Genomic DNA, 144,179 nt, shown 5'->3' with positions numbered 1-144,179 from the left:
ATGTTGCTTGATATGCTTATCTACTTGCTACATTATTGTGGATTTTTTTTTCAACCATCTTAGTGAAGTTTTTATTTTTTGTATGTATTGTATACTTGTATCGTGTTATCTTTAGTGTACTGTTTTGTTCACCGTTTATGTTATTTGTAAGTTTTACACATCGACTTAAATAAAACGTTTGACTTTTGACTTAGAAAAAAGACGTATAAAACACTGATCCACCTAACTATTATGCGTCGTTCACACGTACATTTAATTCGAATTCAATTCGAAGCGAATGCAAATCGAATTCGCTAATTGCGTTCACACAGTCTTCTTTTTTTAATTCGAATCGAATTGGAATAACTAATTTGCATTATCCGATTCGCATTGATAATGCGTTTTCGTTAATTCGAATAAGTTAATTCGCTTGTAATTCGAATTAAATTATAATTAATTAATTGATAATGCGAATTAAAAGTTAACGTCGATCGGACAGTAAAGCGAATTTGACGCGCATTGCCATTCGTATTAAAATTTACGTTCGGACGTAAAACTTTTCGAATGCGAATTAAGGCGAAGTATACGTAATTGCACGCCTCTAGCGGAATTCGGGATACAAAACGTGCGTCGTTAGTTACGCAAGTTATCTCCCCTACTCCAAGAACGGGAAATGGGCACATGAAAGAGAAATCATCATTTTAATGACTTTGTGCGGTCTATCATGAACCCAAACAAGTATTCCTGTGCTATGTCAAAATTTCAAAGAAACTAGCTGACTCCAATCAGAAATCTTAGTATCCTATTAATTGGTGTTAGTCTGCAACTGTTTTTGTTTTAGCCTCACGCAGGAGCGGGTACATAATACCGCTCGTATTAATTTCAACAGAAATTAAAAATAAACAAATAAACAAGTGACAATTCTGTTTCGAGTCGTATCATACTCGTTAAAATCAATCAAGAAAGGACCCCACAATATTATTTGAATGAAATTCACAGTGTCAGTGTAGCGTAATCTTGAAGGTAACGAATAATTGCCGGTAAATTGCATGTAAATATGTATGTTGAACTAGAAAGGCGTTGGCATGTCCCGTTTTTTAAGCAATTGCAAATTTTAGGATAATTTTTATTTGTGTGAAAAGTATAAACGACACTAAAGGGTAATCGACCACAATTGAAACATTTTTAACATGTATACATAAGTGGAAGGACAAAGCTTACAGAAAAAAAACGAACCAAAAAATCAGATTCCGTCTACAAAACATTACACAGAAACTAAGAATTTAGCACTGTGACATTTATCTCAGAATAAGTAAATCATCTATCTCATCCAAACATCAGTTCTCTTGAAAGGAGCAGAAAACAAACAGGTGTCTTCTATTCCGTCCGCAATTTTTTGGGAAAGTAAAATCTAAATTTAGAACCAAGGTTGAAACTGAAACTACACATGTATGATAAAAATAGAACATGCAGTTTTTTTCTTGATCAAATTCCAATTTCGAAAGGATAGCGAAATTTGCATTCTAGTGTTGTTCTTTTGTGTATCATTCAGAAGTAGAGAATACAATTTTGAAGTAATTTTTTCTTCTCGAGTCTCAATATTGAAGATTACTAGTATTATAGAATTATAGAGTATAAGGTATAGGGAAGAAGGGAGAGGGTGAAGAAAATAATGTTACTATGTCGAGGCCTTTTATAACCGACTAAACGTTAGGGATTTTTCTCATGGTTGATGGCCTTATGGTTGCCTATAATAATTGCTTATATATATATCCACTTCATTCAATAAGGCAGCTGGGGTGTCAAAATTTTCGGCCATAAATGTTTCGTAAGCTTCTGTAAAAGACTTTTCGGTCAAAGTAATTTCAAATTTCAATATAAAAACTGGGGATCGCGGACCTTGTTATTTCGTAACAATACATTGAAATTAACCACATTTAGGGTATTTTATTTTGTTTATATAGGGGAAACTTAAGTTTTCCTTATTGAAGAAACATTAAACGAAAGAATTGTCTAAAATTCCAAGAGATAAATTCGTTAATTAATACTTCTGAAATATATTTATATATATATATAAAAAAAAAAAAAAATGGGGTCACGGGCCTAATTTTCTTGAAAAAAAAATATTGATAGTTCAATCTTTAAATTTCAAGTTGTAGGTATTTTGTCGTATATTGAATGATACTTGGTAAACTATTTGTAAAACAAATAAGTAATTTTGCAACATCACCAGAAAGGACGCTCAGAAAAAATACACCCGATAGATCTACCTTAAACTGTGGCAAAAAGTTGTCCAATTTGCAATGATACCACATCTCCTTATTTTTATATCACATTAAAAAACCCAATTTATTTGCATTAGATACAGGCACAATATGCAAGGTAAACTCGTATAGCATTACATTATGAACAGTCTCCTTGCCAACTTCCGAAGCAAGGTTGTCGGCTCTCCGAACTTTCTAGAGGTCCTGATTTTATTGCCGAGTTTATGAGATTTGATCCTTGCTTAGAAGTGGTCCCCTTACATTATACTGGATACAATCTAATGAATTTACACTAGAAACATTTTTTAGCATCATACTGGATGATTACATTCTCATAACATCGCCCTTGGTACATTCGTATAGCATTACATACGTACATTCGTATAGCATTACATACGTACATTCGTATATAATTACATAGGTACATACGTATAGCATTACATACGTACATTCGTATAGCATTACATACGTACATTTTTTTCATGACACCAGTCAATTTATATCATGACACCAGTACATTTATATCATGACACCAGCACATTTACAGCATATAACTATAATACACAAAGCGTTAGACTTAGACTTAACAATACGGCTTTAACATTACAATATACACAATGCTAAGGCATAACACAGGCAGCGATCTATGCAACGGGAAGTTTTATGAAAAACTCCGATCTGTTTTATTTTGCTGAAATTCATATACGGGTCCTTCTTTTGACCTTATTACAGCCATTCTCAAGATAATATGTATTTGCAGATTTCTTATTTTTTATGAGTCGTACATGTGGAAATTTAAGAAATAATGGTACAAGAAATTATTTCCTCTGTTAATGAATCTCCAGCAAACATTATACCATGTATAATGCCTTGTCGTGTAGTTAAAGAAAAGGGAAAGCTATCGAGACAGGAAATTTTCAAGTAAAATTGTAGAATCACGTGCACGTGTGCATGTGAACTTGACAAATAGAATGGGTTGTGTACGCAATACCTCGCATAGTGCCGGAATTGTGAGGATGAAAAGAAGCGATCCAAATATTATAACCGAATTTTTCAAATATGTATAGATCATTCTGTACTAATCTGGATAACTCGATATTTTATTTAAAATTATTAGAACAATACAAATATTTCAAAAAAAAAGATGTGGAACCCTGTCTAATCAAGAAAAGAACAGTAACTTTCTTTCACTTGCAGTATATTTATTTGCCAATTTGCATTATTTTGGCAGCAGAAATATCCTTAAACATTTTTCAGTTTGTATCATTATCAACCATGTCCACCGATTACGCTTTTACTTTTTTTAGCATTTCCAATACTTAGGGAAATGTGTTACACACACTCACGATTTGTATGACGATACTGTACAGTACAATGGGTATAATAGTGTTATAGAGTAGAATTTGTGGTGACGTTACAGCAGACATCAATAACGTCGCCGAATATTTTATAATTTTCCGCTAAAAATCAAACTTCAAGAGAATATAGCTTGAAAACTAGCACGGTTACTAAGGACTTTCTTTGCACCGATGGATTCGTCGTTTATTTTTGAATCGCATTTCGAATTTAAAAAAAATTCTGTTGACCAACGAATTAGAAAATCATAATAAAGTAAAAATATCTGCCGTTTTTTTATGATTTTCCCTATATATCCTTTGTATTTCTGGCGAATCATGCTGTTAGTTTTAACAGCTTGTATCTGAAAAACGAAAACGGTTACCCCTTTTTTTTATTTTATATTCTGATGTAATTTCACAAGCAGAATCCACATGTAAAATATAAAAAAAATCTGTGGAGTAGTTATATTACGTACACTTCGCCTTAAACTAATTCGAATTAGTTAATGCGAATCGAATTCGAATTACGTGTGCACGTAGCATTAATAACAGTAATGAAACCGTTATTCCTATAGCTAGTGTTTGATTAATAAGTTGACTTTCCGTGTGTACCAGAAGAAAAGAACGTCTTAATTATAGTGCGCAAAAGATAGATATATCGGACTAACCTTTAATAATACCTACCAAATTAATATCAACTGGATCGTATGTTTTCCCGTTTATAAAGATGGACGTTTATAAAGATGGACTATTAAATGTCGGTCTAAAAGGAGATTAGCTATCTAGTATTCTTTAAACAATTAATCATATCGCAATCGGTTTGAACCAACCTGTTTCTTTAGTAACCAAACCGATCACAATCGATTGTAATTATTCTAAATGGGTACGGCAAAAATCGAAAAGTAAAATAATAGAGATCAGAAAACGGATGAAACAAAACAAAAACAACGAGACAAGTTTACGAACGTGTAGTCACAGAGATATAGAAACATCGAAAGCAACCAAGGTTTTGCATAGTCAGTACAAACTGCCATAAAAATAAATAGTTATATCAGTTGCTCAGAAGAGCTTATCTTGTTTCGCAAGCACCGTTGTTGTATAGGACATTATATCATGCATGAGCTGGACAGAAAGGAGCACTGTCATATTGTAAAATCATTATATTATTGCCATTCAATGAAAATATAATCTATCTGCCTATCGATCCCAGGAAAAAATGACGAAATATAAACAATGTTCTGTCTTTTTCTATTTTCAAATTACATCAGTGTTTGTAAAACCTCTATTTTCAGTTGGTGAACGTACAGAGCTTGTGTGTACGACATGTGATTCCTGGAATAAAGTCCGTCAGGTAGGCTTGAGACCAAAAGTTTGGTAGGCAACAAAGGTAAAATGTTAAAAAAAAAATCAATTGAACAAGGAGTCTAAAAATAAACGCTCAAGATAGCAAAACAGTCATATCTAGGCACTGTCGACTGTTTGTATATAAAAAGCAACGACTTTACCAGTTTAGAAGATATTAAGACAAATGAAATACCTTATCAAAGAATAGATAGTTAAGAAGCTTTTACAGAGTTGGTAGAACCATTCATGCTTTCCGTAATAAGACATATTAGCAATCTGATACACGGCTTAGGAGCTCGTATCCTGTGCTACTTGTGTAAAGTAAAACTACTGTGTTGCTACAAACTAAATGTTCTATTTACGAATTTGCGAAATTAGGAAACTGCAAAACATATTCAAAGTTTCTCCAAAATTAGGCGTCTTTTAATATTTCCTCATTTGTAATATGATTACCGATATTTTTATGCAGTAGCTCGTTGATTCTTACTTCTTTTTGTACCTCATGTCTTTATTACTTAGCAGATTACAAAGATACAGCATTTCAAACACAAACTGTTTACATTTTTGAAAACATTAGACTGTTGTGCCACCTTAATATAAAATAAAGAGATGTGGTATGATTGCAAATCAGAAAACTTGTACCAGTCCAAATGTCGAAATGATGTTGATTATAGAAACTATAGTTCACCGCATGGCCTTCAACAACGATGAAAACCCATACATATAGTCAGCACCAACATGAAAAAATGTGAAAAAGTTCATACGAAAGAATTATGACAACACAATAAACGAAAAACAAATTTAACAGACAACAACAACACGATAGGTAAGTTGCAAACGTTTTGATTAAATGACCAAAGCTAATCGAACAATGTGAAGATTTTCAGCGAAGTTGCAGTACTTCTTGCATATATTTTTAGATTTCAGGAGGCATATGTTTAATTTAACTTATACGATTACACTGCAATGTACAGACAGTTCGATAAAATGACTAAAGTTTTGACAATTCTGATCTTTTTTTGTTTTGATACTCTTTAACATTTTATGTATTTCGCTTATTTAACCTTCTGGAGCAATTAAGGTTATTACAGACACACTTATATTATGCCATGATATTGGTATCAAAGGGTTATTTTACTTTCCATGGTCTGATATTGCTGCTGGTTGACTGACAGTCCACAAGGTGCTTTTTGCCCCTTTGCTTGTTCTGTTAAGATCGTTTTTTATGTGCTTTCAACGTTTCATGTATTTTATTTCTTTAAAATATGGCCTCCAACATATTCCAGAAAGACGCATCGTGCACAAAGAAATTGGTATCATATATACATTTTTTATGGAACACTTCGAAACAATTGAATTGAAAAAAATAACAAGATGTTAGAGAGAGAAAAAACAAAGAAAAGGAAGATTTGATAACAACGTAAAGATTGCATTCCTCTTAAAAATCTAATTTTTTTGATGTGTGCGAGACCGGGTTTAATATGAAGGCAGTATTTCGACGTCCATTCAGGCACATACAGAAAAAAATCAATCATAGTTTTTGAAGTTGGGTGAAATGAGAATTGTAGGCCTTGCTATGCATGAATTGCTTTTTATACAATTCCTATAAGTCATATCACAGTAGGATGTATTGAACAGCGCGTTCAAGAACATTAAGAAAGAGCCATCAATGTCAGAAATGTAGATCTTTTTCATTCTTTAATCCTCATAATATTGCTGAAAAAGTCTCTGAATTTAGAGTAAACATTTATTAGAATGATCTCCATTATGCGAATTAGGTTCAATCAACGGAAAAACTTACTACTAGAGAAGCGGAGACAAATGGTATGTTACTTTTCATAAGCAGGAAGTAAATACAATTGGCCTCCCTTGGCAATCATACCACTTTATTGTCATTACAATGGAATTACAGTCATGAATTTTCTTACTGGTTTGCCATTTACGATGTCTCTATGACGTCACATACATGTTGCAATCCTTCATAAACACCAGATATAGTTGACGCCATGAACTGATTTATAGTGATGGAATTTCTTTTTTGTATGAATGACAAAATATGTTAAAATTTTCTTCTTCTTGTTAATACAGCGAACAGGATAAGATTCAAGTTATTGTTCAGAAAAAAGAGACAGAAGATATCAAATGGACAACAAAAAATCATTAGTCGAAGAGAAATCGACACAAAACTAATCATGAAAAAAAGACAACTTATCAAAAGTTTCTGTGTCAGTCGTAGAAGAACGAAAAATGTCAGATAGACAAACAACAGTCTACAAAACACTACATAGACAACTAAAGATTAAGAAACATGAACCTCATAAAAAACCGGGGATGATCGCAGGTGCCATTAAGGGGTTTCAAATCCTGCGCTACATGTGGCACCTGTCGCGTTGCTCATAGCAATTACAAATTCGTTGATAAATTTCATTCGGTGATGTCATTTATTTTAGATGTTTTGTTCCGGTCATTTTAGATCTACATTTCAATCAATCAAATTATTGGTACTGTTTATATGTGCTGTGGTGCCTGATGCACGTTTTGCCCTTGTATTTTAGATTGGTATAAAAAGTATGCATTGTGAAAAATGGAAGATTGTTCGGTAAATAAGTAAAACGCAAATTTGCCGAGATACTACTAAAAATAAATACAGTTTTTACGTTGCGAGTATATTTTGAAAACATAGTTTTGTCTGTCCAAATTGATAGGTATATCGATTAAGATTTTGAAAAGTGATTGAAATTAGTTTGCATTGTTTTTAAAAACATAACGAACACTGTATCCTATAATAACCATAGTTTTATCTAATCACTACTTCACAAACGATCAGTATGAAAATAATAAGGATATGCAAAAAATTATACTCTAATCGCGATTTGTTGATCTGAAAAAATATTATTTGTATCACTTTTCAGCAAAGTATACCAAACCTGGCTATTGAACAGAAATTTTCTTATCGTTTCGTGTACTTTATATTTGATGATTCCTTATACTGTTAAACAAAATTCCATCTTTTCCTGTACGGAATGAGTATTATTTATATTAAGAATAAGCGTTCCAAATAAGGTCTTCGAGTAACTACTCAAGTTTTGACAGAATGCACCGTTTCCATTTGTTTTTGCAAAACGTACGAAACTCTAACATGAATAACTTTTAGAATGGAATTCGCAATTCAAATGCATTTAACACAAATCTTTCTTTCACAAACTTTGTATAATTGAAAATTATATGCTGTATCTAAAACTTGTCCTTCTTTGTCCTTCTAGAACGCGATACCTTTACGCATTATTAGACTGATCTCTCATTTTTCTGTAATTTTAAATCATATCTACAGACCAATAAAATTCGTCAACTTATTCTACTAGAATTTAATTTCGTGAATAGCAACAAATATAATCTTTATTGACACCTTTACCATATTTCATTTTACAAGATTTTGTAAGAAATATGAATTTCTTGGCATTTAAGAAAATCATAAAAATAATACTTATGACCTATTTGCAATTCACTAGTTTATATTTCATACGAAACATTTTATCGCATTTTACTTAATAAGGTACTTGAACTATTCATTGTTCAACAAAGTCATGTAACATTCGTTGGACATTTCTGTTCTTTGGACGATACATAATATCTCGTTAAAGGAATCGTTAACATGGATTAATGTCCGGTTTACTATTAGTTATAACTAGTGTCTTTAATTCCCTTTAATTATCCATATATTAAACACGAATTCCATTCATTTTGACAGATCGAGCATTTAACTGAAATAATATTATCATCTTCGTTTTCTTTAACAAAACATCGAAGACAGATATTTAAATCTTCAGTGCAGAATAACACACGTCGTATTACAATCATATACGGGTCCCGCAGAATCTACTAGTAAACATTGAATAACCCACGACTGCGAGTTCCAATCACGATCGCCGCTCAAATTCATCAATTTCCCTAATTTAGACCCCTACTCGTGACAGGGCTACGGAAAATTGATCCGAGTTCATTTGATAATAGATTTTATAGATGGAGTCGACCTTTTTAATATGGTTACACAACACTGTGGCAATTACAGACGTATGCCCCGAGAATTGATAAGAATTGATAGGATGGCAGGTAGTCTTTGTTGATTAGTGGCTAACACGTGGAAATCGCCGGAAAATCGCTAAATCCATAAACAGTAAACTTAAAATCTGAACATCTTCATTATTTGGAATTGAAGACTATTATCTATTGTATAATGTTCAGTAATGCGTTAAATATTCAAAATAAAAACAGCAATAAAACACAGGTAGCCATTGATTGAACAGTAGAATTCATGCTGAATAAATCACACGTAGTTGAATAAATGGACGAATTATTTAAATTATTCATATTTTCTCAAAATTGAATAGAATGATGGATAAGGATTTATCTTTTAAGACTAACGACGTTGGTCAGTGTTTAATAGGTTGTCTAATAAATGATGATATTAACGATTATACAAACGGAACTATATTACTTCAACTATCAATAGCATGAAACATAGAAATCTTTGTACAGATGTTTTGCTAAACAATCGAGTAACCACCTAAAAAATCATTCAGTACGTTTTTTGTTTCACCAATCTTTCTCGCTTTAATATATAAAATATGCGTACAATTTGGAGTTTAGTATGGCGTTCATTATCACTGAACTAGTATATATATTTGTTTAGTGGCCAGCTGAAGGACGCCTCCGGGTGCGGGAATTTCTCGCTGCATTGAAGACCTGTTGGTGACCTTCTGCTGTTGTCTGTTCTATGGTCGGGTTGTTGTCTCTTTGACACATTCCCCATTTCCATTCTCAATTTTATGTTTTACATTAAAAGCGCAATTGTGTACAAATTTTAAAATGTACATGAAAACTGGACATATAAAATCAAACAAACAAATCGTTACTATTCAACAAACAATGTCATTACATTAGTATTCATCCATTCCATCTATATATATAAACGCTCAAACCGAGTTGAAAATAGGCGTATTTGGCACAACGCTCTTCCTACACTATAGTTAATGGAACTGATATCATAAGCCCAATTATTCGCAGAGACCAAAGGACGCCGTTAAAGAACAAGAACAGTTTTAGGACAGAAAGGTTCCAGTTTAAATATTTCAATGTCAGTCGTTTTGATTCAATTGACAATTGACTTGAATTTCAATATTGTTGACACTTTAACAATAAACAATAAAAAGGTATATCAAAAATATCGAACTCCAAAGTAAATTAAAAAATGGGAAGCCTATTAAAACTGACAATATTATACGTTATCAATCAACTGAACGAATGAAAATATGTGTTAATTGGAAATAGAAGAAAAATTAGGATGTTGCCACTTTGTCATCGAATAATTTAATTTATAAGAATGTATGAAATACGTATGAGCAATTTGATTTGGCTTAAGTTATTCCGTTCAAATACAAATTAGCATGACCCACAAAAAATATAATGATGGAAAAAATTATAGAAATATGGAGCTTTTGCAAAAATGGTTTTTTTTACACAAATGACAAGAAAAATTACTTGGAGCACAATGCAGACTTTGCATACATTTTTTTCATAGAAAACGATATGTAACATACTGACAGTCTATCGATTAATAATTGAACAAAAAACACATAACTTTTTAACAGGAACATTGAAGGTGCAAGGTATCCTTTTCCGCACATACGTTGATCTACCGGTAGTCAAAGCAGATAATATTTAAAATCTGTTTATTAGAATAAGAGGAACGATTGAAATAGTAATAGTTAAAAAATATTCAGTTAACTTTGACATACGTATTATCTGTTTTACATAAATGAACCACTGATTCTATGGTTATTTATTTAAAAAGTCTGAAGTTTTTATTTCTAATGTTGTACAACTGCCACTTTGCCTAAGTTCAGGCCTTCTAATTGTTTTGATTTGAGCGTTCCAAATGGGGACGGAACAATCAAATAATAAGTTTGGTATCTTTGATGAGTTTTTTTATCTTCTGGAGGAGCAAAAACAACTTTCCTTCCAATGCACCTGAATTCTGTATTTTTGTCAGGATGGGTAGGATGATTCGCGTAGCTCAATCTTCAACTTTCAATAATCAATTGTTTGTTCTATCTTTTTTTTTCTTTCGGCAAAGGTTTTGTCAGTACTTAGTCAACTTTAGTAAGATCCCTCTGACACATGGAAATCTCGAAACTAATACTTTCAAAGTCTGTAATTTATATTTAACATTTTACTGATAAAACAAACTGCATAGCCGAGTATTCGAAAAATGAATGATTTTGCCTAAAATGAATATAGATATAAACTTAGGGGTATGAACACTTTATTTAAGCAGGTTGATATTTTATTAGAATCAAACATATTAAATCTGTACACAGTTACTGGTGTGAAGATACACCGAAAACAACAAAAAAAATCAGTTTGCTTTAAAATATTGACTTAAATTTTATTTGGATCATTTAAGAAAGCCCAATTAAAAAAAAAATCAACATACTGCAAATGAACTCCATTGGCAGTCTATACATGACATGATTTATACCGAATCAAGACTCAATAGATTTGAACATTCCTTATTGAGTTAACTGCCATTTGTGAACACAAATTTCTACATATTAATATCAGAAATAAACAGTTTTCACAAAAGCACAAATGACGCATTGATTAATTCTAGAAGAGAGAAATGTCTACCACAGGATTTTAAAAGAAACTTTATTTTGCAATATCATAACTATCGCCAAATGGAAATGTGGAAACTTAGAAATTTAATAAAATTAAAAACAAAAACAAAAATCTTACAGGATATAAGATTTACAATTCCAGATATTTTGGCCTCGAGCATCACTGACAAGAGATTTATTGTCAAAATGCGCTTCTGGTGCAGAAAAATTGGTAGTGTTAATTTTACTACTTCAATAACAATAGAATTATTAGACAATTTTATTTTGAGCTTAAAGTGAATATCCAATTACGTTTTAACGGTATACAAATGAAAGAACAGATATCAATAATGATCTTAAACACTTATTAGACCAAATAAGTAATAACTAGATAACGTGTGTACATTTTGATCAGTTATCCAGCGGGAAATGTAGTGACAAAATATTACCTCCCCTGTAAACACTGAAAACTAGATCGTCTCAATGTTTGTCCCATTTTAGCAAGGACGCTATCAATTATGGTTAAAATTAAGTAATTATTTACATAGGCGACAATGGTAGGCTTTTTGGGTCCTGCGTTTTTACTATAAAAGATCTGTTGATAAAACTGTAAAATTCTGTATTATCAACAGCTTTGGGTGTGAATAAAACTGCAAAACACATATGGTGCCGCAGCTTTTTTGATAGAAAAATGGCATTGTTTAAAGGGGCATTAGCTGTCAAATTCATGTTCACCGATTTGATTCAAATTCTCATATTTGATTTATAACCTCCTAAAAAGTATATCCAACTTACAAAAAGTCTAATATGAACAATTAACAATGCATGGACTCGATAATGTGTATCCGTATTTCGTGTGTAGACGCCATCTAATTAACCATCGAGGTGACCTCCGAAGACTGCCGACGGTCATATAACCCGATATAAAGATAAATATAGATAGAAATAAATAGAGAACACGTGCAATTGGATTTTTATAGGTCTGTTTGATTTCATATTACAGATTAAACAAATATGTTAATCGTTTTTACCTGTATAAGAATGATTTTTTGTGAATCGAATTAGTCAATTAAATGATTTATCCTTGTTTCACTTTCAATGTTGACATTCTTTTACTTTTAATAGCTGAACACGCCTAGTGCATGCATAACCCATCTGTAGCTAAAGAGTTAAATAAAAGGTCACATGAATACGGATTCAATGAGGTCGAATTATGCACTTGCAAGTGAATAATTCATCAACGATATTTCTTAGCTTATTTTGACAAAATTTAACCAAACTGTCTGCTAAAAGCGAATTATTATTTTACTATTTCACTTTCATTAATGATTGAACAAAATAATTGTATAAAAAGTAGTAGAAAGATACATACTTTATAAGAATAGTTATCTTAAATTTCGTAACCTGCACAGACAGAATTTTAAATTTTCATCTTCACGAACAGACAATATTTCTCTATTGAATGTACATGTGACAAGAGCCGACCGGTGTGCTCGATAACGTAGGTGTGAAAAATTAAGTATACTTTGTGAAATTGTAACATGCTAAGGACTTTGTGTAACACTCCGAAAATTGGTGACCCGAAAGATATTTAGATTTCGTATGTACATGATTTTTTACAATTTTTTTTATATCAATATGCAGCAAAGATTGGCATTTTTAAATTTCAGTTTCACAAGCTTCTAATGCAATTATCTCGATAAATACTGAACATAAAACATCGTGTATTTGCATGTATATTTCTAATAACACAGTTTAACAAATAATTTCTTTAAAATGTACAATTTTCATTTAGAAATTACTTTTGATCAGTATCGTAACCGGCATTGTTTTATTATTGACTTTCTCGACTCTATCATAACTTTCTTTTGTTTTCGTTCACTAGATTTCCCACTGTAACATATTGATATATCCAATTAAGTATTTGGTGATTATGTCTACCAACTGATCTTCATAGTTTATCAAATATAAAAGAATGTATACTGATTAATAACTTACCTTGTTGCAGACATGTGTTTGATCTTAATTTGAAATTATATAGTTTTAACGTATAAGGAAGGAGAGTGGACATTTTTTCTCACTTGTTTTCACTGGACAGGAGTGAGAATGTAGCAAAGAGACTCGTAGTATGCTCTCCCGGGCTACTAAGGTAATTGTAGCAGGACATTGGAAATGAATTATATTAATGAACAAAAAATGGATCGTCTATATTTTCACCATTAGAATCTTAACTAAACTGTATCGAATCTGAAACTACAAAGCATCCCAAAACTCTATAGAATGATTTGACAAATTCTGAAAAAATACTATTTACTTTACAACCAATGTCTTTAGGAACATAGAAGATAGTTCTGTGATCTACAATAATAAAACCAATGGATCTGCACCATATATATGGACCAATCTCTGATGTGGGAATCAAATAAATACACATTTTTTTCTCAATCAAATAAAACTAAATACTATATAATATACATTTATACATTGAAATAATAGACAAGGATATATATATCATTGAACCATGCAATATATTAATATCTTATCAGATGGATCTGATGCGGATGAAATAATGCAGTTAAACATTCATTATGATTTTCCATTTATTATGATTTTCCAATTCGTGTATCGCAGTGTGCACATGACTGAACTGGAGTGGACCTGGTTTAAGATATGGGTTTTCAAAGTTAACATTACATCAACTGTAAGAAGTATAAGTTTTACATGCAGCATGTGTCAATTTGAGATCAGTTTTAATGTTATGTGACTAATTTAACACACCACAAAATACTTTTACAGTACCTATACGAATAACATAATAATTACAGCCGATTTTGCTGCAAATAATGCAGTTAAACATTCAAACTTTTGAAACCGGAAATATAGAATATATCATTTCTTCAAATGTAAGGACTTCCTCATTAGGAAGAGATATGGCGTCCAACTTTTCATTACAACCGAATTTGAAAAATGTATATCAATAGATTTGATATAGCGACAACAGCTAAGTTTTGTCTTTTTTCACTATCTTTTCCGTTTGCGGCTCGCATGTCCCCAATTTGCCATCTTAATTTTTTTTTAATTTTTCTATTTAGTTAACGATGAATAATTTATCCATGTAGCAAAGGAATTTCCATGATTTGCTTCATCTTGACTGACTTTTATTTTATCTTTATAACTTAGTGGATAAGAACCCCTTACATTGAAGAAAATTACAATTAATTACATAATCTTTTTAAAATGTTTCAATTTTTATTATTTTGATTATCTGATCTACACCGACGAACGAACTGAAAGTCTTTTTTGTCTGACCCCAATTGTCGGTTACAGATAATAAGTTGCTGTCGTACAGTGCAAAAGCTTCAAATGTCTGGTATGTTATTTAGAAAACGCCACTCCACAGCAATGAAAAGCTACAACTTGCCTGTTGTGTAATATAGAAAACGCAACTGCGGCAATGCAAAAGGTTACAACCTAGAATAGAGTACCACAGGAAAATCCCAAGCTAGGATGTTTGTTTGCTTATTTCGAATCCTTGTCCGAAATCAAACCTATTGTCGTCAAATTACATTATGCCCTCAAAGAAAAGTGGGTAACAAGAGTTTCTAATTCAAATCAAAACACCATTTTTCTTTTTGTAAACGGAATTCTATGTATTTAGCAGGAAAAATAAACCGAACAAGAACGATCCTGGGTTCAATTTTGGTCGGAAGTTGCACCAGAGTCAGATAAAACATAGGTAACCTCTGTAACTTCAAACTTCACAGAATTCTATAAGGATCCGAATACTTGGAAATTTTGTGCTACAATTCAACCAGTGAATTTGTTTCACAAGGTCAAACGGGACAAAACTATCCGAATGTATGCTAACATTGACGACTACAGCAACCGGTGTTTTTCTCTCCTGAATTCTTCAGTCTATTTGACGCACAGGAAAAACCGGATGAGTACACTCTATCAAAATGCTCCGATAGAGTAGTCACTTTCGAAAAAGAGGGTATAGAAGAGGTTTCGTCATTGAATCAATACACGGTGACGTAAGATCTGATTTTATTATTAAAATGTGATCACAATAATCGGGACAAAATGCCTACGCCTGAAGTCACATTGTATTATCCTCACTTGAAAGAACCCAGAAGAAGCATTCCAACGATTAAAGAACAATGCCAAATTCTACTCTTATTGGAAGAGGCATACCACATCTTTGACCAACGCCTAGTACCATCCATAGCTCCATATGCAATTCAAACTGGGTTGGGTAGCATTATTATGAAAACTGTTCCTCTCCAAGTGAACGTAAAGATAACAAATATTTCACCTATCGGACTAAAACCACTTATGGCCTCAAAACTGGTAGAAGCTTATACGGACGCCATCAAGAGATAGTTGACCGTTATGGAATATCTGTTTCACAGATGATGACGGATATGTTCCAATCGTCGTAAATAGTAAAATAACCAAATGACCGAACTCCAAGAAAAATTCAAAAGGAAAGTTCCTTATCTAATGGCAAAATCAAAAGCTAAAACACACCAAAAGAATGGAAAACAACTGTCATATTCCTGACTTGTAACCACCATCCCGTCCTCCTTTACCCCGACTGTGACCGACCGAATTAGACTTATCACTGGATTTGTCCTTTCATGAGCAACGCTTACCCTACCGGAGTTTCTGAGATCACCCCGGGTTTTGGTGGGGTTCGTGTTGCTCAATCTTTATTATTCTATGTTGTGTTTTGTATACTGTTGTTTTTCTATTGGTCTTTTTTTTTGCCATGGCGTTGTCAGTTTATTTTCGACTTATGAGTTTGAATGTCCCTTTGGTATCTTTCGCCTCTCTTTTTATAAAAACGAATAATAAGATGACGATCGAGAAAACCAATAAAGTTTTAATTTTGCAAAGACGTATGTCATACCTAAGTGTAGTGGTATCGTTATTGATAGAATCCTTGACAGCACTTGTGTGAGTGATTGCCTCTCTGCAACGGTTCACACGTGTCAAGAAAGACAGAATCAGTGACTTCTGTAGATAGTTTTTCGAATTCCAAAAGCTTCCTTCTAGAGTCCACACAATCCAAAGTTTACGAAGTGTTACGTATGACCCCGAATATGTTCTTCTTGTCGTAACCACAATCCCGTTCTCTGTTCCTCTATTGTGACATCACCGAATGCAACTTATCGATAATTTGTTTTTCTTTCAATGAGTTGCGTCTCATGTGGCACTGGTGGAGCAGGAACTGTATCCCCTTCATCAGACGTGCAAGAGATCTCCCCAGTTATTAAGGGGTCTCTAAATCGTTAGTTTTCTGTGAAATTTTTTGTGGTCTGTTGGTTTATTTATCGTCGTTTTTCTTTCTTTGTGGCCATGTTGTTGTCTGATTTTATTCGATTTGTTTTAATTGTTCCATGGCGTCTTATTTTCTCTTGTTTGTTCGTCTAGATATATTTCTTTATTTGAATTCTTGAATCTCAATATCAGAATTAAAAAAAAAACAAGATGTGGTATGATTGCTTATGAGAGAAATTTCCACCAGACACTAAATGATGCAGAAGTAAGCAACTACAGTTCCTCGTACAACCTTCACCAATGAGCAAAACCCATTTCGATTTATTCTTGAAATTGTATTCGCACGGATTAATGACGTATTTCTTAAAAAATGTATATTCCATTTAACAACTTAACAATTGATAAGATAAGTTGCAATCAATTAATATGGTTATAAATTAAAAAAAAAATATCGAAATTGATGAAGATGACGTTAACGGGTGGCAGTCAGACATTTATAAATCTTCAGTGATCCTTCAATATGACACTAATCATCAAATTAAATATTGTCGATAAAGAGGATGATATTAATTTTATTTTTATCCGGAAATAAAAGTTTTATCTTGTTCCTTCGTTGATAAAATACATTTTCGCACTTTAACTTTTGTCGGTTCTATTCGATTATTTCTTTCCTCTTTATTATTATTTTTTTTTAATAAATGACTTTTTAAAGATTTCTGCATTTGACCAATATGCCGATAGGGTATTCTAACATTTTTGGTATATGTGTGTGGGTTTTTTCGTGTATGTATATCATTGTTGACGCATTCTTATTACGGGACTATCCCTCAATTTTATTGTTAAATTTCTTATTGATTGTGACCAATTTAAACAAAACTCAAATCAAATAAAGAACTTGACTCATCACTGGTTCAGCATCTGCTGCTCTTAATCTTATATATTTATAATCATATAATTATATTCCATATTCTTGTAATTTTTTAATGAACACAATTGTTTAATTACTTGAATTTCCACAATATATATATATTCCCCTTTTTGTTTGTTAAATAAAAAATTCCAAAAGCGAGATCAAGCTCGTTAAACATAAAAGAAATTCCGAAAGAAGTATTAATTGTACTATAAAGTTACAATAATTATTCTGTGCATTGTTAAAAAAATCAAATGTTTTTGAAAGATGACTTGAGGCAAATCTACAAGAAAGCAATCAAAACTACATCAGTAATTTTGACAATACAATTGTTCTGATAAAACTACTTGAAAACGGAGACACCGTTACAATACACCAGGGTATCAGAACATTAAGAATTGGAAGAAGACATCGGTTCTTATAAAACGATTTTCATTTTTAAAATGTCAGTTTTGCAACTGTAAAATGTCAACAACAACAACAAATAAACGGATAAAATATCCAAAGATAGCGTTAGCTTTGTGATTTGAATTTTCTTGGTGGCGTATAAACTTCTAGACTAGTACAGAATAACCTTAAATTTGAATTTAGATATGATCAGCAATGAAAAAAAATCCATAACAAGATTATCAGCATTAATTCGATTGACATCATGAAATCTAAGCTTCAGTCACAGTCGCCACAGTATTTATGGCCATCCTTCAAACATACTGCCGTTGATAAGACATGGAAATTGACCGGTAATGTTGCGTCAAAAGATATGAAAATACAGCCGTGCTCATTTAATTCATTAGACATTAAGATCAATGAACCCAGGAGTCGAAGATTCCTTTAGCTAAAAATTTAGCTAAATTTTTTTTTTACACAAATCGGCTGTTGTTTGAATGCTACAACACTGACAAAAAACATCTGCTTGATTGATAAGTTACATCGATACTATTATTTTTGATTGGCTTCCGGATATTCAATTCATAAAATGAACATGTAACCATGCTATTCAAAAATAAAATCTGAGAGGTCTTCATTAAAGTTTGCATATATATGGTTTGAAAACCAAGGTTGTATCTCCCTCAAGCAAAGATTACCTTAAATGGTTATTTTATTCAAGCTCATATTGCTTTTATACCTCAGCATGAAGTAATCCAAAACTTTTGAGTACCATGTTTTGTCTCTGACAGCATTTTATTCATAAATTCTATCTCTTTTTCCATTTAAATATAAATGGTATCTATAAAAATGTTATTTCATATTCATCTATATCATGTCCGTACTATCGTTAAACCTGTTAACATATTCAGTGTAATCACTGGACATATTGCCACTTTTATCCGTAAAATTAATATTTGTAATCTTTTTAGCATTATTAACATATAAATTCTTAAATTTGCATTAATTTACTTAAGACACTACTGAAAACAAATAAAGCACATGAAGTATAGATCGACATGACCTCAAATTACAAAAAATAAATGCCATATCAAAGAAGGCTAACACATGTTGATAAAAGATACAATTATAGAGTTATGGACCTCTGGTGATGTGAAATGACACGGCTTTATACTTCACCATTGTTACTGTAATAACCTTTACGCCACTTATTGTTATTCTAAACACTATCCGATACTTCAAGTATCTAACGGCCACAAATTAAATCACATGGAATCAAAATTGGAAATATCTCAAGTAGTTTTCATTATTGCACAGGATGACCACTGGTCATTGGTGTTTCTCGAGTAGTTTTGGTCAATGGTCAGTTCCATACATACATGCCATTCTGTGATTATTATAGAATTTCCATTAATTTTGACAGCTGATTGACACAACTTCCATAAATAACATTTACATCTATAATATTAACATATAAACATTCATATTTGTGGGTTTTAAATTACTGTAGTCTTCTTTCTGTTTGTTTTGAAATTGACATTGAAGCCACGTTAATCCCTATCACTTGCTTGATGCCCTGAAATCTTGCATTACTGTTTTCAATTAATTTCAATATTTTATTTAAGTACGATCTCTCAATTATATATAAAACAACATTAATTAAGTGTACAATATAGATATAAAATAAGGAGCCAATCTTTACAGAATAAATATATAACCATAAACCATTACAGCAAATTCATCTATTGTAAAACATTTTTATATTTCCAATTGAGTTTATTAATTAATTTAAATAGTAACTTAAGAATATATTGCAGTGCAGCTAAACATCATCTTTTTATTCTACTGCTGACGGTTAAATAATTTAGAGAGATGATTAAAAGTTATGTTAGGATGTGTTGTTCTGGTTATTTCAAACTATTCCGCTCTTTTTTATAGACTAGGTTGAATCAATGTAGAAAATGTACTTTTAAAAATAAAACTGTTATCATATGTTTCCTTAAAACGAAGCACTTCTTATCATCACTCATCTTGAAACGTCCATCAATAACGTAATTATTTGAACGATGTGCATGAAACGTTCCATATTTATTTGATTTTAAAAATTCAAATATGAACACGATTTCGATTTTAAAAATTCATTAGGTAAGGTCACCTCAAACGTTTTCATATCAATTCACATAAATGCAAAATAAATTAAATTGTCAAATGTATTTTACATTGTCTTTTAGTTTTTATTACTAATGAAAACTGCACGTGAGCAACCATAAAAACAATCAAGAATTACATAATTTGAAATTTATATCTGAATCATTTGTTGTAAACTGACAAAATTTGTAAAGTGCTTAAAATGTTATAATAATAATAATGTTTCATACCAGGTGAGATGACCAAGCTGTCTTACTTTCGGAGTGTGGCAGGTTGTCATCAGTCTCTCTACGTTAATGATAACTGGCACGTGGCAATGTTTAGAAAAATAACAATAGTATAAACTATTTGTGCTACCAGTCGAATTTTAAGTACAGAACATAAAATGGAATAATGATGTGCATTACTACAATAGCAAATAACTTTTTATATTTAAGTATCAATTTACTGAAAGCGAGGAAAACGGTAGTTTCTATCAACTTCTGTCAAGCATGAAGTGAAGACAGTGTAATTTGAATAAAATAAATTTGTCAAGATCGCCTTTGCCGTTGGTCAATTTCAGAACTCTTTGAAACTGCTAAGAAATGGAACATTTTAATTGCACCTTGCAGATAATAGACAAATATAATTAATTATAGACCTTGGATGGGTAGTATTTACACAACCCTGGTCATTCGGGTAAGAGGTCATCGATGGAAACAGAAATCATATTTTTTGTTCTTCTCACGAAAATCAACCATTTATTTAAAAAACAGATTGATTTAATTGTCATTGGCTGTCAAGTGATTAAGACCCATTCTTGATAGCCCGACGTTTAGTATTTTGACATAAATCATAATTTATAGGGTACCAGAAGTTTCCAATTTTTGTTCATCTAATCAACTACCAGAAAAAGACAAAATATTTCATCTGACATAAAGTTGCGGGTATGTGTAAAACAAAATGTTAAGCTGTGTTATCAATCTGTATCTCAGCATGCGGGCATTAAAGTTAAACGATTAAAGTTGGATCAATTACAAAATAATATGTTTGATTTGCACTTTCTGTTCCGTTATATAAAATGACAGAAGGTCAGGAAGATTGTTCCTTTCTTAACAGTCTTTTCTCGTCTTTCTAATTCTTCTGTATTTGAATATCATGAGTTTATATCTTTAAACTTTATCGGAAAATCTAGTTTTGTCCAAAACAATATTTTAGTCTGTTTTTTCTATCAGTTTATTGACTTTTTATCTGAAGATTTATTCTAATCTCCATATAACTGTGAATATATTACAGATCTATTTGAACATTCTTTCGGCATTTATGACATAATAGTTTTTTTTTCGAAACTAGGCTTTTATCTTTTTGTTTTCCCTTTGATTCCCTACTTGTATACAGTATATATGTTTTGAAGGATCCGCATATTAAAACTCTTTTATATGCATATTCAGTGATAAAACTTATTTCTTCTACCCTTTATCTTGTTTTAGCTTAAATATTAAAGGATTGGATACATTTATTTGAACAGTTGCAAGAAGGAAGAATTTTATGTACACAAACTCAAAAAGATTGTTCCGTAAGTGTTTAAAAAAGGGACAGAGATACCAAGGTGACCGTATCGTTTCCACTTGGAGATTTATACTCCATATAAAGGAGATCTGGAATGTTGCTTCATAGAAATGGGAAGTTCATAATACTATTGGAAGGCTGAAATCACTTATTTTGATTTAAATGTTAATTCTCAACCGATCGTCATTAGAAATTTCTCTCGATAATCTCTAGATGCAAGTAAAGATATGTGTTTAACATAGTCACCAAACTTATTATAAAGTGGAAAGACATAATCTACATAACGGAACGTTAAAGGATGATGCTAGCTTTTTTTCATTCATCTTGAGAATCTCCTATATATAAAGTCATCCTGGTATGAATAAATGAATAAGTTAGCACGAAGAATCTTTTTGTTTGAATCAAAGTGGTGTTGTACAAAGAATGATTTGATCCTTCTTTAAAACATTTTATCTGTTTCTTCGTTGGTCATTTTTTTATGAAACAAAAATGGACTAAATTTTTCAATCTTTACTTGAAATTAGAATGTGGACTACAAGTGTAAAGGGTACAGAGAGATAAACTAATATCTACTACTGCACAAGGAACGAGTTTGTATGCACTCCAACAGATCTATGGAACTTTTTAGTATCCACATCTACTTTCTAACACCGTATTAATGTTAATTGTGTCATATTTATCTAAATGTTTACTTCGTCGAAGAGTGCTCATTGTTTTTTTATCAATGTATTTTACTGAACAAAAACAATTACCCTGAAAATAAATTATATATATTTAGCTAACGTATACGAATAATAACACCTCAATGAATGAGGAAACTGAATATTTATTAAGTTTGGTACGTTAAGTCAAATCTAATTGAAATAAAGTACCTTTGATTTTTTTTTCAACTAACATGTCACTCCTTTCCCTCATAAAAACTTTATTTAAGATAATGAACTATTGCAGTGTTCCTGCTATTTTACAACCATATTGGACAAAGGAAGACACAATACCGCTGCACAATCGTGATAAAATTCTCTATCAAAAATCTGTAGAAATTCGATGTTAACATGTTTAATATGCACAAGGTTATATAGCTTTGTTTAAAAAAGACAAATTCAGTATCCATTTTAACTTAATAAAAGGAAGAACAGAACGTAAACAAACAAGAAAATACACAAATTTTATATTTTGTTTTCATTTTTGAAAAGAAACTTTTACAGTGATACCAAGTCCTTAAGCTTCTATTTCAAACCAAAAATACCATAATATTTTACTTATTGACTTTTTGATTAATTGACAAAGCTACAGCTATGCGTAGGAACTATTTTGTTATAAAATGTACTACTTTCTTGTATATTCTCTCTGACCGGGTTTTCGATGATACACGCTTTTTTCTTACAGATATTTGTGTAAACTTTTTTTGAATTATTGATAAATGATTTATTGAGCTATTACGTATGCCACATTTCATCTTTTTATATTTTACAGGAAATTTTTAAAGACCATAAATAGATCCTCTCATGTTTGTAAATGAAATAAAAATGAATGTACATATATATTCTTTGTTGATTAACAATAATTAAACTATACATATTAATAAGGTACCCCTTCAGCAGTCTTTTAGAAAGAGTAAAACCAATTAAAACATTATAATCTTCATGTTACATTCTAAGATTGACCTTAAATGAACTAGCACGAAGAAAGTGTGCTCACCAACATGTTGTCCACTGTCATATTAATCATTAGAAAATCAAGATACCTTCTAAGATATGATTCTGACTAAGTTTCATCTGCATCGTTCTCGTGTTGAATTATTAAATACTTATTAAAAATTAAATGAACACTCTGTTTGAATACATTGATGACACCATGCTGGTATGATTAATATGATAAACGTAAGCCATTATATTTTCATAAATAATTTACAAGATTTTTTTGTAAAAAAAAACAACATAGGACGTAAAAGATAACACATTTTATTTAACTATTAGTTTATGGAAAATTTTAATATTAAACAAACTGAAATATGCTTACTAAAATACAAATAATGATGAAAGCAGAAAGTTTTGACTTGAAAGCTCAATTAAACATAGTACATATACTTTCCAAAAAACACAAGCACAAAATCGGTCACAATGGATCGTCAATAGTTTTTTAAAGAAAATTCACTTCTTTTTCCCAGTACAAATATATAAAAAGTTTTTTTTTCCACCTCAGCAAATTGACAAATAGCGATTAAAAAGAAATATTTAACATTACAATATTTTACCAATGGGCTTACACCAAATGTTTTACTGTCAAGTATTGAGACATAACTAAATGTCTGACTGTCCTTCATGTTATTTATATTAGTTAATATATCATAATGAAGAAAGAAAACACAAAAAAACAAACTTTGGTTAGTGAGGGTATATATGATCATATATATCATATCAAAATAAGTTTACTTTGTCTACAACTTGGAATATCATTTGAAACATTGGGAGGAAAAATAAAAAGAACACTCCGCGACAAAGATGTCTTAATTACCTGAAAAGAATTGAAAATAAACTATAAGCTATGATTACCTGCATGTATCTTTTAATTTCAAATTTATAAGGTTACCGAGATAGTTTTGTTATTGTCTCGTTGCATACTCTACATTTTTTCTTCTTAATCTGTAGTTTTAAAATGCATAAACACCCGGGATCACTTATTCAAAATTTCAAAACAAAAGACGTCATAGACATGTTCATTTTTGCCTCCGACGACTAGTCTTGTAATCTTAAAAAAATAAAAAAAAACAAGCAAACAAAAAACAGAAAAAAATACTTTCTTGCAATCTTTTTACTTATCATGTATAAATAGTATCTCGGATGGGCAAGAAGTTTTAATTCAAGGCACTATTTAATGAATTATATAGCATATATACAATTATTTCTTCAAATGAAATGTAAAACCCAAAAAAGCTATAGAAATGGAAGATTATATTAAAACATATTTTAGTTATATTAATGTTATCATTTTATTAGATATGAGAAAATAGACCTAAATAAAAACCTTCTACAGTAAGATGATAGTAAACATAAACAGATTTTGAATAAAAATCATATTCCAGTAACAACTGCACAAAAGTTTTGCTTTGTTCTAATTTGAAATATTTTATATCATTTTTTACAACTCGCAGTGTCTTATACCTTACAAATCATATTTTTGTCGGACTAATTTTCCTAATTTTGTCGGATTTAAGATACCTCTGAGCTTTGATTTCTTAATATTCAACACATTTTCTTGAAAATTAATGATCCAAATTGAATTTAATCCTCTTCTGATTGGCTAAATTTATGACATTAAAATGACTTTATGAAATAATTTTAAGTTTATTGACAGACGACAAAACAGGTGGGATTTCTGCTGCAACAGAAAGATCTGATTGGCTAATTTATTCTTGGGTGTTTTATAAGATTTTGAGATTGTCACCAGCATCACTTTATTTTATCGAATATTTGTTCAATGACTGGAAAATTGCTATAATTCTCCAAGGGTAAGTGATCATTTTAAAATGAGTTAGCTAATTGTCTGTTCGTTGGTTTACTTTCCAGTAAGGTTAGTATGCAAACTTTGAATTTGATTGCATTATATATAATATATGAAAATAAGATGGCGTGATATGATTTCCAATAAGACAACTAGAAAATTAATTAATTTTACTTATGCATGAAATAATATAGATATATTTTTTCCCGGCAAATACGCTAATGTATAAATCATTATAACACTTTTAAGGCTTGGTGTATGTGAAATTTATATTTTATAAAATTCTTGCGTTCTAATTAATGATCCATTCATTTGAATGAGTAAATATACAGTAAAATTGATACAAAATTCGAATTATATTACTGCTTACAGATATAAACCACACGAGGTTATATGATAGCTATAAATATCAGTACATTTTAAATTTAATGCCAAACTGAGTGTGTAAAATAGAATATATGAAAATGATGCTCAAACGTTTTATCCAACAACCTAAAATTAGAAATGCATTGATAATAAGTTTGGATTTAATAGGAGACTGAGTTTTATTTTAGTTTATAAAGCCTAATACCGTAAAAATTACCAACATTTAGTAATACGGTCCCAGTAATCCACGTTGCATATGCTAATCTTTATTCTTAACAGCTGTTTTGTAGAAGGAAATGAAATACCGAAAATTTACCGAAGTCACGAATAAGAAACGCGCAAAGCATATCAATTTTTGTTTATTAAATGAAATAAAAAAGAAGTAATTAGAAGGTACAAAATATGAGATCAGTAATTTTCGGGTAATAAGCAAATTGCTTATGGTTTTGATTAAGTTATTGTAGAATCGAAAATTTTACTGTAGTGATTCATATGTTTACATTTTTTATTTACGAATATAAAAAAGCTTTAAATTCGAATACTTAAAATAGAAATCCCTTCCCTTCCCTTCCCTTTTCAAACACTTTCCAGGAAATAAACTTCTAAGAAACGCTCATAGCCTTACTGTGGATAATCTAAGATGCAGAATTGAAATAAAGATATAAGATCTAATTAGAATGGCCAAAAGAATTCCTAATCTACCTTGCCACAAAGAAGTTGGCACATTAGTTTATTTAAGTAAAAAAATATTAACCTAAGAAACTGGGGAAAAAAATAAAAGCAGTATCCACGGAGTAGTCACAATAATAGTTACGTGCAGTCAGTGAAGAGTTCATAGATTGTTATTTGATAAAATATGGTTCATGCTAAAACGAATGACGCAACTCTCTCGGGTAATGTTGACATAAGACGATTTTGACTATTGCAATGTTGACATACGACGAGTTTGACTGTTCTTTTGCTTTATTATTCTCTTATTCGTTTTTTTATTTTATGTTTGGTTATCCAAACTTCTAGTCACAAGCTTATCAGATAAAGATGATTCTAGAAAGACGTGTTGTATGCAAAGGAATCAAATCAATATTTTTTGGCATGGTGGAGCAAAACGGCGTATTGGCAGTCATGTTGAGATTTACATGTCTTTCCATTTTTCATCTAATATCTTAAAAGTAAAACACATTGATATTCAGAGGAAAAGTCTAATTATATTAGATGTCTTTTACCAATGTTTGCCAATGTGTGCTAAAACTAAGGTAATAGTTAAATACTAGTAGGTAAATTCCTCGGAATAATTTGACCTTGGTCTGTTTTAGTTGTTCTTTTTATGTACTTTTGATGTATATGCTCACAATAGTTTTTTTTTGTGTTTGGCTATTCGAACTTTTATTCTGGAGCTGGAGTATACCGGATGAAGATCATTTCAGAAATATGTTCATACAAATATAACACATTATTGTCTATCAGGTATTACAAATGTTCTAGCGCACAAGGTACCATCAAATGTATAATAATTGTTTTTTAACATAACACATATGGTTGCTTATGTTCTTCTTCCTAACACGAATGATATGATATATATTTGTTAACTCATTGTTCACTGTTCCTACAATCGTATGTTTGATATTCCAAGCTGTATCGATATGTCGTTTATAAATTATCATATTCTAACTTACAGTGTACACATCCCCTCGTGTCAGGGGGCTTGTTGATCGAATTACTTTATTTATTATTACTCACTCACGTAGGTAAAAACTATGTTATATAAAATTCAAAGAAAAATGTCATTTATGAGATGAACATATGGACACACATTGCTATCATATCAAATGTGAAAATAATTTGTTGAAAATGATGTCTGATGATGATATCACCCTTATAATAATCATTGGTAATTAAATTGGTAGGACACACGACAGGTAATTCTGCTACCGAACTAGGCGTTCGTCGATAAACGTCCCCTAACACATATTGTTGATATGAATAGTCATTTGTATTTGAATACGTAAAACGACATAACTACACCATCGGTTTATATGGAGACTGTGTTTAATACAGTCAAAGACCAAACTGATTGTTAACTTGGACATCATAAATATCCCAAACACGTGTTATTTTTTTGATTTATTCAATTCGTTAATTCAAGTGACAATACCTATTCTAATGACTGCTAGGAAAGTTAATATACATTGTGATATATTCATTAGAAAAAACGTCAAATGAAATTAACAATGGCCGCATGTAGTGTGGTCATCCATCCTTTGCTCTAAATTCTAAATACTATGAAATTTGTTAGGGTCATTTGAAACAGGTTGCACGTCCATAACATAGCGTCTTGTTCCTAAAAAATAAAAATGATCTTAACAACTTTGAATTATTGATGCAGAAACAATATGAAATGTGCAAATATGTGAATTTATTTTATAGCAATTAGAAGACAAGTGACAATTCTAAGACAATTTCCTGTTTTTCAGGTTGAAATGACATTAACAGAAGAGCCAACTTTCCTACCTTCAATCAAATCTCGCGAGGAACAAAAACATAAATGGGACATCAATGATAATGCCTTACCACTTGTAAGTTTATTTTATTACCTTCAGGGAATAGGTCATTATAAATATTTTTTATATACTTCATGACACTATCAAATTTGAATATATCCATATTCAATTGAGGATGTTTGATTACTAAGGAGATGTCCTAGTGAGACATAAGAATAAAGTTAACCGCGTCTGTGGTATTAAAACACAGTGCATTTTCTTTAGAATTCAATTATGAGCATATGAGAAAAACAAATACATTGTAAGATAAGAAGTTTCTTATCCAAAACGAATAAAAAGAGATGTGAGGTTTATGTTAACCAGAAAGCACTCCAACGACCCAAGTAATCAAAAGACATCTAGAAACATTATTCGATATATCCAATTCAGGCATGACTGGAGGGGTTAGTGGTATAATTATACATCATATAACTAAATATATTAGAATGCGTACTATATGTTTAATTTTCTTTGTTTTAAAAGGTTGAAACTTTTGATATGTTTACTGAATGGCCAGCAGAAAACTGTCGCTACGTCTACAATGTCGAAGTGGAAGATGCAAGACGTCACGTTAGTGGTTGGGCCATGCGCAATACCAACAATCATAATGCGCATATCCTAAAGAAATCATGTCTTGGAGTTTACGTCTGTAGTCATGATTGTACATTGGAAAATGGAGCCAAAATAAATCTACGTCCCGCTATATGTGATAAAGCAAGAAGAAAACAAATAGGTATATTAAATTGTCGAATATCCCAGTATTAAAAGTTTGAATTATATATGCTTTATTATCTAATGAAAACACGGCAAAAGACATTACCACGTGTTTTAAACACATAGACAACACTGAAAACAAAAGTTTTGTCACGATCTTAGACTGTACACTATAGCTAAAAGGTGCGCTATTTTATGTATTTAAAGGTGAATGTGACACATTTGGATGGTTATCGTTATTAATGTCACTGGGAATGGATAATGCACCAACTATACAAGTTTTGTAAATCATCTATATACAACAATATTAATTTTTGAGGTCACAACTTCACAAACTACAACTATTAGTCATACCACATTGAAAACATCATGATATATGTGTTATTGTTCTTTTAGGGAAACCGTGTCCAAATGTAAACTGTAAAGGTCGTTTAGAGTTACTGTCATGCAAAGGTCACTGTGGATACCCAGTCACACACTTTTGGAGACACGTCCATGGGGCAATATACTTCCAAGCAAAAGGTGTCCATGATCACCCTCAACCGGAAGTCAAAGCTTCATCTCTTTCGAGACGACACCAAAAAATGACAAGACAGCAACACAAAGTTATGATTGTAAGTAACCTTCGAATTTGATTTTTCATTTTTCTTTCGTTATCTTTGAATATAGATAATTGAGATTTATCTAAACTAATACCTAATTGCACAAGATTTTAGCGTTGTTGTCAAAGATCAACTATTTGTAAATAAAGTTTGTTGATAATAGTCTTGCACATGCAAATCTTTAAGAAAAATGTAAATAGCCACTACAAAGAAAATGTGGTTTAATAAATTGCCAAGATTAAACCTGGATTTTTATTTTTCAGACAAATCTTTTGAATGAGAGAAGAAATAGAAAATTACCATCAGAAAGACATAAGAAAACAGTACCATGTAAGTATGTTTATAATTACTGAATAGAATCAAATGACATTTTCAGGTATGATATTGTTTTTGAAATAAATTCTTTAGATTTGTCTCGGTACCAAAAGATTTAAACACCTAATAACACCAAACAGCTTGAAAAAAAGACTTTAAGACAAGGCTATGATATTTTATGTAATAGAATATTCTGAAATAAATTGTATAGACACCTGTATTTTGTTGAAGACTGTATGTTGCCCTCTATATGTCGATGGGTTGCTGTCCTTTTATTTATTCTTAGCAGTAATAGATGCAAAGCCAATTAAGTAGTCAGAGGCGCCCTTTTCTTTACATTTTGTCATTCAATTGATGTAGATACAAATGTAAGTCTTCTGTACCATTCAAAACTAATAAATTCACCACATCTGTTGATATCATTTTCTTTTTTATGATATGAACTACTATTTGAAACTCAACACCATTGATAATATACAGTGTTATTCTTCTGTTTTAGACTCCGAATGTGTTTGTTCTTGTCCTCCATTTGAATGTACATGCAAGTCTGTTGGATATACCTATAATCCTGCTACAGTCCCCAGACGACCGAATCCATGGACACCACAAATATATGAGGCAACACCATCGCCTTGGCAACGATCATCATCTGTTGGTTCTGCAGAAGGTCAAACCGCCTTTTTTAACGACAGCTTTAGTAATGTGGATCATTTAACATGTTCAGACCAGATTCACAACGTTGGCATTCATCCTCAGTTTAACAACCAAAAGTATCCTTGTGATAGTGTTTCAAACATGTTTCCAAAAATGAACATCATTTTCCAACAAAACAATTTTGGAAATTCTGTCTCAACTGACGACTCTTATAGAAACTCATCTGCAAATTTACGAGTTTTCAAAGTTCATGACTGTGTCCCAGATGAAAGATCAGTTTATCCTAATTATTTTGGGGATGAGCAGCAAAAAATAGAAAATTCAATGAAAATTAAATCCGAATTGCGTGATAGTTGCGTAGACATGGACACAAAAGATAATTTTTCAAGTATTTTGAGTTCGTCGACAGACGATTTTTGTGGTGACGACATTTTAAATGGGCTTGACTACAGTGGTAGCTATGGCGACATACTAGACCCTGATTTATTCCAGTCTTTAATTCCCCGATGTATTTCAGATTCAGCTACATATCCCATGAACACTTCTCCACAAATAACAACACCACAGTATGCAGAGTTAAAGCCAATTAGGTCACGACAGAGACAAGGATCCTTCACAAATATCAACCAATCTCAATTTAAGTCATCAGATATCGGTTGTAAAAGGAGAAACGAAGATCCGTCTCCCATTACACTAGATGGTATACAGATGCCAACTAGTTTTTATAGATCTATAGATCCTCCAAAACAATGTGAAGGCTCACAAATGCGACATCACGGCGAAGTGTGTTCCTGTAACTGTGCTCTAAAACAGTACTGTAACTGTAACCATAGTATTAACATTACATTTACTTATAAATAATTATTTGTTTTATTGTTTTATCCTAATTACAGTGCCTTATATTCAAGAAATAAATTCTTTAAATATTTTTAATGGTTTTCCTCAACTTTATTTTTGTTTATCTTACAGGTAATATTCCCATGAATAGGATATTATAGTATGCTATCCAAACTAAGATATAAATTCAATGCAAAGAACCAAGTGCCAAAGGAACTATATTTATAAGTCATGTTTCGATAAAAAAAAACCGAAATGTTTGGTCAGTATTTTTCAAGAAACGAAATCATTTCCGAGGTTTTATCTCTCTGGAAAATTTTAGCTTTTTTGATGGATTAACGTGGTATATGTTTTGAGCGTATACGATTTTACAAACCAAAAGTTATTGCCTTTTCCAATAAATAATGACTATGTCATGGATTATCTCAAAGAACATATTTCTTCGTTTGTTTTTTTGCAGTTTCAGTACTTCTGTTGACAATTCAGTTACTGTACCTATAATTGTTACAGCTTGGTTGAAGTTGCGCACTTGCATTTTTTATGTAATTTAGATATGCTTAGTTATCAAATAATTTATTGTTTTTTTTTTCATTTTCTGTATTGATCTTTTGTGGTTATTTCTAAGCTTTAAATAATAGTTTTCATTATGTAAACATTTTTCGGTAATATTCAGATAGCATAGGGCACATTTATATATGGTCTTATCTTTTTCTTTCCTTTAGGAAAAATGGTGGTCAGGGCATTACCAATATTCTTTACAACAGGGGAAAGAATACAACCCTGAAAATGCATATATATCAGATCCCCAAATGTTATCTTTCCGTTGCACGATAACAAAATCCTTTTTATTTATCCTTTAGTGTTCTTCAGTTTGGCTATGAACGTTCATAAAGAAGGAAAAAAAAACAAGTATATATGTAATCTTAAATACTAACACTGGGTCTAATATCAACTCTTGTAGATTGATAGTCTGTGAAGATAACATCCATGGCACCAAAGAAATAATGATTTAAAATAATTTTACAGAAATAACTTTTTTCAAGAGATCTTGAAACTTTGGAACTTTATTGTATTCAAAGCACGCCAGCCAGGACTATTTTACAGACATGACATTATTTTGATGTTGATACTTGATATATTTTAATAGTTAATAAAATGTGTTAAGTTCTAAGGGTATTGGGTATTTTCCTTATGTACAGATGCTCCTTAGCTGGTCTAGAAAGGCATCCTCTTATGTGCTATCTTTGCAATTTGTGCGATTTGAACGTAAAATATTCTAGTATTATTTTTGAAGCACCACGGAGGAAAACCCAATTTTGATATTCTTATCTGGAGTATGAAATGAGCTTTGGTACCATGAGGTTTTCAGTTATGACTTTTGTTATAACTTCATTAACTAAGTGCATGCCCTCAATTCAGGGCTGCACCATTTTTGTGTCAGCTGCTGTTTTGGGCTATATTATTTGCGCCAAATTTTATTTAAAATCATCAATTGCGCTAGAGTATAGAATTCATTGCGACAAATTACTTGTATGCTTATCTATCAAGTTACAGATGAACAGTGCATTGATGTTTTAATTGAATCTTCGTCATATCTACAAGAGACTTACCCATGGAATTAACATTGTATGTAAAAGAATGGCGGCATAAATGATATGAGAGAACACCAAATTCTTGAATTGTGAAAGGAAAACTAAGCCTGTATGTTAAGCTACATATTTGTTTTACTTTAAACAGTTTTATGTTTTGTCTTCTTACTTTTAAAATATATTATTAAACGATTTTAAATTAATTTAACCTCGCCGTTGTAAGCCTTTGGTGCTAAGCAATGATAAAAGAAGGTTATAGATTTTATCTCAAAGTTAAATACAACTAGAAACTAATGGCGCTTTGTTTACTTTTGGCGCAAAAAAAGTTGTAATGCAAAAGGACGCATTTTTGGTGCTAACGAATATCTTCTCAATTTAGACCTTTATTATCGCTAGAAATTTTTTCATATCGTTTGGCATTAACTATGAACTCTTTCGGTCAAGGTTGAAAAAAATCACAGTCGAATGCAATGGTGCTGCATATGTTTCCGTCTAATTAGTTTTCTAGTTATAAGGTTTCCACGATTCATAAATTATACTTTAGTTGTGAATGATAAAAAAAACTCATGGAATCGTAAGGAACAGATTTTTATGGTGAACATAAACTATTTGTGAGCATAATAAAAGATAACAGTCGAAATTATCCAAGGTCAACTTCGATGATAGAGTTGCAACCTTATAGTTTGAGTACAATTCCACAGTTCAGATAAACTGTATTGTTTAAGTCGTTTCAGTACCAAAGCAATTGCTCTCGGGGGGTAAGGAGGAGGGTACATCATAAATTAGCCATATTATTTAGAATATAGAATCTCAAATGTTCGAGAAAAAAAAATCTGAAACGCATCATTAGAACAATAAGGACCTTGGAAATGCATAGAATTCAGAAAATCTGACCCTGTTCGAAGGTGAAAAAAAACGTGTTATTGAACATAGGGTTCGAAATTATTTTGCGGAGAATGATGACACAATCGGTCAATTTCAAATATCGGGCAAGGCACACATAATTTAAATCAGACCATGTTCAAGTTCAACTCACAAACAACGATCAAATATTAATTATTACAATCAATTATATGTACATAAAATGGTAGTATATATGCTTAATATATGGAAAATACATTGTCTTGTATCATTATTTTTTGTTGACTAGTATATATGGTGATGATCAAAATATTCAATTGGAACATGTAAACGTCTAATAGTTTTTCCCCACAGTGGTACATCATCATGTATAGATTATATTTATTTAATGTATAGAGCAAAAACGTATAGGATTACCCATAAGTAAGAATTGCGACAAAGATTAAAGTTATCAGACTTAAGTGAGGACTCAGTGGTAACGGAGTAACGGGGACTTGAAGAAAACATATCTGAAAGTAAGAATAAAAGACTTTAATTTCACACCGCGCCAAGGAAAATATTATTTATTAAAATCAAATACTATGCAATTTAATTTTTGAAAAAGTCAAACGAAAGACGTTATTTGTCTTGTATTTGATCAATATTACTAATTTAATATTCATAGCTACTTAGTGGATCCCCGATTCGTTTACATCCTGTATGTATTCTCGGATGAATAATGGACACGTGATACATTCTTCATTTTTCTGATAGAATACCATAAATAAACAAATAATAGTTTGATCTGGTTCATGAGATGATTAAAATTTTAATTAGGCGGGAAGAAACAGCTATGGCCACGTGTTGCAGATTGTGACAATGTTTCAATTTCAGACCACATTGTTGTTTAAAGGTTGGGGACATTTACCGCATGAATGGTCCATGATGCACTGAGCTCTCCATTATCTCTGTAGTGCAGTTGTGATACGGACATGGTCTATTAAAAACAAGGAATCAAAGGATTTCTTTAGTGCGGTTTGTTTGTTCTTCTATAGAAATGTTTAAAGAATCTATTTGTAAGGATATAGACAAAGCTTCAAATAAAGCTTTTATTCTCTCTCTGTTGTGAAAAATATTAAGTTTATTTGTAAGTGTTGGTTCATATAAAGACGTTTTATTATGAAGAAAGACGATATTTTATGCATTCTTTTCAAAGAGTATCGCATCAGCTTTATGAAAAATCGAAAAAAATGCTTACATCCACTTCATTTGAACTTTAGCAATCATACCATATCTTATTTTTATATTTTTATATTAACCACCTAAATGTATATTGGTGATAACAAAATCAATCCATGTAAACAAAGCAACCATTATACAACACCAAAAAGGAATATACGAGAGAGAGAGAGAGAGAGAGAGAGAGCAATATTTTCCCTGTACACGTACTGAGTTCGCCATGAATTTATTACATGCATTGTCGGTAGATGTGTATTTAGGCTTTAGATTTGGGAACTAAAAGGCCGACTTTTGTATCTTGTATTTATTTATTTGTATTATAGTTGTATATCATCTTGAGATTGAAAATATCATTTTATCAAATAGTCATGTTGAAGAAAGTTCCTGCATTTCAGACCTAAAGTAACAACTTTGTTGAAATGGCTTTTGGCGTTACTCTATTATTCATCCCGGCTTGTTTTCCCCCGTCCGTACCTCATCCTTCTTGTGACATGTTAAAACTCTTTTTTTTTATTTTACAAGTTAAATGATCTGATATTAGCATAGAGTACTAGTACCTTCAATCCACCAGGAAATTATTCGTCCTGTTTGTTCATCTACAGATGCTGCAAAATAATATTATCTTAATATCAGATATATATGTTCAGTCTTTCATACAGAAAGGAATAAACACAATTTGAAAATAGGATTTTTAAAATCCTACATTACTTCAAGATTATTAATCCTATCACCCATCTGCAAATAATATATACACAATCCTTCAACAAAAGGATGAAAAGCCCATAAAAAAATGAAATAGAAATCTATTTCATTATCCTGATTTTGAAAGTAAAAAATGAAAAAAAACAACAACAAAAAAAACTAAAACAAAAACAAAGACAAAGACAAAAACAAAAACAGAAAAAACGAAAAACAAAAGAAATGAAAGAGTATATATCAATCCTTTTTTTGGTAAACACGTAATGCAGAAAAAAAACTAATTAAAAAAACGCGTTTTATAAACTTTTTTTGTTATGAACCATGCAAATACTACAACTACATTTTATTCAGATTTAAATTACAAAAATTAAGTTGTCAGATGTCTTATCCATGTTATCAAGGATATTTAATGTAATCAAATGATCATAAATGCAGATATAGTCAATTTTTTGGTCAATTATCTGCTCACATGCTTCATGGAATCACAATGACCTGAACCAAGGACTGCACCATTTAAGTCATATTTTTTTATTATGAAGGAAGGCATTAGCTAACAAAATTTGTGTACAGATGTAACATGATCGGTTAAGTCCGGCCAGACACACTCCCTCGTGTTAGACTGAATAAATGCTATTGTTGCTACAATTGTATAGTTTATGTTTCTTTTTATTCGCCATCATACACCACCCGCATAAAACATATATTTCTAAAACCCGTATTGGTTATTGATGTTGAATATTATCCTTCAAAGGTCACGTGTTTATGTTTTTAGAAAAATAAATCTTAATTATTTGAACATTTAATTACCAACTGAAACACCACTTCGCTATATCATATGCGTTTTTGTGGGGAAAGGCAAAATGGCATTGAAGACTTATGACAGTATCTGCAAAATCATGTTTAAAATTAAGAAAATTTGTATATATTAGTTTTGAACGTGTGTAACAAAACCTTTTAGCGTATTCTGTAAAATAATGTAAAATACACAAACAATATATCAAATCTTTAGTATAGAATTATGTCGTTTGTATTGATTTCATTATTAATATTTTGCTTATAACTGAGTAATGGAGTTGATGAACATACGTAAATATGACTTCTGAGTATAAAAGATAAAACACAACTTAGTTCTACATTTAAAATAAAATGATACCGATGAACTTTCTTTCTAACTTTAAATTTAATTAGCTTGTGAAGTATTGGAAGCATATTTCGAAAGAGACTCTGACAGACTAGAAAAATACTGAAACCGCTCGTATAGTAACTGGCTTACCAAAATGTGCAAGTAAGGAAGGGTTAAAAGATGAGTATTAAATGCATTATGAATTGTGTCCAGAATGCTTAACCAATTGTTTTCCTCCCATAAAATCAGATGTAAGTGGCCATCATCTCTGAAATAATGCTATCTATGTGAACCAATGTGCAGGCTAAAAACATCAGCTAATTCATTTATACCATCATCTGCTCAAATCGAAATTTAATACGAATAAATGCATTCTGGATTCTCCAACCTTATCTGTCATCAAAGAAAGAATTAAATGCTTAGGTTGTGAAGCCCCCAGAGTACAAAGTACTACGGCGAAGGTAATCGAATTCTTTTTGAATACACGACTAATGTACAGGTGCAGTTCATTAAGCGCAGATATGACAAGACAAGACAAGACAAGACAAATACTTTATTAAAGTCTCACCTTATGTACATACATATAAAACATATATATATATATAAACAACAGCGTATACATAAGCCACTCTAAAAAGAGTTACGAGAGACTGATTAAAACACATATACATAAAAGAAATGTATATACAATCATTAAACCTGTGTAACATCGACATATATAAAAGGTTAATTTCAGCTTATACATAAAACACTCAAAAAAGAGTAAAGAGAAACTGATTAAAACATATTGACATAAAACATATAAAAGTAATGTATATACAATCATTAAACATATAAAACACTTTTTCTTTTCAATAATATATCATGGCAGATTTTGGCAGTGTAAAATTGCATATCATCATTATTAAACATAAATATAAGTTTTTCATCATCAAGCATATTTATAAAACTATCGTCAAAGTGACTAGCACGAGTAAAAAAGCTTTCACGTAAATCTGCATATATTGGACATTGCAATAAAACATGTTTTTCATTTTCAATATCATTACAATTAAAACACAACCTTTTTTCTAAACATAAATTCTCGTATCTTCCTGTTTCTATTCTAATAGGTGCAACGCCACACCGAAATTTAGACAGAGCACTCCTGTATTTACCAGGCATATTTTTAATCAAATAATTCTCAACACCATATAAACATTTGAATTCTCTGTAAGTTCGCAATTTACTTGTATCATTAGACATCAATTTTCTTAACCAATCCTGCTTAAAATTTTCAAATAATACATTTTCGATACCTTTTATATCATTCTTACTTAAAATATAATTAGTATTACATAAATTATTCATACCAAGACTAATAAATTTGGCATTTACTCTAAATTGCCAATTTTTTATTCTACCCTTTCGATAGGAATTACTCCATAAAAAAACTTTTTTATTCAACCTCTCATCACACATTTTTGTTAATCGTGACCAGTTTCTAAATACACAAGACCATTGCTTAATACTACAAGGCATCCAGCCCATATCACCATATAATGACAGATTTGGTGTGTATTTTCCGACACCCATAAAAAAGCGCATGGCTCTATTCTTCACACTGTTAATACATGATAAATCCTTTGTACCTCATATGGCAGCACCATATTCAATAACACACCAAACTAATGAATCAAAAAGTTTTGTAAATGTGGAGTACTGAAAACCTCCATTAGCTTTACACTTGGATATTAATAACCCTAATGATCTACTAGCGGATTTTGCCACCGCTTTTGCCATATCATCATAACTCAAAAATTCAGTAAAAAGTAAACCAAAATAATTATAATGAGATACAGTATCTATTTTGTTACCATTAAATAAAAATTGAAAAGTAGTTCTAGGCACAGACTGTGTTCTAAAATGTACAATGTTTGACTTATCTAAATTAACTGTCATATCATTTTTATTGCACCATGTATTGAGTGTATCTAACAGTTTTTGTAAATCTTTCTCATTTTCAGTTAAAAATACAACATCATCTGCATACAATAATATACAAACTTTATCATTATCAATATTAATACCAATATTTAACCTTTTAATATCATCAATTAAATCATTTATAAAAATTTGAACAATAATGGCGATAATATACACCCTTGTTTTAAGCCACAATTTACGTTAAACCAATCAGTAAAATTACCGTTAATCTTAACACAAGACTGAACATTTCTATACAAAGAATGTATTGCCTGCAGCATTTTCGAACTTATTCCTAATGACTGTAGTTTACAAAACAATAAATCTCTATTAATCCAATCATAGGCCTTTTTAAAGTCAATAAATGCAATATAAGTTGAAAGTTTTCGAAGTTTTCGTGTTTCAATAATGTTTGTTAAAGAACTTATATGATCCAATGTATTTCTACCTTTTCTAAAGCCATTTTGCTCATCATGCAGGAAGTCGAGGTCATCAAGTTTGTGTGTTAAACGTACATTTAGAACACCACAATAGAGTTTATAAGAAGTTGGCGCTAAAGTCAAACCGCGATACGACAGAGGGTCTCGAGGGTCTGACGTGGAACTCTTAGGAATTGGAGTAATAACACCTTTTGACCACATAAAAGGTACCTTCCCGGAGTTATAACAAACATTAAACATTCTAGTCAATGCCATTAACGTAGTCTGATTCTTATAAAGTTCAACGGGAATCTCATCATAACCAGGAGCTTTTCCGCTTTTAGAAGACAGTAGAGCGTTCAAAACTTCATCAACTGAAATTTCACAGTCAAGCATATCATCAAGTATAGATTGATTATTTAAGTCATAATCATAATTATTACAATTTCTATTGAACATATTAGAAAACTCAGATTTCCATTTATATAATATATCATTTTTATTACACGAAATAGACCCATCACTAAGTTTCACCTCCATAGGAATACTTTTTTGGCGCTCGTTTCCGACACCAATTATACCAATCTTTTTCCAAAATTCCTTTGGATTTTTACAAGAGTTATCCAAATCTTCTTGAAACAAATACTAGTACTGACGTTTTGAACTTTGCACAGCTTTATCAAATACTTTCCGTTTATTTATAAAGCAACTACGAAACTCTTTCTTTTGATTTCGATTTTTACACTTTATCCATTTTTTTTCCGGAAATACACACTTCATTCCAGAGAATGGTTAAATCATCATTCCACCATGGTTTCCTACACTTTCTCTTTTTATTACTAGCTCCATCATGTATTCGTATCGTTTTAGATTGAAGTTTTGACGACATTTCGTTTTTTATAACGCTCACGAAATCTTCGTACACACGGTCAATGTTGTCTTGAGTGGCCTCAGAAGATTCCAAGTGCTGAATAAGCCCATTGATTTCAGAAATAGCAGAACTAGTTACAAGCCAATCATCGGGTAGATTGTGTGTATCATATTTGGTTGTTTTACGTACATTTTTAGTTATATTCACGTTGTTTGTTTTAATTCCAGAACTAAAATTCAACGTGAAGTCCCATGACAGGAAGGAGTGATCCGGAACTATTCTGGTCAGATCGTATTTACCGATGGCACAAGTTTCATTAATTATTTCGCTTGTTCTAGTTACTTTGAAATTATCGAAACAGTCAAGCATTTCGTATGGTACGACACAATAATCTACGACGCTACTACCACGCGAAGATACAAATGTAAAGTCGTTTTTAACTGTTTTGCGTCCATTTAAAATACAACAGTTTACGTCAATTAAGAAATCACAAAAAGTACTACCATAACTATTATGATGAAAGTCAATTACATGTCTTTCGGGTAAACTGTCTATTCCAGCAATCGAATCCGACAAATCGGAACATCTACTATTCCAATCGCCTCACAAATAAAACGGAGACCCTTGAGGAAGGGTGTAGATTTTTGACATTATTGTTTCAAAAAATTCGTTCACGTTTACTGCCCGTGTGGAGTTTTCAGGTGGCAAATATACAACACAAACACAGAAAACGTTCTGTAAACAGTTTTTATCCTCCAATCTCACCCACAATATTTCATCCGTATCATTGTCAATTATTTCAACATCAAATTGACTGCAAATATCATTGCGAATTAAAAGTCCGACCCCACCAGAACCAGTTTTCGCACGCACGTGAATGTTTTTACGATTAAAACCGAACCAGTTATAACCATCCACTTCAATGCCTTTATTACCGGTCAAATGCGTTTCCGCAATTCCAATCATATGCAGATTATAATATTTAAAACATGAATCTAAAAAGTTAAACTTGTCACTATGTACATTGGTATTCCATCCATTAACATTCCAAAATCCGCAAGATAACTAATGTCCACCTCCTCTACCGGAATGCTGACTTCTGTCGAAATGCTGACTTCTACCACGACTGTAGTTCCCACGACCACGTCCGTTATAATTTCGACTTCGATCGTGATTGTTCGATTTCACATTTCTGTCTTGTTGATTTTCAAGGTGTTTTGGTGATGTGTTGTTTATGGACCTATCTACTTCACCTCTCTGACTGTTTTTATCGAATTTTGGTTTCACAACTGTTCCCTTGATATCTAACTTATGTTCGCCAATAGCTTTTACAATATGCTTCAGGCTAGCATTTAAAATCCGCTGCGCTTTAGGAATTGAATGTTCAATGAATACCTTATTAAAATTCCGAGATTCTTTTAAGCTACTCTTTTTCTCCATCACTTTTCGCTTGTCTTCTGCAGATGCAAAGCCAACTACAACAACACCATGTTTTCCGGGGCGATTATCAAATTTACGCTCCGCTGATATAGGTTTAACATCCTTTAGTCGCAAACCATCCTTGATCAATTCAGTTACATTTTTCAACACATTTTCGGTTTCGGTCTGCGGTAAATTTCGCACGACAACAAGCAGCTTTTCGTCGTTTACAACGGATTTCTGTTTCAATACATCTGCATAAGATTTTTCGAGACTAGTAACTTTATCCGATACTACTTTAATATCCTCTTGAAATTTATGGGTTACCTTTTTTAATTCCTCAGAAACTTTAATATCAATTAAGTTTGCAATTTGAATAGGAATACTTGTTTCGATACTTACTTACTTATAGTTACTTATAGTTGATTTCCAGTACAGGGCCCCTCAAGGTTCCTCTTCACCAGACTCATAATTTAATGTTTTTCTATTAGTATTTTGTCCGTGACTTCCGGATATTTCTGCTCTGTAGTCATTATAGTATATCTCTTCGTCTGACCAAAATTTGTCTAATCGGTTTTTAAATGCATTTGTTGATGGTGACTTTGTTATTTTATCTGGTAATTTGTTCCAGGTTTTAGCAATTCTAACAGAGAAAGAGTGTTTACGGATATTTGTTTTGAATCTTTGATGAATGACTTTATTACTGTTGGTCCTGCTACTGAATCTGTGTTGAGAATCATCTGCCGTTCTTAAAAATGAGCTTACTTCTTTGTCATAGTATCCATTCATTGTTTTGAAAGTTTCAATCATATCCCCTCTTATTCTCCTATACGATAATGTTGGTAAGCCTAGTTTTTTAAGTCGCTCTGGGTAGCTCATGTCTTTGAGACCTGGTAATTGTTTTGTTATCCTTCTTTGGACACCTTCTATTTTGTCGATATCTTTTTTCCTGTATGGGGACCAGACTGAGCTGGCATAATCTAGGTGGGTTCTAACCATGGTTTTGTACAATGGCATGAATGTCTCAATTCCCAAGTACTTAAATGTTCTTCTAAGAACTGCAAATATAGAGTTGGCCTTGTTCACTTTTTCACTTATGTGATTTTCAAAGGTGAGTTCTGAGTCAATAAGGACTCCTATATCTTTTTCCTCTGTAACTTGTGCTATTGGATGGTTTAGAAGACTATAGTTTGATGGTTGGTCAGTGCTATTAGATTTCTTACATATTTTCATATATTTACATTTTTCCGGGTGAAATTTGAGTAGCCATTTATCACTCCAGGATTCCATCTTGTTAAGGTCTTCTTGTAGAATTTGTCTGTCTTTCTGGGTTTTTATTATTCTAAAGATCTTGGTATCATCCGCAAATAGGTATGCATCAGAATCCACTTGGTCTGGAAGATCATTTATATATAGAACAAATAGTAATGGTCCTAGTACTGATCCTTGGGGTATCCCAGATGTAACGTTAGCCCAGTCTGATTCTTCACCATTCACTATGACCTTTTGTTTCCTATCTTTTAAGAAGCTTGTTATCCACCCTACTATATCTTCACTGACACCTAGATTTTTGATTTTGGCTATTAATCTTTTATGAGGTACCTTATCAAAGGCCTTCATAAAATCAGTATATATGCAGTCTATGTCTAAACCTTGATCTAATGCCTGTGTCCACTTATCAATCACTTCTAATAATTGAAGACCAGTTGACCTCCCTGCAATAAATCCGTATTGCTTTTTAGAGAATAAGTTGTTCTTTTTCATATGCTCTATAATAAATTCACGCAATATCTTCTCCATTATTTTGCATACTACAGATGTCAAACTGACTGGTCTATAATTTTTGGCTAGTGACTTATTACCCTTTTTAAATATAGCACTTATCATAGCATTTTTCCAATCGTTAGGTACTGTCTTACTTTCAAGTGATTGATTATATATTATACATAAAGGATTTGCCAATGATTCAGCGATCTCTTTTAGCAGCCTGGGGTGTAGTTTGTCCATACCTGGAGATTTATCTATTTTCAATGCATTTAAGTGTTTCAGCACTACTTCTTCCTTTATTTTCTGATTTGACATTACATTAGTTACTAATACCAGCGTTGGTGATGGCACTACTCCGTCAGGTTCCTTGGTGAATACGCTGGAAAAGTATTCTACTAGTAATTTGGCCTTCTTGCTATTATCCTCCGTTTTATCTGATTTTGTGTCTTCTGGATCCAGGTGTAAATCCCCAATTCCTTCTTTGGTTTTAGTTTTTGACTTGATATAACTCCAGATAGCTTTTGGGTTTTCTTTAGCTTTTTCAGACAGATTTTTCTCATATTCCCTCTTCAACTTATTTACTCTACTTTTTACTTGATTCCTTATCTTATTGTATTCTTTCCTCACATCCGGGTCGTTATTATGCGTTATCTTTTTTGAGAGGATGTTTTTCCTTTTAATTTTATCTATGGTGTTTTTATCCATTGGAAAATTGTTTTTCCCTCTACCGATTTGTTTCCTTTCTTTTGTTGGTATATATTTTTTGTCCATATCTTGAATTATACTTAAAACTGATCTCCAATTTTCGTTTATATCATTTTCTTTCTGTAGTAATTCTGACCAATTAATGTTATCTAGTTCTTCTTTTATTTTTATGTAGTTTCCTCTATTAAATAATTTAATTATTTTTGGTTTACTTTTAATATTTGTATAGCAACTAAAGTCAAATTTCATAGTGCAGTGATCGCTTTTTCCCAGTGGACTTTGGTATTCTAAATTTGAGATCATATTTTCCTCATTTGTTAAAATCAGGTCTAGGGTATGGGGTGTATTTGTACCCCTCCATCGTGTTGGTCTTGTAACATGTTGAAATAAGAAGTTTTCTTGTAGATTCTCTAAAAATTTGTATTCATTACTTTCTGTACTTTCACCTGGTGAATTCCAACTGTCCCAGTTTATTTCAGGAAAATTATAATCTCCCATTAATAGGATATGTGAGTAGCCTTTACTACAAGCTTCAGTGGTAAGCGTATTTAATTGTTTAGTGTATTCCTGTGATCTGTTTGATGGTGTTCTGTATATTAGGCCTAATAATAGCTGGTCTGACTGGTTTAAATTAATCTTAATAAATAAGTTTTCTTGGAATTCTGTATTCATTTGGACCTGTGATGCGTCCAGTTGTTTATCTATGTACAATAAAAGACCTCTGCCTGTGTCAACGTCTAGGTTTTTACCAAACATGTTGTAATCGGATACATCGGCTAAAGAATATTCTGAAATTCCTGGTTTGTACCGATTATTTTTAGGTTTAACCTCTGTAATACCAATTATTTTTGGTTTATCGTCTCTTGTTCTTACTGTTAATTCAGGCAGCTTGTTGAATAACTGATCTGCATTTGTGTATATACAGCTTAATTTGGGTAAAACTGTAAAATTATCTGTTTTTACATTTTTAAAAACCTTTTTACCATTAAAATTATTTACATTCTCTTTTCCTCTTTTATCTTTTAGGAGTCTAGCTTCCTTAATTTGACAACCTTCCTTGCCCAAGGTGGGCCCCTTACTTTGAAATGGTAGTCCCCCGAAATCTCTTCTTCGGTTTGTCTTCTCGCTTGATCCCACAATCTTTTCTCTTGCTCTCTTTCTGCTTGGGTTAGGTCGTTACTGACGCCCACTTTTTCGTATTTTGGGTTTGTTTTTATATAATGGATGTTTCTAAATAGGGCGATCTTAGGTTCTGCACTAGGTAATTTTACTAGGATTGGTCTATTTAGCTTTTCTTTGTTAAATTTCCCAAGTCTTTTAACCATTTTCAAATTTTCCTTATCCAGTTTTATTTTGCAGTCTGTAAAGAGCTCGTTTAGTTTTTCTTTGTCAGTATTATCTCTTACTTCTTTGCTCTCGTCATCTATTTCAGGGATCCCAAAGACGATCAGGTTATTTTCTCTTGCCTTTCTCTCATTAATTTCTTCAAGAACATTTGTTACAGTCTCCTTTCTTGTTATAGGATTGGCTGCTATATCTATCTCATTGTTTGTGGAATCGCTATCTCCTTTATTCTCGGGCTTATGTATCTTGCTTATTTCTTCTGTTATTATGGCTTTAACTTTTTCCTCATTACAACTTTCTTCTATGATTGGTGCCTCTATTTTGCCAACTTCCTCTTGTACCATCAATTTTACCATATCGTCATTGCAGTTTTTTATTTCCTCTCTAACAATCTCCTTGACTTTATCCTCGTCACATTTATTTTCAACTGTTTTTTCAAGTAATGTAATTCTTTCCTCATAACTCTCCATTATCTGTTTGCACCTTCTTTCTATTTCAATATCGGTGACTGCATGTTGTTCCATGACTATTCTGCATTTCCCACAAAACCACATTGCATCTGTTTTACATAGCATGCTGTATTCCGCTTTTGTTTTCTTTAGACAGGTTATGCAGAAATGTTCCTTACACCTTTGACATTCCATAAGTTGAGCCTCTGGCTCCCTGAAGATTTTGGTACATTTTGCGCATGTCCACGCTTCATCCTCATCTTGACTTGTTTTTTGTGACGGTTTGGGGCCTGTGGTACTGTTTTTTCTGGTTGACGCCATACTTCTTACTTAATAAAAATAGGGCTTCCCTATTTTTTTTTTTTTTTTTTTTTTTTTACCTGACTGAGGAATTGTATAAGGCTTCCTTACACCAATTTATTTTGTAGTACTTTATTTTATTCTATTTATATTTAAAGGACAAGGCTACCCTATCCTTGTCTAAAGTTCGATTTCAAATGAAGCTAGACTATCCTAATTTTGACAGGGCTTCCCTATCACGTGTTTAATTTATTTTGGGACAAGGCTTCCCCATCCGTTTGACATAAACTGCACTCTCAAATGATAGAAATAGGGCTTCCCTGTTTCCTCAATAACTATCTCTCTTGACTTATTTTTCAGGACAAGGATTCCTTATCCTCCTAAAAAATTTTTAGCACTGACCTTTTTAATAAAAACAAGGCTTCCTTTGTTTTTATTTCTCCTTGTTGTATATATTCCTTTCCCTTACTCAGAAGACAAGGCTTCCTTGTTTTCTGTTCACGTTTTAAATAAAACTAGGCTTACCTCTACGTAATAGGGCTTCCCTATTACTTTAAAAAAAAAATTTTTTTTTTAATTTTTTTTTTTATTTTAATTATTATTTCTCTGTTAGAATATGCTTTTTTGCTTTGAATTTGAAGACAAGGCTTCCTTGTCTATGGAACTGAAGTACCTATCTATAGAGTCAATATTTCACTTCGTTATGTACAGAACAGGGCTTCCCTATTCTGTCTTGCCTCCCCAATAATTTACTATGCCCAGACAAGGCTTCCCTATCTGGGTTTATTATATATATATATATATAATAACAGTTCCCTTTTACTTTATGCAACTGAAACAGGGCTTCCCTATTTCAGTGACTCCTCCTTAACAGGTTTCAGACACTTCTAGGGATAGCTCCACCATTTTGTAAACCCATAGTTTAGCTAGCGTTCTATTTGGGTGGATGCCGTCTGACAATAACTTATAGTTTTTCCTGTACCTCACCCTGGTTCTGTTTTTGGGTTTGTTCGATATTATTTGGTCTTGTGAAAATCTGGGTGCTCTATACTTCTTATTAAGTAATTTTAATTGACTATTATAGTAGTCTACTTGGTAGCACAGTTCTTTATCCAAGCTACTCGCTTGTGTTACTGATCTAAACCCTTTTGACTTATCAATTACTAATGCCGGGTAATGCCTCTTGTTTCTTTCCTTTGTTGTTACAATTCTGGTACCACTATACTTTTTCACTACTAAGGAGTAGTTTGATGGTTTTTTCTGATTGTTGTTTTGTTCTAATATGTCTTTATTTTTCTTCCCTTCTCTGATTGTTTTATTAAATGTGGAGATTGAATAATATGGGCATTCAAGAAAGATTATAGTGACATATTTGAATCTTGTAAGTATTTTGTCTCTTAGTTCTCTATAGCCTGTAAGTATTGACTCTATATTTTGATAGGGGTAATTTCTTAGGTATGTGTATTTTCCCTTTGTTGTAATCTCACAAGTTCCAAACCAGATTAGAATAATTTGGTCTTTTTGTTTCAGTTCTTCTAGTTTTGCAAAGAGGTTTTTTAAGTGCTCATCAGTGGTGGCTGTAGTTCTTGGCTATTATGTGGAACTTGTCACGGACGCTGTCTGGGACCACTTTATCTACACTAAACCCCTTGCTGTCCGTGTAAAGCACGGTTTCTCTTGAAAGGCCCTGCCTTTTAAATAGGTTATAAACCCTTTTGTATTCTTTTATTATCTTGTTCACTGACATGAATTTCTATTGTTTATGCAATGTCAAAATTCGGATATACAAAATTTCAATTTCAAAATAAAAAAAAATCCAATATGGCGGCAACAGGCCTAGTGTCAATGCACAATTTTCAAAGAGGATTTTTCACTATTCGTCACTAATTAATCCATATTTACATTTATATACAGTTATTTATGGCTCATTTACTGAAAATATTTGACTTATTTGACAACTGACTCACAAAAACACACAGAAAACTTATCTTTTTTTGACTTTTTGCAGGATACTCCTTTTGGTAATAATGTCAACAAAATTATTTAAACCACTTGTTAATCCGATCACTAGACCTTTTAATTCACTAATATCACTTTTATTAGAGTCTGAAGAGTGTTCACTTGAAATGAAATTCTTACTACACTGTGGTGAATCCGTTAGTCGAATAATATCATTCGCATTATCTACAGTTGTCGGTTTCAATTAAGGGGGAATCTGATTCCAATCGCCTTTTTGCCCTTCCATTACTATAGTTTAAGTTACTCACGATTCCTTCTGTGTGGACATCAGCCTTTGTGACGATTTCATTTACTTTGTGCGGAACCGTCACCGACTGTACGTATGTGTCTGCTGCGCTCATATTCAGTGGATCAAATTCTGACATATCGAAACTACTCATTATTGCACTTGTTCAGTTAAAAAAAAAACATATAATCCCAAAAGTAATAACACATATAAATGTTCTTGAATCGATATAATCAATATAATCAATATAAATCCCAACTAAAATATGTTTTTTTTTCAACTTTTTTCTCTCTCTAAATTTTTCGCTGTTTTAAACTTGGCGCATGCGTAAATATCGAATTCTTTTTGAATACACGACTAATGTACAGGTGCAGTTCATTAAGCGCAGATATGACAAGAACTGATATTACAAACGACTCAAACTGTAGATTTGAATCACCTTACGAAGATGCCTTTCACTATTTTCTCGAGTGTTCTAGTACCAAAACCAAAGAAGAAATTTAATGTCAGATATTGACGATAATGATGTTCACCATTTGTTTTGTTTTTTTTTTGGAAATGATGATTATACTGATCAAAACCACTCAAGATTATTTCTTAAAAGTAAGGACTTATATAAAACAAAACCAAACCGTTCTAGGGTACAGATCAGCTTTCAACTCGTACATTTTTGTTCATACCATTGAAGCACTTATCTGCACATAATTTACTGATGCGCTTTGTTTTAAAATAGATAATGTGATATTTTATTTGCTGTCATGTATAGTTTATGTGTAAGAAATGTAAGGGGTGGGCTATGATTTAAGTTGGAATAACTTTTTCAAATTCATTTATATATCTACAACAAAATCCTATTAACTTAACTAAATTAAAACATGTTCTTGACCACTGTCCATTTATACTATTGATTGCAAGTTACCACTATATAGTGACTTAATTACTAAATTACGCAAGATGCCTGACAAGTTTCATCTTTTATATGCTTCCAGTAAATGTTTAACTACAAATGATTCGATTCTTCTGACGAGTCTTCTTACAATTGTCAAGGAAATTGTTATCAAATAATGTGTTAAAGCTAATAAAATAACTATTGTTCGGATGTAAAAAATATTCAGAAGATACCAAGGGGACATTCAAAACTTGTAAGTCGTAAAGAAAATGAAAACGCCATGGTAAAAAATAAAACGAAAAACGTAGAAAAATAAAACAAGTTCAAAACAAACAAGTCTACATAGAAAAAAACCCTGAGAAATACAAACCTACCTCAAAAAAATGGGGTTGTCAGGTGATCCGGAAGAGTAAGCAGATCCTGCTCCACGTGTGGAGCCCATCATGTTGATCATTGTAGTTACAAATTCGGCGATGGAGATACGCGGACGGGATTGTGGTAATGACAATTAGAACATATCCGTTGTCATCTGTGACACAGATTATTCCATAACGGCCAATCAAATCTTGATGGAGTCCGTTATATTTTCGAAGAATTCTTTTGGAAGTATTGGGTTAGTTAATATAAACAAGTTCGGTGTGAGCCAAGGCTCCGTGTTGAAGGCCGTACTTTTACCTATAATTGTTAACTTTTTATACATTGTGAATTGGATGCGCAGTCATAAAGTAAATTTTCTGTAAATTTTTGTCAATGAGACAATTATTCATTACCAACTATATAGGGCACTGTACGGTCGTTAACAATGAGCAAAATTCAGTATAGTAAGCATTAAAAGGTACCAGGTTGACAACATTTGAAACAATTCAATAGTGAAAAACCAACGGCCTGATTTATGCCAAAATACTAAACAAAAAACAGATAGAGTGGGTGGCGCATATTCGCCGTGGACACATTTTCGCCGTTTTGCAATTTTTTCTGTAAATTTCGTGTGCCTTTACCCAATACTTGCCTAAATAGATGGAAAGACTGTTTGTAATGTTCGAACTGTTGATATTCCTCTTTACCCCATTTCCAATGTTATTCGCACATATAAAGAAAAACGCAGGTGTTTTTGAACGATTTTGGCAATTATGTAAGATTTATATGTCACGCATGCGCAGTCATAAAGTAAATATTTTTTAGAAAAATAGTATAGGAATGATCTTTCAAGCTAATTCATGTAATTGCAAACAATTGTTTTTATAGTATACAAGGATAATGAGGATGGTCATATCATACATTTCGGCGAAAATGTGTCCCCCATGGTACAAGAACAACTTGATTTCCTCTTGAGTTTGCGTTCATTTTTAAAACATTTAACCAATGTTTTGAAGAGAAATCCTTTATCAAACATTTTTTTCATATAGTTAACTTTCTGAAACCTACATAAAATGTTTCAAATATTCGAATGTAGGTCGGATGTTGGTGGAAATGAAAGAATTTTGCGGCGAATATGCGTCACCCACTCTATGACAAATATAAGTTTTCTGAGAGTCAGTTGGTGTCCGTTATAAATATTTTTTAGGGATACGGCTTACAAAAATACACTTCTTGGATATATGAAGATTAAAGTAGAATTCGTTTTTCGCTTGATAATACTCATGTGTGTTTACGAGATAAAGTACACCGTTAAGTTAGTGGTATTCCTATGGAGATTGTCTATACCCTTCTTATTCCTTCACTGTTTATGGCTACACTTCACAAAGACCTAACTAACACCACTTGACGATATTTACAACAATATCTGCAGATATTAAGACGATATTTTTTGCGTAACAATCCAGATTCTTTTTTAATATGTAAAAGAAATACAAAATGTACATCCAAATCAACTAAATCTTACTTTGACAAATAGTGATAGTTGTCACTTTTACACCTCGATATTCGAATTTCTCGTGGTAATTTTCTACCAAAATTAATGACAAAGTGGATAACTTTTCCTTTTCTATCGTAATTTTCCTTTTCATGATGACGATGTTTCGTGTGGCTTCTTCTAATCGGTTGTATATTTCTTCGTTGTCCGATATCCGCACCTATTTGCAGTGACGTCTTTAATGTCAAAGAACTTATTAGTATTAGAGGTCGGTCAATTTGAAACGTATCCAAAGTATCCGATACGTTGACGTATACGCATCTGGAGGAATATGCTTAAATAATTACCCCAATCGCGAGTTTTACTCGATATACTATTTTTAAACAATGACGCAGATCAAACTTTGTGGCCACAACTGATTAATTTGCATCTGCTTATTACTGAATGCCTCCGTTAAACTATGGATCATAGTGGTTGATTTTTTTGTTTCAATGTCATATGTCGTACGTATGAGTGGTAAATCTTGGCTTGATTTGCCACACAATCTCCATTTTCTATTAATTACAACGAAACAACTAATATTATTGCTCTGCTATGAACAGAGTTTCTCCTCAGTATATGTACAATATAACACGTCTCTTTTATGGAACGCCGACACTGTCTTATTATGACATTTCTCATTATATGATGTTCATTTGCCATTATATGATGTCATTCTACCCTTATATGATGTGCAAATGACATTATATGATGTGCACTTATCCTTATATGACGTACACTTGTCATTATGTGATGTGAACTTGTCCTTATATGATGTACACTTGGCATTATATGATGTGAAGTTGTCCTTATATGCTGTCCAAACACATTTATATGAGGTGCAAGGTGCAAACATCTTTATATCATGTCCACAATTCATTAAATGATGTGCTTTTTCCATTATGTTATGTGATTGAGTCCTTATATTATGTGATGCGTTCCTTATACGATGTAGAAACGGCATTATGTGATGTACAATCACCTTTATACGATATGCAATCACCTTTATATGATGACAATTTGACATTATCTGATGTGCAAATTATATTATATGATGTGCAAATTATATTATATGATGTGCAAATTATATTATATGATGTGCAAATTATCTTATATGATGTGCAAATGGTCTTATATGATGTGCAAATTATCTTATATCATGTACAGATGTCTTTATATTATGTGCAAACTTCTTTATATGATGTGAACTTATCCTTATGTTATGTGCTAACATCGTTATATGGTGTGGTTCGGTTTACATCCTTATATGATGTCAGAACATCATTATCATGATGTCGAAACATCATTATGATGATGTGCATTCATCGTCCTGATGGTCAATGAATATGATTACGATTAAAGCGATTACTCACTACGTCAGAACTGATTCCGATCTGCTTCTGCGGAGTAACAATAAATCAGGCTCAAATTTTTAGCTGTCGTTTGGAAAATGGTTGAGATTTTAAAAGAGATAAACCTTGGCATATATTAGTACCTCGTTTTAAGATGTAAAAAATCACACCTGATATTGTTGGAAAAATGTCAAAATATATGAATTGCAACGTTTTGTTTTAATCGATTGGTCTAAAATAATAAACATACGGAGTCTGCAATAATGAACATACGGTTAAAATTATTAAATTTAAGACATAATTCTTTTATTTCATGCTCTATGCTCATTTTAACAAGGGAGGGCATTATATTTGTCAATTTCTGTACACCATAAAAAAAAAAAAATCTATAAGAAGTTAATACACGAATATCTAGTATGTACATTAATGTAAATTTTGCCTTGCTGGTTATTTTAGTTGTTCGAGTTTCTCTTTATATATTCTCAAGATAGACACAAAAGAATGGGAAAAAAATTAAATCGGACTTTGGTAGGGTAATGGCTTATATAAGGGACCAGTCATTTGTAACCCCAAAAAGAGGGATAGGAAGAAATAAAAGGGGCCTTTAATTTCATCATTTTTTTAATGGAAAGGTGGATTCAATTTTATATAGTTATAGATTTGCGGTATAATGTTATGGCGATGTCTTCAAAATCCGTAGGCATCAATTTTTACGCCTGGTTCCGTTCGCCTCAATTGTTAAAACCTGAATCCTTAGTTTCAACAATTTCACTAGCAGAAAATTTTTCATCTGAAGCTAATATCGAATGAAGGTGTGGTAAATATTAATGAGACCATAACCGGCACATTTTCAATACTTTTGTTCGTAATAACAAAAAATTCGTATTAAGTTTCTAAATGCATTATAAGTTTAAAATATTGCGTCAGTAGTGAATCTAGAACTTCAAGTGTGGAAGTTGTTTGCGACTTCACGAACTTAATTTGGATTTGCCGGTTATGGTCTCATTAATATTTACCACAGGGGTATTTATTGACTGTTTTTCCTTCTTCAAGGTGTAGACTTGAAAAAAAATAAGAGAAATTCCACTGTTTCCTCACACGTCCCCACCCCAAAAGAAAGAAAATTACCATAATTATTACTTATTTATTTATTTTAACATTCCGATGTATTGTTACCAAAGAGATTTCTACTTACGTAGCTTTCGTTTTTGACTGGTAACCGATTTATAAGTTTATTTCTTCAATGAATACTCATAAAAATATTTTTTTTTTAGATCACAGATTAATAATATATAATTTGTACCACTACAATATAATAGTTATTACGGTGAGGTTGAATTCCCGAACATTTATTCACCATCCACGCACGAACTTGTCTCAGAAAAAAAATATATCTCTGTACATTAACATTACTTTCAGGTACAGATATGATTTTTTTCTGGGACAAGTGCTTGTGACCATCCACAAGAATTTGCGGTCATCCGATGATCAGTACTTCACTACTTTGATTATATCTGTTCTTGTCTATACCAGTTTTCAAGAAAAGGTTTCTCTATAGATAAGTTATCAAGATAATAGCAAATAAAACAACAAAACTCTGAAGAGCCAAAATTGCCGAAAAAGGACCTTTACTATAGAGTTTACTCAGACACATTGCACTATTTGTTTTTTTTAAATCTATTATAGTTTCCAGGATATACGCAAAATATTAAAAGCCGCTGCCGTAAATCTTCACTTTGAAAAATTCAAAATACAACTCTCTATCTGTAAGAGAACAACAGTCTCAGTAAACAATAAATAAATGCAGTGTTTAAGTTCATTTAGACACCAATCTGATTAGATTACAGGTATTGTGTGTTCAAGCTTTGCTTACGCCGATCTGAAAACGCTCAATTCAAGACCATTGGGATTCTCTGGTTTTGTCGGATTGATCCACACCTTCAAAAATATGAAGGCTGAAATTTTATTGGCTGATGTAATATTAACCAGGACAGAAAGTAAAACGAAGTGTTGTCAGATCCTTGTAACCAAAGCTTAGACAGATGATCTGTACAATTATATATTAATCATTTGTTAGACACCGACTGTAGTGTGGGTAGGAGCACGTGTATTTCCTTGATGGACTTTAATAAAAAAGAACACATTACCGAAAAGGATCAAAATGAGTATACAATGAAAAAAATCCCATCTAATCGGATGAAAAAATAAAATCCAAAACACTTCACCAGGAATCAACCCCTCTGTATTTCAGAAACCGTTAACGCCACTCCAAATCTGTTGTCATACTCAAGTTGCAGAATTTTATTAGCAATTAAAAAAATCTCCATTAAAATAAGTTGAAAATAAACAATCTGTATATACAAATATGTGAACATTACCCAACCTGACCATTTGGCATTTCGCGGGCAGTACGTGGACTAAGCATGCGGTCTCCAAATTTGGATATTTTGGCTTTTTCTGTGGAAAAAAGATTGTTTCAAAGACAAATTAAGGAAGTACAAAACACTACATGTATACGTCATATCACAAATATTTCCGACTTTGTATGGTTTTGTAGGAGTAACACTACATTATACATCTTACCATTTATATTATTCAATAACATTTTATAAAACAAACCATCTCGCCATATTATGCACGAGTAGATAATTTTATAGCTATTGTTGTGAAATATTTTTAAAACTGACTGTGAGTTCAATGGTGCATTTTGCAATGAATAGAAATAAGAAGATGTGGTATGAGAGCCAATGAGAAAACTCTCCAATCAAGTCATAATTTGTAAGAGTAAACAATCATAGGTCAAAGTACGACCTTCAACACGTAGCATTTGATTAACCCAAATAGCAAGCTATAAAGAGCCTCAAAATTTGTTTTATCATATTTTCGCCACAGCTGCAAATTTCTCCAATTAGGTCCTGTATTAATTGATCTTAATCTCCCTCCGAAATGTTTGAAACGTTGATTTTGTTAAATTGCATTGTCTCATTTTTCCTATTAATTGCACTCTCGCTAGCGATAGACACATATTTGAGCTGGGTTTATAGTTTACAGAAGCAGATCGGAATCAGTTATGACGTAGACAGTAATCATTCTAATCGTAATCATGTTCATTGACCATAACGACGATGAAAGCACATCATATAATGACGTTTCGACATCATAAAATGAAGTAAACCAAACCACATCATATAAGATTACAAGCACATAATATAATGACACAACCACATCATATAAAGATATTTGCACATAATATAATGGTAACTGCACATCATATAATGATATGTACACATCATATAAGTATATCTGCACATCATATAAGTATATTTGCACATCATATAAGGATCTTTGCACATAATATAAGTACATTTGCACATCATATAAGAATGTTTGCACATCATATAAGAATGTTTGCACATCATATAAGTACATTCGCACATCATATAAGTACATTTGCACATCATATAAGTATATTTGCACATCATATAAGTATATAGGCACATCATATAAGTATATATGCACATCATATAAGTATATATGCACATCATATAAGTATGTTTGCACATCATATAAGTATATATGCACATCATATAATGATGCTTGCACATCATATAATGATGTTTGCACATCATATAAGGATGTTTGCACATCATATAAAGGTGTTTGCACATCATATAATGACAATTGCACATCATATAAAGGTAAATGCACATCATATAATGAAAATGGTCATAACAAGACAGTGTTGGCGTTCCATACTCTTTTATACAGTATTTTTGATGGTTGATATTATTGCACTGTAGTTTAGAAAAATTCGTTATACACCGGCCTACGGAAGGGGTCTTAAGGATTATGTACCTTTTTATTGTTTCAATGCTAAACATATGGAGATTTTATAGAAAATCCACAGCCTTTCTAGATGTACTCTTTATTTGAAAATTCTGCACTTAGTAGATAGGGGATTACTGCATGCAATGATTATATAAGTTCTTAAATAAAGATATTAGTTAAAACAAGTACAAATATGGACCAATTCAAGTATTCCTTCTAGGGTGCGCTCGACTTAGTGACTCAGCACGAGTTTTTTTTTAGATTGTTAGATTGTACGTTATTTTATTTAACGCCGTTTTGTCCAAGGTTATAGTTGTCTTTTTGACTTTGTGTCATAGATCAAATTTATTCATTCAATGCCATTTCAATTGATATTTTATAGTGTGTCTTTCTATGTTGTAATGTTACACTACTATTTCAGGTTAGAGTGAAGGTTGGCGCCGATTAAAACGTTTAAACCCGCTCCATTTGTTTGCACCTGTCGTGAGTCAGGGACCTGTTTCAGTGGTTGTCGTTTGTTGATGTGGTTCTTAAGTGTTTCTCGTTTCTAGTTTTTTATATAGATTAGACAGTTGGTTTTCTTGTTTGAATTGTTTTACACAAGTCATTTTGGGGCCCTTTATAGCTTGCTGTTCGGTGTGAGTCAAGGTTCCGTGTTGAAGATCGTACTATGACCTATAATTGTTGACTTGTTACACATTGTGACTTGGATGGAGAGTTGTCTCATTGGCACTCATACAACATCTTCTTATTTCTATTTAAAATGATCCGACCTCTATGGTTCGAAATTTAAATGAGGCATTCAGAAATAAACAGATGCAAACCCTGTTATCATGTTCAACGATGCATTAAAGTTCACAATTAAATGGTTAGAGATATGCAAATATAACATAACACGTCTGTCTTTAAATTATTATGCATCTGAATATTATCCGTAATTTACAAAATACCAACATTATATTATATTAGATACATATGATATAGATTGGTATGAAAGTTCTATCTCCAAGAATATGATTGAAGAAAAAATAGTATTTTACGCCAAGATGTTTAAGGCAAGGTTTCTGTATTATAAGATAAGTTATAGATAATAAAAATGAACTTATTTTTAAGTATATACTGTGATTCATTATTATTCGTGGGATACCAATTTTCGTGTATTTCGTGGGTAAACGTAAACCACGAATTTAAATGTTCAACGAAGTATAAATTTGTAACAGACTGTTACGTAGACTTCGGCAGAACCACGAAATCAAATATCCACGAAAATACAAATTTCCCTCAATCCACGAAAATTGGTACCAACGAAAATAAATGAATCCACTATAATAAGTATATTACTAATATTTCTAGAAAGAAACCTAATTCTAGGCACATCACAATTTACTCGCATAGGTATTTGCGAATAAACATTTGTAAAGATATGTAGTAAAACAAATGAAATCATACCATATATATATAAAACAAAAATGCACAAATTGAATGTATTAATTTTTTCTCAAAGTACATGAATTGGCCAATAATAATTAAAAAAAAAAGGGAAAACCCGCTACTATTACAAAAATATCCGCAATAACATATAAAATGAGAAAAACGGAAAAACTAAAGAATAGGGACAACAAAGAGAAAAAAGGGATTCGAACCTAAACCGACAAGTCTCTACTTCTAACTTGACTCTGTAACTCATGGATCTTAACCTCGCGGCTACCAACTTATACTATACGATTGTCTATTATGTATAAATAAAGGTACAAACCCTGTGTGTCCGTTGTTCCGATGTGTATCATATGTTCATTTATATATATATATATATATAATAGACCCATGGGTAGCCGAGAGGTTTCATCGATGTGTTGATGTTAGTCACACTTAACATATTTCAAGAAGGGGTTCGATTCCCAGTGAATTAGTGAGTCCTAGAATCTTAGAATACACATGAATTCGCTCGTTAAAACATAAAACAGTTAAAACAAGACTAAATGAGGCCAGTTTTTTATTTTTTTTAATTGAAAATAACAGATTTGTTCTTAGCACTACACACTATCATGCTGTCATGCACATGTTTAGACGCTATAGTATGAAATCATTTACGAAGTATACTCAACAGTCAGTAACATTGTAGGCGATTTAAATCGGAAGTTAACAATCTCAGCTTTCAAAGGTCCCTCTGCATAATATTGAGGACTTCAGGACTTACCTAGGGAGTTAGCTAAACTTATAAGAAGACGTGCTATGGTTGCTAATGAGACAAGTATCCACAAGAGATCAAACGACGCAGGTGTAATTTAAGCAACTATAGGTCACCGTATGGCATTCAATAATACATGTAATAGTAAGCTATAAAAGGCCCCGACAACATTTCAGACAAAGAAAGTCCGGTAGTATCAAATAAGCAATATTATTGGTTAAAGAAAAGAATTTTCGTTTGATTTCGTTTAATATGTCTTGGTAAGGTTTTTTTGTATTTGTAAAAGAGTTTGATAAATAGTTTTCGATTTAAGCAATTTCAGCAAGAGTTATATCCCTTTGCCAAGGCATTCTCTCATAATTCAATTCTAGCAAGAGGTATTTCCCTGTGCCGCATGTTAGAGGTCAACGAGTACAAATAATCTCTAAAAACAACGAAATTCAACTTATTCTGACCGAGAGAAGGTTTATACATCCATGGAAAGACTTAAGATAAAGTAGTTTTTCTGAACAATTCTTATATGTTGAAGCCTTGCATAATTCACCTGTACGATCTAGAAAGGGATTTTTCTCAGGTTTGCATCTAACACATGTTTTAATTTGGTAGTCAAATGAGAAAACAGATAATAAAACTGATTCGCACACACTCACACATCTACCAAAGAAAACTCTCATACGGATTACGATGATTCAGTAATAAGACAATCATACAATACACATTACCAACAAATTGTAGTGGATAGTCAGTCAGCTATATAACGATACAAATCTAATTTGATCTTCATACCAAAGCTTGCCTTGACGGCCGTAGGGTGACCTATAACTGCATACATCTTCGTCATTTTCGAACTCTTGACTTTCCTACATACAATTTACTGTTGGGAAATATATAGAAAGGGAGAGAATTCAAACTAGAATAGTCGAACCAGCACTGAAATTATTTACAGTGAATGAACACATTTTTGTATTGATGAGCGGTATATCTTTTTTATACAATACATAACTACAAATCATTGAATGCCTTTGGAAATGGTTTGACGACATCTTAAAATACAATGGAAATGCACAGAACATTCAGACTCAGTTTTAGACAAGAAGACAATATAAAAATAAGGAGATGTGGTATGATTGCCAATGAGACAACTATCCACCAAAGTTCAAATGAAGTGGATGTAAGCAATTATAGGCTACCGTACGGCCTTCAACAATGAGAAAAACCCATACCGTATGGTCGGCTATAAAAGGCCCGACATGAAAAATATGAAACAATTCAATTGAGAAAACTTACGGCCTAAGTTATAACAAAACAATTTACGAAAAACAAATATGACAGACATGAACCCACGACAACCACTTAATTACAGGCGGGGGTAAACATGTTTGTGAGCGCTCAACCCTCCCATAACCTGGGACAGTGGTGTAACAGTACAACATAAGAACAAACTATAAAAATCAGTTGAAAAAGGCTTAACTCATCAGATGGATACAAATAGAAATACATCTAGCAAAAACACAGAGTGGACGTGGACGGGTACTTATACATCCCCGCAACAAAAAGACACTAAGTACAGATCTGAGAGTACTCGCAGTTACTGACAGCTAGTTCAAACCCAATAACAACTAATAAAGAAATCATGAATCTAAGACTAAAATATCAATCAGTACACATCCAACATCCAATGGATTTAGCGTAAAGACGTCATTAACAGTCAGAGAAAAAACATGACCTTGTGCAATGCCAAACACTAGGTAACGACATATTGTAGTACCGTGAAAGTAAATATGTGTAATATTTAGTATGGTTTTAATTCACTGAAAACAAAATCAATATTTATACCAATAAAAACATTATTCAAAGATTTATTACAGTGTTGAATAGGCAACCTTTTAGAACAAATTTTTTTAAAGGATTGATAAGTTTACCCAGATCGTTTTTAAATTTCCGCGCCCGGTTTACAACACCACCGTAAAATTTAGGATGTGCTATACCGTTTGGCGAACGAGTTGTGATATATAAACACCGTAAGATGGCTTGATGTCCAGGAAAGTTTAAAGCTTGTATTTATAAGAATTGAGTGCTACTAAGGCACAAATATATACGATAGATATAAATTTATATGAAAAAAAAAGCAAAAACGACAGCAAGAAAAAAAGACCTCTTAATTCCAATCATTATGCGAATGCTTTATTTTTTATCGCATTACGTGTACTAGGGTCAGATACTATCTGTAATGAAAGACAGTTGGTTTATTAAGGAAGAAGAAATCAGATGTCTGCTTTTCAGTAAAGACAGTCATAGAAAAGTCAACAAACATTCCCGAATTGTTATTGCTTTTAAAACTATATGTATGACTAAATCGGAAAAACAGGAAACCATTTCATATAAACTGTTCACCTGACAGTATAATGTTTGATTGTAAGCTCCTTTTACATCTTGGGACATTTCAATTTTTTATTTTACATTATGCAAATATTTTTGATTGAAATTGTTATTTTTTTTTAAAGTTAAGTTTTACAAGTTAAGATCGTTAATATTTTAAGAGTGTTTATTTTTTATTACTCGTCACAGTGCTAAAGTATTTTAATCTCTCCTTATATCAATCTTAAATACAAGTCAGGATTATATGGTCAAGCAGGATTCTCAATGGACGGATTTTTCTTTAATATGAATTATAAAACCTGTAATACAGTGGTTTTCAGTGGTTGCTATCTGTCACATATGCTGTTTAGTTCATTGTTATATAAATTCAGACCGTTGATTTTCTCTTTTGAATTGTTTCACAGTTTGCTTTGCTGATTAAAGATTGGTCTTTTGCATAGCCATGCAACAGTAATCTACTTAAGAGCGTTATATATTGATAACTTTTTTGGGAAGGCTTTGGATTAATTTTCATTTTTCCCAAAACTTTGTGAACAATGGTCGCTTGAATCAGATAATCAATTTCGACATATTAACGACATAATAGTGACACCACAACTGGCATTTATACACTACGTAAAGTGTACAAATTGTATCACCTTATCTAGTTTATTCTAAGGATCAGTTAATGGCTCATATCAAATCCCTCCTTTTTTACCCATTGATTTTGTAAAGCTTTGTGACAATTCAATCAATCTTATGTATAATCATCATGTACACTTATAAGTTTAATTTTGACAGTAATCTGCTGGTATACTAGAATAAACAAATATCGAAGATATTAGGCCAAATAGAGGCTTCAACATTCCTAGTCCTTGGAATAAAATATCTCAAATAACCACAAATAGGACGGTTATAGGCATTCCTGTTGACACCATGCAACTGCACGAATTTGATAAAAAAAGAAATGATCGTGTTTTGTTATGAATCTCAGCTTATGTCCAAACTCAATTGATTGATTGGTTGATTGTTGTTAACACCATGTTCAGCACTGTGGGCTATGTAGTGGCAGCCAATTTTTGTTGTTGGAGGAATCTGGAGTGCATGGAGAGAACCATCGACCTTCAACAATCCTAGTTAATTGAGATCGAAGTGTGCTGTGTTCGAACTCACTACATCAGTGTTGAAAGGCTTGTGCTACTGTAGCTGAACTACTTAGACCACTCGGCCACCAATGCTCCTCATAACTCAATAAAGATCCGTCTAGATTCCATTTAGGAAAACAGCTATGATCTTAATAATTGTGCATTTCTTGATATTTATGACAAAACAGTGACGATTTTCTGTTACCTTCATCAAAAACGCTCAAATCGAAGCATTTGGAAGCCAATGATCTATAAGACCTAATCACGTGAAGAGGTATATGACTAAAAGGGACATAGAAATAGCCAAACTAATCTATGGCCAACTTAGCTTGAAGGAGTTGGACCTTACTTTTATTTAATAATTACTAAAGTTTTCAACGAAAAGTTTAAGAAAAGTTTGTTTAAAATCATGTCAGTACTGAAGTAAAGTACCGAAGTACAGACTACTGAGTTGACGATACTCTCGGGGACTAACAGTCCACTAGCAGTGGTATTGACCTAGTGCTAGTAAATGATAATGACACTTTGATAATTTCGTGCGTCCGAAACGCTTTTCTGTGTTTAGTTTCACCAGGAATGCTCAAACCAAAAACAGTTGAAAGTCAAGAATGTATGACTCAAGCACATGGAACAGCTGAACGACCAAAAGGGACCTAAAATATAGCTATAAAGTAAAACAAAAATACCAAACTCCAAGGAAAATTCAAAACGAAAAGTCCCTTATGAAATGGCAAACTCAAAAGCTCAAACACATCGAACGAATGGAAAACAACTGTCATATTCCTGACTTGGTACAGGCATTTCCTTATGTAGAAAATGAAGGATTAAACCTGGTTAAATTAATCTAAGGTCAACTTTGCTTGTGGGAGTTGGAACCTTAGTTTCTGAAATTATATAGAATATATATATATGAACATGAATATCATTTTCAATAGTTTAATACAAAAACATGTATATATTGCTATCAAGTTATAAACTCTTATGGTCCTGTATCTTTTCTTATATTTTAGCATTACACATAAACATGCTTTTCTCAGTCTGTTTATGATTTCATTAACATAAGTCAATTGAAGATGGAATAATTTTTCAGTCAGATAAAACATGGTATACTTATTCATATGTTGAAATTGTGTTTTGAGCTAGCATTCAGGAACTGTTAACAAAACTGTGAATTTTTCGAAATACTAACTTTGGTGGATACGGGTAGTTGTTTAATTGGCAATCATACCTCATTTCCTTATTTTTATAAGGATTTTCTACCCCAGGAATAGATTACCTTAGCAGTATTTGGAAAAACCTTCCGGAATTTTGGGTCCTCAATGCACCTCAACTTCATACTTTATTTGACCTTTTTGACTTTTTTTTTATTCGAGCGTCACTGAAGAGTCTTTTGTCTTGCGTGCAAAATTTTAATCCTGGTATATATATATATGATGAGTTTATCATTAACCGTGAGTACTATTTGTATTTTGTCGTTTTGTTACTGGCAATTGTTTTAGTACCGATGTGATGAGTTAAGCCCTTTCCAACTGATTTTCATATTTTGTTATTATGTTGTGTTGTTACACCACTGGCCAGCGTTGATTTGAGCGCTCACATACATGTTTAACCCTGCCAAATTCTTGATTTGCCTGTCACGAGCCAGGAGCCTGTAGTCCAGTGGTTTTCGTTGGTTGCCTTCTGCCACAACTTTTTCGTTTAATGTAATTAGCTAAAACAAGACCGTTAGTTTTTTTTATTGTTTCACATTTTGTTATTCCAGGGTATATAGATTACTTTATGGTATGTATTGTGGGTTTTGTTCATTGTTAAAGACCTGTTATAAGCCCCATCCTTGTCCTTTTGTCTTATGTCATGTCGAACACTCCGAAATTTTGTTACTTGAAAGAGCTTCAGATTTTGTATTTTTTTTTTATCAATATGCAGCAAAGATTAAAATTTATAAATTTCAGTTTCACAAGCTTCTAATGCAAATATCTCGATAAATAGTAAAAATAAAACATCATGTATTTGCAAGTATATTTCAAATAAAAAAGTTTAGCAAATATTTTCTTTGTTATGAAATAAATTTTTAATCGGTATCGTCATTGAAAAAAAACTGTCGATTTTGTCGACTTTTTCATAAGAAGAGTTACTTTTCTTTTGTTTTCTCGTCATCGGTTTTGCCGCTGTCTTATAAGACATCGATTTGACATCATTACTACTTCTGATATTTACATGGATGACCATGAGGGAATCCGAAGTTACGCTATGGCAATTTCTGAGTGTGCTTTTAGTTTGTTAATGAGACCATATTGTTATGGTGACCCGTTATAACATTGTTCGGTGAAACTGACCTTTTATTCTAGCATTACCTTACGGTTTAAATAGAAATGTAGAACTTTTCATGACATATTTTCAGATTTCTTTAAGTGATTAATTGAAACACTTTTAATATACTTTATTATTAACATTATTATTTATTAAGTACACTGAAGTACCTGGGTGATGTTTACAATGTAATTTAAGTATTTGTGGTAAAACAGAGCTTCAGAAATCCCGCTTGACTCAACTATTTGATCTGAAGCTTTCAATATTTACAAACAATCAAACTAAACTCTATAGAATTTTCAAATTTCTAAACTTTAGTTTAATAACTTATAGTTTGAAATAAGTAACAACATATATAAATTACTTGAGAAAGAAAAACAAAATGATGGAAAAACAAACATGAGTTTTTGTATAGTATAGCGTCAATAGCCAGGGTACATGTTTACTCATTTAATGTACTGGACAATTGAGCAAGGGACGAATGGTAAACAATAAGTCTTAATGTCTTAATTGCCAAATAATGAAATAGAAATCAATTATGGGAGAGATCAATACTGTTGACAAATCTTTAACGGGATATATGATGATTAAATAACCAGGAGGACTGGAAGTAGATCATATTCTAGGATGGAAACCGATAACTACTTTACAGCTTATGACATTATGACAATTCACATTTAAGTCAAAACAATGTACGAATGAAAAATCTTCAGTTGTTTGAATATCGTTACATTATTAACGTTGTGAAATTTGATATACTAACGACGAGCTCAGATTAAATTCTCTAAAAAATATTATGGAAAAATATACAGACCTGCGCAAGAACTGCCAAAGTAGTCATAAAAACCAATAGTTGTTTATTTTTTGTAACCGTATAATGTTTGACGTGAGGCTATTTTGTTGGATTATACTGACTTGTTTGGTAAGTCATTTTAACACTACTAAATCCTTTCCGTAAGTGTCCATCATACGGTGACAATGATGGCTTTGATTTAGAGGAACCTTTTTTTTTTTATTCATGATCATTATGAAATTATATCTTAAATCATATAACGTAAAATGTTGGGGTTTTCAAAATTATAAATGAATGCTTTACTTGCATGTATTTACATGATGTATAGTTGTAATCATTTGTCCTTTATTATATTAAAACAATATTTTGAAAATCAATTTTGATTCTTTTTCCTTGTAAGTGTTTTTGTATTTTGTACGTTTCTTAATAAGGCTGATTATATAATATTTTGTAATTTTAACAAAGACTTTAAATTTAGTTAGTGAGGAATTCGACAAGCCGAATTAATTTTTAAGGAAATCCGTCGTTTATTGACAAAACGTGTATACTGAACTTTGCCATGTATTTGAATGTAAGCTTGATAATGTTGTATTCACATTAATTGTTGATAATTTGATATGAAATCAAAATAATAATTGGAATTCCAATTGTGTTTCTTAATAAATATGCTCCTGTTACGCAGTCTTTTGTGGCTGAGTTTTGTATTAAGTGTGTTGAGAGAATGTCATTATTGTTGCATGTTTAAGAACCAGAGCGACAACAAATCAGAGAGATCCATATACGACTTTGTTGCAAGGCGTATTTCTGGCCATGATAAAAAAGATACGTCGAGCGCCTCTAAAATATAATCTTCCCTTCGCCCTGTCTATGTTTCAAATCCTACGAGATGATAAAAGATAAACCTGATCTTGTCTTAATTATGAAGGAATAACATGGATATGCCAATCAATCTATTTACTTGGGATCCAAAATGAATGAAAACGTCATTAACATATATATAACTCCGGCGAGGGAAGAACAAAAATTTGCTTCCTCAAATTTGCAGATTTAACATTGTTGTGGTGATATTTAGAGTATGTGTTTTCAGCCGTGCATCACCTTCACTGGTCATCCAATGAATGGATCTGTCGTACAGTTGTCACTTGTTTATACGTACTTATATATATATATATCTTAACACACTTAATACAAAACTCAGCAACAAAAGACTGTGTAACAGGAGCATATTCAATAAGAAACACAATTGGAATTCCAATTATTATTTTGATTTCATATCAAATTATCAACAATTATATATATATATACACCAACAACACCCATAACCTTGTCCCCCTTTTTATTTAGCGTGCTGTACTCCTTTGTATATCGTAAAAATAATATGATGAAAGTTAAAAAAAAACGCTTCTGAATTAGACGTGAGAAGATACAATGGGATAACCAAAATCAAACGTCCGGAAAGGCAGACAAGAGCATGGTAAAAAGAATAAAAGAAGAACTGAAAAACAACTGTTCACATAATAATACGCAGAATACTATATATAGATTGAGAATCATAATATATAAATAACACATAGCTGAGAGGGTGATAGAGCAGATTGTTACCCCGAGAAAACATTGTCAACCGCGGCGAAGCCAAGGTTGACAATGCTTTTTCGAGGGGTATCAATCTGCTCTTTCACCCTCTCAGCTATGTGTTATTTAATTTATTATACTGAATGTCCTATCATTATTGTCTTTTTCAGATGAATTTTATTCAAAAGTATTTTCTATGACGTCACGTACATAACAACGTTATGGGTATAAGAAAAATCAACAGAGGTGAATCAAGATGTTTTATTTTTTATTTTGACCGTCAAATAATAGAATCTGAGCCAAAACGTAGAACTTAATCATTGTCTTTAATAACTTGGTGTAAATTCAATTCATTGTCCTTTAACTTATCGATTTTTGACCGGTCTGGATGAGAGGGTGACATTCAAAAAAATTGTCACCCGCTCAGCCATGTGATAGAGTAAATTAACACCCTCGTATTAGCCAATCAAAATAAGGCATTATAACGTGAGGTATAATAAACTAGAATAACATCTTGAGGTCAAATACCGAATAGTCTATTTGCCAATTACCGATTTGATTCTAGAACTGAACACTTTTAACACAAGATGTTTCGCTTTGCCATGTTAACAATCACAAAATGGGCTGCTGCCCACTCAAAGCACGGTTAATACTCAATACAATTACGTTTTTATTAGCAATGAATTGAAATAAAATTATTGCCTGTATATATAATTTTATTTACATATGCGATTTTAGAAACAAAGTATAATAAAAATTCATTACCTTTTTATAACTATCTCCAAAATATCAAAATTATATTTTTATTTTACTTGAAATCAATCAAATAATTACGGACCAACAATCAATCATTTCATTACAATACTATGCACGTTTGTTTTGTTCTGTCTGTGACCATATGAATCACACTAAGAAATGGCTTCATATCTAGATTAAAGACCATTTTTGGATGTATGTAAGGGAGGGGTTGACCTTTTGTATATCATATTGTGAGGTTTGCTCGCAGTACCTCGAAGCGAGTTGCACTAGAGGTTCTGCGAGCAAAGCTAAAAAAAATATACAACTCACTTGCATAAAGCAATGGAAAATTCAATATAATTTGTTTAGGGAAATCCAAACAATTAATTGGGACCAAATAAATGATTTACTTCCACGTGTTGGTCAACGTTTTTAATTTTGTAACAGCTTTCATAATTTGTAATAAATTTTGTATATGAAATACATTGTCAAGTATGCGGTTTTTAAGGGCTCCTTGTAATTTTTGATAACTTTGTGAGGTATTGGTTAATTTAAACACTTTGTTTATAAGTCAAACATTTCAGCTTTGATGATACAATACAATATTTATTCAAAATATTACAAACAGAAATGTTTACCTCTTTGTCATGTAAATGGACTATAATAAATCTTTTAAAAGAGCAACTTGGTACATATGCGGATATTTAAAAGTAAAAAAAAAGTTGACGTACGCGTATTTCTAGCATAACATTCATAAAAAATGCCCTGAACAAAACGTTGGGGCCAACAAAATGACATAAATACATGGCGAATTATAATACCGAAAGGTTTGAATCTACTTAAAGTCAACAAAGTCTAATGTAGATATTATTCAAGACAGGATAATAAACTCATAACGTGTCCAATGAAAGGACTTTATTTTGCTTAAATATAAAAAAGAGGTATGATGAATAGGTTAACACATAAATCTTACTCTACAAAATGCTAGGTAGTTCTGCATATCTCCCAAGAAAAAACTCATTACAAAGATCATCGGGAAAAATGGCAACTAAAACATAAAAAAAAAAGTAAAAAAAAAAACACATCCAAAAATTGTAACTGGAAAAAAAAATCTGTCATATGACTATGATGTGTTCTATGAGGAGGGGGCACGCAGGGAGCAGGAACAGCTGTATACACCAGAGCGCCTGTGTTCACATCGGTTTATGATGGGGTTCAAGTTGCACCATCTTAGTTTTATTTGTTGTTTTTGGTAAACTGTACAGCTAATCTTTTCATCTTTTTTCTCCTCTGACCACTTATCTACTTTTGAGAGAGAGAGAGAGAGAGAGAGAGAGAGAGAGAGAGAGAGAGAGAGAGGGTTGACCTCAGATCGCTTGCTCAAAAATAATAATTGATAGATGTTTTTTTGGGGGGAGAGGGATGCAAACATGTTTAATTCCACTAAATTCTCTTTTAAACACGCTGCATTTGTTTGCACCTGTCCTAAGTCAGGAACCTGATGTTCAGTGGTTGTCGTTTGCTGATGTGGTTCATAAGTTTTTCTCGTTTCTCGTTTTTTATATAGATTAGACCGTTGGTTTTCCTGTTTGAATGGTTTTACACTAATCATTTGGGGCCCTTTATAGCTTGCTGTTCGGTGTGAGCCAAGGCTCCGTGTTGAAGGCCGTACTTTGGCCTATAATGGTTTACTTTTACAAATTGTGACTGAGAAGGAGAGTTGTCCCATTGGCACTAATACCACATCTTCTTATATCTATATATCCCAAGTCAGGAGTCTGTAATTCAGTGGTTGTCGTTGGTCGCTGTCTGTCTTATTTGTTTTGCGTTTATTGTTTTCAGCATAAATCAGGCGGCTTCGTTTTCACTATAGAATGTTTCACATTTTGTCATGCAGAGTATTTTTATTGAGGATTACCATACGGTATGGGTTTTGCTTATTAATGTTGAAGTCTGTACGGTGACCTATAGTTTTTTACGTTCTCGTTTTTCAGTATTTGGTGGATAGTTGTTTTATAGGCAATCACACAACATTAGCGTGGAGGCCTTATGCGTCTTCTGGCGCTGAGATTTAAGGTTAAGGATAAGGTTACACTACACCTCCTTATAATTGATCGACTCTACGCAAAGAAAGTTTGACAATAGCGAAAATAATTTGCTGCGCTATCGGCTAGAAAAGGCTAAACGCGAAAATATAGATATCCACGAAAACAAGTTGATATATAGTTATTGATTGCTTTTATTTCTACAAAAAGATTACTATATTAACTACTTTGATAAGACATTCCCCTCGGATGATCATTGATTTTGTAAAACGTCATCGTTGTCTGAGCAAAAAAAAACACAACTAATGAGCCAGGTATTTATTAAATAACGTCTCGTCCTTTTTCTAAAAAAATCTCTTCTTTGTTGATCTAGTCTTGCTGATCATTTTTACTTATTTAATTTTCTATCTATCTAATATAGATAGTAGGCAACAACGCAAAAAAAAATGATAAACATCGTTATTAAAGAGAACAACTCCAATAAGGGGTCGTCAGACGATTAAAACTATGTTGACTGATATGTAGATCTTATCTTGCTGATCATTTTTACTTATTTAAGTTTCTATCTATCTATTATAGATTTTTAGACATAAGGCAAAATCGCTAAAAATTGGTCAGAACGATCACTAATGGGCAATAACTCCAATAAGGGGTCGTCAAATGATTTCAACTATACAACTTATTTGTAGATCTTGTCTTGCTGATCATGTTTGGCTATTTAAGTTTCAATCTATCTATTTTACTTTTCAGATATGAGGCAAAAATGCAAAAAAAAATAGTAAAAATCGTCATTAAAGGGCAATAACTCCTATAAGGGGTCATCAGACGATTTCAACCATGCTAATTTATTTGTAGGACTTATCTTGCTAATCATTTTTGCTACTTATAGTTTCTCTCTATCTATTATAATTTTCAAGATAAAAGGCAAATATTTTAAAAGTTGGTTAAATTCGTCATTTAAGGGCAATAACTCCTATAAAAAGTCGTCTGACAGTTTGAAAGTAACTGGACAATAAGTAGATCTCATCATTCCAAACATTTTTATCCTTGTCAGATTTTCTCTTTTCATAGTGGTTTTCAAATTAATAGACAAAACTTGCATTTTACCCCTATGTTCTATTTTTAGCCATGTCGGCCATTTTTGTTGGCAAGCGGGGTCATCGGACACATTTTTTAAACTAGATACCCTAATGATGATTGTGGCCAAGTTTGGTTAAATTTTAATCAGTAGTTTCAGAGAACAAGATTTTTGTAAAAGTTAACGACGACGACGGACTACGGTCGCCAAGTGATGAGAAAGGGCCAGGTGAGCTAAAAACGATAAATATTCAATTGTATTTTTCAGATACCAAAAACGTCTGGTTATCATTCCTTTGGAAATGCACAATACCATTGTTGGCCATTATCAGCTGATTCAAATTCTCCAACACCTTTAACGTCTTGCTCTGGTAAGTTAGTGTCACTCTAAACTGAATCTTCCACACCATGAGTAAAATATCTCTAAAAACTAATGATCGATTCTACAATAGATTTACAAAAACGGAACTTTTACATGGTGACAGTTACCACAGATTTGAAGAAAAATAATAATATCTAACAGTATGTCTCACCCTACCTTTTATTGTAATGTCGTGAATAAACCTAAATTGTCGAAAAACGGATAAACTTAATGTGCGATCATTTTTTATATCTTTCAACAGCAAGAGTAATAGGCGTGATGTAGTAACTAATTCAATTAAAATTGGTTTATTCCGATGGTCTGATTATCTAATGAGATTCCATGAACTGTTAGTCCTGTTGTTTCTGATTTTTTTACGCGGCTCGAGACTATACATAACACCAGCGGAAGCCATTTGATTTGTTTTTATTACTACTTGGTCGATCATGGTATCATATACGTCCAGTAGCCAGTACTCGTTATTGTCATCCTTTCATTTATAGATTTTGTTTGTACATTTCAAATTCCTAATATATTGTTAAGGTTATCAGTTTTGAAATAAAAAGTCATTGATACAATTCTGTGTTTAATCATGAAATGTTACCATATTTAACTGTCAATGAAAAATGACGACCGAAACATGGAAGGCTAGGGAGTTTCAAATGAACTATAGTCACATTACTAAACTAACCTTAAACTAAGGTTGTAACCTCCTCAGGCAAATTTGACCGTAGGCATTGTTTGATGTTACTATTTAAGAACCTTTTTAAAACCCTAAATGTGTAATGTTTTGCTTTCGAAACTTTGGACATGAGTACCCAATGAAGGTTATTCCAGAATAACATCATAAAGTTTGTCTTTCTTCTTATAAAAATTCTGATAATATTGCTTTAGTTTAAATTCTAACGTGTATATAACGTATTTAAAAAAAATTCGAACGTGATATATATCAATTCTCTAACAGGTAATGCTCTTAGATTTGACAGCCTATAGACTGTGAGGGACGTAATCGAGCTCAAAAGTTAAACACTTTAAGCGTTGCACAATTCAAAATATAGTATGAAAAAAACCCAGCAATCAAACCAGATCGTTATTTGTTTTATTTTTATTTATATTGCCTTCTAATAATTCTATCCTAAAGGAATCATCAATCTGTTACGCTTCATGTGCATAACGAATTATTTTTTTTTACAAATCAAGAATAACAGATATTTATTAGTTTACTTTTACAAATAAAGTTAATATATATACAAACATTGTAACTAGAAACTACTATTAAGATACCGTTAATATGCCTTTGAATGGAAATTGCGGAGAACTAACATAAAAGGTTAAATTAGTTTTTTTCAAAGGTGGTAAATAACTATTCAGAATCGGTCTGCTTAAAGATATTTAGTTAAATCCATTGGGAAACTAACAATTTACAAATGTGTATGCAAAGCGAAAGAGATCGGTGTAGCAGAAAGAATTAATCATCTGGATTTAGTAATAGATCGCTGTTATGCATTTTTATTTTAATAAAAGAAGATATGGGTTGTACGTCGATGTATACGACACAAAAACAAAACAGACACTTTTTTTTCAAATTCACTTTAGAGAGTATTTCGATCTTCCCTATTCGTAACCTAGTACCATGATATGAAGTCTCTACTCAAACTCCTTTTAACGTCAAAGTAACAATACATGTAGATAATATTGACTATTGTTTAAACCTGACTCCCCAAGTTCTGTTGTTTTGGTCGTCATTTTTCGTTAACAATTGATAGTAACATTTCATGGTTTAACACGGCATTGTTTCCATTACTTTCATTTCAAAATTGATAAATTCAGATGTCTTTCAACGGTCTAAATATGAAGTATAGTAATTTTACCTGATTCTGACTATGTTTTTTTTCTTCTGCAAACTGTTTGTATTGTCTGTATTAACGATATCGTGATATAAATACTTTTCTTGATTTGTTTGGTCTCCTTAAACTATTTTTTTTATGCCCCGCCATAGGCAACTAGGGCTCTAAGTGTTAGCCTTGACCGTCTGTCTTTCCGTCCTTCCGTCCGTCCCATTTTCGTTTCCGCACTCTAACTTATATACAGTTCTAAGAACCACAACAGGCACACAGAGTTCGAATTTGGTCAGTGAGTCATTTACCGTTCTAGAGTTATGCCCCTTTTCAAATTGGTAAATTGAAAACTTGAGCGGGGGCATTCATGTCCTCAGACACATTCTTCTTTTTTTTTTTTGTCTGTAATACCTATATCGTGATATAAGTACTTTTCTTGATTTATTTGGTATCCTTACACTGTTTTTTTTTGTCTGTAATACCTATATCGTGATATAAGTTCTTTTCTTGATTTAAAGTGTCTTCTTGAACTGTTTTTTTTGTCTGTAATACAGATATCGTGATACAAGTACTTTTCTGGATTTTTTATTTTTTATTGCTGTTTTTTTTAATTTTTTTTTTGTTGCTATTACTGATGTCGTGAGATACTTTTTTTATGTAATTTTACGGATTTATCAGGTTTATTGTGTATGTGTTTAAGTTGTCTGTTCTACGATATACTTAGATAAGTCCTTTTTGGATAGATTTGTATTGTGTGTCTTGAACATCTTTAACTACTGTCGCCTTCATTAAACCATGCCATCTGCAGATTTAAGGGACCAATTGAAAACTCTTACTAGTTCAGTCCAACTTACGAAATGCTAGTTTGCCGTGCGAAGTCAGTGGACGAGAATGTCTTTCTATGTTTTTTATAATATATATAATATACGGAATATACGTCAATGAAACCCCTCTCCACGACAAAATGAACAAAAAAGACGACTAGAGGGTAACATAAGTCTTTTAAAAAATTGTCTAAACCCATGGCGATGTATACAAAACTAGTCATGAGATGGAAGTGGAATTTTGTCCATTGGTTCAGTATTTAATTTTAATGAACGACAATTTAGATGTCTTTATTGTTTTATCTAACTTGGAAACTACTACAATCATATCATAACAGGTGTCAACATGCGATGGGTCGTCCCTCCTCCATCAGAAATTGAAGCAGAAACCGAATTTAACGTGACATACGAACTCATTCTAGATACAACATTCTATACCTGGGCTTTTAATAATGGTTACTTCGACAACTCTGGGTCATCTGGATCCGGATTTACGTAAGTACATTTTACTGTCACTTATGACACTTAACATTAAGCATGACTATATCCTAAAAATAAATAATAAACGGAACATGTGTACCATTTAACAATAAAACGTCACAAATTCTTCAAAATACAAAACAAGCCGACGACAACATACAAAATACGTTGTTTAAATTGGTCGCATGTTCATGTGTCTTTCAAAGTAAGAAAGCCCGGTAGTGGTTGTCTGTAGTTATATTTTGTATATATTATTGATTTAATGTCCTCTTGGGAATTTTGTGTTATTGGCAGATTTTTGGAAGATTTTACATCTACATGTCTTCTGCCTTTTTTTTAATTTTTGTTTGTTGGGTAGCTTTTTCGTTGTCTTCTTTCCTCCATTTTTTGTTTTTATAGAACAATAGAGAATCAGAATTTTCTGATAAATATAGAACAGATATTTGAGATTAGTAGCAAAACCAAACAAACAAAGAGAAAAAACCCAGAAAACAGAAAAATTATTGTAAATCATTAGGAAACAATAGAACAAGCGAAAATTGGAATCTAACATAAACATAACAAAAGACAGCTGGGATTACCTGACGAACACAGAACAACAGATAGTCGGATTTACCTGGCAATCATTTAGTAACAGACATTCGGGATTACCTGGCAATCATTTAGTAACAGACATTCGGGATTACCTGACAAATGTGGAAACATAGACAGTCAGATTTACCTGGCAATCATTTAGTAACAGACATTCGGGATTACCTGACAAATGTGGAAACATAGACAGTCAGATTTACCTGGCAATCATTTAGTAACAGACATTCGGGATTACCTGACAAATGTGGAAAAATAGACAGTCAGATTTACTTTGCATTCATTAATCATCAGACAGTCGGGATTACATAAAAAACATTGAAGAACAGACAGTCAAACATAGAACAACTGCCAGTCGGATTTACTCGACAAACCTGGAACAACAGACAATCGGAATGACATAACAAACATAGAAAAATAGACAGTCAGGATTACCTGCTAACATTTACAAACAGACAGTCTGCTTTACCTGGCAAACATAGACTAACAGATAGTCTGTTGGCAAAACAGAGAAAAACCAGAAAAAGACATAAAACATTCTATAAAATACTACATAAAAAAACTAAATACTGGACAACACGAACCACACCAAAATTTGGGATGACATCAGGTGCTCCGAAAAGGTAAACAACGTCGTGTCGCAAATGATTAGTACAAATTCGGTGTTTAGGCTCATTCTAATATATCATAGATGAGGTAAAGAGGACAGGAGAACGGCTATGACAATTGGAACATAGTTGTTTCTATCAGTGACACAGATATTATTTAACTGTCAGTTAGCCAGCTCTCGATAGCACCCGTAAAACATTAAAAGACATAGCTTCAACTTTACTACTAGGAATGTTTGGTTCAATGTCTTCCTTGTCAGCAGAAACCCTCTATAAATAGAGGAATGTACGGAAACGCAAGTTCTGGAATATTGTATCAATTTGGGAGATAAATACTCCATATGCAGGCGCTGCTGGAATGTTGCTTCAGAGAAATGAAAAGTTTTGAAATGGAAAGCTGAAATCGTCTCTTCTGTCGTCTAGTGTTGTTCTCAACCGACCCTTTTTGTCAATTTGTGGAAGTTAGTCAAAAGACGAGTTATACTTAACTGTATCAGTGGTACCTTTTACATCAAGTCCAGTGTGATATATGAGTTTAAAATAGTCACCAGAATAACAGAATGAATCGTTATTCTTTCTCAGTGTTCCATTATTAAAATAAATCTGTTTTTATTTTCACTGAAGACAAATATCTTTAACATGTGCAATTATAAATTAAATTGTCGGTACAAATGATTTGATATCTTATCATCCTTACTTTTAGGTCGTTTCATCTTCGCGTATATTCCTTTAGCAATGTCTAAATTTAAATTTTAGTAGATAGAAAGGTTTTAAGTATGTTTTAAACCCGCAGCATTTGTTTGCACCTGTCCTAATTCAGGAACCTGATGTTCAGTGGTTGTCGTTTGTTGATGTTCATAAGTGTTTCTCGTTTCTCGTTTTTTATATAGATTAGACCGTTGTTTTTCCTGTTTGAATGGTTTTACACTAGTCATTTTTGGGGCCCTTTATAGCTTGCTGTTCGGTGTGAGCCAAGGCTCCTTGTTGAAGGCCGTACTTTGACCTATAATGGTTTACTTTTACAAATTGTGACTTGGATAGATAGTTGTCTCATTGGCACTCATACCACATCTCCTTATATCTATTTACACACTTCTGAAACTTTTCATGATAAAAAAAGTGGAAGTTTGCAGACACCTTTTTGTGCAACTGGAATATCGATCTACACAACTGGATTATCGATCTGCACAACTGGAATATCGATCTTCACAACAGGAATATCGATCTGCACAAATATAGGAAGAAATTCTTATACATGTTATTTGTTCTTATATGAACAGCTAATGCTGACTTTAACAAAATAACGTAGGGTTTATTTAGTTGCACTGTATAATTGATATACGATTGTTGAATTAGTCCGAGGGTTATGGACATTTATATGACCCTAAAACCAATATGTTGTTCATGATAAGAGAAAGATAAATGTCCGATTTGTTTTTATTTCATGTATTACAATATTAATACTAATGTTTATGTATCCTATAACATTTCATTCACTCACGATTTCATACACAAAAGTAAAAAAAATATAACACAACTTATTTATTGGTTTATTTCACAGCGATGCTATAACAGCACAAAGTTGGTGCGAGAATACGGCCTGTCCTGCAGTTACTAGTGCTGACGAAACAAACTGCTGCGTACATCATGTCAATGCCCATTCCTGTCCACTGGCTGGACTTCCTAACGCTCTATGTGGACCTTGGATACCACCCACTGGCAGTGTATTCACGCATTCTTCAGTACTAGTAGGCCCAGTACAACAGGGAAATTGGACAAGTCATATAGGCGGACTGTACGAAGAAGGCTTAACAGCGCTCATAGCTCATTTTAAAGTGGCTGGCCTCCACTTGGCCTTGGAAATAGAAACTAAAGTGCTATCAAAAACAGGTAATGGTAATTTTTTTCATAAATTTGTTTTTCTTTTTGAACAGAGAAAAACCATATTCAAAGTAGTAAAAATCAAAACCAAGTAAATAAAATTGATTAGTAGGTTTATTACAAGCTAGTAATGTTTTAGTGCATAAAACCACAAAGAGTATGTTATTTGAAATGCATTTTGATACATAACATTACATAACTATATAATTCAATAAAGTCATTTCATTTTCACTTCTTTTTATATGAAGCAAATAAGGTGTTGGGTAAATGTTGATAATAGAAGACAAAATTTCTGAAGACAAATAAAATTGAGAATGGAAATGGGGAATGTTTCAAAGAGACAACAACCCGACCAAAGAGCAGAAACAGCCGAAGTCCACCAATGGGTCTCCAACACAGCGAGAAAATCCCGCACCCGGAGGAGGGCTTCAGCTGGCCCCAAAACAACAGTGTGCACTAGTTCAGTGAAAATGGACATCATACTAAACTCCAAAACATATAAATGACCTAAATTAAAAATCATACAAGACAAACAATGGCCAGAGGCTCCTGACTTGGGACAGGAGCAAAAATGCATGTATTGATTTTGTTATCAGTAAATTAAAATCATACTAAATAGTTTTGTTATACACATATGCACTTTAACGGTACAACAATCTATTTATACCTTCATTTTGGCATTGCACAAGGTCAAGTTTTTCTCTGTATGTTAATGACGTCTTACACGAAATCCATTGGCTGTTGGATATGTACTGAATGATATTTTAGTCTTAGATACATAATTTTTTTTATAAGCTGTTATTGGCTTTGAACTAGCTGTCAGTAACTGCGAGTACTCTGAGATCTATACTTAGTGTCCTTTTTGTTGTTAGGGATGAGCTGAGACTACTATAACACAGTGGTATAGTAGTCTCAGGGATGAGGGATGGATAAATACCCTACCACGCCCGATCTGTGTTCATGTGTGATGTTTTCTTCTTTGTATCGATCTGATGAGTTAAGCCTTTTTCAACTGATTTTTATAGTGTTTTCTTTTGTTGTGGTGTTACACCACTGTCCCAGGTTAGGGGAAAGGTTGAGCTCTCACAAACATATTTAACCCCGCCACATTCTTTTATGTGCCTGTCCAAAGTCAGGAGCCTGTAGTTCAGTGGTTGTCGTTTGTTCATGTCTCTGTCATATTTGTTTTTCGTAAATTGTTTTGTTATAGATTAGGCCGTTAGTTTTCTCAATTGAATTGTTTCATATTTTTCATGTCGGGGCCTTTTATAGCCGACTATACGGTATGGGGTTTTCTCCTTGTTGAAGGCCGCATGTACGGTTGCCTATATAATTGCTTACATCCACTTTATTTGAACTTTGGTGGATAGTTGTCTCATGGCAATCATACCTCATCTCATTATTATAATAAAACTTGAATTAAAGCGAATAGCATCTGAAGTAATGAAGTTTTTTAAAACCTCTTGGCAGCAGATTAAAGTATTTTGAAAAATATTAAATTGTATTGATACAATTTTTTTTTCAGATATTACATATGGGAAAATGTTCCATATTATACCAATAAAAATAGAATAGTTCTATGTTACTGTGTTGTTTGGCATCATAGAGCAAGCTGCAGTCAGTAAACTTCAAAATTAAGAAAAATAGACCCGTTTTGTTGATTTACTAGGTATAATTAAGTTTTAATTGTAACACTCTTTACACTGCTATAGCTATTACTATTGAATTTGTGTAAAAAATTCTTTACTTATATCAAAAATTTGCATAAACATAATATTGTTTGTAACATATTATATTTTTTAGATTGTGGGGATGGGACATGTGCCGCTGGGGAGGATTGTGAGACGTGTCCTAAGGACTGTGGATCATGTCCATTGAAGTCATGGGCGATAGCTCTTATTGTTACATTTTTAGTCATTGCCGTAACTGCAGCATGTATCGTATTTGGAGTAAGTTTAACGTTAAAAAGTTCTTTTGATATAAACTTCCTGCAAAAACATACTCCATAGGATTTGCAATTCAAAAAGAAAAATATAAATTTTTGAGTCACTTGAATCTCATTATATCAACTACAAGTATTCAAATATTAAAAAAAATGTAGATTGTATAGACAATTGTCTTTTGTTGAAGACCATAAAATGACCTCTAAGTATTTGTTGTTGTTGTATGGAGCCATTTGGTTGATTTCTAATTGAGGTATACCCTTCTATTCATGAAATGATAATGTACAATAGAACTGTGAAGAAACATAAAACACAAAATATGTTTTAGTTTGAATAAATATTCTCGTCCATTCTTTCACCTAACCCGAAAAATTCATTCCCTCCCCGTAATCAATCTCTTCTACTTTCGCTGCAGTCACTGGAAAACTGGGGTATTTTGGAGAAGGGCAGACCTTTTACCTTGCAACAGGCGACCTATACTAAACCCTGAAAGAATTGTTGCAAGGGTTATTCATGCAGTGAATGTGGTCTCGTAGAGCAGAGCAATATAACGACTAAATTGTTCGGGTTATCTTTCACATTATTTATTTGAATTTGATTAGTTGAAATGAACCTAGAGTTTAAATCAGGAGCCTGTAATTCAGTGGTTGTCGTCGGTGCTGTCTTTCATATATGTTTTTTGTTCATTATCTTGTGCATAAATCATAATTTAATAATTTAAGTTTGAATTGTTTTACATTTTCTCATTTCGGGGCCTTTCAAAGCTTACTTTACGGTAATGGCTTTTCTCATTGTTGATGGCCGTACGTTGACCTACAATTGCTTACATCTACTTCATTTGATCATTGGCGGATAGTTGTCTCATTGGTAATCAAACCACAACTTCTTATTTTTATACTAAAGCAAATTCATTTTTAACTTGTAGTATTTTCGATATCAGCAAAGAAAGCTATTATGGGACGAATCATGGATAGCTAAACACGATGACATCAAGGAAGGTAAACATGTGCTTTTCCTAATAATTAAATTCAAATAGCTAAAAAATTGTTTTTTTTGTAAAACGAAGCCAGTTTGATATAACATTATTTATGTTATTTGTATCATCATCATCTATACACATACAAATTGCACCTATTTTGACATGTTTATTCACCTACGTTTATATTAAAAAAGGCAAAAGTTTCCATTAGTGTTTATTTTGTAGATGTATCCTTATTTACTATATAGTTCCACAAATTTAATTTAAAATGGAATGTTTCATATCATAGGGTGATCGTATTGGTGTTATCTAAACTTTATAATATCCTAAACCCGCAAACTTTGTATGAAACTATATAAAGTTTGTCTGTCCTTTGACATATAACAGCCGAATATTCTTGTAAATTGTCATTCGCTGACAAAATATCCATAACTCCGGATAAGCACACATGATTTTATTGGGGTTGTATGTGTAAAGTATCTTCTCTTGCAAACTACTTATCGAACTTTGTACCAGGCTGCAAACTAATCCAATGTCAATTTCTGAGGGGTTCACGCTTATATATTGGTGAGTTTTGGAAGTGTCTATGGGACATTCGATATCCTCGGAATCAAGATTCTCGGAACGTTTCGAAAATTTTTCGATCATTTATATAGGTAGTTATCTATGTCTTTGATACGGTCCCTCTATGGATAGGCTACCACGTGACATTGTATATTTTAACAATCACAGTTGATTTGTAGATTGGAAAGTAAAACAATAAAACAACAAAAAATCATTTATATGTTAGAACCTATTTGCCTTTTGACAAAACATATGTCTTTTTAATAATGTGAATGTTTATTAAATCAGTAGCAAGTATAATGATAACGGAATTATATAATTCATGCTTTGAGACGGTCCCTGTACGCGTTGTGTGTGTAGTTATTAATTCAGCGTGCTGTTGTGCATTGTGACAATAAACCTGGGAAAAGTTTATTGATATATAATGTCCCAAAATAAACTGATTTTTTCTGAACGTTTGTCATTTGATATTTTGTATTTCAATCATAGCAAGGGAAAATGTCGGAAAGCATAAAGAAAATTAAGAAAACAATATTTCTGTTAAAAATATTTATCTTAGGTCGGAAACACAGTGGTCGGAAAGCAGAAAGATAATCAAACGAAAGGATTTTTTCTGTCAAAAAATTTCTAATTTCATTAATAGATACTACCAGACCAAGAGAATATTCATTATTAAGTTTAAACTGAGACTGAATTTATTCTTAATAGAATATAATTAAAATTGTCATATATACGTGCATTATGTCTCACAGGTTTGAACAGTCATTATATTATGAAAATTATATGCAACGTATGAGCACCAATGAGCAGGGATGCGTACCCAAAGTTAACTAAATATCTAAATTTTAAACGGTCGTAAATGAAAAACTACTTGCATGGTTTCAATTCACAAGGATTTTAAATCTTTGCATCTCACAAAAAACGTAATTAATATTTTACAATAATCATAACAAAATTTAATTACTATCATAATGTTAATCATTTTATACTGTTTTAGTATGGATCTATAAGTCTCTGCTTATATTTTGTATAACAATATATTCATATAGTGTAATGTTAGACTTTAAAAAGAGATTGATTTGATAAATAAAATGTCCATCCGTAAATACTTGACGTTTGTGTTTATTGATATTGTATTCTAAATTTTCGGAAAAAATTCACTAACAGGAATGTATGTTAATTATAAAATTTCAATTCTTTTTTTTGTTGTTTGTTTTAATAGTTCAACCTTATAGCATCTATATATGTGTACTATGGTACGATTTTGAAAATTGTATTGATTATGTTGACCAGCTATCATTCACATTATATATCACCCTGTTCACACGCACACTATCGGTTTGCGTTCAAAAAAATTCCGGATAAAATGTCAATGAATCCGGAGTCAAAACACTTGAGGTAGGTAGTTTGACATCCGAATTCAACTATTAGATTAATATATGTGATGACGCAAATGCGTATTCTTATCCAGAGTATCAGTGCGTATGCTTTCTATTTACTATTTCTTGCGCAAAAATACCACGTGCATGCATACATATTAATTTCACTCGTGGATGCGAATTTTCGCTTTTCTTACCTTTATTCAGGACACGGCAGTAAGAGCTTGACATGTGACTTTCAAGCACGGTCATCATTACTTACGGTATTCTGATCTCTGGCTGTCTTTCTTTTTTTTTTTTTTTTGAGTCACTGTCCTATTATAAACTTTGACATTTTTGAAATGCTAAGGATTACGATTACTTAACTTCGTACTTTATTTGGCCTTTTTAACTTTTTTTATTCGAGCGTCACTAATGATTCTTTGTAGACTTAACTCGCGTCTGGCGTACAACATTTTAATCCTGGTATCTTTTTATATCTACATATCTTTTTATATATTTTTGAGAATATGTTCAGGTATTCATAAAACTTCTGAAAATAAGATATTCTTCAAAACCAAGTTTTACTGTAGAATATTTGGATTGATTTAAGTAAAATTAGGAAATCCTTAAAATTTGAGATGTTTTAAAAGACCAAAATAAGTCTCTTTATAAGAGGTCCAAATGAAGCTGGTCTGTTACTCTCAAGAAAAATATACGAAACCTTCTTATAAGTTGCATACCACAGGGTTTCACTTCACATGGAAATTGGACTTTAAATTTATCTATACAACATCTACCATGAGTACAGACAGCTGCAATAACTAGTTGAGAATAATTGAAGGCATCCAGGAAACAAAATATGAAGATATGATAGATAAAATAAATGCATCCAGATTTTAAAGCAAACTGAGTGCTTAAATTTATATTGCGATTGATTTGTGCAATTTGCATTAGACATCCGGTTTAAAGAAACTTGGATTTGCAAAAGGGTTATGAAAAAATGATGTACACTCCCAAGTAATAAATAAAATAGTCGAGCCTTAAAATGTATTTTCAAATAGTAGCTGTATATATTCACTTTTCTATTCACAACTATTCAACATTGCTTTCAGCTGACTTGTGCAAGAATCTACACACAATTACATATTTTTAAAAAAGTGTTTTAACATCATCATTATATTTTCCAATTCACAGTCAATTATTTCAATTCAAAAGCAAACAAAAATTTTCTTTTTTTTAAAGAAAGCAACTTGTTTTGTAGGATGGATGCAATTCAGGTACTCTGTGCAATTTGGTGACTGTAACGTTAGATAAAGAATGCATGGAAATGTTATTTTATGGGATCCGTTGTTTATATCAACAGTCCATTGATTATTTAACAACAAAAGAGCGCATCGACATTAAGATTTAAAAATATTTTTTAGTGAATTTGTTCTTTATAAGGTGATATTGTTAAATTCAAAGAAATAACTGTCAAAGTAAATAGCAGTACTGTATATGACGCTTTAAAATTGAAATCAGTTGGTTTTTATACGGCCGTTTACGGGACGTATTATGGTATACTGTTGTCCGTTTGTCCGTCTGTCCGTCCGTTCGTCCGTCCGTCGTCAACATGTCGGACAATAACTCAAAAACGCTTTAACCAATTTTCAGGAAACTTTGGTGAATTGTTTATATCTATTGACGTAAGCTTTCTTCGATTTTTATAAATTTTAGATTTTATGTTTCCGAGAAATGGGATTGTATTCATAAGAAATGGGGGATTTTCCATTTTTCTGACTGTAACTCAAAAATGCTTTGAACAATTTTCATGAAACTTTGGTGAATTGTTTATATATATTGACATAAGTTCCCTTTCGATTTTTTAAAATTTCTGATTTTACATTCGGAGTATTGGTAATTTATTGATAAAAAGGGGGATTTTCCAGTTTTCGGACAATAACTCAAAAATGATTTAAGCAGTTTTCATGAAACTTTGGTGACTAGTTTATATCTATTAAAATAAGCTCCCTTTGGTTTTTTTTTTTATAAATTTCTGAGTTGACATAGCGGAGCAGTATGGAACTTTATTTGTAGAAAAAGCAACGGGCGTATCATGCGCTCATGGCGCAGCTCTTTATTGTTCTTCGTTTGTGCGTTTAAAAACATATTTAAAAATTAAAAAAAAAATATTAAGATAAAATGATTTTCAGCTATATCTGTCTAATTTGAGATATTTAATGAAAAGACGCACTCTGGACTATTTCAGAACTAAAAATCAACATCTAGTGACTTTAACCGTCACAAAATTCACATTGGTCAGAACAGTCCAAAGTAATGAACATCGGCATTGCATTGTTTTTCTTAGATTCGACATTATCAGTATAAAAGTCTTGTATATTTCAGACAATTTTAATCATATTTTATTATTTTATTTCTTTTTACCGGGATTTGTACTAACACGAGCAACTCGACGGGTGCCACATGTGGATTACCGTTCCTGAGCACCTGAGATCACCCCCAGTTTTTGGTGGGGTTCGTGTTGCTCAGTCTTTATTTTTCTAAGTTGTGTTGGTGTTTGTGTTTGTGTTTGTCTGTTTGTTTCTTTTTTAGCCATGGCGTTGTCAGTTTATTTCGACTTATGAGTTTGTTGGTATCTTTCGCCTCTCTTCTACATCCTTTATCTTGGGATTAAGGTTTATATGTACTGGTCACAACACTATATTATGATTTACAAAAAATTGTCTTTACAAAAATAGCGTTACATATTAAGTTTGGATTGGTTTAATTATTTCATACTTGTCCAATTCGGAAAAAGTTTACAAACTATTTAAAAACATTTTACAGACGAGGTCAATTCATAAAACAAGTTCAAGAATGACACTGAATAAATTATTCTTATATGCTGAATATATACATTTTGCCATATACATGAGCTGTAAAATATCCATATACACATATGCTATTTATCTTTTAGATGATGGACTAAGAGGTGCATTTGGCAGTATGATCAGTGTGAATTGTTCCAGTAAAAACGACATTAGCGGGACAAACAGCATGGCTATGTCCGCAACACGAAAACAAGTGTTTGCTAAAACAGCTATATTGTATGTTTCTAAGAACTTTTTTCTTCAGGGTAACTCAATACACGACCAGATGTCCAATATCTTTATACTTCAGGTCTAATTTCAGTTACCTTGCCATTGAAGAACAAATTGTATCATATAATTATATATAGACCAGTGCATCCAATTTTTTTAAAGCATTTCCGGAAATTGGTATGAACATCACGACTGACGCATGACTGTTCCCTTTAGTAATTCAGCAAATGTTTTTTTTTCGTATATATAATTCTACTTCATTTAAATTTGACACAGCTGATCTTTAACTCTTTTAGTATAACCATCATATACCAGAGAGTTAAAATAAACTGTATCCTTCTGTCTATGAAACAAAATACCAAAAGGCAAACGAAAGGGTGAACTTGACACTCCGCTGTTGTATTGATATTCTTTGATCAGTGTTACAACGTCGAATTGATAGATTGGAACATGGTTCATATTTTATTTAATTCAACACTGAAATGTAAATCACTAAGTCTTGCTGATATTGTCGTTCATTCGTATTATAAAGCTTTTCATCCATTACTAATAAAAAAAACGTAGCTTTTTACCAGCCATTCTGGTCTTTATTTGATCATTTCGAAGACCATGAAGGAATATTCCTTAACGTCAATCCAGAGGGGGTGCGACATGTTATTTGCTGTGTTCAAAACTTTCATGTCACGTTGCGATTTGCGATTTGTTGCTGTTTTTAAATCAAATGAAAACATTTGTGATTTGGAAAATATTACAAATTTTCACATAGAAAGTTTTATGGTTGATAAAAAAATCACTGTCATTGCCAGATATTTACCGGAATACTGATTTATTGTAGGCAAATTTTCAATCATATAAAATAAAAACAGAGCATTATTTGTTTATTATGCAAATCGATCAAAACATGTGTATTTATATTTACATAACTTATGTTTGTAGTTACTGAGACTTGACTTTAATTGTTGCTCTCCACCTATTGCAGTTTATTCAAAATTCTGGCTAAATTGCAATTTGTTTTAACGATCCAAACTGGTCAGAAAGGTTAACAAACTGCAGTAGAAATCCACAGTCAAGACGTGAAAATGTAAGCAAGGTAATAAAAAAGCACACTTACAATTCTAATAGACTGTAATTCCATTGTATTGACAATTAGGAAACTAATACTAGGGGGTGTTGAACGACCTTGACTACCCACAAGGGTCTCGCACGGTCGGTATTTTATGAAACTGGTGTTAAGAATTTCTATACATATTTTTATTGTAATTGTCATTCGAGATGTGATAGGTAATATTATTATATGACTATAAATTTTATGTTTTCTCATTGGTTAAAAGCCCTATACGAAAATCTCTTTGATAAAACATTATATTCACCGCGACAAAAATCACGAGAGGTTGATATAAGATTTGAAACAGCTTCCGTGTACCTAAATATGTATATTACAAGGCAACGTCAATGAAGTAAGTTTATGACGTCATGCAAATTCCTGTTTTTTCTTTTTTCTATTTGTTTTCGATGTATTTTGTCTCTTTTTCGTGTTTTCGGTGTATTTTTTTTTAGTAAACTTTATTGAATATTTCAACTTATGATGAAAATTAGCAACTGCAAAAGCAGATGATATATTTATTATAAAAACAGGGAGCAGTTTTAAAAGTATCTTGAGCAAATACTAGAAAATTGGAGAAGGATAAACAGTCATATAATAAAACAATTGTTGACTTTTGATACAATGATTTAACAACCCCAAAGATATGACATCCACCCTCGGCCGTTGGCCTCGGTGAATATCATATCTCTGGGGTTGATAAATCTTTTTATTCCATATTGATAGAACTTTAGTAGGTTTTTCTATATGAATGGGATTTTGAATAAATAATCATATTCACCTGCGGAAAAAGTATATTCACCGCGCAAAACGTCGCGTGCTTTTACGTGTATAATTATGTTAAAATCGTTTGATGTACAATTGGTTTTGGTAAATAATTATCATAACATACATTTCTATCTGTACTCTCTCGAAATATGGGATAAAACAATTACTGACTTTTGTTTCGGTAAATATGTGGTTTAATTGACTTTTGAAAAACTGACATTCACTTCGGCCGTTGGCCTCAGTGAATATCAGTTTTTCAAAAGTCAATAAAACCACATATTTACCTCATCAAAAGACAGTAATTGTATAGTATCAACCTCATCAAAAGTAAATAATTGTTTAATGTTGCAATTGTTAAAAAAATGTCAAAATTTAAGTTTTGGCATCATTTCTTCTATATGGTGCTTTTTATGCATGCTACAAAGCTTTGTTGAAATTAATCTCATAAATACTTGGTGAAATATACTTTAAGCTTAAATATGTTCTCTTGCAGTTTCAAAGGATGATAAGATCAACATTTCAAAAGATCAATGATTCGAGATAATCTCCCACGGAGACTTATTAACAATGTATTGTAATTTCATATATATTTTACTGAATACAACATGTTTTAATTCAAAATGATGTCTGATTCTAATGAATAAAGAAGTCTTTTAAAAAGAAAAAAAATGTATGAAAGCTTTGTTTTTACATTTTATATTACTACATATCACCTTTCGAATGACAATTACAATAAAATTATGTATAGAAATTCTCAGAATCATTTTCATAATATCATTGAAGTGGAATTAAAGCCTAATAGGATTGTAAATATGCTTTATTTTATTACTATGCACTTTCACGACTTGACTCTGGATTTCGTTAAATGTATGACCAGTTTGGTTTTTTAACAAAAAAGACTTCAATAAACTTCGGATTTTATCGTCTCTAAAAATTGCCAATGTTACAACTATCCACAACAAATAAAAACACGTAGATCTAAAAAAAAAAATATACGTAACCGTACGGCCTTCAACATAGTAGCAAAACCAGTATCGTATAGTAAGCTATAAAAGGCCCCGAAATGGCAAAATGTGAAATATTTCAAACGAGAAAACCAACGACCTGATTTATGTACAAAACAATAAACAACTTAACTTTGATAAACAACAACCAACGACTTCAACTCATTAAAAGGCTCCTTACTTGGGACAGGTACATACAAATGGTGGCGTGGTTAAACATGTTTGCGAGCGCTCAACCCTCCACATAACCTAAGACAGGTCTCTTAAGACGCGTAGTGCAATAAAAGATAAGAATAGAACTAGAGGATGTTATATGTAGTTATATTTTTCATCAACTTCACATACATTTCTTATAAGATTCCAATATTAAATGGAGAGTTATTTGAGAGTTATATAAGAGATAAAACTTTTGCCTCGTTTTAGATAAATACTAGTACCTTGTCTTTTAATTGTCAAAACAATTAAATTCTTCAATTTTACAGCAAAGGTAGAACAGTTTGCGTCAGAAAAATAAAGAAAAAAGAATTTTCACTTACATCAAAGATACGAAAAGAAGTGAAAGCTACTAGGTAAAGTATTATTATCTACAAATACTTCGGTCCGTAACCAGGGTATATCTGAGGCAGGTTATTTGAAGTCAAGAAGCTTTGACTTTAATCGTCAAACTTCAATCGGAAACTCGAATATTATAGTCTTAACTTGTATTTTTTTTTTCAAAGGGTGGTTTGTCTAAACCCCTTGGACCTCCCTTTCGCCTACGGGTATAGGTACTACTGATACATTTGTAATAATAATAATAACGACAAGACCATGACAACTCGTTTATTCAACATATACAATGTAGATTGATATTAGCTGTAAATGAAATATCAATGATAAAATACTATTGTTCATTAGATTTTATTTAATCACTTTATATATAGCAAACAAGTTATTAAAATTAATTAGCTAATCTTTAGACCATGCTGAGATTTGTTCTCTTGTATTATGTTATATCTCGAAAGCTTTTGATAGGGTATGGCATACTGGCCTCTTGATAAAGCTGAAAGCATATTGTATTGATGGAAAACTGTACAAATGGTTTGAAAGTTATATTTCAAATAGAAAACAAAGTGTTTTTGTTTCAAGTTCATATTCGCCTTTTGAGAATACAAATGCACGAGTTCCGCAAGGCTATGTATTAGGTCCCCTTCTATTCCTTTTTTTATGTAAATGACATAGCTGATAATTTGATAAGCCTAACTCGAATTGTTTGCTGATGACACATGATTCCTTTCTTATTCCAGTAATAGTCCTTACACAATAGAGGATGTCTTAAATTGCGATTTAGAACAAATCTCAGCATGGTCTAAAGATTGGCTGATGATGATGATAGGTTTTAGGGTCCGGCTATCCTTTTGGATATTGCGGACTGATGTACTTAAGTTACAGATTTGGATCTGTCTGTCATTTTGCTTTCATCTTACTCCGACTGCGTTGTTGTGGCTGGTACGGAGTGGTAGGCCGTTCTGACAGGATGGCTAATTAGTTTTAATCGTAATAAGACAAAAGATATTCTCCTGTAATACTTCCCCAGATGATATCGAAATAGAATTTCAAAATCAAGCAGTAGAATTTGTCTCCTGTCATAAACACTTAGGAATTACTTTTGATACCAATGGTAAATTCCATACACATATAGAAACATTTTAAATTGTCCAAGCAAAGGATTAAATGTTCTCAAAAAAATGGAATATGTATTGAATAGATATTATCTTGCTCGTATATACTTAACATTTATAAGACCAATTATGGAATATACATGTGAGATATGGGATGGTTGTACTCAACAAGATTCCGATAATTTAGAACATGTTCAGTTGGAAGCAGGAAGATTAGTAACTGGGTTGCCCGTGTTTGCTAGTCGGGAAACTATATATTTCGAAACAGGCAGGCAGTAGCTAGTAGACAGAAGAAAGTCCAGAAAGCTCAATATGTTCTATTCTTTACATAATGGAACTGCCCCTGATTACCTCTAGGATTTAATGCCCCCACTTGTTGGTCAAATATATAATTATGATTTGGGAAACAGTAATAATTATGTAGTACCCAGGTAAAGACTAGATATAACCAGAAAATCTTTTTTTCCATCTACTACTATTGAATGGAATAGCCTAACCCCGACATACGTAATTCCAGAAATATAAATATATTTAAACGAAAGATGAAATCCAGATTGATACAGCCACCCACCTATTCTAGTTGTGGTGAAAGAAAACTTAATATTATTCATACACGTTTGAGAAATATGTGCAGTTCTTTAAATGCAGATCTGTACCGTGTTAATATTAAACCCAATCCCGTATGCAGCTGTGACCATCCTGTTGAGGATAGTATTTACTATTTTTTTAGTGCCCTTTTCACAACGAAGCAAGAGAAAATCTGTTTTAAAATTAGAAAGTTATGCTATATCTATTGAGCTTCTATTGGCTGGTGACGGTGACCTTTCATTTCAGCAAAACAAAGAAATGTTTGAGTCTGTACAATCATAAATCAGAATTACAAAGATTTAGAACATTCAATTAAAATTCTGAATTCCTACTTCCAACTCTTTACTCCAGTCCAGTCCTCTACAATATTCCATATTATTTTGTATTTTTTTGTTTTTTTTTTGTTTTTGTTTTTGTTTTTAGTTTTTGTTTTTGTTTTTGTTTTTGGTTTTGTTTTTGTTTTTAGTTTGTATACATGCATTCCTACTATGTTTTTCGTCATTATCTAATTTATTTTGTGTTTATATTTTTATAGGGAGAGGACGTCACTAATGTTGTTATAGCTTGTGTCCAATCCCTTTTGCTACTTTTTCAAATAAAATATGTTTAAACTAAACATTAGAATCTTTGTATAAAACAAAAGTATTCATCATATTTCTATTTATTTCGACATTAATTAACCCCAAAATTTGACTGAGATGTAACAATATTTGTCATCCATTAGACTTCTCCCGTTCCGTCAGTAAAAACCTTGCAAAAGTGGGGGCCCCTTTGCAGTGCGGGTTGTATAAATACACAGCTACGTCTGGTCGGAATGGGGACGTTTAATCCGATGTCTCGTGTAGAAAGAGAGCCACGCCCATTGCACGTTTAAGATCCCTTGCAATAATTCTCTTAGGGGTCCTTACGTGGCCTACTGGAAGACAAAATTTCTGTTCCTGTCCAACATTCCCTCATTTTCCAGTGGTAGTCCAAATTTCCCACACTTCATCCCGGTTGACCCAAACGTTGCTAGACCTTCCTGTAGTATTTATTATCAATTCGTTCTCGTCCTCAATATCGATGAAATATTTGCCACTGGAAGCTAAGCACATACTAATAAATCAATCAGTCGACATTAGTTATATGAAGTGAATATTCCAAGTTGAACATAACTCGATTTCAGCATGCTAAATCGTGAACATATTTCAGTAACATTGTGTTTCTCTGACTGTTAATGTCGTCTTTACATTAAATCCATTGGATGTTGGATGTGTGCTGATTGATACTTTAGTCTTAGATACACGATTTTTTTTTATCAGTTGTTATTGAGTTGGAACTAGCTGTCAGTAATTGAGAGTATCTCAGATCTGTACTTAGTATATATAAAAAAGAAGATGTGGTATGATTGCCAATGAGACAACTCTCCACAAGAGACCAAATGACACAGAAACTAACAACTATAGGTCACCATACGGTCTTCAACAACGAGCAAAGCCCATACCGCACAATCAGCTATAAAAGGCCCCGAAATGACAATGTAAAACAATTCAAACGAGAAAACTAACTACCTAATATATGTACAAAAAATGAACGAAAAACAAGTATGTAACACATAAACAAACGACAACCACTGAATTACAGGCTCCTGACTTGGGACAGGCACATACATACAGAATGTGGCGGGGTTAAACATGTTAGCGGGATCCCAACCCTCCCCCTAACCTGGGACAGTGGTGTAACAGTACAACATAAGAACGAACTATAAAAATCAGTTGAAAGAGGCTTAACTCATCAGATGGATAAAAATACAAATACTACAAATACAAGTGGACGTGGCCGGGTTAGTGTCTTTTTTGTTGTAGGGATGTATAAATACCCTGCCACGTCTGGTCTGTGTTTTTGTTACTTGTTTTTCTGCTTTGTATCGACCTGATGAGTTAAGCCCTTTTCTACTGATTTTTATGGTTTGTTCATATGTTATACTATTACACCACTTCCAAGGTTAGGGGGAGGGTTTGGTGCACGTTAACATGTTTAACCCCGCCAAATTCTGTATATGCCTGTCCGAAGCCAGGAGCCTGTAATTCAGTGGTTGTCGTTTGTTGCTGTATATCATATTTGTATTTCGTTCATTGTTTTTACATAAATCAGGCCGTTAGTTTTCTCGTTTGAATTGTTTTACATTTGTAATTTCGGGGCCTTTTATAGCTGACTATACGGTATGGGTTTTGCTCACTTGTTGAAGGCTGTACGGTGACCTATATATAGTTGTAACTTTTATGTCATTTGGTCTCTGGTGGAGAGTTGTCTCACTGGCAATTAAACCATACCTTCTTATTTTTATATTATACATATATTTTGTAGGGAGTTAGATCAGTTAAACCTGTGTAAGTTTGTAGCAGGCTGTATAGATGTACCAAACGTATGTATACTAACAGAGTATTGTCCTAAAGGAAGTATCAGTGATGTTCTGATGAATGATGAAGTGCCACTGAACTGGGCATTCAGGTTGGTTATGTACAATAGCAGCGCTGTTAAATAAATCGTTAAATTTTATACTTATAGGTTGTCATTTATAGATATGTATATTATTTATTGGTCTTTTAACAAAACATCATATTATTACAGTGGTTTTTTTTATTATTTCAATGGAATTAGATTGAAAAGCAGACAGTTGTCTTTCTAATTGAGTACCAGGGTTTATATTTAACTGACCTTGCTCCTCATTTCATTCATAGGGTTACAAATCAAGCTTTGCTTTGTGATTTTTTATCTTGATGGATATTCTCCATCATTCAGTTTTTTTTATGAAGTATACGTTTTGTTAGAATGGACAATGTAAAAATTATTTGTTACACAATGAAATCGTTTTCTCTTTTCACATGCTATTATTCAATAGTTTATCATAGTTATAAATACTTATTTTCATATTTAAGATTTTCATTTGCAAGCGACATTGCAAGAGGCATGAATCATTTACATGATCACAAAATAATCCATGGAAGACTAAAGAGTAATAACTGTGTAGTGGACGATAGGTGGACAGTGAAAGTCACAGACTACGGACTTACAGAATACAGGATAAAGGACAAAATGATGGTAGACCTTGATGACGACGATGATAATGATGATGATTATTACAAGGAAATGAGAACACATGTTTATCGTGCACCTGAGTTCACCGGACAATCTTCATACATCCCCACTCAAGCCGGAGATGTTTATGCCTTTGCTATTATATTGGTTGAAATAGCGACACGCAACGATCCATATGGTGTAATAGTTTTATTTAATTTTGATATATGATCATAATAATGATGTAAAATACTGGTTTTACAAAGGTTAATAAATCAATACTATATAAAAATCAGAACAGAAAAAATAAAATCAATTCATTCAACAATAACGGTATAATTGACAACAAAAATACAAGTACAATCACAACTATAATAACAATGAAAAATATGCTCGCATTTACTGAAACGTATTTAACCTGCGTGAAAAGTACCGAAAAACGTGACTGTGTGCAACCCCAGTTTTGTGTACCAAATTTCAACGAAAAGTAATAAAAGACACAATTAGTCTTTAAATCAATAAGTGAATAAAAAGCCCAGATTCAAGGACTAAGCAACATCAGTATAATTCCAAAATTTATCATTAGTCTTTTAAGCCAAAAAGATTAAATTAAAGAAAAAAGATTTTTAATTTTGCTTGTTTTATTAATCCTATTACCGCGAAAAGTTGGGTATGTGTGAACAATCTCTTTTTGTAGACCTTCACTATAATATTCAGAAATATATTTGAAAAATCTAAAGTTATATGTTCTTTGAAGCCCTTTTACATTCAGAAATAAAATATCAAAATTAATTTCATCTTTTTGTAGTAAAAATTGTTTCATCTTTTTTATGCACCCGATTCATGCTTAATCTTGGAAGAGTCCGTTCAGTATATGTTGTCTAAACACTGTGTTTAATTATAAATAGCGTAAATAGGGTACGCAAAAAGTAATGTAGTATATAAAGTAGTATTACTGTTTCAGGTTTTACGAGATGTCTTGTTTCAGTGTCAGTATTTTTTAAATCAAGACACGTATTTAGCCGTCTTGCTTTTGGGCCCGAAAACATAGTATGTTACCCTTCAGTTAATTCACTCATTTTATTCGATCGATAACCATAGTGCAAATGGCCAAAACAATAAAACTATTTATATAAGAATTATATTTCTACATGAAGATCATATAAATGTTTACAGGACGAAGATGTAAATGACCTTCCCGAATCTTGGAAACCTCCTGTACCAGACCTGAACCCAGAATATGGAGATAAAGATAATACATGTCCTTGTCCATCTGATTATATCAATGTAAGTGGCGATATCAACTTCTTTTAATAATCATACAAACACTAAAAAGTAAAACTCCAAGGAAAATTTAAAACGGAAAGTCCATTATCAAATGGCAAAATCAAAAGCTAAAACACATCAAACGAATGGAAAACATCTGTCATATTCCTGACTTGGTACAGGCATTGCCTTATGTAGAAAATAGTTGATTAAACCTGGTTTTATAGCTAGCTAAACCTCTCACTTGTATGACAGTCGCATAGAATTCCATTATATTGACAACAATGTGGGAATAAAACAAACAGACATAATAGGTAAAAATGTCAAAAATTGGGGTACAGCAGTCAACATTGTGTTATAGTCTTAATCACTATAAAACAAACAAATATGTCAACAAAGAAAAACAAAATGGCATATAGACAAAGCACATAAGCAAAAATGAAAGACAAGAATACCAAAAATGACCATAGCACAATAACACAATGACGGGATATATAAGTACCGAGCCACGCCAATAGAATATTACCAAAATGGACTAAACAGTAAAGGTTAATAATTTACAAAGACAAATAAAAGAACACTATAACACGTAATTAAGACGATAAACAACGTCAGTACGTAGAATCTATACTTCAAGACCAAGGATGGACTACATGCATTTATTTCCCCAATAGTTTGAACTCTATTGTTATATTGTGTCTCAAACTAAAACGAAACTACTACGATATATAGGGGAAACATCCTTTCAGGAATACCATATTTGGAAGAAAGCTGAAATATTTAACACGTCTCTTTTCACAATAAACCGGCTTCAGATTAAAGGCAATGAACTGATACTTATATGAAAAACATAAACTTAAATATTATACACTGCCCATCAGATTTATGATTTAAGGTTTAGTTTAAAAACGAATTAATTTTGTATTTTGAAATATGAAAGGCTATTTGTCCGAAATTTTTTTTTTAATCTGTAATAGAACATCATTTAAAGTTTTGTCTTAGGTATTTATTTTTGAATAGGAAAATATTTATCAGGTTCAGCTGTGCTCATTGCTGGATATATATTTTCTATACCAATTTCATTTAAGAAAATACAACAAAAATGTACTCCCCAGTAAAATTCTAGTTATATCTATGATCCTTTGATAGTTTCTTTTTTGGGGAGAATTTTTCTGCGATTGGTCAGTAAAATTTTAATACATTAGGTCAGTAGAATACGACAGAAAATGTACGGAAAATCATTTAAACTAGAATTCCCTTCGAGATGAGTGATTTTCATCGAATTCAAACATTGTTTCACTCAAAAAGGCTTCAATGTACAAAGTTAAATTCTTTTTAAATGAAAGATAAATATGCTAAAAAACATTAGAAAAGATATTTATGACAGAGAAATGCGGCGGAGTTCACATGGAGGAGGTGTCCGAATGTTAGCAACAATGGGCACTTGAAACTTGATTTACTATTCACAATTTCCAAGGTTCCGCAGTAAGGTGTGTAGAGAAGGAGGTCATATAGTTAGCAGTAAAACAACCATTCAGTTATAATTATTTATTTATGACTGTACTAGAAATTAACCCACTCAAGCTCGAGTCTAAAGGATACGTTAAATATCAATGAATAAAGCAGTTATTTTGATTGTGGGGTGGATGGTTGTTATAAAAAAACATGGTTGTCTTGCTTATTTTTTCCTTGAATTTCAGTTAGAAGGATTTTACATTAATGACTTAAACGACCATCGTTTGTGTTTGTTAAAGACCTTCCATAGGTTATACCATAGATGTATATACATCTATGGTTATATACATCTATGGTTATACTATGAAGATTTCGATATTCTATACATTTAAATACAGTGGAGATCACTTCTAACCTCTCATCAAATCTGTCAGAATCTGTCAGGAGAACTGTTCTAGGACAGTATGTAGAACTGTCATTCTGACACCTTTTAGACAGTTCTAGCTAGAACAGTTCTAACCTAGAACTGATTTGGTCAGTTCTACCTCGAACTGATTTAGACAGTTCTACCTAGAACTGATCCTGACAGTTTTACCCTAGAACAGTTTTAGACAGTTTTACCTAGAACTGACCAAATCTTTGGTCAGTTCTACGACTAAAACAGTTCTACGGCTAGAACAGTTCTACGACTAGAACAGTTCTACGGCTAGAATTAATTTAGTCAGTTCTATCCATAGAACAGTTTTAAGAACTCTTTGTCTTAAATATAAATAAGTCAAAAGAATATAATATATATTAAAAAATTCTCATCACAGCACTGTTTTAACATTTCTCGTTACGGAAAATGTCCATAACCGTTTCCTCGGTCGCTTTTATAGCGGAAATTTTGTTACGATGGATGTCGATGGAGGAGAGTGGCAAAAAAAATAATTTTATGAAATATTTGTACTTACAGGTAAAAAAAATACCAAATTTCATTATTTAGAGTTTATAATGAACGACTGGTGAAATTCTGACGGGAAAGGGGTGACACGTTTTTTTGTGGATGGAACATGCTTTTTGACAATAAGCTTGTTATCGTTTTGATCGAGGTCACAGTTTGTTTACATTCTTCATAATAATTATATTTTTTAACCCTTTCTTGTGTAGAGTTAGTTATTTTATCAGGTCTGAGATTACTATAACAATAATATACTATGTGTTATAGTAATCTCAGCCCCATCCCACCCAAACTATCTGTGAGGGGGGTAATGTAGGGAAGAGGGATTTTTCATCAGAGTTAACGAAATGTTAAGTTAGCTGATCACAGTTCACAGGAAATGCAACAAAACTGTTCACGAAAAACAATAGTTTAACACCACCTTCATCACTGTTTACGAAAAACGACGATTTAAAAACTTCACTCACGGAAAACGTTGATAAAATTTAAAGACTTATATCACAACTCCCTCTGTGTCGGATAAAATACTGGAAATCTTCACATACGATTTTCCACTTTGGCGAAGATTAACTATTCGCTGTCTCAAATACATTGAAATTCTGTTAACTTTGACAGGAGGCATTTTGCGTGTGGCTTTATCAACGATAATAATAACACTGAATGGTGACAAGTGAGATGCCCTAACTGCAGTGACGTCATTTAAAACTGTTCTACAATCCTGACAGGTTTGGTCAGTTCTACGGCTAGAACAGTTTTAGACAGTTCTGCTGACAGTTCTACGGTTAGAACTGATTTAGTCAGTTCTGCTGACAGTTCTACGGTTAGAACTGATTTGGACAGTTCTACCTAGAACAGTTTAAGACAGTTCTACCCTAGAACTGATCCTGACAGTTAGAAGTGATCTCCACTGTAGATGTTGGGTTATGTCAAGGAGACAACAACCTAATCATAATAAGTTTTAGTATCTTCTTTTTCGGTAAAATAGTCTGATACATTAATGGTACCAATTTTATTGCACAAGATGTACAGACCAACTGTACAGTGACGATGCAGTCACAGATACCTTTGTAAAAATAAGGCAAAATCAAAGTTCTTAGTGCAATATGGACTCCTTTTCAAAAATATATTGAATAATACAAAACTAAAACCCAGTAAAAAAAACATTCTGACAATTAAAACGCTGATTTTTGTATTGTTTTCGGTTACAAAATCATATCCATATCGGATTTCGTAGTAGCCCAGTAGAAATTTAACCCAATATATCGTAAAAAATCTTGCTAACTATTTCGACTCCCACATTGAACCCATATTTTTGCATCTGGAAACCCTAAGACATAAGTAGAAGAGGTATATACGATAGAGAGAACTATATATGTATACAAAAATAAATTAAAAACAACCCTATATTTGTGATAAAAATAAAATGTAGTATTACAAAAAAAAAAAAACAATAACACCCAGTCTTTATTTGTACTTACAAAAAAAATCAAGTAGATAGTTATAAAACAGAGGCGGAAGATACCAAAGGGTTATCAAACTCATTTGTAAAAGACAAACTGACTGTTTTGTAGTAATATCAATTAATTTATCTATATGTAAAGCATGAGGCAACTGAACTCTACAAAACCAATATGTAGGTGTAAAGAAGTACCGTGTAGGACATTATCATTATATTACTTATTTACAAGTCGTTCGATAGTTTTCACGTTAAACTTGGCAAAAGGGGGACAATTCTAATCACATAAGATAAGTACTTATATGAATATGTGACGTCAAGCATTCTAGAAATTTCATTACTGTAAACAAAATACATTTACAAATTAAACAGAGGGACGTTTTTGTCTTTAAGAGCTGATATGCTAATGCAAGAATAACCGACACAATCTATATCTCTTTCATTTTAAGCCAAGGGTTTTCCTGAAACCCGACAAATTATAGATTAGATTTAGTATTATAGATATAAACATACGGTTTTCAAAAACAGTGAGTGGAGGAAAACGTGAAATTTCTGTAAAAATGGAGAGACTGCAAACATATAATAAATATACTGCAACAACAACACAACTTTGGTTTAGCAAAGTAGATACATCGGGTATATCCAAATATAATGTCTACGTCAGATATACCTGAAAAATCTCACTCCAATGAAGTTTCTACCATTTTCTTCATACTTTAATACTTTTAAGTAAACATATGTTGGTTTTTATTTTTTTTTCGGCACGACACGGCACGGCACGGCAACTATTGGATTAAAAATGTGAATTAATATATGTGACCTTCACACCATTGTCTCTTCAATCCGTTGACTGATTTTCAAAATTAGCATCATCTTAACTTTTAACAAATTCTTTCCTAAAAGTCACTTTATGATCTCATTGTTCTGTTAAAAACATTTTTGAAAACCCAAGAAAAAAATCAAGTTCGTCTTTTTAGTTCACCTGGCCTATGTGAGCTATTGTCATCACTTGGTGTCTATCGTCTTCCGTTGCACGACGCCCGTAAACTTTTCACAAATGCATTTTTTTTTCTGAAACTAATATAAAAGCCATTACAAACCAAACTTGGCAGGAATGGTGTACATATGGCAGATCCTTTACAAGAAATTCCTCATTATAGTTTTTATCAAATGAAAAACAAGATCTCAAAAAGTAATGATAAATCTTTCATTTTGAGTGACGCATTTTCAAATTTCTTCTCTGAAGATGTGTCAAAACGTTTAAAATTTTTATAGGATTGACGATTTGAAGACTCTACAATTGATTCTCTTAGTTTGATCAAGTTGCGAACACAGTGTCAATGGGGGCACATAGTTCCCATAGAAACACAGGAAATGTCTTTTTCGACGCATTATAGATAAATATTTAAACCGTAATTTAGGGATGGTCGTCTACAAATAGTCCTCATTTGGTTCCAATTGTATGACAAATTGGTACCAAAGGCGTTCTTAAATAGTTTAACAGGTTTTATTAGTTAAATACCGTCTACAAATGATTCCCATTTAGTACTATGTTGGCCACATCGAGGTAACTGGCACATAATTACCACTGAAATATGGTGGTAAATTACATTGTCATCCTTTACCCTAAAACTACTTAACCGGTGTGAACCAAAATTTTATGGAATAGTATACGGCTGTCCATGTTTGACTAAGGATCTAACGTTAAACTTCTGCCATCACGTAGCTTCCAATGTCTACAAACAATTTTGCTGTAAAGAATGAGAAAGAAGCGGAAACAAAACCTGCAGATTTTTCTGTTTATTATAATTAGAATGTTTTTTTCTCTGAAACTGCTAGGCTAATATCCGTCAAACTCTGAAGAATATAATATAACGAAGAAAAACAATTTTTACACTCTTTTGTTTCTTATGTTTTTTTTTCTTCATTTGAATAATTCACAGGTCTCTTCTTAGCATTGTACAAGATCATGGTTCCTATGTTATTTATAACGTTGATTTTTTAAATATACTCTGACGTACATACACCGATGATCATGTTATTGTTAAGCGTGTAGAATGACATGATTTCTAAACAGCAGTATGAATATTTTATTTATAGCTTGCTTAGATTAACCTTACATACTTCAATTGTTGTTCTATATGTACTTGTTACCTTAGATTTAAGTTATTTCCCCTTTTTTCTGACCCCAACACATATTCATGTGCATGTTATTTTGAACTTGTTTAGCCCCACCACATATTCATGTGCATTCTGTGTTGACCTATAGATGTTTCTTTGCTTCGTTTGGATGTCTGTTCAAAAACCCAAACCTCGTCAGTGGTGGTAATTGGTCATATTTCAAAATTTGTTGTTTTGTTATTTAGAGAACTTTGTGCTGGTGACGGATTTTCTCTGTGAATTTTAACCTAGGGACGATTTAAAGTTTGTCATATTTTATAAAAATCGTTCTATTTTATGTTGACATATATTTGCTCTTTTGTTTTTCAATGCTCTCATTTGAATACCAAATTTCCAATACATACACATAATGATATAGCAATGTATAATATAAATCATTTACGATTAAAAACCTTAATTGATCAGCGTTGTACAGAATTCTTCTATGCAAATATACATAGAATACATATGACTGAATTGATCATTTGCCGTATAATGTGTATGTGGTATGAACGCAATGTCCAAAATACAAAAAAAAAGTTATATAAAATGGAATACAAATTTTGTAGTTACTGAATGACTGTTGGGATACTGTAACAGTAAACAGACCAGACTTTGATACTATAAAGAAAACTATCCATAAAATCAATCCCCACAAGATGAGTCCAGTAGACCTAATGATGGCAATGGTAAGATAATCGGTTGTTTCTTACAAGTAATACCAGAATGACAGCGTGGATAAATTATTTTACATATAGTGGAATAGATACCTTGTACTTTTATTCCAGATTAAAACAATTGATCGTTTTATCTCAAAACTATAAAACAAATTAATTATAGTAACACGTAACAAAACAATGGTCATCCATATAATTCTCCACAAACTGAAATATTGATAAAGGACTTGATGGGATATTTTTTGCTTTATCTTTCAAAATCTTATTTATGTTTATTCAACTTTCTATATCAAATTCAGCTGACTTCTTTTAATCATGTAATCAATTGCTCCATCGTAGATCAAAACATATTTTTGTAAGGGATCCATGCTTATTATTCTAAGTTTATTAAAAGAAAGGGCAACTAAAAAATAATGTAATTAATTTATTCCAGATGGAGAAGTATTCCAAACATTTAGAATCTATAGTAGCGGAGAGAACCCAGGACTTGGTACACGAGAAGCAGAAAACCGACCGATTGCTTTACAGTAGGTTAAATCTAACGTAAACATTGTGCTTTACTTTCCTCTAAGCTACCTTAAAGTATAATTAGTTTATAATTAGATAGCACGATAGGATAATTGGCTTCATTAATGATTTATCTGCTCCAGACAACCTCTATTCGAGTTTACTTCAATTGAAATCTTGAAAGAAATGATGGTATTGTGGGAAAAATCCTGTAGTATGACCGTTTTTATTTGTTCATACTGAAACAATAAAAAAGACGAATAGGAAAATTGAACATAGTCGTGTCTATGAAAAGAATACGTCTGCAATTTGTTAAAAGATAGATTGATGAGAAGTATACGTAATTGAACGGTATTTCGATTTTCACGATTTTTTTTAGGCATTTATAAAACTCCTTGAACTGCATCTTAATATCGACACATTGTTATATTTAGCATTTATACTTTCAATGATCCAATCAATTACAAACTTGCTACTTGTTACAAGCTAAATCTACCATCTATACACAATTTATATAAATCTGAAAGACCGCCCAATTACTTTTGTAATTTATAAAAATAGTAATGTGCGATTTGAACTGGTACATTTCTAAAATGTCAAAGGTGACGACAGTTAAGATATTACAACAAAGACTGCGTACAAATACATTCCCAATGAACAGCACCGTCGTCAAATTTGAAATATCATACCAGCTCAAATCGTCAGTGCTGTTCATTTGGGAATGTATTTGTACGTAGTCTTTGTTGTAATATCTTAACTGTCGTCACCTTTGAAATTTTAGAAATTTTCCACTTCTCATCGCACATTACTATTTTTATTAGAAGCATATCTATGTAGTCTCTGTTGTAAATACCTATATAACCTACGTCATTTTTGAAATTTTAGAATTGTACAAGCGTTGTTGTGTTCGGTTTTAATTGTATCAATTTCAAGATTGTTATAGTAAAATCAGAATAAATTGACATGATTCATTTTACATCATAATCATACTGATGAAGGATATCTGTTATCCGAAATATTTATAGATACTTACATTTATTGTTTCCTTTTTTTAATATTGGTGTTGTTTTGTACACTTTTTAGGCGTTTATATAATTTATTTATTGTGTACATGTATCGTTACTCGTATCGACCCAGCGCCCTCGTAAGAAATATCGTTGACTATAACATCTTGACGTTTTTTATGATATATAAGTACGTATAAACAAGTAACAACTCTACGATATATCCATCCATTGGATCACCAGTGAAGGTGATACACGGCTGAAAACACATATTATATTCATAACTACTCTAAATATCAGCACAGCAATGTTAAATATATATATATATATATATATATATATATATATATAAACACTTGGAGTGGAATTCATGTCCGTTTTATTTATTGGTCAACTTCTGTTTTACAGGCATGTTGCCAAGGTCCATTGCTGATGACTTAAAAATTGGCAAATCTATTGAAGCAGAATGGTTTGACAGCTGTACCATTTACTTTAGTGACATTGTTGGATTTACAACCATTTCCGGTGGGAGCACACCGATACAGGTGGTACAGTTACTCAACCAATTATATATTACCTTTGATGATATTATCGACAAATATGACGTATATAAAGTAGAAACTATCGGCGATGCATGTATGTAAACTTATATTGTTTTCAATAAATCAGTACCCGTTTAATAAAAATCACTCACAAAAATAGATAGTCAACTCCTTCACTGTAATTTGAAACTTCTTACTTTTCTGCTAATTTCTAGAAAAAAGCATAGGATATTAAAATGGATATGTCAAAATAAAGACAAATAAAAAAATTGTATACAAATCGATATCTGTATGTTTGTTTTTAATCGCAACACATGTGCATTCAATAATCGGTTTATGTGCTTTTATTTGAAAACTGTCACTCTAAAAGCAACACAATCTACTCAAGTAAACTCATCATAGATACCAGGAAAGTGTGTACACCATACGCGCGTTTCCTCTACAAAAGAATCTTTATCAATATCAAATAATAGGAAATTTGAGCAAGACAATAAACCTTCAAACAGTATGAAGCACAAGACATAATGTTGTGTCAAATCATAAAAATATGTTCAAGTGTCAATTGATGGTCGACATATTACATGATGCATGCTAACATTGACCAATCCCACAATGTAATAGTCAAAGATAAGCAGCACAATTATTTACTTATATGGGTCTATTTATTGTAATTTCCTTTAAAAGTGTTCTTTCTTTACCGGTTTGAATCTTCATACGAAAATTGATCGAGACAAAACAATTTTACCGGGGTAGTTTAGACACAGTGGTAATGGTGACGTTTCATTTCTTATGTGCATGATATGTGCGTGTTTGTTTTAAAGTCTCTGTTTACATTCAGAGCAATATAAAAGTATTAAAATATCATGAAATGATAAAAACTAAATGTTTTCATAGATAAAAAATACTGTAGAAGAATGTAATTTTTTTTATGTAAATCAATTTAAGAATTGTCCTTCAAAGCTTTCTTTTAGAACTTATAGATATAAACGGGTATGTTAACACTATAGTTGTCAAATCTTTAAGTTTTGTGCATCAATCACATACACAACTAAAAGGTTCTATCAGAAATGTATTGTGTACTTTCCCAGACCGAATTTTATTTGAATTTTTTTTACTTTCACTTGTTTACAACGTTAGAATTAAAATATCTTAGATATGATCAGATGTATAAAACAGTATTTTACCGATGTTCAAGATGGTTCACATCTCATAAGTTCATTTTAATTACAAAAACAAAGACAAAACAGTTGAGGAACTGTCATGAACTCCAAATGGAGGATGATGCGACATGTAAGCATCTCCTGCGATTCATGCAGCACCCACCATGTGAATCAAGACTCGGTGAAAATGTCACGAAAAGGAATTCGACACAATCAATAATTCACATTCTGACGAATATCTAAAATCTTTAAAAAAAGATTTTTAAACATCACCCAACGTCAATCTTAAATAAGCATGAACCCAGCATCGATAACTAATTCTAGAAGTATGATTAATATTCTATCTCTATTAGATTTATGAAAAACATTCAGACTTAATAATTTTCAAAGGCAAGCCTTAAAATACACATTAACATAAAGGAAATTATATCTTTCAGATATGGTTGTTTCCGGAATACCTACACGGACATGTGTGCATGCCCGAGAAGTTGCTAATATGTCGTTAGAAATAGTAGCCGCATGTAAAGTGTTTGTCATACCACATCGACCATCAGAACCACTGAAGATAAGAGTAGGACTTCATTCAGGTTAGTACTCATCTTAATGGTTTCGGGAAGACAATGTAAAAATGTATAATAAAGTTTTAGAATCAGAAAATGGTTTTAGTGTTGTCGCTGTTTTCTGATAATTTCTTTTGATAGAATATGTCATTTTCTGTTTTCATTCTTTCGATATATTCAATTTTGAGGTTTTAATTCATCAGTGAATTAAATATTTGCCCTTTTCGTAAATTTAGCTATATTTATCACATACAATCATTTTATGATTTCTTAGTTTACTTTTTTTTCTAAATTTTACTTAACACTAAGGTTTTATCTTAGTCTCCCAACAGTGTTTATTCGTTATAACTTTTTTAGCTTTATAAACTTATTCCTTATATTTCTACATGACCAGGTTTCCTAACGTTTAGATCTGAAGGCTTTTGAAAGCCAAAACAGTTACAAGAAAATCTACGCAGTTTCAGAATGTTTGACTTTGTGTTTAAATGTTTATTTAAAGGTCCTGCTTGTGCTGGAGTTGTTGGTTTGAAAATGCCGCGATATTGTTTATTTGGAGATACTGTAAATACAGCATCCAGAATGGAGTCAAACGGAGAAGGTAGGCTCAAAAACTAGGTTGTTTCCACTTTATAATTATTCAGCCTAAATTTTCTAAACGTTCTGTCTGCAACTGTAGTTTGATTAAGTAAATATAATAAAGAGTTTTAAAAAATCAAAAGATTCCTAACAGTGGAGATAATAGAGTATCATGGAGGTGCAGAATATTTTGCCATTTAATTTTTAAAATAAGTTCGATTTGACTTTCAATTGTTTTCGTTTATTCAGAAATATGTAAAGGATGTAAATCATTTTAAGTAACGATTCTAAATATCCCGAGTGTAGTTAACTTTTTTTATTTTTTAAACATGATTTTATCAACAATATTTAGTTATTTCTCCAAAGGCATGGCAAATGTATATTGTTATTTGACATATTAAGTTATATTAATGAGTATTTAACCAAGGAGGCTGTTATTGAGAGTGTATGCACAAGAGAACAATTACAAAAACTTTTAAAAACTTATGCAGAAACTTTATCATGGTGTTGTTAGGGGAAATCAGATTCTCTTGCTCATTTTCATATTTTCAATGATGTTTATTTTCCGTTTTAGCTTATCGAATTCATATGAGTAATTTTACATATGAAGAACTGAAACAAATGGGTGGATTTGACTGTGAATCAAGAGGAACAATTCCAGTTAAGGTACTATAGAAACGAATAATATTTTGGGTATTGTCATATGATGCAGCATACCAACCAAGCAATATCCGGTATATTTTTATTTTGAAATGTTTAGACTTTCCAAAGCGACTATGCATAAAATTAAGACAAGTAATTCTTTGATTTGAATGATAAATGAACAAATCTTCAAATTAAAAGCGAAACTTTGCATATGATGGAACATAAAATTGAGAATGGAAATGGGGAATTTGTCAAAGAGACAACAACCCGATCAAAGAGCAGAAAACAGCCCAAGGCCACCAATGGGTCTTCAACACAGCGAGAAAATCCCGCACCCGGAGGCGGGCTTCAGCGGGCCCCTAAACAAAAAATGTGTACTAGTTCAGTGAAAATGGACGTCACACTTAACTCCGAAACAAATAAATGAACTAAAAATTAAAAAACATTCAAGACTTACAAGACTTACAATGGCCAGAGGCTCCCTACTTTGGACAGGCGCAAAAATGCGGCGGGGTTAAACATGTTTTGTGAGATTAACACATATTTGTGTATTATTACATTTTTTCCACTCGGTTGTTATAACTTCTGCCTATGTCTTGAATAAAATATAAGTTAATTGTTCTTGTTGTCAATGTCACATACTGTATTGTAGGGTAAAGGAGACATGAAGACATGGTGGTTGGTTGGACATACCAAAGATTACAACAAAATTCATGAATCATTTGTCAACCCAGTAATTCCACAAGGTAGATTGACACCTATCGACAGTTCAAGGCCAGATGTGTCAGATGCTGACATTCCAGGTATTCATAAATTTCACACAATGTTACATGGTAAACGGACAAAGAATTCATATACAAATTATACATTATTGTGAAGCAACAACAAATTCAGAAAAGAAAAGATATAAATTAGAGCATGACCAGTTCATGCTACATAGTTACAGTAAATGACTGAACAATTGGATGGAAAATCAAGCTTTATATTCGTTAAATCTTTTTTTACAACAATAAAAGCAATTAATCTAACAATTAGCGCTTGTTTTTTCAACACAACATATTATGTATGTTTTTGCAGCTGGATGACTCGAAGGTACCTTTGCTGTTGTCTCGTTATCTCTTTTTCTAAGACAACATTGTGTGCCATCTCTCAATTTTAAGTGTTGTTTGTTATCTTTCGGTTCATAAGTCTTTTCATATTTTGATCTTACAGTATGTGTACTTAATTTACATGCATGGTTATGTATTTACTACATAATATATCTGATTAGGATAAAACAAAATATTTGTATCAAAGTTGTGTGACATTGGGATGTAAAGAGGGCATAACATATTTTGTAATCTGGAATAATATATAATAAGGATCGTACGTACTGTTGACTGAAAAATCTTCCAATATGTGTATATGCTAGACATTTTAAAGCAGGATTATTCCTAAATCAGAAACAGATGAAATATAGCTTAAATACTTTACGAGTAAAGAATTATCTCAGATAAAACTTTTGTTGAAAAGATATGATATAATTCATAGGAAATATGTAAGGAAAAATGAGAGTCAGTGCATTTTGAGATCATCCATATTTAATGTACAATTTCAATTTGAATCAAGGTATATCTGTTCTACAACTTATCAGGCGAAGGATAAGAATTATATGTCAAATATTTAGATGAAGAAGAAAAAACGATTAGATTAAGCATAATAAATATGAATTTTAACATACCAAAGAAGAATGAGCAATTTGTCTATCATATTTACATACCAAACAATCATTTCTTTTCCTGTTCCTTACAAAAAGACAGATTAAACCCACAACATTAAACAGGACAATACAAATTCAAACGCTGAAAAAAACCGACAACACCATGCAAAAGACGAAATTAACGAAACGACTAACAACAGACTACAATACACTGCATTGAATACTAAAGACTGAACAACACAAATCGATATCATGTGCTCCGGAAGGGTGAACGGGACAAACATCTTCTTCATCATAATGAAGTTGCGTCGAGGAAAAAAATCTCAAATATTCATCATTTCAGCTTTACTACTTGTTCCAGGAGCAAAACGGAAACTTCTGCTTTAAAGATAGCATGATTTTTTTATTCTAAGGTTGATATTAAAAATAATGTCTCTTTGTCCCAATGAATAAATATGAATTCTAGTTAATTGATTGCTTTATTTTTCAGATTTAGACAAGTCAAGGAAGATTAGTAACATCAGTACTTCAAACGATTCAGGCTACAATGACAAAGCTGATGACATTCTACCTGGAATAGACATGTAACACGTGATTTAGTAGACAGAAATAGACAGCATGTGTGCAATACCTTGACTTTGGTGCTTAGCTGTCTGAAAAGTAGTGAATGTAGCATTGATAAAAGTTTGAATATTCATTCCTATGATGACGATGTCTATATTTTTCTGGACAGTACTTATGATATTTATACCCTTTTTAGAGAAAACTATATAACAAATAAATACCACAGTCCAAGAAAACAAAGAAGATTATAAATCTGAAAATTCATACATTGTCGTAGTGACGCTCCAAACAACTATGACTTTACTGACATCGTACATGTTTAAAGAAATAAAAAGCGATTATAGTATTATATATTGCATCATGCAATTACAGTCGCAAACGGCTTTAAAGCTCTAGACCAAATGTCTTTTAGTCTATTTATGAAGAGAATGCAAGATCTAAGACAAGATTCCCTCTTCTCGTAGATAATCTGCAACAAATTGTATAAATATTAATGTACAAAAGGTGATATAAAGGATACGTTGCCAATCGTTTTGATTGAAAATCAGAAACATGGTTACTGAAAGATCAATTTTAAAGTCTAACATATACACCTTTTACTGAAAGGATTACTAGTATTTAACGAATCTTCCATTTCTACTGATTTTAAAGTGCTCACAACTCCTTGTCAAAGACTTTAACATTTTGAATAGACAAGCAAACAAGAATCAATCAAAACTAATTTCATGCAGAGTCAGTTTACTCCAAAGGTGCATGATAAGCTAATTTAGGAGTTTAAATATACGTCTTTATCATTTAAGGTGAACAAACCTTGTTAGCTGTTATAACAGATTAAGTGATAATACTGAATGATATGTCTCACTTATTTTAATAAACTACAACACATTTGTATGTCAGTTAAAATTTATGACATCCGAGTTATCTGCCCATCATTGCATATCCGGTATCTCCATGTCATGGACACAACCGAGTTAATGATGGAAGACGGATCAGATTAAAATCAGTCTGCTGTCTGATCATATATCCTGTTTCAGTCGTTACGACATCTCAACTCGCTTCATTGACCCACAAACAATAACTTAAAGAATTACAAAAGTTTTATTTCAAACGAAGATTAAAAACAAAATTAGATATATTTGTCATATTAATAGCAGTTGTAACCGAGAATACTTAATATGAAGATTTTAAAGTCTCTTGAATGATTTATGAATGGTTTGGTATAGTAAGTACAGTAATTAGTTGATACTATTTGTCAAAGAATTCAAAATTTCATTCCACTAAATTTCATAAACATAACTAATGCTTTGAAGTGTTAAACATAATTAAAGATGCTGACACTCGTCATAGAATTCGTTGTGAGTATAAACATTTATAATACTCTTGAGAACAGGTAACGTTGTACGTGAATAGTAAATATAAGCCATAAAAGTCATCTCTATTTGATCTTTGAATTTTGAACCTTGCAAAATGTGACAATTTTGCTTATGTACCTTTCCAGAAATCTTTACATATCCTTTTTTTCAAGACGAAACTGCGAGACGAGGATGACAATTGAATATGAAAAAAAGTTTGAAATAATTTTGGAGAAGTTACAGAACTGTTCAATCTTTATTTAACAAAGATAAATGGCATGAATACTGGTGTCCGAACAAAATTCCAGCTTTTCTTTGTGAAAAAAGTAAATTGTTTTCGAGGAAATTATACGTCAAATTAAACCAAAGCACAAACAAATTTTCTACATTCACTTTTTCTTGAAAAAAAGGGGGAAAAAAACGTATGGTAGACAATCTTTAAGCAGATTTTCACACTTTTTGAATAGTAAATTTAGGAATTAACGGTTTCTGTAAATGTGAGATATGATTAGTGTTTAAGCCATTTTTTAAATCTTGATTAGTTTAAATATATTTTATTTGCAAAAAACTTATCAAAAACGGCAAGTGGCATCTTCTAATATGCAATATATATTACAATATGTTCAATTGCAGGCAAATTATATCCCACGAGCTAAACCAGAGTAAAACAACATAATTTGAGAAAAGGAAAAAACAATGAGACAATATATACGTAGCGATAGTTGTGTGCCAAATTTCTGTTTTACTTATTTGTCAATCAATCAAACTAAACCAAAGACGTCTTTGTTTCTTATTTGGTGTATCAATTCACATTTCTAAACATTGTTTCTGTTTTTATCAATGTTTGCATTGTTTAATCAAAATGCAGATCTTTTTTTCGCTTACTCGTTAATATTTGGTCTCAAACTTACCTGATGAAGATTAGTCCAAGAATACATGTTGTGCGCAAGGAAAATATATGTTTTTACTATACCTTGGTGGGAAATGCTGCTGCTGGACTATTGGTCTCTAAGGATATCGTCCGTCCAGTATTCAAATCGTCGGTATTAACTTGATTTAAACAAGCATTTCATACAGTTGTAAATCAAAATATAATCCAGGACAGAACAACTCAGGGAATCGAATGTACTCCAAACGGAGTCGAATCGTGTGTATCGACAGGGCAATCATCTAAAGGTATGTTTGTATCATCCGTTATGCGAATCCAGACTCAAAATATGGGCTCTTGATCGAAGACAGTCTGCAAAAGGATATTCTACAAGCATAACTATTTCAAGGGGAATAAACAGTAGTTGCTTGTATTTATGGTGGTATTAAATTTTTATTCTTAGTTTAAATGGTAGACCTTTGGTATGTATCTGTGATGAGTTTATTATACAACTGATATTTTCGTCTTCCACTGTGTTCTTGTAGAGTTTCCGTGATTTTTATACCCCCAAAAAAAGTGGGGGTATACTGTTTTACCTCTGTCTGTCCGTCCGTCCATCCGTCCATCCGTTTCATGAATATTTTTCGTCGCATCTTTCTCAGGAACTACATTATAAGTTTTTCTGAAATTTGGTTTCAGGGTTGATATAAGTCAGCTATATCGTGTGATGCGTTTTTTCAGATTCATCACTCAACTTCCTGTTTACCGAACACTTACATATGTTTACACTATTAAAATTATCCAGTTGCGGCGGGGGGTAGCATCAGTGAGCAGTAGCTCGCAGTTTCACTTATTTTCATTGTAGTTGACATTGATATTAATGAAAACAATCGGACCAGATACAAACCTAAAAGGTTCTAGTTGCAATTCTAGTTTCTTCTCATTAACTACACAGTTACTCCAGATATCGCCGTCATATTCGAATATTTATCTGTTGTAAACTAAAAAAAACAGTCTTCAAATTTGAACTTGAATAATATTTTTTTTAAATTTATTTAGAATATTAAAATGTCTAAATACACTTTTTATGATATTTTCTCTCTATATATTCCATATGGCATCATTTTAAACGTTACACCTCAACGTTTCAGAAACTAGTATATCGTTTCCATTGAATGTAAAAACTCATCAAAGATACCAGGCTTATAATTTAGCACGGCAGAAGCGCGTTTCATCTATGTAAGACTTATCAGTGGCGTTAAAGTCTAAATAAGTCTTAATCTAATACGAAGTTGAAGAGCATTTATATCCAAATGTTCTGAAAAGTTGTGCCAAATACGACTTAAGCTATCTCTACCTGGTAGTACAAACACTCACTTTTTCGAATAATTCGACATTTTTATTTTATTACTAAACTAATAACCTGTTGCACAGACTTTAGGTTACTATGTTGTGTTTTTAGACTTTTGTATTTTTGGTCGTTTTTCGTTTTTTTTCCATGGCTTTTTCAGTTTGTTTTCGACTTATGAGCTTGAATATCCCTTTGGTATCCTATGCCGCTCTTTTACAGAAAACTAAAGCATCTCTTCAATTCAACGCAAACCTCATCAAAGATACCAGGCTTATACTTTTGTGAGCCAGACACACGTTTCGCCTACAAAAGACTTATTAGTGGCACACAATTGGTTAGTAAGCCAAATCTAAAACAACGCTTTAGCGCTTTAAATACCGTAAAGTTGTACCAAATACGACTAAGGCAATACATACCTAGGAGTAGAAAATTTTTAGTGTTTCGAATAATTCAACAAAACTGCAGACGATTGGGCTATTGATACCCTCGAAGACGTCCACTGGTAGCGGTATTGACTGAATTGTGATTGAATGTCATTAACCATTGATTTTGGCCATTCAGCCAATGCATTTAAATCGAGATCTGCCACAGTTAATAAGCACTTAAACAGCTCAAGGAAAGTCACCTACAAACAGTCTTGTCATCAATATTTTTATTGCACTGGTTTTATACATGCCTATAAAAATATTGTTCCATAACATGCCCGTACAATTACATTTTTGAAATTAAGAATTGATCGATTAGTTAAACGGCAATAATATTTCCATCTTTGAACATTGATCCTTCTTTGCTTAGAGTCAAGAGGGAAATAGTTCGTCCATAGTAGGGATAGGCTCTGCAAATAGTACGAGCATGGTAGGGTAACAATTTCTGACTATCACTTGAAACTCATGGTATGTTGGGTAGGGGCAGACATTAAACTTTGAAACAGATCACCAATGGATTATTAAAGGAGTTGGTGCAATGGTTATTTATAGTGCAAAATGATTTGAATCTTCCCTACTGGAGGAATCGGATTTAATGTTCCCATATTCGAAGGACATGACTTAGTATTTATACATCCCGAACAGCATAGCGGTCGGCATTTTTCGCGTAGGTTTTATTGACGGATGAGAGAAGTATATTGATATCCATGTTTTAATACCCAAGTTAACTGTTTAGGTCTGTACTAAATTAAAGGCTCAACGAAAAACCATTGATAACTTCAAAGTAATATATGATATAAATATATGCAGGCTAAGATAGAAACTTACCTTTGCAAAAGGTATGGTGAATGAATTTGACATAATCACGGTTGTTGAAATTTTGTTTAATTCATATTTTCGAACTTGAATGTTTATATTATACTGAAATAATAGAAAGACAAGACAACCAATTTCATTACAACTTAGACAAACTGATTTACTACAAAAGGTTCACAATTATATAGAAAATATATCTGCAGACAGACAAAAATTAAATACTCACGAAATGGGTAACTGGGGTATACAAATGTGAAATAAGGGCTAGGGCTATATATATGGTTATATAAACAAGTCTAAATTGAAAATATATATAAAACGTCTAGATGTTAATCAACGAATTTCATACGAGGGCGATTGATCGTTATAAAAAAAGAAAAAAACGAAACGGATAACAGATATCCTTCATCACTATGATGCAAAATGAATCTTACTAATCAATTCTGATATTACTAAAATCAATCTTGAACGTTATATAAATTTAAAACAGATTCATAATAAAATTGAGAATGGAAATGGAGAATGTGTCAAAGAGACAACAATCCGACCAAAGAGCAAAAAACAGCCGAAGGCCACCAATGGGTCTTCAACACAGCGAGAAAATCCCGCACCCGGAGGCGGGCTTCAGCTGGCCACTAAATAAAAATGTGTACTAGTTAAGTGAAAATGGACGTCATACTAAAATCCAAAACATATAAATGAATTAAAAATAACATGCTTTTATCATTCTAAAAAAAATCTAAAATTTCAAAGTTCACGCAATTTGATATTTACAAAGAAGCTTCCTATTTATGTTTCCCAAATAAAAATAACACAACCAGCTGTGGTGGTAAGCACTGCCTGCGCAATGTGTACTACACCTTTTCATTTATCCAATTTGGTGCCAACGATTTTAATTTTCTTATCAAAAATCTATACCAAGTGATTCTCTCCTCTATCTGATCTATAACTATTATTTCATATCTAATCATTTAGGTGGTTTTTTTTTCTTTTAATTTTGTTCAAGAAATACGGACATTGCATACAGCCCTTATCAAATGAAGTAAATCGATCATGTTTTATTTCTCAAATACAAGTAGATAACATTTTTGAATGCAGTAACTATTACTTATACTAATCAACGTTAGTCTGGTTACCTAGATTTAAATATAACACGGTTAGCATTTTAAGAGCTTTGATTTTATAAAAGCTGTGTAATTAGAGTTTCCGTTACAGATGGTCCAAGTAAATTAAATAGGGAAGATGTGTGTTTTATAAAAATCTTATTAGGATTGATTTCAAACAATTAATTAACCAATTTGGAGGAAATTAACGATAAAATGAATTTATTATTAATTTCAGTATTATTTAGCTCGCTATCATTACTAAAGGGAAATAATTGGCCAAGACATAGGTAAGTTATTTATTAAAATAAAATGTTAAACAAACTCACAGTTTATAATGCATAGAATCACTTCAAGCACTTTTGATGCACACATATGTTTTTTTTTATTTTGTAATATTTGAATATCTATTTAAGATACATGATTTGGAACTGATGCAGAGAAATTATGATCTATATTAAGATAGAGATAAGAATAGAAGTAATTATATAAATAAAATTGATAATGTTACGCAGTTTGTTTTTGATAAAGTTGAATACGTTCATTTCTATCACTAACAGATCGCAAATGTGTATCATTTGTCAAATAAAAGTATGGTTGCTCAAATAAAGACTAATTGTATTTGTAAAAAAAGAGAATTTTACTAAAATTATATCAATAAATCAAAGAAAAGCAATATTTCATTTATAACAAATGAGATTGTAAGTTAATAAATGAATGAAGATTTGAACATTTTACGAGACAAGGCAAGAAACGAATATACTATTGAAGATATAACATTAATTGCACATTTTTTTTTTAGAAAAAAAAAAGAAATTGTTTTAAACAAAGAATGTAAGATAAATGAGTATGAACTTTAATCTGAAACGTGCAGGTATCTGGAAGGCTGTCAGTGAGCATGACTAAATTATCTGCTCCTCCTGATCTGAAGAAATCCGATACATCTGTGTTTTAACCAGACACCAGTCTAATAAACATATCTAAATTATAGTCGCTGTTTTGTTAACTTTATTCAATACTATTTTGTAATCCTTTAAACAATTTTACTGTTTTCAAGTTTAGCAAGTTATTTAAGGAAAGGGCGAAATAAAAAAAAATCGATAAAAAATAATAATAGTAATATTTTTTTAATATTAAAAAATGTATTTATACATGCACATGCAGTCGGTTTTTGATTTCACTATTATTTTAGATGGGTGTCGTTTTAATGCATAGTGTGACGTTCAAAACACATGCATCACATTACCTTTCTCAGGAACTTCTATAAAAACATAATTTATATATAGCTATGACAAATATGTAAAGAGACGGGAGGATTTCATTAAAGATAATTCAACAATCCAATGCTCATAACTACTCTTTTTATTTAAAAATCTTATATAGCCTTACTATTAAACCCACATCCTAATTATTAGGCAATTGGCCTTTCAGTTGTTGCAGGAAGAACTTGATAGATGTACTTAAATAATATTATTTAAGATGATATATTCAAGTATGCTTTTCCACTTACGCTACTTGTGGATTTATGACACTAATTTAAATGTATCTCTATATTCATTTATATGTTATATTTTAGTCATGGTCTTTCAAAACATGTACTCAAATTGATAGGTGATATTTTAAAAACAGTCAATTTTAAACCAAATAAAGAGATGGACAATAACATAAACGGTACCAATTTTAATGCACCAGCTGCGCATTTCGATAATTAATGTCTGTTCAGTGATGCTCGAGGTCAAAATATTTGAATATCCAAAATCTAATAGAAATGCAGATGAGCGGATTAAACAAAAAAGGATATAAAGTATAGCCTAATCCGGAAAAGGAATCAGAGCTTTGAATTGAGGGAGATATATTCCTAAATTAATAAAATAATTTCCAAATTTTTTGAACAGTAAAGTTTAAACAAACAATATATTCATGCCAGTATCGAAGTTCTGGCTACTGGGCTGGTGAAACCCTCTGGAACTAACAGTCAACCAACAGAGGTATCGTCCCAGTGGTAGTGATAACATAAATGGTACCAAGTTTAATGCAGCAGATCCACATTTCGACAATTAATGTCTCTTCAGTGATGTTCGAGGTAAAAATATTTGAATATCCAAAATCTAATACAATAATACAAATGTGGATCAAGTGCAGAAATTGCCTTAATTTCATGACATGTTCCTTTCAAGATATGCATATGCAACTAAGGTTCCAACATCCTCAGTCAAAGATGACCTTAGATGGATTTGTCTGCTATTTTTAATTTCCATTTGGTCATTTAGCTCTTCACGTGTCGGTACTTGTAAATCACTAAATTGATAGTCAGTTAGTATGAGGAAATTCCATGTAGAGGCTTCTTAATATGATTAACATGTATCCATATCATATACTTCTGACAAATGAACGCACCCGACTGATAACCCCATATCAGACCAACCACGTGACTTAAGGACGCTGCTGATATAGGGTTTTCAGCATGTATACGTTCACCATCTTCTCCTTTCGATATACAAACGTACTCCTGCTGATAATTCCCTATCAATCCGACCATGTAACGTTAAGACTATATGTGGTTATCATCCTGGGTACGTTCGAACAGCAATTTAAAAAGTTTATTTACAATGTTGCACAGAAGAATCTTTTCGTCATTGGTTTTATACTGAGTGTGGATTCGCATGGCGGGTGATGTATGAATAGCATGCGACGTGTACCCTGTTGATGAAATCGGTTTTGCACATTTTGGAGTACATACGATTCAATCAGTATTTGTCTGTTACCTTGGTTTATCTCTTCTTAAACGATGTACGAGATTTTATCATCGATAAACGTCTGTCGTCTTAATTTATTACATATGCAGAGCTAGAATAAGAGAGGCGAAAGATACCAAAGAGACATTCAAACTCATAAGTCGAAAATAAACTGACAACGCCATGGCAAAAAAAGAAAAAGACCAACAGACAAGCAACAGAACACAAAACACAACATTGAAAACTAATGACTGAGCAACAAGAACCCCACCAAAAACTGGGGATGATCTCAGGTGCTCCGGAAGGGTAATCAAATCCTGGCATTTCTTTGCTTAGTATATGATAGCAAGTTATGTTTTTGATATGTTTCTGTATTAAAACAGGATCTTCTTGATAAAAAATCTAACTTTAGATTGATATCGACGGACATAAATGTGTAAATGTGGTGTTTTTTGTTGGAAACATGCGTTTAAAAATCCCCATTGATGTTTACTCTTGCACGTGTCGAAGAACATGTTAGCCGTGCTAGATTATCAATATAATGATATAAACATATGTCACATATGACCACATATATATGTTCAAATTGATGTTAACACTATCCCGACCTATTTTATCGGTTGTTACATCACCGAATGATACGTCGCACAGTATTAGTGCTTGCATGAGCAACACGACGAGTTCAGCTCCCGTTTTGATAGAGTTCATGTTGCTCAGTCTTTTGTTTTCTGTGTAATGTTTTGTGTGCTTTTTCGTCTTCACGTCGTTTTGTTTTTGTCTTTTGCCATGGCATTGTCAGTTTTTCCTTGTTTTTTTAACGTCCCCTTGGTGTTTTCTTCCTCCTCTTTTAATCTATGTTATCTGAGTATTCAATCGAGGATCACATGTTTATTTTTCCAATTTTTAATTATGTCTAGCTTCTCTGGTGTTACTGGGATGCTAACTGTAACAGCAACCTAAACTATTTTTCTAAAAGAAAGTCTCGGGATGAACCGAATGTACCATATTTCAAATTCCTAGGATGAAAATAATGAAACTATATAATACCGCTTTTTTCACATAAAAAAATCGACATGGGCATTTCCGAATAACTCACGTTCAATTTTAATCGTAAGATCTTTTGGTAAAAACAGTCGCAAGTTTGATCGAAAAGTCATTTGTAAAGGGGGATCTAAAAGCAAATTATTCAGAAAAAAATTGGAAGAAAGACACGAATAATGCACACAATAAGATTACGCCAAATATCAAGACAAAGAAAATACGAAAAAATTGGGATTAAACAACAAATAGTACGATACAATTAATAAAGAAAATATGCAGCTACACGCTGATTATGTAATTTTACATACCACAGATAATAAATAAAAACCTTATCGAAAAACTGATATTCTAGATAACATCTAAAAATATTTCTGAACAAATGAAAACGTAAAGTAAGAGTACTAACCCACAGATCTAACATTTCATTTTAAGATAACTATATGTATTTATGAAGGCAGCCATCAATCAAAATAGAAAGGAGACATTGAAAAAAGTATAACAGTTCAAGAATGTCGTGAGCTTGGTTTACTACAAGATGTCCTTTCCTTTGTTTGCTTTTTTATTATTTGGAAGAATAGTGTTTATGATTATTAGAATTTGAATATTAAAGATTAAATGATAAACGTTTAATTAAAATCAACATCCATAAACACGAAATGTTACTAAGTTTTACATTGCTGTTTTGATATATTATTGCAATTTTGATGTAGTTTTTTGTAAAATTTTGTTTCCAAGGAAACTATAAAATAGTTTGCAAATAGAATGTAATACTCAGCTTTACCTCCGATAGCATTTTGATCTTGATTTTCAACGTCTTTCATATTGACTTTTAGATAAATGCTGAAATGTTGATAAAATCTTTAAAACTATTACTTTAGAGCCATCAACACTTTCAATTTAGTAGCATGATCAAAAATACGACTTTATGTTGTTAGAACCACAAAGTACACAAGTTTACGATTATATATTCTAGTAAGATTAGAATTCTATTTGAAAACAGCCCTTGAGAGAAATAAATGGGGACATATTGGTCATATCTATTTTTCCAAACTTGAAAACTATTGTACAAAAAAATGATGTAAGTGCAATGCATCTGCAAAAGGGGGAAATGACAATACAGTAAGTTTGAAAATCCAATTTAATTTTCAGCACTTCACATTTTATAAGTAATATAGAAATGATACCAAAATGGTGTTGGGATACGTAAGTATGCAACATTATGAATAAACCTCTCAGCTGCTCAAGCTTCCTAGAAACTGTTTGAAGATTTGTAATTAAAAACACGTGGATGGTATACACATAAGGTGGTTGGGGATGTTGAGGTTGGGACACTATTCCCGAAATCACCGCTGCAGATAAATTATGGAACATCTTAGATATTTTTTTATTTATATTCATCATGCAGTTCATTTTAAAAAAGCCAAAATGTCACTCATTTCTAGAACGCGCACAGTTTGTACAAACACTCGGATCCTATTCAATTATCCACATATGACATAAATAATTTGACATGAAATATCTTAAGCTAGCCCATTTTCTTATTGTTTAAAGAGAAAAAGTTTTTAAAACAGCGGTTATTTGGTTATTTTTCCAGCTATGTGTATACTAATTATTTGATTTTGATTGCATATCTGTTTGGATTCTATCTTTAAAAGTTTGCATGGGAAAAGTACTCTTGTAGCATACATAATACCGTTTTCAGCAGGTGTTCTAGTTGATTATATAATTAAAACTACCAGATAGTATTATTTGATCGTTCATGATTTTTATAGAAGCTATAGCACACAAAAAAAAAACAATAGTTTTGTCGTAAAACTCCAGTAACTAAAAAAGTCCTTGACTTACATTTAAAATCTTTTGAGATGATAATTATCATATTTCTAAACTAAATCTGTCTTTTTCCTTTACTTCTGCATGCAAGATTTGTATAGAGCATGTCTCTAAGTTCAAAGGAATATACTCATTAGCATGTCTTTAAGTTCTGCAGGGTATACTCATTGAGCATGTTTCTAAGTTCAGCGAAGTTTATTTGTTCAGAAAACAGAACATTAACATGTCTTGAAATGATATTGGTAAATCTCGAGTAACTTCTCTTAAATGTTTTGATACATTTTGAATTGTTCTCTCTGTTCAATTGAAGCGTATCTGCGGTAAACATAATTTATAAATGTGAAAAAAACGAAACGACAACATTACAAAAGATTATGAATATAAATCACTGCGATAAGTTCTTGTAAATCACGGCCAATTACAGTTTTTCTTGAGAAAAAAAACCCACAGCAATGCAACATTAGGAAATAGCAGAGTAGGTAATGTATTTTCTTTCATTTATTTAAATCCTAAGAGAAGGCATCTACGAACCAATCTCGAAATTTGCAGTCGACTTTCCAATCTATATGCACTTTATCTTTAAATGTGCATTGGGTTAAAGCATTCTTATAAGTCAAGAGTGTCAGCATATTCATATCTTATAACAGTACGCATAGGGCTGACGTCGGTAAAACCTCAATTTGAAGTGAATATTTTTTTCTATGAAGCGATAGCGGTTTTGTTCAAATATTCTTGTGTAAAAAAATATAACGTGGACAGATTTGGCGAGTCAATTTGAATACTTGATGCAACAAATCATATTGAACGTTTATCTAATTGAACATATTTTTTATCAATAGATATTCAAATAAATTTATAAGAAGATATTTTCCAGTTAGAAAATTAATATGCATTCCTGGTTTTGAAGGAGATACTTGTTCGATACGTAAGTACTTTATTTGTTTAACTATTGTAGATTTTGCAAATATAAGAGATAGCTTATAACGGTTATAATTCTATGCTCAAATGAATTTTTTGAAAGAGATAAGAACTCCCATCGAATAAGTAATGGTCGCACAACAAATGATGAGGAAGTTAAAAATATCACATATTCAAATGATAAAAACTAAACACAGTGAATTTGAGAGAGAAATACATTTTTTGAAAATTATTTTAATTGGACCACTTCCTATTATAGACAAAAACACAAATTTGAATTTATTTATGAATTTAAATTCATGGATATAATGAAATGCTTTATAGCCTGCAAGAATATTTGTTATTTCTCTATATTTATGTTGATAACTTACTAAACTTGAATAACTGCGTTTGAATTTTAGAATGTTTTACCTGCCAAAGTTACAGAGAATTAGATACAAGAGTTAAAACACTCGAAACAAATCGACCGGTAAGTTGTAACAATTAATGGTCTAATATTGCAACGTTGAATCAAGTTGTTGTATTTCTGCCTCGTTTTGTCCGTTAGTTCTGTAGTATAGCTGGTCATATTCTAGGCAAACAGTGATCAATAAAATCCTGTCATCTTTGCCCATAATGTTGTCGTAGATAATGTGAAAGTAACATTTTTGTTAAAATTGTGAAGTATGCAAGTACAGTACAGCAACCAAATTTCCGGTAACTAGGATACAACCGGAGTCTTTTGATGAAATACCTGTTATACTAATTCAATGTACAACATTTGATTTGATATAAGATGTTATATCAAGGTACAGAAGAACATAATTGTACAAAAACAGGAAACAATTTTTGGGCTGAATGTTGGATGTTCACACTATGTTTGTACCAAACACGCCGAACAATAACTTTTTAACGCAAACTAAATACAAGCAAACTTGTTTTTCTGTTTGAATTGTTTTACACTAGTCTTTTTTTGGGCCCTTAATAGCTTGCTGTTCGGTGTGAGCCAAGGCTCCGTGTTGAAGGCCGTACTTTGACCTATAATTGTTTACTTTTTACACATTGTGACTTGGATGGATAGTTGTCTCATTGGCACTCATACCACATCTTCTTATTTATATTTGTTACTGGAAAATAGCCTTTACTACCCTCAATGAAATAATTTCCAGTGCATAAAAGATATATAAAAAAAGAATAAGAGTAAATTCACTAAACTCAAACCTATAATATGATGACTTTTTCTTTTACTGTTTGATTTACTGTAACAAATAATTTCCTTCCATTAATCTCTTTTGATAATAGAACGCGCATACAACAAGATGTAGCGAGGTATATTTGTTCTTTCTATGTATTTATTTGTGTATGTTGTGGTGAGAATCAAATTTTCTATGCATTTGTTTGTGTATGTTGTGTTGAAAATCACACTTTCTATGTATGTATTTGTGTTTGTTGTGCTGAGAATCACACTTTCTATATACCTATTTGTTTATGTTGTGTTGAGAATCATAAGGAACAAAATTTGCTTGTTCTTCATATAAATATTTTTATCTATTTGTTATGTTTCATTTAATTTGAAAACTGCTATAATATTCAGCACATGGAATTTTTTTTTTATTCAATTTAGGGACAATTTAGTAATTTCCATACAATATAGTGTTTTATAGCTTACTTTGTGGTATGGAGTTTGCCCATTGTTGAAGGCGTACCTGGATTTGTTAACTTCTATATCATTTTGGTCTCTGGTGAAGAGTTATCTCATTGGCTACACATCTTCTTATTATTATATTTTAAACTGCTTAAATTAATTTGAATACAATAGTAAAACCTCTATTATAAATGTTCATTTTTCATAACATTATCTTGTATTGGAAACGTTGCTGCTTCACTTAATGTTACAGTATATCTTCTTTTCAAGGTCATCATACCGAATAATGGCGGAGGAGGTGGAACAGGTCAAAAAGGGGAGAAAGGGGAAAAGGGTATGACAGCGGAAAGAGGGCTACAAGGTTTTAAAGGTGAAAGAGGCGAAAAGGGCGGACCAGGACAAATTGGATTTACAGGATATAAAGGTGACAAAGGAGACAAAGGAGACGGTGGAAAACCAGGAGTGAAGGGAGAAATAGGTTTGATAGGACTACAAGGAGAAAGAGGGCAGAAAGGGGAACCTGGAAATGGGGGTGATGGAAATGGAGGAAGTGGAGGAAGCGGAGAAAAGGGAGAACCAGGTATAAGCGGTCCACGTGGTCCACCAGGGTTGACAGGACCCCAGGGGCCTCAAGGAGAACAGGGACTACCAGGACTTAATGGACTACCTGGCCAAAAAGGTGATCCAGGGATGAATGGTAAGGGGACTGATATATCTATAGATGACATGTGATGTATTTTGTTATACGGTTTTCAATAGTGTCATGAAACTATACAGTGATGAAAAGTAAATTCAAAGGATAATAACACTTAATCGGTTTTTAGTCATACATTAATATTTTGTTTAAGTTAAACGGGATAACATGCTTATTTGTTTATTCTTATTATCAGGAATTAATGGTTTTCCGGGAAAAGATGGGTTAAATGGATTACAAGGACCTCAAGGGATAGCAGGGGTGATTGGCGATCGAGGATATCCGGGCATTCCAGGAGACACAGGAAGAAAAGGAGAGCCTGGTGAACGTGGTTTTATGGGACCGCCGGGATTGACAGGTCCTGCTGGTCCTATAGGAATTCCAGGAGAAACAACAACAATTGTAGTTCCTAATGAAGGTTGATTCACTGCAATTTTATGCATTTTTTTTCTAATTGGTCGAATTGGCAAATTTGCATTGATATATGTATCAAATTATTTTGCTTAGTATTAAACGATATGTTTTTAAATCTTAAAATACAATTTTGAATACTAATTAGCTAACTTAAATGCATCCCAATAAGTTAATGGTGTCGTTCAGTCACATAATTATGATAAGTAAAATAGTATGTTCCTTGTTTAATTCTTGTGTATAATTCATTTAAATGGCTCATCAAGAAGTCAAATGAAACATGTTTTAATTCTTTTTCAGAAATTGCGATTTTAAAAGAAAGAATAAAGGTACTGGTATTTGTTTTCGATACTACTAGTAGTTATATTTAAGAATCAAATGATACATGGTAAAGTTTCATTTATAATTGCGTATAAAACATTTTACATATATTTTTTGAAATTGTTAGGTTGGTGAAACTAATTTTAAAACAAAGGATAAAAATGTATGTAATTACAAAACAGATATTATGAACGCACTGTAGCAACTTAAAAGTGTGGTATCAAAACGACTCACACTTATGTCTTTTTCAGAGTTTAGAAAATAATGTATCATCATGTTGCAATGAAGTTAAAGAACTAAATGTCATAGTTACAGGAATATTAAAATCTTTAAGTACTACTACCACCGCCGCTGTACCAGGTACAACAACTACCACTACGGAACCAAGTACCACAACTACCTTCACTATACCTAGAACAACAACTCCTACTATCATGCCAACAACTACGACAGAACCTGCAACAACATCGTTCCAAGGTAATCAATTAATGCAATGATGGCTTCGCGATTGCGGCCATGTCATGCCTTTGGTATTTTATACTCAAAGGGAAAATGCGAAAAGCAGAAATGGTTTTCGTTTCGTCTTTACGTCTTTTCGTCTTCGCAATTTCGTATTTTGCGAGTTTGCCTCTTTGCTTTGTTGGAAAATAAAATTAGAGTTTATTCCAAAAGTAAATAACACGCAAACATTATTAATGGAGTATATATTCCAGAAACCACCTTCCGCGCACCTGTTCGTGTAACTCGACTTAAAATAATATTTTTGTCTTTATTTAAGATAACTTAAAGTATTGAACCAAAGACTTACTTTCATATTTGTACCAAATCATATGAAAACGACTCTTGAAATTAAGAAAACCTTAATTTTAAACAAAAGCCAATAGAACTCACAAGCCTGACCAAAGCCAATAAACTTGTTTTTTAGTTTTTATTTAAATATTTTGAATTGTTTTAAGAATATAATTTCATGATTAATAGAATGAGTTTTGTATCTACAAATAAAGCTTTTCTATAAGTTTTAAAGAAATTAACACTTTAAATGTTTTGGCTAATACGTTAAAATATTACTATATTAGTTTCATCATTTACCCCAGAGACCTAAATCTTTTTCATTTGGCAAAATTGTTTTAAATATAATTTAAGTTCATATTCATACATATTATGAAACGTCCATCGAAACGAAAAAAAAAAGAAAAAAAAAAAAAAAAAAAAAAAAACCCCGCAAAATCGTTAAAATCAAAAAGGCCAAAAATGTGACGACTCGGAATTGCAAGGGCGTAAAAGCATTTTTTTGCGTTTTTGAATAAAAAATATAAAAGGCGAAAACGTAATGAAAAAAAAGGTTCGCTCACCATGTTCCAAATATTTGGTGTTTATGCATTAGATTTGTAACATGTATGAAAGATCTATTATAGTCCCTATAGTAATCTTTAGTTTCCATTATATTGACAGTGTTTCTTTTTTTTCTTTTTTTCTTTCTATAATTTGTACAGTATTTTGTCAATGTTAACGGTCTATACATATAATATAAAGGACGAATGAAGGAATTCAAATCTATACTGGAGATTAATTAATCAATGTTTACAAAACCCAAATGTAATATTAAAAGCAATTTTCTCAGTTTCCTGAAAGTAATTTATATCGAGTAAACAATCCATTATACATGTTTATTGACTGGGGTGGGTAGGTTAATAAAGAACTAATCAAAGATACCAGGTTTATGATTTAGTAAGCCAGTCGCGCATTTTGTCTGCTTTATACTCATCAGGGGTTCTCCTTTAAAAATAGTACGAGGGCGAAATCTATTACAAAGCATTGAACCCTAAAAGGAGTTGTGCCAAATCTGACTAAGGCCATCTTTGTTAGTTTTATATTACTCGACCCCTTTTAACCTCGATCATGGTCCTTACAATGAAAGATCATACAATTAAAGTCCTTACATGTAAAACACCTAATTTTAGAATTACCTAATTTTAGAATTACGGTATGTTCGTCAACATAACCACAGGTGCAATCCTTTACTATTGGGAATAGTATATTTTAGGCAATAGATGTGACACTAGGACGAGTGGGGTGAAGGTATATTCCAAATCTTTATGAACAGAAGCTAGTCACAGAAATAAATTTTCACTCCTCCCTATAAATAGAAAACGTAATAACTATGAATATGTTTTAGATGCCCACTCCCGTAAGAGACTCTTTAAGAAAATACCTTAATATGCTTAAACCTTTTCAATGATGCTCTTTAAATTGATATTAATAATGTTTTTTTTTTTGGTTCTTATTGGGTAATTTATGAACCAAAAAAGGGAGCATTCATTTGAGCTTACTTTTCCGCCCTGTGTCGTCGTAAAAGATACAAACACACATGCGACATAACTTATACTTAGTATCCGACGTGTCTTGCATACATATCTGAAGTTGAAGATGAGTTACATTTTCTTCTTATTGTACCTCATTAAATAATGAGAGAAGTAAATTAATACTTTGTGCTAGGAAATATTGTGCTAATATTGATATGTTGACAATTAAAGATCAGTTTATTTGGTTAATGAGTAATGAAAACAAGGATATCTTGTATGAAATGTGTGCTATCATAAAACAGAATGAAAAATACTCATAATTCATTACCATTGTTTGTGTTTTTTATGTATTTTCTTTTTTGTCTCAGAGCATTGGGACAAGTTGTGCTAGAGGCTGCATCCAAATCCAAATATCTTTACACAGAAATTTTACACAATATATTACTATGTCCTTTTAGCACCTGCCCTTGGTGGCTCCTGCATTTGGATAACTACATATTAATCTTATTTATGTGCATTAGCCACAAGGAGGACTATAATTGTAGTAATTCTTTTTGAGTATTAGTTTATGCTTGTGTTGTAAAGTGTTTAAGTGTTTATGCTTGAGTGTCATTTAAGCACCTGCCCTTGGTGACTCCTGCATATGAACAACAATACTATTTGTTCATATGCATCAGCCACGAGGAAGGACTTGACTCAAAAGCCTTTTTTAATAATGGACGTGATGCTGCTTCTGGTGCATGGTCAATAAACACTGAACATACTGGTTTACGTGACTACATGTATTATTAACTCAATTTATATTTCATGTTTTTTTTCAGTTGTATTTCTTTTTTTTTTTTTTAATTTTCTTGTGTATTGTCTTTTGCAATTGTGTGATATAAAAAATCAATGTACTGACTATGCCTATAATGGGTCCTCTATTGGAAATAAAATTTATCTTATCTTATCTTATCATATAAGATAATTCCTGATATGATACATTCGTTATGATTCTATGATGGCAAACGGGAAACAACCCAATTTGAACCGTGTTTCATCGAACATAACATTATACGTCTGATTATGTATAAGTAACTTCCAGAACTCTCCAAGATGACAATCATAGAATTCCTTCCCTTTAAGCTTGTATTATTTTACATTTTATCAATTCAAGCTGTTATATGTTAAAATTGGAATAAAAATATCTTTTTATATTTACAAGGTAAATAAGGATATGCGGTATGATATTTGCAAGTGTCTTGCTGCATTAGCATATCAAGAAAATATAACATAACTGGTGAAATACTGTATATCTGTTTATAATAATATAAAGTTAAGATAATAACCTTGCAGGTTGTGAACCAAATCAGTTTAAGTGTATAAGTACAGATAGATGTCTCCCTCTGGCATTTAGATGTGATGGCATTAATGATTGTGACGATGAAAGTGATGAACGTAATTGTGGTGAGTGAAATCAAGAGACACAAATATAAAAATAAGGAGATGTGATAAGATTGCCAATGAGACAACTATCCATCAAAGTCCAAATGAAGAGGATGTAAGAATATACAACACGTGCAAATATAAGCTGACAGATGTTCAATTGAATTATGTCAAAAATATTCCATGTAAGTTTAACTAAAACCCTGTAGGAGGTTTAGGAGTATTTTTGGATAAAAGATACCATCGTATTTTTTTTTTCGATATTGCAAGATACACGTTTTGCTAAGGGAAACCTTTAAAATAGTATAGAACAAAAGGTAATCAAATGCTTACAAGTGGAAAATTTCATAATCAAAATTCTTTTATTTTTGGAAATCGAAAATATGTCAGTGGCAACAATAAATATAACAAAGTTCAATACCGAAAGAAACCATCGTCCCAACGAATTACCGATGATAACCGTCTTCTTATTACATGGATAACATATTGAACTTGTTGTTGTAGTATTCTTTGCCATTCCTGGTCCAAAGCTTGGGATTAATCATCGATTGAGTATACATTGCATTTCCATAAATAAAATGCAAGAATCAACTTTACAAAACAATCAATTCATCATCACAGTAGAAATATAGCAAAAAATTTAATCAGAACAATGTTCGTCAAATAGACAACTATAATGAATGGTCAACTCATATATATTAACTAGACCTACAATGCACCCTATATAAATAACTATGAAATCATATATATCTTGCAGATTGTAACGAATTCCAGTTTACATGTGAATCTGACCAGCGTTGTATTCAAATAGACAAAAAATGTAACAACGAATTCGATTGTGCTGATAGATCCGATGAAAGAAACTGTAAATATTGATGTTCTTTTCCTTCTAATTTTTCTTAACTTATATGCACATCCACATCCACACTTGCAAATTCGTTAGAGACATTAACTTGTGCAGTTCATTCACGTTTTGCCCATTTCATACATGTTATCTATGAAATATTTTGATATGCCATCGATTGTGTAAATGCTTGTATTATTTTTGAATTTTACAATGAAATTGGACGGCAAATTATAACAGTATTTGTTAGATTTCTTTGCCGCCCGTTATCGTCCTTTACTAGTTTAATATTACCCCGCAAATGTCTCGGTCTTCTATGTAAAAAGGTAGCGGTATCGACGTCCAGCAAAGAATTCTGCCGCTCAAAATGTGCTTGGGACCATCTTGAATAGGCAGTAAGGTGGAGCTTGAAAACAGAAATGGAAGTGCTGTTCCTTTGCTACGGGTTTTATTAAGTGCGTGAAAGGATTTTGTGCAGATTTAATACGCCATATCTTTTTATACAACTGTCAATTTTTCACATATCGCGCTTAAACTCCAGTATGACTGATTTGATTTCTTTACTGTGACTTGATTGTAAGTGTTGCTCTCAACCTATTGCAACTTATTCAAAATTCTGACCAAATTGCAATTTGTTTTATAAAACCAAACTGTTCAACTGGTCAGAAATTTGAACAAAATGCTGTAGAAAACCACAGTCAAGTCGAGAAAGTGCAAGGTGATAAAATAAAGCATACTTACAATCCTATAAGACTTTAATTTCACTTCAATGTTATTATGAAAAATCAGTCTAACAGTTTGTATAGGAATCTTATTGTTATTGTCATGCTAAAGGTGATGGGTAGTAATTTTGAATTGCTATAAAAATGTCCAAACTAAGCTTTCATACAATTTTTCTTTCGAAAAGTCTTCTATATTCATAAGAATCAGACATCATTTGAATTAAAACATTTTATATTCAGTAAAATATGTGTGAAATTACAATACGTTTTCAGTAAGTTTCCATGGGAGATAATCAATTTTTCTCTCGAAAAGTCTTCTATATTCAAAAGAATAATGTTTTAGGTTATCTCCCATGAAACTTATTACCAACGTATTGTAGTTTCACATATATTTTACTTTATTCATTATATTTTGGCTAATTTACAAAAGGACACGTTATGAAATGAAAAAGTGAGAAATGTTTGAGCGAACTGATTTAAGTATAAAGTTGAGGTTTCAACTTGTTTCTACTCTAAAAGTTTGTTTTGAGTTTGTTGCCTGGGGTATAAATAAATTGAGATCAAGCATATCTCGAATATGATAGCCAATGACCAAACCATATAAACCAGTGTAATTGATTTTCCAAAACGGTCTTAGTTCGGAATTAACAAATACGAATATAGCTTAAGGTTTTGAACTATTTTCAAACTGGCTACAAACAAATAATCATGATTCATTTCATAAACTTCTTCAAAACAAAGTCTATTTTCATATTTAAATTTCGACTTTAGCCAGGAAGTTACCTCTAATTTCCAAAATAGCACCTTAGAATGGAACTGACAGTGGTTGCCTCTTATTTAGCATGTTGTACAATCTAATTTAAATATAGAGAAATGGTTTCGTTATCCTCATATGCTTATATGTACGAGAACGCGAGTTAAGATGGATCTGAACTTTTAATCAGATTGCATGTTGTAATGTTATCTATCAGAAGAGAGAGGGATGAGAGAGAGAGCAATTATTCCTTTAACAAGAAAATTATACCCCACATAGAACAGCATCTTCATTAAGAATCCATGTCAGTTTTTCTACATTTTATATTAAAAAATGAGGTAAAATCATGCTTTTTTATGTATCAGTTATCTGATCGTTCATGCCAAACAGGCATTTAGGTTCACGATTGCAGTTCTTTTTTTAAAGAAAGCAACTTGTTTCCACAATGTAGCCTTGGTGTAGTAATATTAAAGGGAATTAACACAATCAGCTGATGACCGGTAGTCTAAAAGAATCAAACAAAGGCACGTAAAAATACAGCGCTTTAGGTGAATAATTATTTATTATAACATATCAAGTAATGTAAACAGTAACTAATGATAACAAAACATAGTCTTACTTCGGAAGACAATGTAAGATTTTTTTTTAATTTAAAACTATCTACACTGAAAGGGTCTACTATTTTTAGGTGAGAGAATTGCCCAATGTCCGGAAGGTTTATTTACATGCAAAAATGGAAAATGTATCAGTCGAAATTTACAATGTGATGATGTCGATGACTGTGGTGATGAAAGTGACGAACAGAAATGTGGTAAGTGTTTATCTTTTGTCAAATCACAACCATCTTTTGAATACCAGTAGATATGAATGATGCATGGTCAAAAATCTATAAACTATTGCACGCTAAATATTGATGTTATAATTTTAGTTACTGACAGAAGAAAGACACGGGCAATATTTATACAGAATTTACAATACTTGTTTTATTTACTCATTATAATAAAAGTAAATACACTATTATATTAAACTTTTTAGTCTTGTCTACCTTATCACAATGTTAATCGGTTATGTTAATTTCAGTGCTTGAATATTATAGACACGGAAATACAAACGACTAAAACCTCAAATCTCATAGTAGTAATTTTTTAATATCACTAAAAACTTTCACTTTTCCTCTTTTTTATTCAGAAATTGATATAGAAGGCACAGGTGACCAAGAACTCCGAGGAGACGTACCATACTCTGTTCGCTAGTCCAGTATCCACCCGCTTGTACAGTTCACTAACGCGTCTTTCCTGTATTTGATCTTTGACCTAGTGATACGGCATGTACACTTCACAGATATGTAAACTGTTCGATATATCTCTCTCTCTAAACCTGTAGCTTTTGTATTGTATCGCATTCTTAGCTGTTTTGTGATTAGGCAAAATGCTGCACTTATAAAAACTTTTATCATGTAAACATGTTTCAAATTCCTCTTTCTGGAGTTTTGCTTTTATAAACAGTGCATTCGACAAAGGCTGCATGTTTAACTTTGTTCGGTAGCCTGAAAAATGTATCTCATATTTCTTACTTTTGAAATTATATAACCCTGCAGCATTTTGCTTTTCGGTATATTATACGTCATCCTCGGATTACTCTTGGAATATGAATTTCTTTTAAAATATGCAATTTTTGTATGAATTTTGAATAACTTACATGACAGTTGTTGATAATATATTTTTGTATTTTTAAGGAAATAAAAGTTACTTTCGAAAGGTGATCTGAATTTGTGTGCGTTTTATAATGATAACAACCAACGCAAATGACACAAACTGACAAGAACGATCTTAATAGGTTATTTAACATTGGGTGCAAGAGAATTAATCTAGATGAACTCAGAATCCAACTGCGCATCTTTTGGAGCCGCCATCATGATTTTGTTGCTAATTTTATAAATCTGTATCATATCTTTTGAATTCGTTAAAATTAAGATAAAACTGCTAATTTATCATTGTTTTTAGGAAACGTACTTCTTTTTAACATTTTATCTCATTCATTTAAGTATATTTTTAAAATGTAGTTTAGTAATTTACATTATTTTGTGACAAAGTCAGTGTTTTTCAGAAAGCGATTCATCTAAATAGCAACTTCTAAGAAGGTTATATAATTGTTTTGATTAGTTTTGTTTAAATCGTCATAGAACTGTCATCCATACGATTTTAATCTTAAAGTAAACCTTTCCATTTCTCGAAAATAAATAGGGCGACCTAAATTTTTCTTTAAGTAAAATTAAAAAAAAAAGTAAATAAGTTTTAGTGTTTATACCACAGACGTATGTGTTCACCATAAGCCAAGGAACATCTCTAAAACAAATACTTGTACTACTTAAATATCTTATGGAAATTTTTCTGTAACTCTCTTTTTAACTCGGATACGTTTCAAAGATTTTCGGACCTTACTCAACATCATATTCACTACCAACTTTATTATCTATTTTGGGGAAGAAATAGATGAAAGAGCAAACGATACTGACGCTGTATAAATTAATTTGGTGCGTCCGAAGCGCTTTTCTGTGTATACCTTCCTCAGAAACGCTCAAACTCAAAACAGTTGAAAGCAAAAGATGTATAAATACATAAAAACATAAGGAGTTATATGACCAAAAGAAACCTTAATACTTTTGACAAATTCATCTAAGGTCAACTTTGCCAGAGGGAGTTAAATTGTGATAGGGGAGACAGATGTTTGGGGCTATCTATAGAGTTATATGCAGTGAGCACTGTCTCATAGTTATGGCAACGTAAATGTTTATTTTTGTTTTTGTATTGTGTTGATGGGTTGCTTTTTATCTCTATCTTATTCATTCATGTACATGTTACACCTTTTATCACTGTTTACCTTTGCAAACACACATACAACATATTGTTCCCGACTCGAACATTTATGCCAGATAAAACTCATGTATATGGTATATTAAAATCACAGTTTATTCCTTATTTCTGTTTATTCACTTATTTAAGGTTACCAAGCAGAATAATATATTTACTAAACAATGATGTTATCCGCAGAGATCAGGGTTATGATTGAACGAAATACAAACAGGCTGATTTTTTACATCGCTAGATATGTCTAAATATTAAACTTTTTCTATCATGAAAAAGGTAGCGGTTATCTTATTATGCCCCACCTACGATAGTAGAGGGGCATTATGTTTTTCGGTCTTTGCGTCCGTTCGTTCGTCTGTCCGTTCGTTCGTCCGTCTGTCCCGCTTCAGGTTAAAGGTTTTGGTCAATGTAGTTGAAGTCCAATCAACTTGACACTTAGTACACATGTTCCCTATGATATGATTTTTATAATTTTAATGCCAAATTAGAGTTTTGATTCCAATTTTACGGTCCACTGAACATAGAAAATGATAGTGCGAGTGGGGCTTCCGTGTAATATGGACACATTCTTGTTATTAAATCTGTTTCGATGATTCATTGCTCAATATTTCACTTAACCAGTATATTTGGTTCTAACAATTATGTGAATTTTGAAAGTTACTAAATCAACATATAAAAATATCTGAAGCGAGGTGATGTTAATATATTTTGATTTTTCAATGCTTTGAAAAGCCTGAATGACAGCAGTGCAGTTCGTTTGCATACCCTGAGGCAACGTTGTTCGCGTACACTAGAGCAACTCGTATCAGTTAGTTCACCTCACCTAGAGTAACGCGTTACAGTTCCTTCGCGTCACTTAAAGCAACAAATAGCAGCTTTTGCACGTTTGAAGTTTTTCATGGTATAGACGATATCCCGTACTTTTGTAATGAACTCGTCTGTTCAAAGAATTCAAAAGTATGTTCTAACAAGTAATATTTACCCTTATTTCATAATTTCAAATGGAGAATATAAACAAGAGGCAATTTCTGAATGATATCTACCAAACATTTAGTACCTGTGTCAGAGAAGTATTGTAGACAGCCGCTTTCTACATAAGGACATACCTGTACCAAGTCAGTTGTTTTCCATTCGTTTGATGTGTTTGAGCTTTTGATTTTGCCATTTGTTAAAGGACTATCCGTTTTGAATATTCCTTGGAGTTTGGTATTTTTGTTATTTTACTTTTCACTATCAGTTATGGAAACTGGCGTGAGTTTTTTCAAGGTTATCACTATATATCAAAACATAGGTAAAATTGTACTGCGTATTCTATGTTATCTTACCTCATCTATACTTCTATGAATATCATTGGTTAAAAGCGAACGCGTTGGAACCGTGTATATATACAATAAAAGGTCATTGGGCGTGTTTTATTCTAAATACACGGTCAGTGGGCGTGGTTTAGTTTTAAAAAAAAGAAAGCGAAGCTCGAGCCCCATATGAAATTTATTTACACCGTATACTAGAATATCGTATTAGGTCACTAGCACACTGTGTAACGAATTTATCTTACCAACTATCTTCAAATGAGGAATTTCGACTTAGCGTGAATCCTTGTTATCACAATTTTAAAAAGACTTAGAACATTCATAGAAGTCACACATTTTGTCTAAAAGCATGACAAAATTATATTTATGTATGTTAACAATGTATGTTAATTTGAGAACAACACCGTTTTGTGTTTTTAAAAGGAATGTAACTGTATTGCTAACCGTGTATTTAAAATTAACCACGCCAACTGACCGTGTTTTAAAAAAAGACACACCTCCTGACCAAATATTTCAACCAATGATATTCATAGGAGATAATATAATATTAGTTACACAATGTGCTTGTGACCTGATACGTCAGTAAGTTCCATATAGGGCGAGAAAAAAAGTCTAGTGGAAAAAGACAAATGGAATCCCAAAAAAGACAAAAGAATATTACCTTATCAATTATAATGTTCATGTTAGCAGGAGACAACACGATAAAAAATATAATCATCCAAAAACCGGAAGTTATACAACATATGATATTATTAGAAAGTTGCAGGTATGAAAATATGATAGAATTTGAAACTAATAGCAAACTGATAGTTTATACGTTTAGAAAAGCGGTATATTAAATTCTTCTGCAATAGATTATTCCTGCGTTTTTGTTTTTAAGTCAGTAAATTTTTCAGTACGACTTATTTCTTTTACAGTTTTATACTTTCATAAATTTAAGAGTCGCCTATGAACTATTCTGAACTAAAAAGTATCTATAATGTGTGTCAAAGCTATCAAAACTTATATTCAAATATATTTTCAAATGGTTCAAAATGCTTACTATTATTTTTTAAACGGTCTATACAAATGAAGTCAAAAGTAATATATGATTAAAAAAAGTGTAACCTTATTATTTGGAGAAGGTAGAGGTGACATACCTGTGATTCCAACAAATGGACAAACGACATCGACTATTGTGCAAGCAGATACATCAACTACTAACGGTCTATGGACATCAACCGAAGGATCAGGATCCTTAGGATCGGAAAGGTAATAATCATTCATCGATACACAGAAAATAGATCGTTTATTGTGTGATGGTAGCTGTTATTTACATTAATTATCACGTGATCGGTAAAACGCAATGATGAAAAAACAATCTTAATACGACTTCTGTTCGGAAACAATATTTATTTGCATATATCAAGGATTTGTATAGTAGGAAGAATCTTTGCATATATCCACATATATCTCAGCTGCCATATTTTTTTTATCTTGATCCAATATTGTGGATGTTTTCTAACATTATCAATCACAATTTAAAATTTTGCATGACTGTTTTAAGTGTGTACAAAATTTTCATTATTTGGTAATGTTTTTTTTCAATTGGTTATTGCTCCATTAATTTAACCGGATCACGCCTGGCTTAAAACAGTTCAGTGCATTTTATTCAAGAAAAATATAAATAGGGAAATCGTTTGATGTGTTTGAGCTTTTGATTTTGCCATTTGATAACGAACTTTCCAATTGGAATTTTCCTTGGAGTTCGGTATTTTTGTTATTTTACTTTTTTCGTCAAGTACGCATTTTACAAAACCTTGAAACAAAAAAAAAACAATAGTATATTAGAATAAGGTGAATCTGAAAACATAGGAAGCGATAACCAAAATATGTGTAATAAACAACTTTAGAAACAATGCGCAAGTTGTAGTTTGAACAGTCTATATCGTCCTGAGTATCACTCAAATGAAAGTAAAAAATGTTATTTATAAAAATAAGAGGTACTTATTTTTATTCGGAAGAACTGTAAAGAAAAACTGCTCTAGATGCGTTTGTCCCATTAGTACATGATTTTTCTTTAATTTTAACAGGACTGATGTGGGGACTTTTGTCACTGATGAAACAGAGGAAAGTCCGCAGTCGAGTTCAGATATAGGTTAATAAAAAAATCTCATTGTAATACTGTTCGTTTGTGTATTTTCAAATTTCCATTCAAATATAACATTCAACATGTCTACGAGGTAATTTATCTAATATGCCCTTTTTTCTCAGAATCTTCAATTTCATTTGACACAAAAGATGTCGGTTTTCTTTAAATGTCAGAAGGAAGCAATTGTGCTTTATTTATACAGCTTGAAAAAGTATTGCACCGTTAATATTTTTTCTCACAAACCAAAATATTATATCATAAAGATATATTGAACATTGTAATGTTTATTGTAATCACTGACTTATATTCTCGTTTCCGGACAAAATATATTGTGCTATTGAGCTTTTCTACGTGTAAGCATCCAAAGTAAAACATTGTCCATTTTTGAACACAAGACATCCTCTTGTTTGAAATACATTGTACTTAATTGAAATCGTTATTTTTTTCAACCTTTTTATTTTATTTATGCCTATGGTCTTTCCTATAACAGAATTGCATAATTTATAAAAATCTGGATCCATAAACAGTATTATATGTTATAATATTTTGGTTTGATAAACCATATTATCTTAAACAATGACACCATATCATAAGCTCTAAATCGATCAGAGACTTAATACGATGTGCAGCTTTTCAAAATTAACGATATTAGCGGCACTAACTATAGTAAATCGACGCTCTCGTGAAAAGTTGTATTGAAAAAATATAAAAACAAACGCCAGATGATGTACGTTGCTCTAGACTGCAGACACTGAGACATTTAACATTTGAATTGAACCGATTCTCTTTAGACTGAGACTCTTTAGCAAAGGTATCAGAATAGAACTGGAAAAACTCTTAAACTGTGTACAAATTTAAATGTGGAAGAGTGGCGAAAGATACCAAAGGGACATTCCTACTCATAAGTCAAAATAAACTGACAACGCCATTGCAAAAGAAGTAAACAGACCAAAAGACAAACACCAGTATACAAAAGAAAACACAGAAAACTAAGGACTGAGCTTGTTTATAGAATGATTATTTGTGAATTTAATACTTTCAACTTTAAAATTGTCCAAAAGGGTATATACAGTAAACTTATCATACCTGTTTTCTAAAGTCAGCTCTGTATTTAACTTATTGTAATTAATATAAAAAAATATTTCATTTAATTTACAGATGAAGGAATATATTTAAAAACGGCTGATTTAAATAATAAATTTCGATGTGGGACTATTGACTGTTTATTCCAACCACCGGATATAAAGGGAAATAACTCTGTGCCTCCACCGCCATTACCACCAATGGAAATGATGCAGAAGGACGAAGTGTACAAAATTGTGGAACTATTTGCACATGACTGTCAAGAAGATGCATTAGCATTACTTGATCTCAAGACGAAACGTGAGCACAAAAAACGACATTTGCGTGATAGATCTGTAGTAGTAATGTCTAGTAACAGTGGTACATTAGGACAAATATCTATTTCTACTTTTGAGTTCATGATGATTTTATTTATTGAATTAATTTTAACCTGCCGAGTTTAGATAACTTGAATTTTTATTTTTCAACAATACACCAAAACAAGATAATTGCATAAGTAAAAAAAAATCACCTCCCTATTCCCCACAATACTCATATATAACATTACTGACCTTTTCATAAGTCTTCATGTCTACAGTAATCATTTGTGTCAAGTAAAATCAACATGAACTTAGAGCGACTCGCCAAAATTTAAATCATACCGTGAGATAGCAAATAAAAATAATGTAAAGGATCATATAAACCATGCAAAAAATCTATATAAGTAATTAAAAAAACAACACAATAGCAACAAAGGTACATAACAAACACAATAGAGAATTCACAAACAAGGCCTTAAATTAATTTAATAGCAAAAAACCTAACAGAAAATCTTTCTATTTGCAAAAATCCACAGTCTCAAAACTCACAAAACAGAACATTTAAACAAGGGCAAAATACCCCAAAAATAATAAAAAGAAAGGTTGAAATTAGATACAACAAACCCACTGATACCGGCATTTGATTGTTTGAGTGTGTTTAAGAACAATTCATGTTGTTACTAAAATATCATCTACGATGGAAAACGAGGTCTTATCCAATTTATGCCTTATTTTATACTACAAGTTTACAAAAAATGATATGACTGAGATTAAGAAAAAGTTGAAAAAGAGTAGGGCTATGATCATATATAAACACATAAATTGTGCAAATGTTTGGGAGTTGCTTTTCGTTTGAGACAATGTTGATAGCCTCGAAACTAATTTAACTAGTTTTTGGCCATATTTATTTTTTGAATCCACTTACTTGGTCCCCTTCTTCGACCAAGATTGAATTTTGTTATTAACAGATGTTTATGGGCGAAATACGCATCCCCCCAAAAAACTGTGTTCGTTCATGTATGAGGTCAGTGTCGTGTGAAGCAAAAACTATCAAGATTTAGTCAGAAATTAGTTTCACCATAAGAGTGCATAATTGTGACGTCATAGGGATATCATTACTGAGCCTGATGAATAATATTTTTACACATTTTTTAAACTGTTAAAAATTCCCTTTTAAAGCCATGTTTCACCATTCGAGAACGTACTCCTTTTACATAAATGGTCATTAAATCAGTATTCAACACTTGCCAAATTAAACGTCAGTAATCGTATTATCATTATTCCCTAATTCAAGACCATGTTTGAATTTCAATTTATATTGATGAGTAATCATTTTGAAGTTATCAACATTTGTATATTTGGAATAAATGACATGTTTCTTAAACAGGGACAATAATTATTGAATCTTGCTTTTTATATATAATATGTAATAGTTATCAAGTTAGATTAACATGATTTTATATTATTATTGTCTAGTCATATTTAGTCTCCAACCCTTCAGCGTTGGTCTGATTGTGTATTTAGTACTGTTTCATTATTACTATATTGTTGGATTATTCTCTGAGATTGATTGTCTTTATATTTGTTTTATTATGTCAATGTGCTGTAGTGGTTTGTATTATTGTTTACTAAAAATCCTATGTTGGATTTTATATCAATTATTTTTTTCTTATTCTTATTCTCAATTAAAATTAAGAGGATCACAGGATGAATAATTTTGATTTACAAAAATGTTTATTTTCGTAGTAATTGTAAATAGTAAAAAGTACAGAGAAGGTGCAAAACTATTACGGAAGTTATGCATTGGATGTATTCACCTTCATTTATATACAATGTAATGTTTCAGTAAAACTGTATTTTATTTCGGAGTACTTGCGTGTTTGTTTATACTTTACGAACTTGCATAATCCTTTTTAAGCTCTGTTTTTTATAAACGTGTTCTCATTAGTTTTTCAATCTTAAAATATTAACTATGACAAGTAATTTCATCTAAGTATTATTTCCTACTGTCGTTAAAAACTGGTTTTAGAATCTAATTCTATGATTAAAGGATATCTACCAAGTTCGCCATGTGTAATATAGCTAGGTGTGGTATATTTCAGCTTTGAAACGAAATTTACAAACTTTCAGATATAATCATCAACCAGATCTAAATCACACTGAAAGGAAAGATCTGCATACGACCCAATTTCAACATATTGAACGTGGGTTTTGCAGCTTTTTTCTAATGGGTCTTCTGAGCACCTGCCCTTCTAAAACGTTCTCAAAAAACCACAAAAAGAGGTTTTGACTCTTTCACGTTAATTTATTTTTCATTCAACAATTGTAGCCATCGACTTTATTTCATCGATGTCTTTAGTTTCAGTACAACATACAGTGTTTTCAATAAGTTATTTATATCCTAGATATTGTATAATCTATAATTCCTAAGTCCTCAAAAATTTAGAAATACATATGTATCTACTTTTCAATCTAACATCTTCGTTTTCATTTCAAGTTTTATTTTGTGTTCTCCCCGGCGGTTATATTCACCATTGTTCTCTGTTGGAGATGAGCATGCTCAAGGACGTTTATTTGTGCGATCGTTTGATGGTCGATTTGGTGTTTGATGTATAACCTGATCGTCTGTCAAGTGCTATGTGCTTACCGGATTCTTCGTGTAGTCAACAGGAACTACAATAACTTTCAATGCCTTCTGATACGTACATTTTATTGCTGATATATGTTTTTCTCTAATTTTCAGGCTTTTTTTCACATTTCTCGATCGTTGTGAGAAAATATTCTCATCTTTATAGAAAACTTTGTTCTCTAATGATTGGTCGGAATTTAATTATGACGTCAAATTTTCTTGGTTTCTTCTGAATTTCAGTCCTATTGTGACGTCATAAAAAAAGGCGACCATGCCTGATGACGTCACGTATAAAGAATCCAACTTTCTGTAAATCTTTGAAAAGGAAGGATAACTTTTGTTTAGATATCGTCCAAAAATTATTAGAGAAACAGATTCCACCACTATAACTCGTGTATTACGATATTTCTCCACTCTCAACAGTTGAATCTTTATTAGTTAAAAGCTCGGCAAACCTCGCGCTTTAAATATTAAAATTTAACAGTCTCGAGGGGAGAAATATCGTAACACACTTGATGCAGTGGTGGAATCTATATGCTTCTCACATGAGTTACACATTTCCCGTCTCATTTAGCCACGTTTCGTCGCCCTTTGAAAAAAAAATGCTCGTTTATTGTTTTGTGTTTTTACGTTGTCAAGTTCGTGCTAGAAGTTGTTCTGGTGAGAAGAAATAATATTACTTCTATAGATTTAGGGTATGTCTTGAATCCCCACCCATCCACTCTTACCCCACCCCTTCCCCTTAAGGGTGCACCTTTCTAAATTGAAAAGCGAAAATATACTAGATTATAATTCTTCAATCACTCAATCGCTCTGACACCATCCTTGATTTTTTAAATATAAAAGTAGATTCTTGTCAATGGTCTAAAAGAGTTTGGAAGTCTCATTCCATGACATTTAAACTGTAGTCTTCAGATATAGTAATCATATGCAGGGTTAAAGATAAAACCAGCATATTCCATTGTTTGAATTGCCTTTGTGAAGATACAACGATTAAAAGATGTGTACGGTCTGATCGACGTTACAAGTTACTTAGTTGTAAAACTGTTAAAAACTGGTATTATTTACTTATGAAACGCATTTTTAAACTTAAGACATTTTTGATGAGTAAACTAAATTTGATTTTTTAGTAGTTTGAGAGAAATTTAGTATAATGTAAGACGACATTTACAGCGATTTGAGCAAAATGTCTTCGAAAAATCTAAATAACGCCGCATCATGATAGAATATAGTGTGGACCCATAAATGATCAAATATTCATCTCATCTGCATTAAAACTGCTGAATATGATACAATACAAAAGATGACTCTAAGATGATAAACACCACCAATGTACCTCTTTGTCTTCATCGCAAGGTCCCTTTTTGGTCTATTTATATCTCTCATTCCCTCAAAACTTTAACCTTTTAGGCTAATAAATCAAAATTTTGGGTAACTTTTGCACATTTATGTAAAAAATATGGTAATACATGAGTAATTGGATGTTAACCTGACTTTGTGCAATGCCTCGTGCAGAGGAGTGTCACGCTCTCTGCACGTTCAGAATCCTTGCAGTAACTCTTCATAGGGGTCAGTAGGTGGCCTGTTGCCTAGCTTAAGTTAAGTTCCTATCCAATTTACCCTAATTTGCCAGTGGCAGTCATAATTTTTCGTCCTTCAACCCGGTCGACCCCGTTTACAGGACCTACCTATTGTATGTATTTTTTATTTGTTCTCGTCCTGAACATGCATGAAACATTTGCCACTGGACTTTAAGCGAACAACAATCAATCATATATAATTTATACAAAATTTGACAAGTTTTCTGTGGTAAAAATAATATAGATTCTTTTTAAGGGTACCTATGGTTCCGGAATTTTCGAAATAGTATGAATGAAGAACATCCCTTGCTTAATTTTGCACAGAAAGTTTTGCTTTTCGTTAAGAGTTTCCTCCAAATTCCTCGCTATTTCTACACCATTTTCCGACATTCATTTCTCACTATTTCAATTTTCTTTTCTAATTTTAATAGGACAGCAGAACATGAATGGTTCGCAAATGTACTTCCAGCTATTATCTTTTATGTAAAAACTAGGTGGCGCCCGTCATCTTTATTTAAGTATATATATATCATTTTGCCTTTGATATAATGCAAAGTGGAAAGAGTATCTAGTAATAAAAAATATCGGCTGCACACAACGACCAAGCAAGTAGGATTAGCCATATTCTTGATTCTGAATACCATGCTATCTTTTTATGTCTTGCAATGTAGACACTTATTGTCATTATCAGATTCCACTTACCTACATTGTATAATAGTTTTTGAGATAAAGACAAAAACATGATAATTGACCCAAAATCGTCATTTAAGGGCATTAACTCCCATAGGACTCTTCTGATAAGTTTGGTGAAAGAGGAAGTAATCTGATCTTGACATTTAGAGCATTTTTGCCTTGTCCGGTTTCTTCATCTATTATTGTTTACAAGATATAAGACAATTAATGGATTTTACACTTGTGTTCTATTTTTAATCGTGTTTGTTGACTGACAGGAATGAACAAAAAACCACACGCTTTATACTAGACACCTAAAATTCAGCCAAAGTTTGTTCGAAATTAGTCTTGTAGTTTCAGACAAGATTTTTTTTAAAGGCTAACGGCCACAGGCGACGTACGCCAAGTGATGGCAAAATTATAGACCAGGTGAGTAAAAAAAAAAGGATTTAGCAGAAATTACCGAACAACAGACCACACAGACCACCAAGAATAGGCGCAGCTGGAATATTGCTTGATAAAAACTGAAATTTGCAATGGCAAATAGAATCGTAACGTTTAGTTCTTAACTGAAATCAGAAAATTAAAATGTTTTGTATCCGCGGATATCTTTGTAAGAAAGATTCGTTGATATTTTTTGTTGACCATATGAACGTCATGGACTACATTTGATTTTCAACTAAATTTGCTTTGAAAAAGCTTAACGTCATGGACTAAATTTGATTTTCAACTAAATTTGCTTTGAAAAAGCTTTACAAAACATTTAAATTTTCTGATTTTGTTTTTTGACACTTCAATAATTTTTTTTCCGTTGATTTATTAATACATTTATTAAGCAATACTAATTTTTACGTTGGCGTATAAGGGCCATTCTTTTTTTATTTTTTTTTTCAAATTGTCGACTTTAATCTTGGAATTATCAACTTTAATCTTGGAATTTCCAACTTTAATCTTGGAATTATCAATTTTAATCTTGGAATTATCAACATTAATCTTGGAATTATCAACATTAATCTTGGAATTATCAACATTAATCTTGGAATTATCAACTTTAATCTTAAAATTTCCAACTTTAATCTTGGAATTATCAAACATTCATCTTGGAATTATCAACTTTAATCTTGGAATTATCAACATTAATCTTGGAATTATCAACTTTAATCTTGGAATTATCAACTTTAATCTTGGAATTATCAAACTTAGAAATTCCAGCTTTAATCTTCCGACACTGATTTTTCCGACTTTCATTAATCGAGTGAATCTCTGAATTGAGAACATCGTGACTTTTGGCTCACTGGACTCTTGCCTCGGCCGAAAAGTGCACTTCTGTTTGATGTGCTTTACTTATCTTTTTGGTGGTGATTGCTATTGTAAACATCGATGCACATCCGCCTATTTAGCAATATAATATACTAAATGTATGTACTGCATACATAATCACAAACGTTGATTTAACATTCACTAATATTTGGTACCTGTATTTATATATAAATATATACAAAGAATGACCTTTACTTATATACAATATTTTAATTTTAAAATGCATAGATTCAGGGACTTTATACTTATGTGAATATAAAGTCCCTGATTGATTCAAATACCACAGTTGTCCATCAATATAAGATTTCCAA

General features: G+C 31.9%; 3 protein-coding genes across 5 annotated transcripts; all 3 read left to right on the top strand.

Moving 5' to 3' along the window:
• The first annotated feature begins 28,200 nt into the window (after nt 1-28,200).
• LOC127739029 (transcription factor glial cells missing-like) lies at nt 28,201-32,166 on the top strand. Its single transcript, XM_052250591.1, has 6 exons — nt 28,201-28,296; nt 28,744-28,993; nt 29,371-29,588; nt 29,840-29,906; nt 30,391-30,558; nt 32,105-32,166. The coding sequence occupies exons 1-6, from the start codon at nt 28,201-28,203 to the stop codon at nt 32,164-32,166; spliced, it is 861 nt and encodes a 286-aa protein (XP_052106551.1).
• Nucleotides 32,167-69,770: 37,604 nt separating this feature from the next.
• On the top strand, nt 69,771-109,329 carry LOC127739018 (atrial natriuretic peptide receptor 2-like). The gene is made up of 19 exons (XM_052250583.1): nt 69,771-69,779; nt 70,811-70,913; nt 73,904-74,060; nt 76,803-77,131; nt 78,926-79,071; nt 79,991-80,063; nt 84,926-85,055; nt 88,406-88,492; nt 92,519-92,662; nt 93,091-93,430; nt 94,406-94,516; nt 101,076-101,195; nt 101,617-101,710; nt 103,103-103,330; nt 104,834-104,983; nt 105,456-105,554; nt 106,107-106,198; nt 106,830-106,980; nt 108,367-109,329. The coding sequence occupies exons 1-19, from the start codon at nt 69,771-69,773 to the stop codon at nt 108,462-108,464; spliced, it is 2,661 nt and encodes an 886-aa protein (XP_052106543.1). The 3' UTR covers nt 108,465-109,329.
• Nucleotides 109,330-114,419: 5,090 nt separating this feature from the next.
• LOC127713612 (collagen alpha-3(IX) chain-like) lies at nt 114,420-131,739 on the top strand. Of its 3 annotated transcripts, XM_052219800.1 has the most exons (13): nt 114,545-114,645; nt 116,251-116,438; nt 119,281-119,334; nt 120,801-120,886; nt 121,281-121,348; nt 122,774-123,200; nt 123,394-123,615; nt 123,909-123,937; nt 124,181-124,406; nt 127,568-127,678; nt 128,415-128,522; nt 130,666-130,788; nt 131,166-131,739. In XM_052219800.1, the coding sequence occupies exons 3-13, from the start codon at nt 119,309-119,311 to the stop codon at nt 131,228-131,230; spliced, it is 1,491 nt and encodes a 496-aa protein (XP_052075760.1). In that variant the 5' UTR covers nt 114,545-114,645; nt 116,251-116,438; nt 119,281-119,308; the 3' UTR covers nt 131,231-131,739. The 3 variants fall into 3 exon arrangements, with proteins under 3 accessions (XP_052075758.1, XP_052075759.1, XP_052075760.1); XM_052219798.1 differs by lacking the exon at nt 116,251-116,438 and having other exon boundaries at nt 114,420-114,645; XM_052219799.1 differs by lacking the exons at nt 116,251-116,438; nt 119,281-119,334 and having other exon boundaries at nt 114,422-114,645.
• Nucleotides 131,740-144,179: the final 12,440 nt, after the last annotated feature.

The sequence above is a fragment of the Mytilus californianus genome, unplaced genomic scaffold (genome assembly GCF_021869535.1).
Source record: "Mytilus californianus isolate M0D057914Y unplaced genomic scaffold, xbMytCali1.0.p SCAF_1, whole genome shotgun sequence".
NCBI lineage: Eukaryota > Metazoa > Mollusca > Bivalvia > Mytilida > Mytilidae > Mytilus > Mytilus californianus.
This window is presented reverse-complemented; position numbering and strand designations above follow the sequence as displayed.

Excerpts from the sequence above, each read along its gene's own strand:
- LOC127739029 (XM_052250591.1), top strand. The coding sequence starts at position 28,201 with ATGACATTAACAGAAGAGCCAACTTTCCTACCTTCAATCAAATCTCGC. Across the intron at positions 28,994-29,370 it reads AGCAAGAAGAAAACAAATAG|GGAAACCGTGTCCAAATGTA; the intron begins GTATATTAAATT and ends TTGTTCTTTTAG. Across the intron at positions 30,559-32,104 it reads ATCTGTTGGTTCTGCAGAAG|GAAAAATGGTGGTCAGGGCA; the intron begins GTCAAACCGCCT and ends TCTTTCCTTTAG.
- LOC127739018 (XM_052250583.1), top strand. Across the intron at positions 80,064-84,925 it reads ACACGATGACATCAAGGAAG|ATGATGGACTAAGAGGTGCA; the intron begins GTAAACATGTGC and ends TTTATCTTTTAG. Across the intron at positions 101,196-101,616 it reads TAGACCTAATGATGGCAATG|ATGGAGAAGTATTCCAAACA; the intron begins GTAAGATAATCG and ends AATTTATTCCAG.
- LOC127713612 (XM_052219798.1), top strand. The coding sequence starts at position 114,572 with ATGAATTTATTATTAATTTCAGTATTATTTAGCTCGCTATCATTACTA. Across the intron at positions 123,201-123,393 it reads AGGTGATCCAGGGATGAATG|GAATTAATGGTTTTCCGGGA; the intron begins GTAAGGGGACTG and ends TCTTATTATCAG. Across the intron at positions 127,679-128,414 it reads AAGTGATGAACGTAATTGTG|ATTGTAACGAATTCCAGTTT; the intron begins GTGAGTGAAATC and ends TATATCTTGCAG.